The following is a 111,581-nucleotide window of genomic DNA, read 5'->3' as shown; positions in this document are numbered from 1 at the left end:
AATCACTTCAGATGGTGACTGCAGCCATGAAATAAAAAGACGCTTACTCCTTGGAAGGAAAGTTATGACCAACCTAGACAGCATATTCAAAAGCAGAGACATTACTTTGCCAACAAAAGTCCATCTAGTCAAGGCTATGGTTTTTCCAGTAGTCATGTATGGATGTGAGAGTTGGACTGTGAAGAAAGCTGAGCACTGAAGAATTGATGCTTTTGAACTGTGGTGTTGGAGAAGACTCTTGAGAGTCCCTTGGACTGCAAGGAGATCCAACCAGTCCATTCTGAAGGAGATCAGTCCTGGGTGTTCATTGGAAGGACTGATGCTGAAGCTGAAACTCAATACTTTGGCCACCTCATGCGAAGAGTTGACTCATTGGAAAAGACTCTGTTGCTGGGAGGGATTGGGGGCAGGAGGAGAAGGGGACAACAGAGGATGAGATGGCTGGATAGCATCAGCGACTCGATGGACATGAGTTTGGGTGAACTCCGGGAGTTGGTGATGGACAGGGAGGCTTGGCATGCTGCGATTCATGGGGTCACAAAGAGCCAGACACGACTGAGCAACTGAACTGAACTAACTGAAACTATGGTGGAGGTAATGATGATAATGGTCACCTCTCAAAAGATCCCATGCATATACTGCTACACTCAATGTCTCCGACCCTGCAGCAGGCCAACACCAACCCACGCCTCCACCAAAAACTCCTGGATACCCACAGACATGTCCAGGACAGTCTCTTGTGGTGTCATTGCTCCTTTCTTGTGGGTCCTGGTGCACAAGGTTCCGTTGTGCTGTCCAGGGGTCTATTTCCTAGTCTGGTGTAAGTTCTGGCAGCTCTATGGTGGGGTTAATCGCAACGTCCTCAAGAGGGCTTATGCCATACCCAAGTCCGCTGCACCCAGAGCCCCTATCCCTCTGGCAGACCACCGCTGACCTGTACGTCGACACAAGACGCTCAAACACTGGAGATTGCAACAGTTTTCAAATCATTAATCACATAATCACACTCTCTTTGGCATACATCTTCAGTATTGTAATATAGTCTTCTATTAGAACCTGACAGCAATCTCCTTTAAGATTGCCTAAGACATCACCACACATTTTTTTTTTTTTTTTTGGATGTATTTCACATCAGTCTCCATCATAGTGAACATGTTTGGTTCAGTTTGACTATTTCACATAATATGCCCCCATCTCTGCCTCCTAGAATGAGTACATATTTTCCAGTGTAATCTTCTTTGCCACTGTCCATGATACCCTGAAAAGTGAAAAATGAAAGTGGTTCAGTCATTTCAGACTCTTTGTGACCCCATGGACTATACAATCCATGGAATTCTCCAGGCCAGAATACTGGAGTGGGTAGTCTTTCCCTTCACCAGGGGATCTTCCCAACCCAGGTCTCCTGCATTGCAGGAGGATTCTTTACCAGCTGAACCACAAGGGAATCCCACAATGATAGCCTGGGGTATATGCCAAATCACTTTCCACCAAATTAACATCCCCATTGAGGATAAAAATATTTCCAAATAGTTTTATTTTTTCATTTTTTATTAATTTATTTTTTTATTAAAGGATACTTGCTTTACATAATTTTGTTGTTTTCTGTCAGATCTCAACATGAATCAGCCATAGGTACACTATAACCCCTCCCTTTTGAACCTCCCTCCCATTTCTCACCCCATCTCACCCTTCTAGACTGATACAGTGCCCCTGTTTGAGTTTCCTGAGCCATAGAGCAAATTCCCATTGGCTATCTATTTTACATACTGTAATGTAAGTTTCCATTACCATATGTAATGCATGAAATTCTCCAAGCCAGACTTAAACAATACATGAACTGTGAAATGCCAGATGTTCGAGCTGGATTTAGAAAAGGCAGAGGAGCCAGAGATCAAATTGCCAACATCCACTGGATCATTGAAAAAGCAAGAGAGTTCCAGAAAAACGTCTACTTCTGCTTTATCAACTACACCAAAGCCTTTGATTTGGTGGATCACAACAAACTTTGGAAAATTCTTTATGAAATGGGAATACCAGACCACCTGATCTGCCTCCTGAGAAATCTGTATGCAGGTCAGGAAGCAACAGTTAGAACTGGACATGGAACAACAGACTGGTTCCAAATCAGGAAAGGAGTACACCTTGCTTATTTAACTTATATGCAGAGTACATCATAAGAAACGTTGGTCTGGATGAGGCACAGGCTGGAATCAAGATTGCTGGAAGAAATATCAGTAACCTCAGATATGCAGATGACACCACCCTTACGGCAGAAAGTGAAGAGGAACTAAGAAGCCTCTTGGTGAAAGTGAAAGAGAAGAGTGAAAACGTTGGCTTAAAACTCAACATTCAGAAAACTAAGATCAGGGCATCTGATCCCATCACTTCATGACAAATAGATGGGGAAACAGTGGCAGACTTTATTTTGGGGGCTCCAACATCACTGCAGATTGTGACTGCAGACATTAAATTAAAAGATGCTTAGTCCTTGGAAGAAAAGTTATGACCAACCTAGACAGCATATTAAAATAGGAACATTACTTTGCCAACAAAGGTCTGTCTAGTCAAAGCCATGGTTTTTCCAGTAGTCATGTATGGTTGTGAGAGTTGGACCATAAAGAAAGCTGAGCACTGAAGAACTGATGTTTTTCAACTGTGGTGTTGAAGAAGACTCTTGAGACTGCAAGGAGATTCAACTAGTCCATCCTAAAGGAAATCAGTCCTGAATACTCATTGGAAGGACTGATGTTGAAACTGAAACTCCAATACTTTGGCTACCTGATGTGAAGAACTGACTCATTTGAGAAGACCCTGATGCTAGGAAAGACTGAAGGCTGGAGGAGAAGGGGACGAAAGGATGAGATGGCTGGATGGCATCACTGATTCAATGGACATGAGTTTGAGTGAACTCCAGGAGTTGGTGATGGACAGGGAGGCCTGGTGCTGCAGTCCATGGGGTCGCAAGGAGTCAGACACGACTGAGCAGCAGAACTGAACTGACTGAATGTACTTTTCCATGTTACTCTTTCCATACATCTCACCCTCTCCTCCCCTCTCTCCATTTCCATAAGTCTGTTCTCTATGTCTGTTTCTCCATTGTTTTTTTGTTAATAAATTCTTCAGTACCATTTTTCTAGGTTCCATATATATGCATTAGAAGACTATATCTATCTTTCTCTTTCTGACTCACTTCACTCTGTATAATAGGTTCTAGGTTCATCCACCTCATCAGCACGGACTCAAATGCATTCCTTTTTATGGCCAAGTAATATTCCATTGTATATATGTACCACAACTTCTCCATCCATTCATCTGTCGATTATTTCCAAATAGTTTTAAGTGTAAAATTTCAGTGTTCTGATAAGGTGAGTCTTCATCACACACCACGTCTCTATGTCGTAGTCAACCAGGCAGTGGGCCAGTATCTTTCGATGTTCCCTCCGCAAAATATGGGTGGGAATCACTTCACCAGCTCTGTACTGCCTGACTCAATTCTTTCATTCTTCCTTATACTTTGTTCAAAAGAGTGTCAACTTCTTTGCTTTGCACATCACCATTGTAATGCTGAAAGCCCTGCAACACCAGTTCACAAGGGTAAATTCTCAAATTGGCAAGGCTGCCGTTTTTGTTTGTTGTTGTTCAGTCGCTCAGTCGTGTCTGACTCTTTGCAGCCCCCTTGACTATAGTCTGTCAGGCTCCTCTGTCCATGGGAATTCTCCAGGCAAGAATACTGAAATGGGCTGCCATGCCCTCCTCCAGGGGACCATCCCAACCTAGAGATTGAACCCAGGCCTTCTGCACTGCAGGCGGATTCTTTACCATCTGAGCCACCAGGGAAGCCCGAGAATACTGGAGAGGGTAGCTTATCCCTTCTCCAGGGAATATTTCCAACCCAGGAATTGAACCAGGGTCTCCTGAATTGCAGGTGGATTCTTTACCAGCTGAACTACCAGGGAAGCCCATATATATATATGTATGTGTACGTATATGTGTGTATGAAAACCAAGCTTATTGATACAGAGATTGGTGATTGCCAGAAGTAGGGGATGGAAAAATGGATAAATTGGGGTGGGGGCGGGTGTGGAGGTTCCCCTCTTTAAATAAATTGAATCTTAAAAGGGAGGAGGGGGCATTATCATCCACTTACTATCATGGTTTTCATGCAAGTCTTAGAATTTTTGGTCCAGTTGATAGATAGATAGATAGATAGATAGACTGACAGATATAATTAGAGAGAGAGAGCTAGAGAGGTTAATTCACACAAATATATATTTACCAAAGAGAGAGAGAGAGAGATTTATTATGAGGAATTGAGTCATGCAACTAAGAGGGCTGAGAAGTCCCAGGATCTGCCCTCTGCAGCCTAGAAACCAGGAACACAGGTGGTGTGATTCGGTCTGAGCCCAAAGGCTCGAGAACCAGGGAAATAGTATTTATGTCATTGTACATGTGCACCACATCTTCCTTATCCATTCCTTTGTAGACAGACGTTTAGGTTGCTTCCATGTCTTGGATATTGTAACTAATTCTGTTATAAACATTGGGGTGCATGTATCTTTGCAAATTGTAGTTTCCTCTGAGTAAATGCCCAGGAGTGAGATTGTAGGATTATATGTCCCTATATTTTTAGTTTTTTAAGGAATGTCCATACAGTTCTCCATAGTGGCTGTACCAACTTACCACCAACAGTGTAACAGAGTTCCCTTTTCTCCACACCCTCTTCAGCTTCTATTCATTGTAGACATTTAAAATATTTTATTTATTTATTTGGCTGCAAGAGGTCTTAGTCGCAGCATGTAGGATCTTTATATTCCTGAATATGAACTCTTACTTGCAGCACGAGGGATCCAGTTCCCTGACCAGGGATTGAACCTAGGTCCCCTGCATTAAGAGTGTGGAGTCAGCCCCTGGACAACCAGAGAAGGTCCTAACAGTAGACTTTTGGTGATGGCCACTCTGACTGGAGTGAGGTGATACCTCATCATAGTTCTGATTTGCATTTCTCTAATAGCGATGTTTAGCATTTTTTCATGTGTTTATTGGCCACCTGTATGTCTTCTTTGGAGAAATGTCTATTTAGATCTGTTTAGATTTTTTATTAGGTTGTTTGTTTTTTTTCATATTGAGCTATATGAACTGTTTGTATATTTTGGAAATTAATCCCTTATCAGCCACATCATTTGCAAATATTTTCTCCCAGTCTGTAGGTTGTCGTTCTGTTTTGCTCGTGGTTTCCTTTGCTGTGTGCACAGGATTCTTCAGAGAGTTTTCAAGTGCATGTTACCCCAGTTGGGCAACCACAGGTATAGGCAAACGTTTTAGAAGCTCATTGTGAAGGAGAAAATGTGGGGTCAAGGGGAGCTCTTTTTTAGATGGAAGCTGGCTTGTATGCTGATGGGAATGGTCCATTAGAAAGGAGATGTTGATGTTAACACGACTGAAAGACTGAACAACAAGGATTAATCTGTCTCCTGGTTAGAATGGGAAACTTTAAGAATCAAACCAAACCACCTCAAATCCACTTTGGAATGAAGAGGGGTATAAATCAGATACAGAAGATGTTGACAGAGCCCTGTCGGCTCGCCGGGAGCTTGCTGAGTGGGTGGAGACCTGAACTAGGAGGCTTCCTCCACCCCCACCCCTCCTGGCCCCTGCTCCCTTTCTGTTGGAGTGAGAGAGTGTCAGACTATATACTTGGCCTCCAGTTCAAGCATATAATCCATTAAAAATGGAAACCCTCATCTCCTGTGGTAGTGAACCAGGATGACTCTAGTTGAAAGATTTGGCGACTCTAGAACAACAGTTCAGAAAAGAGAGTACTTTAATGTTTACTGGAGCAAATGCTCCCATGAATTCCCCCAGAAGAGTATTTCTCTTTGCAAGTTCTAAATATTCTGTGGCAAGTCTACCAAAAATGTGAAAACTATAAATAGGGAAGAGTGGGAAGGAAAAGTGGGAACCTGTCATAAGGCCACTGAAAATAGGGAACTAAAAACTTTTCAGAGATTTGAAGTCAAAGGGGGCTAATATTACTTAGAAATGGAGCAGGAGGCACAAGCTCTAGAATGAAATGAAGGGCAGAAGAATGAAATTAGGGAATATAAGATAGAAACTTGAAGATAGAACAATGTCAAAATGAAGTCCAACTCTTGAAGAGGGAATTCATAGGGCATGGGCCCCATCTTAGGCCTGTTCATGCTGATCATGCTCAGCCACATCTCCCGTGGACTCCAAACTCTGTGCTTAGTATCTATGGAAACAGCAATAGAAGGATAAGACCCCCTCCAGACAGGGGAACCTCGGAGATATCCAGGTTTCTCATCGTCTAAGAGAAAACATACACTAATCACCCCTGTCTCTGGACAGGCCATAAATTTTTCTGTATCTATCAGAGTGTAACCTCGGTCTTATTGATTATTGGCCAGTTGTTTAACTGTTTGAACACATAACACATGAATGATGGTATTTACCCTTCCTTTGTTTATGTAAGTCTCAAGGAATTTGGGCGGTGAGTTCGAACATGTACACATGGGTATAAAAGACTTTCACAAGTGCTGGTCGGAGTCCTTGGCTAAGAGAAGACTCTGCCTTGGGCCCACCGGTTTAATAAACTGCACTCCACTATCTGCATTTTCCTTCTGAGTGAGTTTGTTTCCCAGAATGCATGGCTACAACACTCTTACAAAAAGTATAGATCAAAGAATTAGGGAAGAAAATTAAGATATACTGACTGCTTACTCCTTGGAAGAAAAGTTATGACCAAACTAGACAGCATATTGAAAAGCAGAGACATTACTTTGCCAACAAAGATCCATCTAGTCAAAGCTATGGTTTTTCCAGTGGTCATGTATAGATGTGAGAGTTGGACTGTGAAGAAAGCTGAGCGCTGAAGAATTGATGCTTTTGAACTGTGGTGTTGGAGAAGACTTGAGAGTCCCTTGGACTACAAGGAGATCCAACTAGTCCATTCTGAAGGAGATCAGCCCTGGGATTTCTTTGGAGGGAATGATGCTAAGGCTGAAACTCCAGTACTTTGGCCACCTCACACGAAGAGTTGACTCATTGGAAGAGACTCTGATGCTGGGAGGGATTGGGGGCAGGAGGAGAAGGGGACGACAGAGGATGAGATGGCTGGATGGCATCACTGACTCGATGGATGTGAGTCTGAGTGAACTTCGGGAGTTGGTGATGGACAGGGAGGCCTGGCGTGCTGCGATTCATGGGGTGGCAAAAAGTCAGACACGACTGAGCAAATGAACTGAACTGCAGTGATTTTGGAGCCCAAAAAAATAAAGTCTGACACTGTTTCCACTGTTTCCCCATCTATTTCTCATGAAGTGATGGGACCAGATGCCATGATCTTCATTTTCTGAATGTTGAGCTTTAAGCCAACTTTTTCACTCCCCTCTTTCAGTTTCATCAAGAGGCTTTTGAGTTCCTCTTCACTTTCTGCCATAAGGGTGGTGTCATCTGCATGTCTGAGGTTATTGATATTTCTCCAGGCAGTCTTGATTCCAGCTTGTGCTTCCTCCAGCCCAGCATTTCTCATGATGTACTCTGCACATAAGTTAAATAAGCAGGGTGACAATATACAGCCTTGACGTACTCCTTTCCCAATTTGGAACCAGTCTGTTGTTCCATGTCCAGTTCTAACTGTTGCTTCCTGACCTGCATACAGATTTCTCAAGAGGCAAGTCAGGTGGTCTGGTATTCCCATCTCTTTCAAAATTGTCCACAGTTTATTGTGATCTACACAGTCAAAGGCTTTGACATAGTCAATAAAGCAGAAATAGATGTTTTTCTGGAACTCCCTTGCTTTTTTGACGATCCAGCGGATGATGACAATTTGATCTCTGGTTCCTCTGCATTTTCTAAAACCAGCTTGAACATCTGAAAGTTCACAGTTCATGTACTGTTGAAGCCTGGCTTGGAGAATTTTGAGTATTACTTTACTAGTGTGTGAGCTGAGTGCAATTGTGTGATAGTTTGAGCATTCTTTGCCATTGCCTTTCTTAGGAATTGAAACGAAAACTGACCTTTTCCAGTCCTGTGGCCACTGCTGAGTTTTCCAAATTTGCTGACATGTTGAGTGTAGCACTTTCACAGCATCATCTTTCAGGATTTGAAATAGCTCAACTGGAATTCCATCACCTCCACTAGCTTTGTTCATAGTGATGCTTCCTAAGGCACACTTGACTTCACATTCCAGGATGTCTGGCTCTAGGTCAGTGAGCACACCATCGTGATTATCTGGGTCGTGAAGGTCTTTTTTGTATAGTTTGTGTATTCTGGCCACTTTTCTTAATATCTTCTGCATCTGTTAGGTCCATACCATTTCTGTACTTTGTTGTGCCCATTGTTGCATGAAATGTTCTCTTGGTATCTCTAATTTTCTTGAAGAGATCTCTAGTCTTTCCCATTGTATTGTTTTTCTCTATTTGTTTGCATTGATCACTAAGGAAGGCTTTCCTTTCTTTGAAATGATCACTGAGGAAGGAGATATGGAATAATTTCTGCCATATCAATAAACAAAGGATATCACAGTCATCAGCACTTGCAGCCACCATGGAAGGTGAGCTAGTGAGCCCTGAGGGTATTCAGGATGGAAATAGTGCCTGCCATCTAGTAGCCATCAAACTGCAGCCATTCCCTATGGTGAGTCCTAAGGAAGCTCAGGATGTGAAAACAGACTACTGGCCCCAGATAGTTGAGAGGCATATCAAAGGAATAATCTCAGTAAGCCTAGTCTCTTGCATCTTCCTTTACATAGAAAAGCACTAAATTTCTCAACTTGGGATATCTGGTTTTCTTTAAGTTACAAAACATTTTTGACGTTCAGACTACCTACACTTTGTTGCAAAACTTCTATATAACCTGTCCCCCACCTCCCTGCCTCCTCAGAGCAGTTCTCTCAGGGTCACTTGAGCTGCTATCTCCCGGACTTGAAGTCCTAAAAATTCTCACCAAATAAAACATAACTCTCAACTTTTAGGCTGTGAATGGTTTTAAGTAGACACTGGCTTAGATTAAAAATAAATATGTATGCACATGTATTTTGTGTGCTATGTTCTGACTAGGTAGGTGATGAGGTGCTCTTTAAGAAGAGTGAAGACCAAAGTTACTCAAAGGTGCTCCCTTAAGAAAAGTGAAGACCCAAGGTTACTCCGACCTCCCACCTGGATCTGAGCCAGACCCTAGAGCAAGATCAGGGAGAAGATCTTGGAAGAATGCTGCAGGCAGATTTTTCCCAGTGGAAACGGTGGCTGGAGAGGGAGCCCCAGACTCCTCCAGCCAGTGGTCTTCAGCCTCAGACCTACCTCAATGGGAGCCAGGCTGCCCAACCCAGCTTTCCTGAGCTGCAGTGCCGCCCTCCGCCGAATGGAGGCAGCATGACCTGCAGCGCGGTGGCAGCGCCGATCCCCACGCCCCTCTTGGCGGCGGCGGTCGGAGGCCGGCCCGCGGAGCCCTCGCTGATTGGCCCCGGCGGCCGCTGCCATGTTGGCGGAAGTGGCGCTCTCTGTGCCGCGGAAAGTGGCTGTGGCTGTGGCTGTGGCTGCGGCTGCACGGTCGGTTCGCACAGGGTCTTCCTTCTTCCCTTCGCCCGGGGTTGGCGCTGAGAGGCGGCGTCCGGCGGGATGGAGAAAAGTAGGATGAACCTGCCCAAGGGGCCAGACACGCTGTGCTTCGACAAGGACGAGTTCATGAAGGTGCGCGCCGGGGCTGCGCTCCCCGAGCCGAGGCGGGTGGCCCGCCTTCCTTTCCCTCCGGGGCCTCCTCGGGCTGCTCTTGCTGGGTCCTGGGCCGCGCACGCCCCGGATCAGCCCCCGGCGGGACCTCGCTGCCTTCGCAGTGAGTCTTTTGGCCTCAGGTGTGGCCGGGGCAGCCTTCTGTGAGAAGGCACTTCTGTGAAATTGTGCATAGGGACGAAAAGGCCTGAAGTTGTGAGCAAGTGGTTTTGAGCTAGGTGTAAAAGCTCCTGTTATTATCCGAGCCCGTTACCATGCAGTGCAGTCGGAGTTGCCAGATCCTGGGCAGACAGAAGTTTGTCGACCGCCGCCTTGCACCTAGAAACTCAGTACGAATGTATGGACCAAATTTCTGGACCCACGTCCCTACCCAGGGATTAGGTGGGTGGAAAAGGCAATCGAAAGTTTTTCCTTAACGTTCGCCTAAAGTTTCTGAATGGGATGTCTAAAAGATTAGAATCTTATTACTGATTTTGTTGCAGTACAACAAAGCAAACCATTTTGCTTTTCTAAAGTTACTCTACTTTTTATAAGGTGAACTTGAAGTTGGTCTGCAGGTAAATGTAGGACATGAGGTTACATAAACAGAATTGAAATATGGATATTAAAGGTTTTATCAGGCGCAGCCTTGAAAATGTCCAAGATTTGAATCAGAGCTGGGAAAAACTTTGCATATTTTTTTGGTGTAATGCTCTGGGACTGTACATACACCATCAAGAAATACAATTATGCTTTATTTCTAAGGATTCGGGTTTTTTATATCACTTAGCGGCTGCTTTCAGTGTTAAAAAGTTAAACGTTTTTGCTCAGTAGACACTTAAACTTTTGAGCAACTGAATTTAAGTCTTACTTTTTTTGTTTTTTTGATGACTTCAAGTCATAGTATGTTTTTTTCTTTTTAGCTTCATTAGTTTATCTTTTTCATACTTGCATTCAGTTCATAGTCTCTGGTTTTAAAAAGTATTTACATCTGTTCTTTTTTATAGCTGAGTAGTATATACCACCGGAGAAGGCAATGGCACCCCACTCCAGTACTCTTGCCTGGAAAATCCCACGGACGGAGGAGCCTGGTGGGCTACAGTCCATGGGGTCGCTAGAGTCGGACACGACTGAGTGACTTCCCTTTCACTTTTCACTTTCATGTATTGGAGAAGGAAATGGCAACCCACTCCAGTGTTCTTGCCTGGAGAATCCCAGGTACGGGGGAGCCTGGTGGGCTGCCGTCTGTGGGGTCGCACAGAGTTGGACACTACTGAAGTGACTTAGCAGCAGCAGAATGTACCACATGGACATGAGCTTGGGCAAACTTGGGGAGATGGTGAGGGCCAGGGAAGCTGGGTGTGCTGCAGTCCATGGGGTCGCAAAGAGTCAGACGTGACTTGGGGACTGAACACCACCACATCTTCTTTATCCATTCCTGTGAGCTTTTAGATTGTTTCCATGTCTTGGCCATCGCAAATAGTGCAGCAGTGAGTATTAGGGTGCGTGTATCTTTTCAAATGATGATTGTCTTCAGATATACGCCCAGGAGTGGGATTGCTGAATGATATGGTAGTTCTATATTTAGTTTTCAAAGGAGCTTCCATATTGTTCATAAAAAAGAGCAAAATAATGCCATTTGCAGCTACATGGATGGACCTAGAGATTATCATACTAAGTGAAGTAAGACAGAGAAAGAAATATATCATTTACATTTGGACTGTAATAAAAATGATACATGCATGCATGTATGCTCAGTCTTAAGCAACTCTTTGAAACCTCATGGACTGTAGCCTGCCAGGCTCCTCTGTCCATGGGATTTTCCAGGAAAGAATCCATTTCTTTTTCCAGGGGATATTCTTAACCCAGGGGTGAAACTCACGTCTTCCATGTTTCTTTGCATTGGCAGGTAGATTATTTACCACAGAGCCACCTGGGAAGCCTGAAAAGTGATAACAAATGAACTTATTTACAAAACAGACTCACAGATCTCAAAATTAAATTTATGGTTCAGTTCAGTTCAGTTGCTTAGTTGTGTCTGACTCTTTGCGACCCCATGGAGTGCAGCATGCCAGGCCTCCCTGTCCCATCGCCAACTCCCAGAGTTTACTCAAACTCATGTCCATTGAGTTGGTGATGCCATCCAACCATCTCATCCTTTGTCGTCCTCTTCTCCTCTCGCCTTCAATCTTTCCCAGCGTCAGGGTCTTTTCCAATGAGTTAGTTCTTTGCATCAGGTGGCCAAAGTATTGGAGTTTCAGTTTCAGCATCAGTCCTTCCGGAGAATATTCAGGACCAGTCTCCTTTAGGATGGACTGGTTGGATCTCCTTGCAGTCCAAGGGACTCTCAAGAGTCTTCTCCAACACCACAGTTCAAAAGCATCAATTCTTCAGTGCTCAGCTTTCTTTATGGTCCAACTCTCACATCCATACATGACTACTGAAAAACCCATAGCCTTGCCTAGACGGACCTTTATGGTTACCAAAGGGGAAACATGGGAAGAGGTGATTAATTAGGAGATTGGGATTAATATATACACACTACTATATATAAGATAGATTAGCATAGGTTTACTATATAGCACAGGGAACTCTACTCAGCACTCTGTAGTAACCTACATGGGAAAAGAATCCAAAAAAGAGTGGATACATGTATGCACACGAATGACCTACTTTGCAGCACACCTGGAACTAGCACAACACTGTATGTCAACTATAAAAAAAAAAAAAAAATTAAGTGATGAAGTTTTTTAAAAAAAGCATTTCCATCTGGATCTTCTCCAGTGTGGCCATGTCATTTTTATTATGCAGGCCATCTAGACCCAGGAATAATGTGCTCTTGTTCTTGTACAGTGATGTTTCTGCTAAACCTCTGTTATGAAGGGCGTAATTTGAAAGGGAATACAAAGTGAACTTGCTGATCCACAAACCCTTGGTTCCATCTCCTGGCTGAGAACTGTCCTGGAGCAAGGGTAGAAGCAAAGAGCGCGCTGAGGCGAGGTGTGCTGAGAGAAGCCGGGGCGCAAGCACAGATTAGGGGCTTTGTTCTGGTCAAGAAGCTCAGAATACAGAGAGCTTAACGTGGCCAACTTTTGCCTTCAAGGCTTCCTTCAGGCTCAACACCGGCATTCTTTCTGACTTGCTAGCCTCACCATGTTTCTTGCTCTGAACTGATAGAATGCCTTTGGGAAGAGAGGCTTCAGAAAGTAGAAACCTCAAAATAAGTTCTAAAGTAGAACTTGATGAAGGAGAGAGCACTGGGGAGGTGGCTGAAATGGCAGCAGTTCCATATTCTTCACGCCTCTGAATGTGCTCTGTAAATTGTAGTGCTAATACATGTGACCACTTCACGTGTAAAAGAAAAATACACAGGACAGCTGCCCTGTGTTAGATGTTGATTTTCTAGGTGAGACTTGGAGATAAAGGTTACTTGCAGTTTATGTTTCCTTCAGAGAGACATTTTAAAAGTTTTGGTCACATGGCAGAAATGTTAGGTAGAGAGTTTGCCTTTGGGGTTATATTTCTTAAGTCTGTCTGATTCAATGCATATTGTAATTTGTGTCTGTGAGAAAGTTAGAGAATGTCCGATTTGCATTAGGAGAGTGGAGGTTGCTCAAAAAATCCAGTCATTGGAAACTTTGTCGCACACATGATGAGGGCCTGTTAGGACAATGGTAGCAGTCATTCATTTACTAAACATGCACTCATGGATCACCTTGAGAAGGAAATGGCAACCCACTCCAGTACTGCGTGGAGAATCCCATGGACTGAGAAGCCTGGTGGGCTACAGTCCATGGAGTTGCAGAGAGTTGGACATGACTGAGTGACTGTCACTTCACTTCAGTGATCACCTGCTTTGGGTCTAGACGGGATAGTACAAGGGTAGATAAGATGTAGGCTTTTGAGTATGGTCACAGAAAGACCACAGTGTGTGCTGAGAAACTGGACTTAGTCCAGAGAGGCTGGGAGGATGACCAGAATTGAGACGGGAGAAGTAGAAAGACAGCTGGGTGGGACGCCAGTTGGCCTGTGCACTGCACTGAGGGGTTTGCGCTTGATGAGCTACAGTCAGGTGTAAAGCAGGAAATACGTAGTCGTGTCTGCTGCATTGAACCCGTGTTACAGGATGCTGTGCCACTGGTTACTTCGGGTTAATATAGGGTTCTATTTCAAGGGGAAATTATGTTGGATTTGAACTGATGAGCTAGTGTTTTGATTTGGGCCATTCTTGCACGTGTATTTCAGTTCTAACTCAATGTCGTAGTGGTATCTCAGACTTTTAGGAAGTTATTTAATAAATGCTTAAGAAACAACCAACTACCTTTCTGAACACAGAGACAAAAGAGGCTACTTAAAATGCTTCAGTGGCCCTTGTAAGATCTAATGAGAAATACAGAGCACAGGACAGATTTGTGAAAGACGTAGGTGATCAAAAGCCAAGAGTGGCAGATGGTAGTAGAGGTGCCATCACTTGGGCACCTCTATCACTTGGTAATGGAGGTGGTGATGACATCATATCATTAGTTTTGTCAGCTTAAAAAAATACAAAAATCCTTAGTGAGGGCTGATAGCCAACTAATACATGAAATAGGACGTAAGATACTAGCAGTACGGGAGAGAAGAGGCTGCTAACAAAGGTAAGTTAGACCCATTCACCTAGGTGTGCTGTTGAAATCTGTCCTTCTATCCCAGCATATGACTTCTATTTTATAGAAAAAATAGTGCCATCAGGTGGGAACTTCTTCATCTTCACTGCTTACAACTCCATTCTTTCATGTGTGCCCGTCCCCTTTCTCCTCGCCTGTTTGGAAAGGGGTTTCCTTCCTGAGGTTGGTCCTTCCCACCCCACTCCTCCCCGAGCTTGCAGCCCAGACTCCCTGGGCTCTCCCCACCCTCTGATTCACCTCTCCTCTGACCTCAGCCCCAGTGGCTTTCACACACGCTCCTGCTTTGGTCTCTTCCTCTTGACCCTCCTGCCTCTAGTCATTTTCATATCACTCTCTTCCACATCACAGCCAAACTCTTGAGTTGTTTTTACTTTTGTATATGCTGATTGGCTATTTGTATATCTTCTTTGGAGAAATATCTATTCAGATCCTTTGCTAATTTTTTAATTGGTCTATTTGTCTTTTAATTGTTGAGTTGTAAGTTTTTATACCCCGGATATTAGACTCTTGTCAGATACATGATTTGCAAATATTTTCTCCCATTCACTGGGTTGTCTTTTCACCTTTTAAATAATGTGTTTTGACACACAAGGTTTAATTTTGATTGAGTTCAGTTTATCTTTTATCTTGATGCTTTTTCTGTCAATGACTGCCTAATTCAAGGTCACACAGATTTTCACCTCTTTTCTTCTTAGAGTTTTATTGTTTTAGCTCTATTTGTCTTTTAATCTATCTTGAGTTAAATTTTTGTGTATAGTGTGAGGTTGGTATCTAAATTCATTCTCTTCCATGTGGATATTTTCTAGATAATAATACCAATTGCTGGATGTTTAGTAAATCTACAGTATAAAGTGAGACTTTCTGGTAAATGAAATGTGGCAGTTACTACCTGCCACTGTGAGTCTGAAGTTGTTTTCTCTCATAGCAAAAGCTGCCTGATCCAATATTCATAGATGTTCTAAGTCATTTTCTCTTGTGTAGTGCAGCATTTGTTTATCCAAGAACAAATATATAAATGTCAAATTGAGCACTGATATTGCCTAATAGCGTTTGTTAGAGCTCAAGTTATATGATTTAGAATGCCATCATGAAGTTCAGATCTGAACTTCATCCATTTGAAGTTCATACTTTCAAAGTAACAAGCCGAGTGCTCTGCATAGAGTCATATGGCTGGTCAGCACCAAGGCCAAGATGTCAGGCTGAGTCCTGCCCCCACATTCTTTCTGTGATTGTTGTGTAACTGTGAGTCTAAGGCGTTATCTGAGGTAGTCTCAAGAAGTAAAAGAAACAGTTGGTTTTTCACTAGGTGGCTGTGAAATGATAGTTTGGTAAGAAATCTCTTATCTGACACTATTATAGCAGGTGTTTGGGTGATTAGTTAAGAAAGCCAGTTTACATAAGTACTCTTATGGAATGGTGCATGTTGTCCTTACATATTTGTACACTTGTTCTACATTGATGTGGCATGAAACTCTTTTCTCTGAAAATGTGTCTGCGAATTAGATTGTTTTGTTGTACTTTAAGTTGAATGAGAACCCTAAGGCATTTGCAGAGAATCTGGTATAGAATCCTTCAAGATGTATGTGATCCTCCTTCCCACAGTACTACCTGGTTCATGGTCATCTCGTATATTTAATATATTTCAGCAAAAATTGGCTTATCAGTTTCTCAGTATCAGGTCTTTGCAAAGCATCTGCCTTAGTTTTCATGAAAACAGTTATCATTTTGTACTTATATTTTGTTGGTTTACACAATGTTTAATAAAATTATGTAATTTTGGTGACAAGTATAAGTGGCCTTAACAGGTTTGGGAATCATCATACCTGATCCTTGATAACTAAACAGCTCAGTGAGTTCCGAAGTCATAAGTAGACAGTAATTTGCTGTCTGTATGCCTGTGTGCCTACCAGGGGCATCAGAATGTTATAAAGGGAAATAGGGCATAATGATTCTGTTCAGTTGAATACTCAACATCCATATAAAATGTCAATACCAATTAATATGTATTATGAAAAGACATTGAAGTTATATGTAAAAGGAGAAAAATAGCTTAGAAAAGTTTATTAAGATTCTGTGTGTGTGTGTGTGTCTGTGCGTGTGTGTGTGAACATGGAAAAAGGTCAAGGTTTTCATTCAAGGAGGACCCTACAACACTTACCTCCTCCCACGGACACACGCAATCAGTAGCTACACATGGCATAGTTTCCTCCTCTGAGCAATTCCTGCACACCTGGCAAACAGCCCACATCAAAGTGGAGAGGAGAGGCTGAGACATGGGCTCGCTATCCACCCCACTCCCAGCATGGTGACCCACAATCGGAAGGAAGCTCCCATCCCCAGCTGCTCCCTGGGAAGTGAAGGGTCAGAACCCTAAGCTTGGCACCCCTCCTTTAAAGACTTTTACCTGGGAGATGAGCCCCCAAACATCTACCTTTGGGCACCTGAAAGACCCACCAGGCTCATCATCTGAGAAACAGCTTTTGAAGGGCAGCATGAACTTGGTCACCCTCCTGGGGCCTGGCACAGGGACAGCAGCTGAAAAGGGCCCAGACTTTCTGTGAAAGAGGCTTGTTTATCTTAAAGCATCAGCCTGAGGGGCCGGCCTCTAATTTAACAGTCTCTGGGGGCTTGGAGGCTGGCAGGAGCTGTCTTTGCTCTTTCTGCCTCATTCCAGCTGGACAGTATCTCCTAGAAAAGAACTTGTTTACTGGTCTGGTGCCCTGATGTCTGCAGTTGCTGCCCAGAGACAACTCTAGGTCACCTGGCTTTGGTGGCCAGTGAGGCTTACACTTGTAGGTCCCCAGTGTTCACTGTACTATGATTTGTAATAGTCAAGACATGGAAGCAGGCTTAGTATCCATCGATAGATGAATAGATAAAGAAACCATGATATACACACACCACACACACACACACACACACAGAGGAATATTATTCAGCCATGAAAAAGAAATAAATCTAGACTCCTCTGGTGGTACTGAAAAGGAAAAGTTAAAATTTTACATAACCTCCTGCTCATTCTGCCTCTGTAACTCAGCTTGCTCCTTGCAAAGTCTGGATCACATAGGTCATGTAGTCTCAGAAACTAGGGACTTAAAATACTAGGAACTGGAGCTTATCTCACCACCCTTGTCCTGCTCTTTGCAATTCCCCAGCCCCTGTAAACCTGCCTAATCATGCCTATCTGTGTAAAGGTCAGGCATCCCCCTCCCCATCTTGACTGCTGTTCTCGTGCGCATGAAACTGCTAAGTTTAAACCAGCCTATTTGGTTTAAACGAGCTAGTGTTGCCCACTGTGGTCTGTCTATAAGAACTCTGGAACCCCTTTGTTTGGGGCTCAGAGCTTAGAGTGTCAACTGCTGGGGGCCCGCTGGCGTAATAAACGTGAGTTCTCCAACTCTGCGAGTGTGGTGCTTGGTTTCTCGATTACTGGTTTCTACAACAGTACGATGGCTAAGAATCTGCCTGCCAATGCGGGGGACGCAGATTTGATCCCTGGTCCGGGAAGATTCAACATGCCACAGGGCAGATAAGCCTCTGAGCCACAGCGGCTGCGCCTGTGCTCTAGCGTCCATTGCCCACAACAAGAGAAACCACCTCAATGAGAAGTCTGCAAACCGCAACGCAGAGTAGCCCCTGCTCGCCACAACTAGAAAGCCCGCACGCAACAATGAAGATGCAGCACAACCAAAAATAGTAAATACAAATATTTTTAAAAAGAAAGAAATCTTGCCATTTGTGGCAACGTGGATGGACCTTGAGGGCATTAATGCTGCATGACGTAAGTTAGGGAGAGATGGCCATGGCCTCACGTTTATGTGAGATCTAAAACTAAAACAAAAGTTTACTCAAAGGTACTGAGAACACATGGCTGGTTGCCAGAGCAGGGGTTGGGGAATGGACGAAACGGGTGAGGGGTCAGATGGTACAGACTGCTGGTTAGTTAGTTACATAGGTCGTGGGGATGCGGTGTGAAGCATGGTGACTATAGTCAATAATACTGTACAGTATATTTGAGAGTTTAAGAGAGTAAATCTTAAAATTTATCATAGCAAGAAAAGGAAATTTGTAACTGTGTGATGGATGTTACCTCATCAATCCTCACAGTGAAAATATTTGGGGAAAAAATTCCAGGAAGTTTCAAAACACAAAATTTGAATTTGCGGCAACAAATAGTTGGCAACTATTTACATAGTATTTTCAATTATCTATATAACATTTACTTTTATTAGGCATTATGTAATCTGGAGATGATTTAAAGTGTATATAATACTGTGCCATTTTATATTAGAGACTAGGACATACTAGATTTTGGTGTCCTTGGAGGTCCTGTAAACAGGCCCCTATGGATGCTGAGGGATGGCTTTATTTATAGGTTGAAATTGTCACAGTGAATATTTGTTACTTTTAAAACTCAAGGGAAAAGCAACTATTTGTGTCTTGAGAAGAGCCTATTTAACGTGTGCAGTTAAAGACAAATGGACGCCTTTCAGGATTTAGGCAGCAGGAGAGCATGCTGTGGGCCAGGGCCTCCCTCTTGGCACCTTGATGGTGTGCCAGCACCTTTACGTCCTGTGTGTTTTCAAGTGCTTTATCCTGACAGCAGTTAACCTTTCAAATGAACAGAATGGTGCTTCTCTGTTATTCTCTCTCCTTTTATTTTTATATGTAACGTGATATTGTTGCAATAATTCTTTTTTTCTGGTTTTATTTTCAGGAAGACTTTGATGTCGATCACTTTGTGTCTGACTGTCGGAAGCGAGTCCAGCTGGAAGCACTCAGAGATGACCTGGAGCTCTACTACAAGCTGCTTAAAACAGCCATGGTTGAGCTCATCAACAAGGACTACGCAGACTTTGTCAACCTGTCAACTAACCTGGTAAACTTGAAATCCACACTTCCTACCTGTCAGTGTATTTACACATGTACTGCACACCTTTTTTCTCAGTCATGTTTATTCTTAACAGCTATGAGTCTTTTTAGAAACCTTTTAGTTATTTTTTTCCCCCAGAAATTTGAAGGGGTTGCTAATCTTATTAATAAAGGAACTAAACTTTCTGCATACATTTTCTTGTTGTTAGTTTGATTGTTTTTTGAATGACTTATTAAGAAGTGGTGAAAAGTAAAGGATAGCAGTACCAAGAGTGTTTGTTTCTGTTAGTTGCTAATTGATTACCATGAAATCTCACCAGTTTAGACTAATTTCCGAGAGCAGATACCAACTCCTCTTAAGGAAATGTTTAATTTACTTTCAGGTACGTGTGCTAGCCAGAGATAGGTTGAGAAAACATTGGCCAGTATTGATCATTAAGAAGCCTATTTTTATACATTTTATAAAAATATAGGAATTGTTTATAAGAAGCGTGTCAATTACTTGGAAAAGTTGTTTAGAAATACTTGAGTTTTCATAGTTGTGAAAGTCTTGTTCATATTTTGTTTTTAAGTCTGTTTGTCAAAAGAGGTATGGAAAATAGCCCTCTGTATGGGAATTTCAAGAAGCTTGAGAATAATGAGCCATATTTGCTTTTGGGAAATACACCACTAAGATAAATGTTCCAGTAGGATTAGAAACCCTGAAAATTTTATTTCCATACTATTTAACTTGGATTTTTCTGAAGGGTTGTAATAATGCTTAGGAGAGATGTAGTCCATCAGACTTTCATATCATAAACAACAGAGATAGCTATTTTTCCTGTTAGTTTTTTAAGTCATTTAAAAAATTTCATCCAAAGACAAATTGTGCATAGAAATTTTTGATTTATTATGACTTTCCTTATTTTTATAGTTCTTATATATCAACAGGTTTCTCACATTCAATGAGCAATATTTATGGCAAAGTAACATTTTTGTTATGTAGTTACTAGCAGCATATAATTGTACAGAAAGAATAACCTAAATCTAATGCTGCTGTGATCATTAAGCACAGGCTTCCCTGTTAATCCTGGCCCTGATGTGTTTGTGCCAACGTGATTTTGCCTTCAGGTTGGTATGGACAAGGCCCTCAGTCAGCTTTCTGTGCCTTTGGGACAGTTACGAGAAGAGGTGCTGGTAAGTCCCCAAATGCTATGCTGAGTCGCTTCAGTCGTGTCCGACTCTGTGCGGCCCCAGAGACGGCAGCCCACCAGGCTCCCCTGTCCCCGGGATTCTCCAGGCAAGAACACTGGAGTGGGTTGCCATTTCCTTCTCCAATGCGTGAAAGTGAAAAGTGAAAGTGAAGTCGCCTAGTCGTGTCCGACTCGTAGCGACCCCATGGACTGCAGCCCACCAGGCTCCTCCGTCCAGTCCCCAAGTAACAGTAAACAATCTACCGTGAGGCATATTACACTGTTTGCCTTCTCCAGGAATTCTTTTATTAATCTGTTAGATTGTTGTGATTGTTGTCGTTGGTGTTTTTTAATGTTCCATGATTATAGTATAATACTTTTAAAGTGTAAATGATTTGCATGTGCTATTACAACCTAAGAACACATTTGGTTTGAAGATGGCAAATTCTCAAGAGTAGACACTTTGAACGTCGGGGAGGAGAGGGTGTTTCCGATTTAAACTTGCTGATACCACCTTCCCCATGTGTAGGTGGGCTCCAGCCTAGAACTGCCTTACTTACAGTTTAGAGTTTGTCATTTCACAAGTGTTTTCCCAGACAGTATTTTATATGTAGTTAGATTCGTGGACCAGTTTATACCAGCCATTTAACCCTGATGTAACTGAAGGATAAAATAAATGTCATGTAATACTTAGTTTCTCTGAGAAAACCTCTCCCTTGGGAATGGAACTGTCTGCCTCTAAGCCCTGAGAACAAGGACTTCATCCGGGTGAACAGTGGAGGGGGAGTTTTGGCATCACCTCCGACAGAAAGCCGTGCCGCCCTGTCCGCCTCACCCTCTAGGCTGTGCTGGCACCTGGCCCTCCACTCCGCCTTAGCGGTGAAGACGGCACCGTCACTTCCGCGTGTGTCAGCACTGGAGCACGCCAGACCAAGTGGCCTTATGCTCCTTGCCTCCAGACAGCACCTGGCACATGCAAGGCTCTCAGTAGATAGCGTAGTTCAGAGGTTCTGCTTAGATAAAAGCTGTAGGAAGTGCAGGACAATGGGAATGTCAGGGCTGACAAGTCCGGAGGAGGGTAGGCAAGAAAAAATTCGTACAAGAGGTTAAGTTGTGAGCTATGCCTTGAACTAGCAGATTGTTTGAAAGTTTGTGTCTTGTTTGAATTTTACAAAGCTTATTAAAGTGCCTTTTGTTGGAATGGAAGAGAAAGAAGTTTTTGGTCTGCTGCTGGATTCCACACCAGCCTCTGCATGGCCTTCCTGCCTCCTTTTCAGGACTCCTCTTACTTCTCCCAACGTGTAGCCATGATATTTCCTGAGCTCCGTCCTTTATTAACCCTCCACTCTTCCTCTGAACTGTCTCCACTCTGCTGACCTGTTCTTGAACTCCCTCGACTGCTCTCATGCGTTCAGGCTCGTGTCCTACACTGCCAGCTGCCAGCACCACCTCCCATCCCTTACTCTGCAGCTGTCTTTATAACCATCCTTCTCCTCATCAACCATAGACCTCACCTGCCTTTTTAATCTCAACTCAAGAAGCTTCTCTGAGATTCTAAGATCACTGAGGGATAAGACTGTTTCTATCTAATTCATCGTTGTATCCTCATTGGCTGACAGTTAGTAGACATTTCATGTTTGTTGAATGAATTAATTCACTTTTTATAAAATTTTTGTGATTTGTCTGGTGGTGGTGGTGGTGTAGTCACTAAGTCGTGTCTGACTCTTGCGACCCCATGGACTGTAGCCTGCCAGGCTCCTCTGTCCATGGGATCCTCCAGGCAAGAGTGCTGGAGTGGGTGCCATGTCTAGTTTATTCTAATCGTTTCTTTTACCTTTGTTTTGGCCTGATTCTTCATATTTTGTTTAATTTATAAGCTTCTGGACATGTTTCTCCACCTATGAGCTGCCTTTTCCTGGCCATTCTGTTCCTTACTCCTTGATTCGTAATATCCTTAGAACAGCATGGCATTGTGATGTATCAGTGCTTAAGGATTGTTTAGTTCCTGATAGAATCTAGTCTAAAATTCTCCTAAATCATCCCCCCACCCGATTTTGTCTACTTCTGTCCAAAACGCAGCTGCTGGGCACGCGGGTGCACCCTCCAGCCCCGCCTGTGCCCTGTCAGCCGTGCCTCTCCAGCCTCTGTCTTCTAGCGACTCCTCCCCTCCTCCATCGGCTTCCACAGGCTCTCCAAGTCAGACTCGAGTTCCATCCCCTGTGCCAGATTTTCCTGATTCTTTGATTCAGATGATTCTGTTCTCTGACCACGTTTGACGGTGATTGTATATGTATTGGGTTGGCTAGCAAGTTCCACTGGTTTTTAAGTAAAAATAAAAGACACAGTTTTCATTTTCACCAAGAACTTTACTGAACAGTGTATTCACAGTTTTGCTTCACTACCTTCTGCCGTTTTTCTCAGGCAGCTTCATAATTCCATCTTCCCAAAACTTTTTATATTTTTGAGCAAAGAACTGTTGCAGGTGTCTTTTATGGTCTTCCAGGGAATTGAAAATTTTCCATTAAGAGAATTTTGTAAAGACCAAAATAAGTGGAAATATGAAGGTGCAGTGTCTGGTGACTATGGCAGATGAACCAGAACTTCCCAGCCAAGCTGTAACAGTTTTTGCCTGGTCATCAAAGAAACCTGGTCTTGAGTTATCCTGATGCAAGCTGATGCGTTTTCTGTTGACTAATTCCGGATGCTTTTCATCTAGTGCTGCCTTCAGTTTGTCTAATTGGGAGCAAGTACTTGTTAGAATTAATCATTTGGTTTTCCAGAAGGAGCTCATAATAGAGAATTCCCTTCCAATCCCACCATATACACAGCATTACTTTTGGATGAAGAGCAGCCTTACATATGATTGTGGTGGTTCATTTTGCTTGCCCCACGAGCTCTTCCATTCCACATAATTGTACAGTATCCACAGAGGATGAGATGGTTGGATGGCATCATCGACTCAATGGACATGAGTTTGAGCAAACTCTGGGAGACAGTGAAGGACAGGGAAGCTTGGCATGCTGCAGTCCACGCGATTGCAAAGACGGACGCAGCTGAGCAACTGAAGAACAACAGCAATCCCCTTTTCTCTCTCCTGTCACAATTTGTTTTAAAAATTAAACATTTTTGTTATGTTTAAGTAGAGAATTACCTGTGGAAATATGGTCAAGAAGGTTCTTTTTTCGCTTCAGTTATGTGGAACCCAAATATCAAAACGATTCACATAACCAAGCTGGTACAAATGGTGTTCAACAGTTGATTTGAATATTTTGAGTATGTTGGCCATCTCCTGCATGGTATAATATTGATTGTTCTCAGTTAAGGTCTCAATTTGAATGCTGTCAACTTCAACTGCTCATTTCAACCGTGGCGAAATCTATCCAGTTAGAAGTCTCCAGCACAGAACTTTGCAAGGCATTTTGACACTTCAGTCAGTCAGAGCACCTTCTCCATACACTGCACAAATCTTACTTTGCATTTCAGTTGTATTTTTACCTTTCTTGAAATAATAAAACATAATACGCAGAAAATGTTTATTTTTTTTTGTCCTTTAATATTAAAATGACTACACAAAAATTCAGTAGTTTTTTTTTTTTTAATGCACACTGATATGACAGCTGTCACAATACAGTCTTACAAAATTATTTCTAATGAAATTAAAGACAGCCAAGCACTACTAGAGCCATCTTATGGTAAAAAGTAAACTAACTTTTTTGCCAACCCAATATTGTTATTCTTTTGGCCATTAGTCCTCTGTGATCGTGGCTTTATATGTCATTTTGCCCTCAAATCATGAGTACCCTCAGCACCAGTTGTATTTGATATTATGTATTTTTGTCAATATCTACATAATACTGGCCCCAAGATAATTAAGTTACATGGAATTTAATGTATAAGTTTCGTAATGCCACAAAACAATTTGTGTAATACGTTTTCTTTATTCTTTTAAAGAGTCTTCGGTCATCTGTCAGTGAAGGAATTCGGGCAGTAGATGAACGACTGTCTAAACAAGAGGACATTAGGAAAAAAAAGGTATCCTTGAGTGTCAGACTGTTAAACATGGGCTTACAGTGGCACCTGGGAGCTAACGGCACTTTCATGGATGCAGTGTGATGGACTCCTCTTGGTGCCTTTGCAGAGAGGAGTGTGGGATCTTCCTTTCTCTTTAGGGATCAGCGTTCAGCCAGGCTCCTGAGGGGTTCAGCCAGAGCTGGGGCCCAGGTCTTCTCATTCCTTGGCTGATTAAAGTTCTATTAACAAGAATGGTGTGGTAACTAACTGAAGAAAAAGACAATGTTGCATTTTCTTCTCGTGCTTCATTAATGATAGCATTAAAAGTTTTAAATACAGATTTCTTACGCGACATGCCAGCTGAAAGCCTCATGTCTTCTCAACTCACCATATGAACCTTTTTTCTTTTTTCTCCCAAAACTGTTTCTGTGCTTATAATGTCATGTTAACTATTTGAAATAAAGCGGAATTTTAGAGGTACCCAAATGGACACAAAATTAGCATTCCTCAATTTTTCCAGAATAAGAAACCGTAATAATGGTATCAGTGAAGCATTTTACAGTTTAACAGGCATAAAACTAATTTCTCAGTACCCTTGTAAAGAAGATATTAAAATTTTAGTGATTAGGGAGCAAGTAGGCCTGTAAGGCCAGCTCTTGGAATGTTGTGCTGCAGGTTGAGAGACTGGTGTGTTGCTCTCTCATTCTGCCACGTTTACTTCTTTTGCTTCCGCTTCTTAACTGTACCTCTGCATGCACTACTTTTAATTTTTAGCAGTCTTATGTTTTGATTTTATTTTCTGACTTTAATGGATATAATAATACATTATAATATTATATGTCCATTATATATATTATAATAATATATAATATATATTATATCCATTAATATTGGGTATAATAGGGTTAAATTTGAGACAATTATCAGCTTTTGTCCAGAGATTTCAAGCATGTAGTGCCTTTCTAGAAAGGTTGTCAGCTCTGTGAGAGCAGGGACTCCGTCTGTTCCATTCCCTTGTGTCCTCCCCGTCTGGAACAATGTCTGGTGTCCAATAGGTGCTCAGTAACTGTTTACATATTTTATTTTGTCTTTTTTTTAATCAATTTTTATTGGAGTATAGTTGCTTTATAATGTTTTAGTTTCTGCTGTACAGCAAAGTGAATCAGTTATACATACACATATATCCCCTCATTTTCAGATTTCTTTCCCATTTAGGTCACCACAGAGCATTGAATAGAATTCCCTGTGCTGTACAGTAGGTTCTGGTAACTATTTGTTTAATGAGTGACTTTATATCTTTCTGTTCTTTTAAGGATGGGATTTTTTTATAATGCTCAACTTGTTTGATAATGTTGTGTAATAATGTTGTTAATGAATTGATGCTTAAGCATATAATTGTGTCATATACATGTAAATAGGATAAAGGTGATCAGAAGCTACAGTTACAACATGAAAAAGGGTCATAAGAAAATAAATGTAGTACCCATAGAGAGGTTCATTTAAGATAGGAAAAGAAAGGAATAAAAGTGTGGGAAATGAGAAAACAAGAAGTCTAGTTTTCTTCTTTTTTTAACTATAAACTTGTAGTAGAATATTGAAAATGTGCTTCTTGACACCTAAAATTAAGATTTGCATCCTTGGGAATTCAGTTTTATGTAGAAGTATTCAAAATATAGAATGCCCTACATACCCTAAGTTGACATTTTGCTTTGTATTTCCCTGTATTTAGAATGGGGAAATAAGATGATTAAGATTAAATATCGTGATAACTTTTTTTCCCTTAATTATTATTTTATAGATATGTGTGTTGCGGCTTATACAGGTTATTCGATCAGTTGAGAAAATTGAAAAAATCTTAAATTCTCAACATTCTAAAGAAACATCTGCACTAGAAGCAAGCAGGTAAGTATTTTCTTTACTAAATATTACATAAATTAATACTTCACATCTAGCCTAATTTTTTTTTTTTTTTGTAGTTAAAATTCATTTCTGAAAAAGGAGAAAAGCCAAGTCTATGGTTCAGTGTTTTTGAGTGTAGCTTGTGGAAAGTGGAGGATGTGAGATGGTAAAGTTTATGATACATCCTTATAAAGCCTTTATGGTTATGGGCCACAGTTCCAATACATCACTTCACAGGGAATCAGAGGAGTGTGCTTTTATTGCAAGAATTTTATCTTTGGAATTGCTTTATAGGAGCACTGGCAAAATTTTGTTGATCTTCAAGATATGAAATAGCTTTCCTCTTTCCTAAAGTCATTTAGACCAGAGTAATGCCCAGAGTATTGCCACTTAAGTGTCCTACCCTAGGATTACATCATTAAGAAACAGGATAGGCACGTTTAGTTAACATTTGTCAACAAGAAGAAAAAAGCTTGTGAAATTAGAAAAGGATGACCATTTTCTTTGTTACATACTGCAACTGTCTTATCTTTCTAGTCTGAATTTTAAATCAGCCAGGTAGGTGAGTGACTCAGAAAATGAGCAGCTCATACCAGCACCATGGGAAGCACCGTGGTGCCGTGGACAGATGTGTGCTGTATATTCCACGGGGCGGCCTGAGCCGTGGAACTCCACTCCTGGGGTCATTGACAGTGGAAGGCTAATGGGAACTCCTCTGGCAGGGTTGTCAACACTGAGATACCGTCAGCCCACACCTGGCATGTAGTAGTAGGCCCTCAGTTCAGTTCAGTTGGTCAGTCACGTTCGACTGTTTGTGACCCCATTTGATGGGTCATCCCTTCTGACCCATCCAGGGGAGCTGTTAGTCTCCAGCTGTTGCAAGTCTCTCGCCCTCAGCTGCCTTGGCAGCCCCTGCCAGCTTATCCCCACTCGACACCCACCGTGCCTGCCTTCCTGCTCTCTTTGCAGTTTGTCCATTCCTACTCTTCCTTTGATAGAAATGCATCACAATGACTTTTCCTGTAACACTGCTCCTTCGTGATATTCCGTGTTTAATGTACTAGACAGTATGCTGTTTCTTGCTCAGAATCACCTTTGAGGACTTTTTAAAAATTCAGATCAGCAACTTTGAGTTGTAGAGGAGAGACAACCAGGGCAGTGTAATGTAAATAACAGGGTAGAGCTAGAGAGGGAAGGGAAGTTAAAAATGAAGAAGGCCCTGAGCGGGAGAGCCTGGGGAGGAGATGCAAACACCCAGACTGGCCTGGCCGCTCTTGCTTCTCGGCTGGGCCCTGTGGTCGGCCTGGCAGTGTCAGGGGCTTATGCTTAACTATTATAGTTTTCCGCTGTCCTAGAACATGCTGTAGAAGGTCGTGGCACAAAGGATGCTACAGCTTCTACCTTATAGCAAGGGGGCTATGGCAAAGCACAGTGAAAGCATCAGGATTGCTGATCATGTGATATATTCTTGGGAATTAAAAACCTTTAGGAATTAACTCTTTTTAATTGTCTCCACTAGCCCGCTTTTGACTGGACAAATTTTGGAGAGAATTGCCACAGAATTTAATCAGTTACAGTTTCATGCTGTTCAAAGCAAAGGCTTGCCTCTTTTGGACAAAATAAGACCAGTAAGTGTTGTTTGAGATTTTCACGCTTTAGTATTTAGGAATTTGCTAAATAATTTTGAGTTTACCTGGTACAGGCAGATCTTGTTTTATTGCCCTTAGATTTATGGTGTTTCACAGGTATTGCACTTCTTTTTTTAAGAAAATGGATGGTTTATTGCAGCTCTGCTATCACCATGCTAGTTCCCTTTTAACAGCACTTGCTCACTTCAAGCGCTGTTATCTCTGTATCTCATTCTGGTAGTTTTCACAGTATTTCAAACCTCCACCAGCAGAATGATTGTAGCCTAGTGAAGGTTCACACGATGATTACGTTTTTTAGCAATAAAGCAGTTTTTAATTAAAGTAATTAAGGTCTGTATCTTGTTTTTTTTTTTTTTTTTTTTTTTTTACACATAATGCTTTGGCAAACTCAGTATCCTGTATGTAGTACAGTATAAACATCCCCTTAATATCTGCTGAGAATCCCAGAAGCCCCCGTAACTGGCTTTATTGTGATAGCAGTCAGTTCATTGTGATGGCCTAGAGCCACGCCTGCAGGACTGCCAGGGTGTGCCTGTGTTGTTCTGACAGTTGTTGATCTGCAGGATTTTGAAACTAGCTTTGAATTTTCTCTTTCAGTTTTTGTTTTTTAGGCTCCTGCCTCCTAAGTGTTGCACATTATAGATTTTGTGTAAAGACACAGGCATATTCTCTGAATTATAAGGGTAAAATTAATTGTAAATTTCATGTAACTTGACACACTATATGATTTAGTCAGAATTAATTTATCCAAAACTCTTGACTGGACTTTAGAATCATGATGTTTGTCAGATTTACTCTGTAGCTTAAAAGAACCTCATTCTGAAGTGCTATTTAGATCCTCCTTTGATACAGCAAAGATTAACTTACAAAGAGATATGAGGAGGAGGAGAGATTCATTGTTACTCTCCAGAAAATGTTAATATTTAATTTTACATATCTTCTGTTGGAATAAGAAATGTATTATGTGTGTGTTTGGATCTTTAGAAATTATTACAACTGGAGCTTTTTAACCTGTCTTTCTTGCAGCGTATAGCTGGTATTACAGCCATGTTACAGCAGTCACTGGAAGGCCTCCTATTAGAAGGTCTTCAGACTTCCAGTGTCGATATTATTCGGCACTGCTTACGCACTTACGCCACAATTGACAAGACCCGGGATGCAGAGGCGTTAGTTGGTCAAGTCCTCGTGAAACCATACGTAGACGAGGTTTGTGTACTGACGACTAAGGCCTTCATTCAGCAGATGTTCATCTGCTCTGTCTTGGATGCTTTACTGGGTGTAAGGGGTAGTTTCGAGGCCTTTCTGTAAAGATTCTCAGTTACTGTAGTACCATCAGTTGTAAGAAAAGGTTGGTCCCTGGTGGTTACAACCAGCATGCAGGAGTCAGGCACCTTCTCAAGTGTTTTTTCTGATGCTGTAGCCCAGGGATCATGTTAATTTAGTAGGAGGAGGGTCTTGCCTAGGGAGAAGGAATGTATCAAAACGTTTTTAGGTCAGTTTTATGCTATGTACATTGTTTGCCACTAAATTCTTAAAATGAATCTTTACCTCCCGGCCTAGTGGGTAAAAGGGAACACGTAAGCAGACACCAGTGCTGCGGCTCCTGGCAAGGGGCCTGCTGAGACCCTGAGCATGGGAGTCTGCCGAAGGCTGTCTTCACAGAGACGTGCTCTAAGTCTCGAATACTGAGGAGTCTTTTAGCCAGGAAGGTGGGAGGGAGGAAATAGTCACTGATGCAGGACTTTCATAGGCAAATGAGCAGCATATACCCTAAGTCCAGTGTCCTTCATCTACAAGGATACAGTTAAACTTTGGAAAGTAAGCATATTCTGCCTTTGAGCAGCCAGAATATAGACTGTACCATATGAAGTTGCCAATACTCAACATTTTCTGACTCACAAAAACGGCAGCTTCATCTGGTTCAAACTGATAAAAATCACAGGCGCATCCTCGGTGTCGGCAGACTCCCTTCAGTCCGCTGTCCGTGTGGGTGCTCCTTCTGTGCAGTAGGCCCACAGCCCTGTTCACCATGACTTTGGGGTGAAAGTCTCCCATTTATAAATGGGGGAAATTGAATCTCATTGATAAAAATGAAATGTAAGGATTAACTTCAGTAGTCCTTTCAGCTTTTGTTACTAAAAATAAATGATCTGTCAGTTTCCTCTCTTCCTATCCTGTTATATTTCATATCTAACTTGATAAGAATGAACAAGACAAATTACCTACTTTATTTCTTTATCAGTAAGTGAAAATCGTTAATAACTTATGCCTTTGTTTTTCATTGAACTGAACCTAATGTGCTAAATTAGAGAAACATTTGATGTTTCAGTGGCATATTAAATAAACCAAGGCCACATTTTAATTTTTTTAATTCATATGCTTATCTTGTCATTAACCTCTTGACTCTCAACCTTAACACAAAAGATAAAATAATAAAGTAAAATAAAATATATATTTCCATCTTTCTCTGTCTCACACCTTCTCCTGATCTAAATTATGGTAGAAGAAAAGGCCGATGTCAGTACAGGGAGGGGCTGTTGTCATGGGAAATTGTCGTTTTATTTTGTTTTCGATCTCGGGAGGGGAGGAGGCAAATGTGCTTGGCTTTCCAGCTTCAGGCCAGTCTCTCACCCAGCCTGTGTCTCCCCTGGGTCAGAGCTGTGCTTCCAAATCCTGAAACGAGTTCTGAGTATAGCTGTTACTATTAGAAAACATGTTAGCTGGGGAGGAGGGGGCATGAGGAAGCATACTTTTGAGGTTTTCTCTATTTTTCCTGTAATGTGTAATTCATATCTCTCTTTTAGATGCTTTTTAAAAAATGCTGTTCATTTAATAGGTGATCCTAGAGCAGATTGTTGATAGTCATCTGAGTGATCTCCAGCTCATGTATGATAAACTCTTGGAGTTCGTTCCCCATCACTGCCGCCTTCTTCGAGAGGTCACAGGAGGAGCCATCTCAAGGTAGTTTAAGCAGCTGTGCTTAGAACTTGTGCCTGCTGATCACTGCTGCCTCGCTGGGGTCGGGGTCCTGTGCACTCCCCTGGTGATTTGTGGGTCGGGGCCCTGTGCACTCCCCTGGTGAACTGTTAGCATGGCACTGTGAGGTGGGCGTGGGTCATCGCCCCAGAAGGTCATCATCTTAGAAGGAAACTGTAATGAGTAGGGCGGAGGTGAAGGGAACATTGTTCTCAATTCACAACCCATACTTTCCCCTTTTCTATACTTTTTCCTAATTACATGTGAAATAAAAGTTGGTTTCCTTACGTTATTCTAATGTTGTAATCTGTTTATAAATATCAATTCAGTTTAATTCAACAAGTTTTATATTAATTGTGGTTAAAGTCATCTTTAGTATTCCCTCCTCTTGCCTGATTTCCACACTTTTAGCTTTGTTTCATAAATACCTGACTGCCTTTCACCATCACCACTGGCCTGATCCAGGCGTTTGTCATAGTTTTATCCAGAATAACGGGATCTGCCCACCTCCTCTCCCTACCTCCACCCTCTCCCTTCTCAGCCTTTCCCTCTGCCCTTCAGCTGTCACATTTACCCACAGTTCTGATCTTTAGGCACTGCCTTCTTCCTAAGTCCTAGTGACTTGTTGTTGCTTAGCGGGGAAAGCGCAGGCCCCTGATGCGGCAGACGAGGCCCTTCACGCGCTGGCCTCAGCGGCCCTTGCGTGCGGCACTCTGTGGGCTTCCCTTGCTCCGCTGGTCCCCAGCACACGTTTGGCAGGCCTGTGTTTTTCCTCAGAGTCCTCTGCCTTTCCCTTTCTTTTTGTTGATCTGTCATTCTGTGTGAAGCCCCAACTCAGATGCCACTTCCTTCAAGAGACCACCTTTCGTCCTGAAGTCTAGCTTTAATCCTGCTCTCTTCAGGCGATTGCAAGCTGCTTTCACTTCTGTTGAGGACCCATCTTAACAGCTTGCTCCCATCCTGCACAACCCATACTCCCCACCCTTGGCACAGTGTCTTAAGACAGCAACTATCCAGTGTTTGTGAAATGAAACACTCAGTCAGTTTGAAGCATTAGAAAGGCAAATAAAGTCCCTTTCTTCATGGAGTAAAAATTATTTTTAGTCTTAAGATTTTTTTCTTTGAAAGGAGAAACCTGGGGAATAAATGTGCTGATTGACTGTGAAGTACCCTCTCTGTTTCCACTAGATGATTTCAGATGAAGGCTTGTTTTGCCACTTTTTAATAATCATGAAGATTTAGTTGGATTGGGGGTAAGAATTTAATAGAAGTCATCATGTGAAATTAAAGAGGCCACAGTAACGAAACAACCTATCATTAGATTTCACAAGCCTAGTCTTGGTCCTGAAATGTCAAGTTTCATGCCTCACATGTTTGTTCTTTTCCACAGTTTTCAGTGTGGCAGAACTCATGTAGAAAGCTCAGAAATTTGAGTGTCTAGACTGTACCTTGGTAGGTCATCTGCCTTTGCTTCACTCCCCATCGTCTTGTTGCCCTGGACCCTCCCTTGCTCAGCATCTGCCTTTGGGTGCTCTGTATACCCGGCAACACCAATGATGTTCAGGAGTTATTTTCCAGAGAACTTAAATTAGCTTTTCTAATTGTTGATCTTGCATATTTAAATTTCCTTTTTGAGGCTTTAATTGTATATTTAGTTTGGAAATGAGGTGATCTTGGAATTCATTGTTGCTCATATTAGTGCATTTGTATTATAAAATCTTCAATTTTGTTCTCTCTTCCTATGCCTTATTACAGCTAGTTCTTATTGTGATTAAAAGTATATGATATGATACGTAGAATTGGGTATGTGGGACATAGGCATCTCCTTTCCCTCATTGAATATAAAGAAAATCACCTTAATATAGAGCATGTTAGCAATGAGCAGAGTGGGTAGGTCAGTAAGATGATGCTGCCTAAAGGTACTCACAGATCTTTAAGTTCAGAGAAGCCTACGGAGCCCACCTTTTATTTATGTGCTATGCATTTAACACTGCTAATAGCATAAGTTAGCATAACACTGCTAACTACCATATGCTAGTCAGTGCTAAATGCTTTACAAACCGTACACCACCCTAAATGCTTCACAAATCTCACTCCATATAATGGCCCTATGATTTTAAAGATGAGGAAACCAAAACACAGAGAAGTTAAATGACCCGAGATTTGAACTCAGGTGCTGTGGCTCCTGAGAGCATGATTTTATCTCAGTGTTCTCTCTCACCTAAGTATGTGAATTAGAAACTCAGAATTTGGCCTTTTTGCTGACAATGCAAAATAAAGCATGTGCATATGAAAACCATGAATATTATCAGTGTTTTTGTATTAAGATTTGTAATCCAGATTTTACATGAAATAGTCATACAACGTTAGACCTGAAGATAATCAGAGATAGCTGGGTCACAAAGCTGTTAGTAACTGGTAAATCAGTGTGATTTACAGTGTTTTAGCGTTGAGTGGTGTTCAGGTTGAATGCAAAGATTGCTTTTCTTGTGGTATTAGATTGCTGCTTTTTCAGGGTAGTGTATAAACATGGCAGCCCATTTTAGGGGAGAAGACTGCGCCAGGGCAAGTCCGCACAGTTTTCCTTTATCCTTGACCCCAGCTGTCTGCTCTGTGATAATTGTAGGAGTCAGGACACAGGGGATGTATCAGGTTCTAGGTGAGAATGAGATCAGGAGTGAGATAGAAGTTTGGGCCTAAAAACAAAATAATTGACAAATATAGTTGTTTTTAAAAGATTGAAGTAAATTTTAGGCTGAGGAGCTTTTATTTTAATAAAACACCACAATGGAATTTTGCTTTTTGTAAGTATATGTTTCTGCTGTATTTGACTGAAATTTTTCTCTTATCTTACAGTGAAAAGGGCAATACTGTTCCCGGCTATGATTTTTTGGTGAATTCTGTCTGGCCAGAAATAGTACGAGGATTAGAAGAAAAATTACCGTCGCTGTTTAATCCTGGGGATCCTGATGCATTTCACCAGGTACCTTCCCCTCTGTTGTCTGGACTCTTGACGGTGTTAAGATAATCATGTCTTTTTCGCATAGTCTTGGTTCTGAGGTTTATTGAAAATCACAATCTGAGTTGCGGAGCCAGCATTTACCTTAAAAATACACACATTGTTTTATTCAAGTCATAGTCTCTGATATTTGGGGGACTAAGAATATTTTTTAGAATGTAAGGTAGAATTCAGTCGAGAAGCAATTATGACTAGATATGGATGTTTTTTATCTAAATTTTAAAAAAGATCTTAAGGACCATTGAAAACAAATCTCTACAGTTGTTTTCGATGAAAAATCAAGTTTGTAGAACTCTGCTATATCACTTCGAAGGAAAACAAGAAGTAGTAATTGGATTGTAGTATATATTAGGGTCAGTATATATTATATCCAATTACTACTTCTTGTTTTCCTTCAAAGTGATATAGCAGAGTTCTACAAACTTGATTTTCATCAAAAACAACTGTAGAGATTTATATAATTAATATTATAATTATTAACGTAGTATAAAAATTTCCTCTGTAATCTGAAAGATTAGGAGGCCTTCATATTTCTTTTTTAAAAAAAAAATCATGTTTTTTATTTAAAGGACTTCGTGGTTGATAGATCAAAAGTAAACCCATATGTTAACTTTCCGCTTTTAAAGATGTTATGCAGTGTCCTGGAGAAGAATGAAGACTCTAGGCCAAGTGGCCTGAGTCTGCCGCGCTCTCCTGCTCAGTTCCCTGTTGCTCAGCCTCTTGGTGCCTCTCCTCTTCCTGCTCTGGATTTTGATTTTTGTTTTTTTATTCTTTTATTCAGTGTGACAATCTTTGTCTTATAATTAGGTAATTTATTAAATTTACAATGATTGTAGTGATTGATATATTTGCGGTTTTTTTATTTCTTCCTATTTGTCCCATTTTTCTTCCTTCTTTTCCTTTCCTCTTCTTTTTTTTTTTTTCTTTTCCACCTTCTTTGTATTTTGCACTTTGGGAAATTTGTTTTTCTCATTTATTCTCTTTTACCCCTCTACTAATTTGGAAGTTCTGCCCTCTATTTATTTGTGTATTAAGTAACCTTAGTGGTTACTTAACAGAATTTAAAGTTACTGGTGTTCTTCAGCCTCCCAAACAGCACAGGATCTTAGATGCCAACCATGCCCTTCCATAGTATATATCAGGGTCTTATTTCTGTTTTAATATTTTTATGCCCCCAAGTTGGGCATTATTTTTATTGCTTTAACGTGGCCATCATCCTCCTCTCAAAATTATTCCACATGTTTATCATTTCCTTTGCTTATTGTTCCTTCTTGGATGTTACACCTTTTCTCTTGGATCATTTTCCTTCCTCCTGAAATTCATCTGTTACGAATTTCTGTTGATAATAAATTTCACTTTTTTATGATAAACCCTCAGTTAATATTTGTTTGAAAATAACGTTATACCTTTTATGTTTGAAAGGTAGTTTTGCTGGAAGTAGAATTCTCTGCACTTTGAACTTGGTCACTTGAAAGGAGTAGTTGCTGTTGTTTCTTGGGAGTTAAGATGGCTTTTTCCCCTGGCTCCTGTTAAAATTTCCCCAGTGACTGGTGTGCTGTTTCATTATGATATATCTAGCGTGGACTTCTTTTTATTTGCTGAATTTAAGATTTGTTGGGTTTTCTGAATCTGAGGATTGGTGGTTTTTTAAATCGTTTCTATATCATTTTTATTCATTAACTCAATTGTGCTTCTGTCTCATTCCTTTATCATTTGCTTTTAGAACTCTTGATTAATTATCCTCACTTTATCTTTCATGTTTCCTGAATTTACTTTTTTATTTTTCATCTCTTTGTGCTACATTCTGGGTAATTTCTTGAGACTTTTCTTCTAGTTCAAGAATCCCTTCTTCAGTTGTGTCTAAAATTCCTTTTCACCTGTTTCAAATTTATCATTATTTTCATTTCTAGAAGCTCTATTTGCCTCTTTTTCTAATTGTGCTTGGTTGCTTTGCTTACTAATTTTTAAAGTGTAGAGAGGCAGAAGTTGAGTGTGGTGAGCCTGGGCCTAATAACTTCACAACAGGTAAGAAACCAAATTTGGAACTTTATTATCCCAGAAATACCACTTATCTGTTCTCTTGGCCCTTGTTACAGTGTGTTGAACCATATAATTAAGTAATATGATTTTCAACAAGTTGTGTGACACTGAGTTTTGTGACTTTATAAAATAGACCTTTATAAATAAATAAAGTAGGGCTTTTAAAAATAGATACCATAAGCAGAATGAAGTAATGGTCTTAAGCATTAGCAATTTAGACCCTTTACATCCCTCTTTAGAGAATCATATTGATCATGTTAGGCTCGAGATTTTTCAGCTCAGAAGTGAAGCTTTCTGATGAAATGTTGCCTTTAGAATTCTAAACCAATACTTAATGTTCGTGGTTACATTTCTTGCAAGAAATGCTTTCAGTTTTCAGTGTTAATGGGACATGCTTTTGAGAAGAGAGAAGTATTTTTGCATGCCTTTAACATCCATTATATGCAAGGGTGTAGTTTTTCCCAAAGGGGATGAGTAATATTTTTCTTTGTCTCAGCTCCTCACATCTAGACCACACTTAGGGAATTCAGTAAGTGTAGCTAAGAGTCAGACACGACTGAGCGACTTCACTTTCACTTTTCACTTTCATGCACTGGGGAAGGAAGTGGCAACCCACTCCAGTGTTCTTGCCTGGAGAATCCCAGGGACGGGGGAGCCTGGTGGGCTGCCGTCTATGGGGTCGCACAGAGTCGGACACGGCTGACGCGACTTAGCAGCAGCAGCAGCTCAAAACCAGCTGAAAGGAATTTAACACTATAGTAGTGTTTACTGTACTACAGTTCCCATGTAACCACAGACATCATATTTAGGTGATTGGTTTGGTGACCCAGAATAGAGCTTCTCTTAAGTGAGAAGTACATGGGAAATCCTGCAGTGTTCTCCCTAGAGCCTGGGGATTTAGAGCCCTTGCCAAAGGATGTTGCGGCTACAGTTTTGCACTGCTGACTGACAGGGCTTCTGGTTCCTCTATTTCCTTGCTTTGTTTCTGAGTAAATTCCCTCTGAGCCTGAGCAGAAGAGGAAGTGTTATCTCTATAGGAGATGATAATAAAAGCAGTTAACCTAGTGGTGTAGTTTTCTGGGTTAAATTAAACAATACAATTGTAAGCACTGTGTCCAGATGATACATGTTAAGTAAGTGTTACCTGCTGCTCTTAGTGGTGTTGCTGGATTCCCCTTGTCAGTCTTCATGCTGTCCCATCTATAAAAATGATGTAATTACTCACATGGTTTGAGTAATTTCTTTCCTTTTCTTCCCCCCTCTCTTTCCTTTTTTTAAAGTTTCTACTTCTTCTCGAAAGGCATTGAAATTGTCCCACCTAATCCATGGTCTCTTGTGGCTCCTGGGCAGTTGGGGCCCTGGGAGATGAGCGAGCACTGTCACTTGAAGACCACTGGCCTTGGAATACCTGGGCGTCTCGATGGGCTCGCCACCCAAGACCTTGAACAAGTCATAGAACCACTTTGGGCATTGCTCAGTGTGGGGATCTTCAAAGGAAGATCCTGCAAGGTCCTAATGAGATCTTTAAACCTATGATTCTGTGTATTGATCTTTATCTTGATTTCCATTTTTCAGTATATAATCCCGATTCTGGTTAGTTTACTTAAAATGAAAATTCCACCTGTTTGTTCTTATTTTAGAAATATACCATAAGTATGGATTTTGTAAGAACATTTGAACGGCAATGTGGATCACAGGCCAGTGTAAAAAGATTAAGAGCACATCCTGCCTATCACAGCTTCAATAATAAGTGGAACTTGCCTGTTTATTTTCAAATAAGGTCAGTAATTTATTCCCATCACCTCCACCCTTCTGAAATAGAATGTGAACACCAGTTCAGATGGACTGAACTCCATCTCACAGCCCCTTCCTGGAGATCATCATATTATTCCTCGGGAAACAACTTAAAGCAGAAAGGCGCAGGAAGTATCATGATTGCCCAAGTTCTGGCTTATACGACAGAAGGATTAAGCTCTACTCTTCTGTCATTAGCACGCTGAGAACGCTGGACTCCAGGGAGCGAGGCCAGGCCCAGCTCCATTCCCAGGTGCTATGTCTCCATTCGCCACGAAGAGGGTCACCCAGCAGCTCTTCCTCTCCATTTTCCTCGTTCATCACTTGCTTCAAATAGCAGACCTATCCTTCATCTGTAGTTTTGCACATCTGTAACATTTTTATCCTCAGAGGGAATCAGGAAAAGTATTCTTTCTTGAATATTGTTTGTAGCTGATTCCATCCATCAATTTATAAGAATTGTAGTTACAATTTATAAGAATTGTAGTTATTATTTTGGCTTCCTTTATAATCGTGGTGAGTGTTCTGGAAAATGGTGACACTTTCCTTCCGGATAGCATAATGATATCACCAGTGTCAGTAAGTGGTCCTGTAGACAGTTTGGGGCAATTTAGGATAAATTCTTAACAATGTATGTTCCCCTAGAAAAATAGCTGGTAACATGGCCGTTTTTGCAGACTCTCTTGAATGAGGTCACACTAAGTTCCTCCGTTAGTTAGAATGGTTCTTAAAGACTCGGAAGCTTTTTGTTTGAATTGCTGGATGCTTTCATTAATTATAATGCCGTCCTTCCCTGGAGTTCTGAGGAATAATTACAGAGGGGGAAAAATATTAAATACCTTGACTTGTAATTACTTGCCATGATTGAGAATCTATATAATCATCTTTTGATGATGAAATCAAAGCTGTCAGACTGTTAGTATGGTGCTCTTTTACATACAATACTGAGCTTTATACTTAATTTTTCAAGGTTATATTATCATGTAGGTAAGAAATTAAGGATTTGTTTGTCTGAGATACTCATGGACTGCATGGGAAGTAACCGTTAGGTGCTGATCAAGATGTAGCCAGGGCAAGAAGCCCTTTTGGTTTGTGAGAAAAATTTAGAATGGTGAAGCATCATTCTATAGTGTAAGAGTGCAGTAGAGAAATGATATTTAAACTTTCCGTGTGTCCTGTAGTCTACGTTTTGGGTTAGATTGCTTTAGATATCTAATACCCATCACAGCCTGTACTCCTGTTTACTGCCTCCACATGCCTCTTATCTAGTCGTTTTCCCAGGCCCCATACCCCCAACTTGGTGATCTTGCCCTGTCACGTCATTCTGCCTTCCGGAGTCGTGGGCCCTGCAGGGTAGCACAGCCTGGCCTCAGCCCATTCTCCTCTCATCACAGGTTCTCTCAAAGCTGGTAATTGAGTCTTAAACTATGCTGAAACTCAGCCAGTCCCATGAAAGACATTTTTAATCTTCACCAGAGTTTAGCCATAAGCATTCAAAGGAATTGCTTAACTTTTCTGTGTAAATAGTTTTATTCAAAATTTATGAAATTTAAAAAGTTACGTTTGAGATACGAAGTGTGGAACCTGTTTTCAGTGCATTTGCTCTTTCCACTTAAAAAGAAATTCAAGTAATACTTTATAGAACACCATTCTGTTGATTTTTGTCAGTGGTTGGGTTATTTATTCTCTGGGATAACAGAATGTTCTGCAGACATGGCTAGTGTCAAAGCTGTATTGCTGTCTGATTCACTTCAGGGTCATTTAAAGTAAGCCTAAACGCCAGTAGGGTGGTGATGTTTCAAAAGATTTCTAGGAAGGAGTATCAGTACTAATACTGCACTCTCAGTAGCAATCAGACAGTCCCAGGTCTGACCCTCTGCCTACATCCCCATCATCTTCAGGAAAGAAGGCACGCCTCCCGCCACCACCATTCTGTGAGCACACGGGCACCCCTTCTGTCTCTGGTGCCCTGTTGTGCCAGCACTTCATTTGTTCTTACAGGAGTTTTGGAAAGCAGGGTTAGGAATTAGTTTTCATAGAAAGAGATTAAATGCACATCGGCCCCCAACAGCCTCAAATGGTAGTAAGTCAGTGGCTGCCTGGAAGCTGGGTGTTAGCCCCTTAAATGCTACAGGCAGCGTTACGTCTTTTTTGACTGAACTCTTGCTAGAATGTTCCATGCTCCCAGGATGGTCACCTGTGCTCTCTGTCTGCTCCATTCAGCACATGCTTCACAGGGTGTAGCTCCTTCACAGCTTGGAGTCTGTGTGGCACTAACGTGCCTTCCTTCCCCTCCACCCTCCTCAAGTTGTGTCCATGCATCAGTAGAGCCATGCGTGGGGAAGGGGGTGTGTGTCTCCAGATCATCCCCATACCCAAATGTAAAAGTTTAGGAGTGTTTGTACTTGGGGTTGCCTTTCTTACAAATCCTCTATCAAAAGTAGAATGGCATCCCATATACATGTGAAAAGTTAGCATAACTTTTCAAATTTCACCAAAGTAACATCTCACTTTGTTTATTTTCTAAGAAGTACAACCTAACATTTCAATCCTGGAAGTTACTGGCCAGCAAAGCTACTTGAGGGGCTGGTGCTGGGCTCCTGGAGGGCAGGGCGAGGGGGCGACTGGGCCGCACGACACGGACAGTTTAGTTTTAAGGATCTCACACCTGGTCACTCGTAACCTGCACATCTGTGTAAAAGGCATTAATTTAGGGGTCTGCTGCATTTGTTTCTTGCACTTTCTCGTTTGTGTGATTTTCAGATTGTTGTAGCATACAAATAGTTTTATCCTGTGTCTTTACTTACACTGAATTATACCTGTTCCTCTGATGGCCACAGAACTTCAAGCTGACCTCTCTTCACGCTGCATTCAGTAGGAACTGTGCCGCATCTTACAGAAACCTCCCTTCCTTGGGGCTGTGAAGGTTGCCTCTGGCTTTCCGCGTTCTGAACAATGCTGCGTTAGTGTCAGGCCTTTTCCGTGTTGAAGCTTACTTCCTGTGTTTTATGTATTAAATGATTTGGGCAAAAGGTGGGATGAGGGATCTGAGCCTAATGCAGAGCTGGCCTCTCTCCACTGCAGGGCAGCCCCTGCCCTCTCCCCCTCATTGTGCTCAGGAGCACCGCCTCCTTTGCGGTCTCCAATGCTCTCTTCTCTTCCTCCACTTCGCTTCTGTCACTTGTTCCCTCTGTGCCTCTGCCTGCTGCTTGGAGAAACTCGCCTTTTGCAGGCTTCGCGGGGCAGTTGCTGAGTTCTTCCCTCCGTGTGGGGCGGCTAGCTCCAGCGGTCAGGGTGACCCAAAGCCCTCTGCTCTCAGCCGCTCGTGCCTTTGAGGGCAGGGCTGCTGCTCTTTGTGTGAAGTGCTGCTGCGTCTACTCTCCAGTTTCCTGAGGATCAGTTTCAGAACTGCTTTTAAAAAGCATATAAGTACTATCGAAAAAACCAAGATCATCGATTAGGTAAATTGATGTTAAGTATGTTCAGAATTTATTGGTAGCAAGGGAACTAGGGGGTGACAGAAGAATGCATGGTAAAGAAAGTATGAGCATGGAAGCGTTGGTTATACAGGTGGGAAGGAGGATGCTACATAGGCAGCTAATTAAGGAAATAAATGCACACACAGTTTCATTTCACAGTCATAAAAATGTGTCCACATCAGATGTTAAAACAGAAGTCTGTGAGAAGATGGTATGCAATGGCAAATAGCCAGCAGAGAAAACAGAAAACCCATCGAGAAAGCAGATCCTGAGCCTCAGGGTGGGCATGCGGGTAGCAGATATTTGATGAGCACCAGGCAGAGACTTGTTCTAGTTTAACTGCCTATTTTCAGTGATATGTCTCAAGCTGCAAACGAAGATACAGAATATAGCTTCTCCATTTCTTAGTTTGAGGGACATTTACTTTCTTCTGATAGTGTGGAGGTAAGAGGACTGGAAAATCCAGTCTTATGGCCCAGAAGTGATTACCTGATTGTAGGTGGTGGGACTTGCCAGAAATGGCTTCCTGGTCAAGTCATTCAGATAAGTTTATTTCCTGCTCAGTAAGAAGAAAAGTCTGTGGAGGCCAGGCATCAGGGCTGCTGGGGCATCTCTGAGGCACTGGCCCTACGAGCAAGCAGGAGAAGGGTCCTATTGCCTGGGGTGGGGGCAGGTTGGGGGAGAGGCACCTGAAGCAGAGAAAACAGCAGTTTACACTCTTGTTTTTCTCTCAGATTTAGAGAAATAGCGGGATCCTTAGAAGCAGCACTCACAGACGTCCTGGAAGACGCACCAGGTAACGCCCTCACAGTGACGCAGGCGGTGGTTAAGCGGGTTGATCCCACTCACCAGGTCTTCTTGGCGGCCGGAGCGCCCGGGAGCGCTCTGAACTTCTGCTGTCCTCCAGTAGTGTTACTCGCTCAGCCATGTCCGACTCTTTGCAACCCCACGGATTGCAGCCTGCCAGGCTCCTCTGTCCCTGACATTCGCCAAGCAAGATTACCGGAGTGGGCAGCCATTCCTGACCCAGAGGTCAAACCCAGGTCTCCTGCATTGCATGCAGGTTATATACCATCAGAGCCAGCAGGGAAGTAAGTTAGACCCTGAAGATATAGTTTAACTTCTTTTTTAAAAAAGGTTTATAGAGCTTCCGGCTGTATAGAGACGATGTAAAGGATGCTTTAAGAACATGGGAAGGAGACCATATTTTCGTTTCTGAATATAATGTGTCAAGGGGATATAACCCCTGCTGTGCTTAAGTGACAGCCTTTCTTGTAGCCATGTGGCCACCCTCCACTTCCCTCTCAAGCTAAGGTAAAGGATCAGAATGACCCTTCCCTCCAGAGGATGACTCAGCCCGGACTGCTGCCTCAGGCCTCCAGAGCCCTTGGGCCAGTCCTGGGACAGGGGGCAGGGACTGGGCTCAGCCTACACGTTCCAGACACGTTTGCATCAGGCATGCTTTAGGCGTCCCTGCTGACTGCCCACCTAGGTGGCTGTTCCTGTAGCCACAAAGCTCCACTCCACTGTGCTCCCTTTCGTGCAGCCAAGTTCCATCTAAACTGAGCTCCTTTAGCCTCAAAAGTTTATTTTCAGCTGTCTTTGGAAAAGTAGCCATGTGTAATTGACTTCCTATGTTTAAATAGCGTATTCAGGAGTGGAAGAGAAGACAGGACAAGTCCAAAACCAAAGATTAAACCCTTGCAAGTGACTGCCACTCCAGTTCGCATTTGCCAGTTTATTATAGAGTGCCTGTTAACCGACTATTTCTGATTGTTGTATATGTTTAATGTGTATCGAATGCCTGGGAGAAGGAGTCATGTAAGATTAGCAAACAGCATTACACGAGAGGTGTAGTGGCGTGCCCGCCTTACGGCGTCCTGGCTGTGCACGCCACCTCCTAGTAGCGTGCCCGCCTTACGGCATCCTGGCTGTGCACGCCACCTCCTAGTAGCGTGCCCACCTTACGGCGTCCTGGCTGTGCACGCCACCTCCTAGTAGCGTGCCCGCCTTACGGCGTCCTGGCTGTGCACGCCACCTCCTAGTAGCGTGCCCGCCTTACGGCGTCCTGGCTGTGCACGCCACCTCCCCAACTCTTTCTGACCTCATAGGATTCTTCAGAAGGTCACTGGCTTCACTCTTGGCTTCTCCGCTGAAGATTTTAGCTGTTAGCCCTTCTGCTGCGACTCCTTAACTGTGCGTTTTTACCTCTAGCTGGGAGCCCGTATCGCCTTTTGGCTTCTCATAGGACGTGGAGCAGCCTTCAGAGGTGCTGGTCTGACAAGATGTTCTTGCCGCTGCTGGCGCATCGTCTGTGGAGACTGACGCTGCAGATTCTGGCGCGGTACTCCATATTTGTCAAGGAGGTGAGGGCTGGCTGGTGCTCATCCCTAATCAAGACTGAAATGAATTAAAGATAGGTTAAGGAAACGTGCCAAGATTTTTAAAGCCCACGTGGTCATGAGAGGTTGATGCAAGGGCTATAGTCCAAATTCCCAAGTTTCCATCCTTTTCACTCTTGTTTATGTGACCTTTAGGGGCATCAGTCATCACATATTCATTGCTTCGTCTTTTTGAAAAGCACCGCATTGACCTTATTTTCCTTGAGGAAAACCAGAATCTTTGTATGGTGCCTCCAATACAGAGGCACCATAAAACAGAGATGATCGTTTTAATGAAGATGATAAAAATATGCATATTTTTTCCTTAATATTTGGAAATTTAAAAACACCAAATGGCTGAGATTAGAAGGTTGTAAAACTGATTAACCTTCCCTTCGTTTCAGAAACCCTTTTCAGCTTGGATGTATTAGGTATTCACATGCCCATGATGATTGGTTAGTTTTTGTGCATAAAGTCACAGGAACATTCCTGTGGTCCAGTGCTGAGCACCCGGCCCCACCTGGTCTGTTCCAGGTCTTAGAGATGCCTGCACAGACAGCTCAGGGACAGACACACACCCCGGCCAGTGCAAGGTGATGAGTATAAGAGAGCATGAGCAGAAGTTTAGGAAAGATGACATGGAGAAGCCATCATCCACGGACACGAAAGCACTCTGTCAACTGGAGGAGAGTGTTTCAGTGGAAAAAGCACAGGCTTCAAGTCAAACTCAGACCTCGGCCCTGCTGCTCTTTAATTTCACGGTCTTAGGGAAATTGGCTGAATCTCAGATTCTTCGTCTGTAAAATAGGAAAACAGCTTCTACATGTGCTTGTTGTGAGGAGTAAAGAGATTTCTTGCCCAGCAAACTGATAACGAAGGTGCCCAGCAGATAATGGTGCTCCATCCGATCTCAGTAGAGCCCCTGCCCTGTGCAGCTGTTCACGGAGATCGTGCAGTTCCTGGGACACCGTGGACTTGATATGATTCTGTGAGGCCTGGGCTTGCTTCATCACCCCCAGCAAGATGCCAGCCAGTGATTATTCTTACACCTAGAATATTCCATTCTTTTCTCGATGCAAGTGCTCTTCTCTTAGGTTTTTTCCCTTGTAGCAATCCATTATGCAGAGAACATTATGCCATTTGTATTATTTGAAGCATGATTGAGGTTGAGACTTTTATTTTTTACCCTTATGATGATAATTTATCAAGTAAATACAGTGAATTGTTTACTTTTTAAAACCTTCGAGGTTCCAGATCTTAATCTCCCTTGAGTTTCGGGACCTCTTGCTTGATTTCTGACTGTCACGTAAGTCAAGGAGGGGTGCACACGGGGCCAAGTGTGTCCTGCCCCTGCTTTCACACCTGCCTGGAGAGGCGGGACGCGGTGTCCTTTCACGAGTTACTTTCACTTAATACTTTTGTGTTGAGTTACATGCTCATGTATCTTGCAGGTGGAAACATTTTATCACTGAAATCCTTTTTCAGCTTTTACTCAGGCCCATCTCTAATGAAAGTGCTAAGGATGTTAAAAAGCCTTTGGTAACTGGCAGCAAAGATCTTTCTATCACCCAAGGAAATTGCGAAGACCAAGCAAGTGGCCCTTCTGAAACAAAGCCCATCGTCTCCGTTTCCAGCACTCAACTTGTCTATGTGGTCACAGACCTGCACAGGCTTCAGGAGCAGGTAAGCCTGTGTTGCAGAGGATTCTAAGTGGGGGGTTCAGTGTTCTCACTGTCTGGCCTCATGGGGTTTAGACTTGTGGGCCCAGGGCCCCTGAGAGAGAGCATCCATTTACTTCCCTGCCCGTGTTGCCTCCACCCCTGACGGGCATGCTCTCCTCCTTGGGTAGCAGCCTGTCTACAGCATGCCTGCCTGGAGCCCTGGCTTCCCCTGAGCAGTGACGCCACAGGCCAGGAGCAAGCCAGGCCCTCATTAGCTCAGCTTACTCTGTGGAGCCATGGTCTTTAATGGGTTGGATTCCAATTATTTCTAGTCTGCTTACCCAGTACTTATACTTTAAAAGTGCTGAATGATTAAAACGTCTTCCTATTTCCTCCACATAGGTTTCATGTTCTTGCTTTTACCATTAACAGAACTTTGTTTAAGAACAGAATGTGTTTAAGTGCTGTGATACTTATTTCTGCTTTTTACAGGTTTAAGTGTTTTGTGGCGCTTGGACAAATACTGTATGTGTTGAGCAAAAACATGGTCTTTATCATAAGGTTTTTTTGGTATTGAGGGAAGCTACAGAATAGCGTTAATAGCCATGAAAATATGATTTTCCTTGTCGTTGAATTATTTTCTAGTGAAAGCATTAATTAAGAATTTTGTTTTCTTCCAATGAAAGTTATTGAAAGTTCCGAGTTTAGTTTTATCATTAATTAATAACATTCTGGAGCTGTAGGTGCATAGAGAATTGCCTCCTCCTTTGACTAATAAAAAGTAACTGAATATATAAAGTGCATATTTATTTCAGCTTCCAGAACTCTTAGAAACAATCAAGCCAAAACTTGAAGTGATGGGCTTTAAGAATTTTTCCTCCATCTCAGGTAAAAATGAGTCTTTAGATTCAGCAAATCTTTGAATAAGAAATAACTTAATAGAATTTTGGAGACTAGGATATATTTAATTATCAGTTTTCTCTAGTTGTAAATCCTTGGTTGTTTCTGTATTCTGTTCTGTGATTTTTAACTTCTCTGAATGAAATATTTTAATTCTAATGATTTGATTTGGTTTATTGTATACTCTCTTTAGGCCTGGGCCTGAATAGAGTGATAAAACACATCTTTCCATCTCCGCAGCAGCCCTGGAGGACTCCCAGCTGTCTTTGTCTGCCTGTGTACCCGCCTTGAGTGAGAAAATCACCCAGGACTTAAGTGAGTCTTGCTTTAGTCACCTGAAAAGTGCCCTGGAGGTCCCCAGGCTGTACCGAAGAACCAATAAGGTCAGTGCACTCATTGACAAGAATTCTGAGGTGGGGAAGTATGTATCAGGAAGGCCAGAGAGGGAAGAAATGGTTAAGCGAGAACAGAAGTAGGTTCTCCAGGGGAGACTCCATCTCATTCAATTATGAGAAGATGGCCAGGGCCTGGGCACAGACATAATTTAGGTAGCTGGACTTAGGCAGTGTGGACTTTGGGCCTTGAGGGAAAATAGTATTTTCAAAGAAAGCATTTTAATAAAACATTTTAAGTCCTGCCCTTCTTTTGGTCTTCATAGTCTATATTTGAGAAGATCTGAATTTACCTTATTTCTTTTATATTGCCATTGGAAGTATCTGCTTCTGTCTTTTACTGGATATGGTATAAAAGCGTTACATTAAAAGATATTAAAGGTATTTATAAAGTGAAAAATTGAGCTTATACTGGTATTCAAAGTCAAATTCTCCTTTGTCTTCACTTTATAGGATAGGAATTGGGGAATTTGTTTTTAGCAGTGTTTTAGTTTTTCTCTTGAACTCTCATTTTCAAGTGTTTATATTCATTCTATTCTTGCTAGTTCTTATTTTGCTTCTAATTTTCTTTTCTCCTGGTTGTAAAGTTGGATTTTAGTTTACAACTAAAGTTATTCCCAGGAGCTGTGAAAATGTCCCACAGCATTGTGCTGTTTTGGAATATCCTGGAGTTTCCACACGCACACCCAGTGCGGGGCCTGGTCTGCTATTGCTGCTACTTCTCCCATCCAGCTCCTGCTCTGGATGCAGGGGGCAGCTGGGCTGCGTCCTGAGACGAGATGAGCTCATCTCTGTGGCTATTCTCCTTTTCCTTTTAAAATCTAGGACATACAGCAGAATTTCCACCTCTGGGAACATCAGCAAGAGTATCTAATCTCCTGATGTTCTGGTCTGAAGTGGGGAGACAGACCTATTTTAGTTTGCCAAATTCATTACTTTTCCTTTAGGAATCTACCAGCTTTCCCTTTGTCATCAGCAGGGTGTTGTTATATTTACCAAGGGCTCGCCTCGTGGGTCAGTGTGCTAAACGCTTTCTACTGACTTTCGTCATATGAAGTGAGTGCCAGTGCCCTGATGTACAGATAAAGAGACCAAAGTAAGCAAACTGGATCCTCACTTCTTAAGAGCTGGTCTGTTAAGCAGCAGCAAATGGTCACTGGTCGGAGCTGGTCATAAATGCATGGTCTCAAAACTTGGCCCCGCTCACCTCCTGCCCAGTACGCACACACAAAATCAGACCTAGAATTAACAAAGTGGCCAGGTGATTTGTGTGAACACAAGGTTAGGGAACCTGAGTCCGGTCAGCTCCGGGCATCGTCCTCGGTGGCTCCCTCTTGGTCTCCAGGGTCTTTCTGTAGACAACACTTGAACGTGTCTCAACTGGTACCTTAGTAATGTCCTTTTGAACATGAGGTTGGAGTAACTTACTTTCTCTTTTTCTGTTCATCTTTAACCTCTACCACCATTACCCAGGAGGTGCCCGTGACAGCCTCCTCTTACGTGGACAGCGCTCTGAAGCCATTGTACCAGCTTCAGAGCAGGCACAAGGACAAGCTCAAGCAAGCCACGATTCGGCAATGGTTAGAAGCCACCCTCTCTGAGAGCACGCATAAGTAAGTCACTTACAAGTAGACTGTTCTGGACCTTCTTAGAAAAGTCCTAAGTCAGAGGTCACTGGGGTCATCACAAGTGGTTGTCGGTAGCCTCGTCACTGGACGAGGCTGGATGTGGGCACCCAGTCTCTTCCCATCTGTGCTCACTCCACCCCAGCCAAGGCTCTGCCTGGCCTGCAGCCACGCCAGCCCTGCCTCCCACAGCTCACATACCTCTGGGGACCCAGGCATATCCCACAGGCCCCTGAGCGCGCTGCCTTTGATGTCCTTAATGTCACTCCATGTAGGGATGTTCTGCAGGTCTAGGCACACTTCTCCTTTCAGGTCCTGTTTCCTTTTTCCATAATGGCTCCGGTCATGCCGACAGTCAGCAGACTTGCACTGGGGAGACCAGGGTAATCAAGGAAGCAAACATGTTCCTTGTGGGGTGTGATTGTAACTCTTACAGGGTTGCTGTCAAAGCCTCAAGCTAATGAGACTAGAGGTCTTCAGTCTGGTTGAATGTCTCTTCAGTTCTAATTCAACCAACTATTTTCCCCGAATCCAGCATTGAGTTACATCAAAATATATTATTTGATTTTGTTGTTGAATTTTAATTATTAATTTTGCAATAATATTTTGTTTCTACTGCTTATGAATTAAGCAGCATTTGTGAGTTAATTTAGAACACAGCAACGAGTTATAATGCGGTTTCTGTTGGCAAATGTATTCTAAATGCCAGGTAACCAGCTTGTAAATAAAATTTTTAAATATAGCTCATTTATAATTTGGAAATCATTTTGAAGGCAATTAGTTTTATTTAAAATTTTTGAAATACTGTTACTCTTTAAAAATGATGAGCTGTTCCTAGAACTGATTGTAAATGAATTTGCTAATTACATTTGGGAAATGAGCTGCTGTTCAGCCTTGATATAGGAAAGACTTTGGCCTGTGATTTCTCTTAGTGCTCAGGACGGACATTTTAAACAAAATTCATATACATAGTTCTTAAATTCTGAGGGAATACAATGCTAGAGAGTCGAGACCCTGTTTTTCTTTCAGTCTTAAACAATATTGACTATGGCTGATCTTTTATTGGAATTGAATTTTTAACTAAAAAAATCCCTTTTTTGGTCCACAAAGCTCGTGGGTGTGTTTGGTACTACGTCTCTTTGACCGCTGTGTCTTATGTTCAAGGTACTATGAGACTGTGTCGGATGTCCTGAACTCTGTGCGGAAGATGGAGGAGAGCCTGAAGAGGCTCAAACAAGCCAGGAGAACCACTCCTGCCAGCCCGGCTGGGCTCAGTGGCGGCGGCATGAGCGATGATGACAAGATCCGACGGCAGCTGGCCTTGGACGTTGCGTATTTAGGAGAGCAGGTGACCCGAGCACCGCTGCGCTTCCAAGGGCCCTGACTGCGTTCCAAGGGCCCAGCAGGCACCCGGCGATGACTGGGAGGGACCAAAAGCTCATTCCCGGGGCTAGAAAAGAGGGCCAGGGCCCCAGACACTTGGAGGAGAAGGATGTGCACCCAGCGAATATGAGGAGGAAAAAGCAGAGTTTTTGAGGTCCAGTGAATTGACATTCTGTTGGCTTGCTGGCATTTATGTTCCCAAAGCTGCTGGGACATGAGCCCATAGGCAGAGATGGTGCCTTTTGGTCCAGTGTCTAACCCGTGCTTGATATGGCATTGGTGCTGGCTGTCGGAGGATCCTTTGAGATATTTGTTAGTTTGGCTTTAGAATAACTAGAGAAGCATTAGGCCATTGATTTCTCCTTGTGGTGCTTGAGAAATCATCTCAGCACAGTTTCTTTGCCTCCCTGCCTGCGGTTTTTAGGTTTTCTGTAAAACACAAATTTTGGTGTCACACAGTGGAGGGGTGGACAGTCACGTAGGCATCGTCACGTGTGTGCAAGTGTGGGTCCTACGCAGGGCCTTCCATCCTTACTGAGTGTCAAACTCTTGAATGTTCAGAAACTGGCTTTCTCAAGTGCTTAGGTTTTCTGTAGCAATAAATGCTCAAGAAAGACCTTTTTAAAATTGCTATTTATTTATCTTTGGCGCACTGGGTCTCTTGCTGCTCGTGGGCTTTCCCTCGCTGTGGCAGCAGAGCTACTCTTGGTCGTACTACATGCTTCGCAGGCAGTGGCTTCTCTCGTTGCCGAGCACAGGCTCGGAGGCCTGTGCTGCTTCGGTGGTTGTGGCTGTGGGCTAGTTGCTCTGCGGCGTGTGGAATCTTCCGGATCAGAGACTGAACCCATGTCGCTTGCACTGGCAGGCAGATTCTTAACCACTGGGCCACCAGGAACAGCTTTTTGCTAGAGAAAAAGTGATATCATAACATTCCCATCAAAAGATGCTTGGTTTTCTAGTCACTCTTTCTTACGGCTCAGCGTCATCACTGAAAATCCAGATTTTTCCCTTTTCAGGTGAATTTACAGGGACATCTTGGCAGAAAGTCTATTACCTTCTTCTGTTTACTTACTCTGTTTCACAAGAGACTTAAAGTCTTTTTATGGGCAAAAAAGTTGGCCATAAACAGATGAAGAGCAAGTAAGCAAAAGACCAGGGAGATGGGTTCTTCCAGCCCCCAGGCAAGCCGCAGCATGCCCGCAGAGGCTGCACAGTCGGCCTGGCGTTCTCCAGTCTCTGCTGTGCATGCGTGCGCGCGTGCTTGGCGGTGGTTGAATAAAGGGTGGCGGGCGCTGTGCTGCATCTCTGCTTCCGTGTGGTTGCTGTGCCAGAGTTGTTTCTAAGAAAAAGTTGTTAATGATATGCCAACAGATTAAGACCTCAGGCGAGTCGTTTTTTGAGAATTCTGCACTTAAAAAGTTCCTTTTCTTAGTGTGAATTTTCTCTTTCAGCCTATAAGAGAGGCTCTTATCCTGGTGAGAGTATGATTTAGTGAATGGAGATAAATCGACACTGACTTCTTAGAATGACCTCCAGAAATAAATGTTATAATAAGTACAGTTTTTAACTTCATTTATTTGAAAGTAAAAAATTATTGTACCAGTCTTCAGGAAACTGCCTTTTTCTGGTTTAGTGGAGGGTAAGGTGAGGGTGGATATCTTGTTTTCTGCTTTGTAAGGGTCTCTTCCACATTTAGCTAACTTGATTCATTCCTGTGGCCTTTACAGATAGAAAAGATGGGCCTGCGAACAAAGGACATAAGAAGCTTTCCAGCTCTTGCAGAGCTCGTTGCTGCCGCCAAGGACCAGGCAACGGCGGAGCAGCCTTAAGCATCTTGGAAGAACCCAGGGGAATAGAAAGTTGGACCTCACGCCTGCAGGGAAGAAAGCGGCTCTGCTGTCTCTCAGGCTGCAACAAGGACGCACGTCCACTCGTCCCCGAAAGTGCGCCAGGGCAGCTCCCTCAGCGTCTTTGGGTCTTCTTTCACCCAAAAAGAATACAAAACTCTTTTTCCGTTGTATGGAAGATAATTTTAAGATGTTTGAAACTTTCTACTATAGTTTACAGAGCAAATTATTTTATTTTTACTGTAAATCTTAGCGTGGAAGAGATGATTTCTAAAATATGATTGAAGTAAATATGTGTATGTGTGAATAAAAAGTCATCTTCTGGTCCGGCAGTTAGAAGTGGCTGGCTGCAGAGGCGTGGCTACACTGTACCAACGCCCTTCTCGGTGATGACTCACTGCCTCTCTAGAGGGCTGTACGGGCGGCTCTCCATTCTCCCGCTGGGTGTTCAGAGCAGGGCTCATCGCCCAGACCTCTGTCAACAGTAAGAAGCAGCAGGGGGATCTGTTTCCTAAATAAAAGAGTCTGCCAAAACATATGCACCTCTTATTTGTGAATTCAGCAAGGTCAGATGCCACGTCCCCTCTCCTTTGCACCTGCAGGGTCCTGTCATCATGGAGTGCCCTTCAGGTATGTGGCAGGTCTGGGCTGTCGGAGGGTGACCGAACATACCTTCCCCCTGAAGTCAGCAGGACCCCTGCTGACTGCGTGTGGGAGGAGGGGGAGTGCTGGGAGGGGCACTGGGAGCACGTGGTCGCTTTGTTCCTCCCAGATTCACACAGGAGTGCGGAGCACTTGTGCGTGGCTTTGGCTCTGCCCTTCAGCCCGACACTGACATGAGAGCAGGTGCACCTCCTCCTCTGGGTTAACTGTAGGGGAGAGAAAGAATCAGTGACAGGGAAGGAAGTAAGCAGGCCTGGGAGCTGGCAGGAGTGGCGAGATGGAACTGGAGAAGCGGGAGGGAGAGGAGCGGGGCCCCAGAGAGCAGTGAGCACTGCAGGCGGGGCACGGGCCCTGTCCAGGCTGCCAGCCTCCAGTGGGGCGTGCTCTGGCATCTCTGCTCTCTGTTGGAGAACAGGTACTCTCATCTTAGCAGGGAGGGCCCTGCCCTTGGACAGATGTGTGTCTTAGTTTTAGGAAGCTGGTGAGAGGAGCAACACTGAGACGGCAGGAGGGATCTACCCCAAGGGCGTGAGCCCTCTTCCGAGGAGCCAGCTCGCCAGGCTGGGCTGTGCTTCCTTGTGTGGTGCTGGGCACGTGGGCAGCAGGGGCAGGACAGGGAAGAGAGCTGGGTGTACAGTGGAGAGCTGCTGAGCTGGCACTTGCAGACTGAGTGGGACACTGGTCGCCCTGGGACTCCATGTTCAGCGCTGGGGTGCCTGGCACACAGACCTAGGATCTGAAGAAGCTAAGGGAAAGGCCTGCATTGCCCGCAGCCTCGTGCTCCAAGGTGAGCCTGTAGCAGCGTAACGGTGCATGCACACCCTGCCCTGCACCGTCACACCTTCTAGTCACACGTTCCCTGAGGCCACGCCGAGCTCTGCACCAGCAGAGCCTGCCCCGGCAGCTGTGCCATCCAGCCTTGGGCGGAGGTGGGCTCCAGCACTGTCTGCGGCCACTTGACCTCTCTTGATCGTCCCTGAACGTGGCGGACAGCAGTCAGGTGTATCAGCCCCTCATCGCCAGCACTGCTCTTCCCAATCTGCAGAAGAGGGAGCAGAAATTAAGCAGTGAAATGAGTAAGAGATTTGGGATCTGATGACATTCTTCATGGGGCCTTGAGATGACTGCCCCTGGCTGTCCTCAGGCTAGGGCTCGTGCCCACCAGGAATATCAGATTGAAGGTAACTGTGGCTGCTGGATGATGACCTTATCTACTGGATAAGCACTGTGCAACCCCAGGAAGACATAGGATTTGCTGCAGAAATATTGAAGAGAAATCTCTACAATTAATATTTTTGTGTTGAATTATCTAGAACATGCTGCTATTGAGTGTCCTGACCAACTTTCGTTTTGTCAGAATAAAAGAGCTCCGCAACAAGGACAGCGAGTCCATTAGTCTACTTCCAGTTGCTTTCTGAAATAAAGTCAAAAACACCAACATTCCTCTTCCTCCCTCTGCCGTGCTAGTGCTGTCCCAGGTCTATGCAGACAACTTCAGAACCACAGTTACGACTCAGGATAACTCTTGTCCGGCTGGGTCCCCTCACCCAGCACAAAGCTGGACTTTCAGTGGGCCCCTCACAAATATATGTCAAATGAGGAAAGGCATTTATTTCCTGGGAGGATATTTTTTGGCAAGCAGCTCTTAATCCAGTAATCACATATTTTGAAAATAACCATTTTATGTTTGAAGTTGTCTTAGAAATTACAGAAGACACTGCAAAGGTTATGTTTCTGGTTTGAACATGTGTCCCCTTGAGATCCTAAATCCAAGAGGTGAGTCCTGACTGGCTGCGGCCACATTCCCTTCTAGAAGCCTGTGTTTGGAGGGGAGCTTTTGAGCATCACTTAAAGCAGTGCTCCCTAAACTCTAGTGTGATCCCTGGGCCTCCTGTAAAGATACACATCCTGACTCAGGAGGTCTGGGTGGGGCCTGAGGGCCTGCCTCTCTCACAGGCTCTCAGGGCAGTGCTCCCACGAGCCTGTACGGGAGGGTCCTGTCCTTGCCTTTCAAGCTGCTTGGGGCTGTGCTCACAACTTGCGCTGTGGCCCCGAGTCACTGCTTTCTCCTCTTCCAGTCTCTCTGTTCCTCCCTCTTAACAATGATGGCTGTGCCAGCGCTAAGGCCTCACCAGAGCCCAGGGTGAGCTTATCTCAAGACCTTGAATCACAGCTGCAAAGCCCCCCTTGCCATCTAAGATCATGTTCATGGATGCTAGGGACGGGAGCCTGGCTGTCTTTGCGTGCCATTATTCAGCTTGCCACAGTTGCCCACAGGTGGGCACCCCAATCCCTGTTGTGGTTCTGTGGAACAGGACTTCTAGACAGGGTGGAGGTCATGAACTCTGTATGGACTAAGGTCCAATGATGTACTGGTGGTTATTCATTTATTCACCCAAGCGTTTCCCATTTTACAAATAAGGATGGGGAGGCCCAGAGAGGCTAAAAAACTGGATCTGGGTTAGTAAGTTGGAGCTGGACTCCTGCCAGCTGCTGTCTCTGGAATCCCTGCTCCTAAGCAATCCCATGCTGCCCCATGTGCTGGGTGCAGCAGACTAGAAGCCTCTGAGGCCCACCTCAGAGGCTTCCCAGGTGATGGCTGGGAAGGACAGCCATCACCCCTGACGTCAGAACTAGGCAGAGGGTTTTCAGCTGCAGAAGGGGCCCTTGGGTGTGTAGGGAGAGAGCCTGAGATGCTGGCCTGTGCTGGCCTTGGTCCAGCTGCAGACCCTGCCTCCATCCTCACAGCTCCCTCTGGACGAGCCAAACCCTTGGAATAGCTGCAATGGCCCAGACTGGGCAGCTCCTACAAGCAGACCGCCGATCCCACCCGTTTCCAGCCCTCCAGCCTCCCAGCTCCCCTGTCCCCCTGCCCTGCGCCTTGAGCCCTGTGGTAGTGGCTACACTGCAAGCCTACTTAGTCCTCTGAGTATTCATGGAAGGGAGGGAGAGAATGTGCCTTCTGTTCATTTCACAGTCAGGGGAAAACAGCAGCGGCCCACCTCCTTCCCAGGATTTAGAAGGTGGGGTCCCCACTGAGGGGAACATGTGCCCGTGTTCATGGGTGGAGATTTCTCTCTCCATCTTCTGATTCCAGGCGGTGTGAACAGCACTCCATGGGCGGGCCCAGGAGGACGAGTGACAGCTGTCCCCCGCCCAGTTGTGCCCAGCGGGGTCTGTGCAGCTGGTCACCACCGCCCAGAACTTCTCCAGACAAGGCTGAGGACAGCCTGTGCCTTCCATGAAAGCCCCATGCAAACGGCTCCAGGTCCTAGAAAGCCCTTGTGTTGGTACAGCCTGCTGGCTACCTCACACATATTTGTCCTGCCGCTGCCAAGGGAAAGAAGTTTTCTTTTTGTTTATTGTTGCAAGACATTTATTAGTAACAGGGATAATCAGCCAGGGATTACGGATTAACATACATTCAGACTCTTGTGTTTTTTTCATAATGTGTTTTTCAGAAACCGCAAATATCAGGGGAAGGGAGAAGAGAGAAACCCAGAGAAAGGAAGGCATGGGGGGCCCACTTGCAGGGCATCTTCACCGTCAATAAGCCAAAGGTAAGCCTGGGGCAATGAGAAAGGGGTGTTTTAACTTTAATGCCCAATTTTGTTCTCAGTGAAAAAGGAAACCATTTTTGGTTTCAAAGTCAAGCTGATGTGTTCAAACTCATCAGAAGCAATGGCCTGTGCAAAACAGGGGCTCATGGCCCTGCATCCAGCACCACCACCCAAAGGCTGCTCAAGGTACACAACGCACGTTTCCTGAGGAGCGGCTGCTCTCAGCTCCGGGTGGACCCGTGGAAGCGAGCGGGGGCGCGACACGCGGGTGGCGGCCTCACTCAGCACTCAGCGGGCGGGACACGCGGCCCAGGAAGTGCAGGGCGCCCGAGCTTCTCTCCAGGACAGCCAACAGGAACGGGCTGTTCAAGGTCACCTCCAAGGCCTCTGGCCCGGCTGGCTGTGGGACGGACTCTGGGGCCTGCTCTCCATCTGCTTTTAGTTCAAAAAGAACGCTGTTCAGCACCTGCAAAGCAGTGAGCCTAGGCGTCACTCCTGAAGGCCTGGGCCCCAGGGGGAACCATTCTCCAGCCTGCCCACCCTCACTTGACCCAACTCATGGGACGCAACGGCTCCTCTCCGAAGTGTCCCTAAAACCCACCTGTCTCCACTTTCCCCTGCTGTCCCGGGCAGGCGGAGTCTTTGGCCCCTGGCCCCTGGCCCACCAGGGCTTGCTTCCCCTCTCTGCTAACGGCAGAGGGCTCCGAGGCCAGGACTGTGAGCCACCCCCACTTCTCAGCCTCCCAGCATTAAGGCACTTCTCAGCTGTGGGTTGCATCACCCCTGTGCTCCTGGGACAGTCCGTCCACTGCTGTGTGCTTCCCTGAAGCCAGGAGCTGAGTGCCAGGGCCAGCGGCCAGCCTAGAGGCTCTGCTCACCAGGCCCTAGTCCTGGCCCTGCTGTAGGATCTGGAGAGGAGCCAAGGCGAGGCCTGGCTGCACCGAGCCGCGAACACATGCAGGGGAGGGTTTCACTGCTCTCCAGCTGTCCCTGGGAAGACCCAGAGAGCGCTGGTCACTTCTCCCCCACCCTGGGCCAACAGCCTCCTGGCCACGCGCTCACACCTCTCCATCCTAACCGCCTCTACCCAGCCCACCCTCTCGGTGACGCCTCCCCTGTGTCCCCCTCGCCCGTGCCTCCCACTGCACGAGCACACAGAGCCACGGCAGGCATGGATGCCCCCCGCCCAGTACCTTTCCAACTCTAAGGTTGGCATCGCTGATTTTGCCCAGGTTTGCCTCGGCGCCCAGCAGGGTAGGCAGCTTGGCCTGGGCAAGCAGGTCCTGCAGGTCATAGGACGCTTTCAGTGTCAGCTGGGGCATGGTCAGGTGGATGGCCCTGGGGAGACGACACATGTTGACCAAGGGTATCTCACAGTGTGAGGCCCTGGGGCACGCTGGGCTCACAGAAGACCCGGGAAGCATGTGCTCCTGAACGAGGACCTGTTGCCATGCTCACTCAGCTAGGGTGTCTTGGGAAAACTTTCAGCAATAAACACACTAACAAGCTTTCATTTTCTTTGAAATACTATGAGAGGGAGGTACAAAATTCAACAGTGGGGCTCTGAGGGATTGATGTGAATAGTTGTCAGTTCTGTCTCCTGTTCCTTTTTTCGGTTGGCTGCATTGAAAGCACATTCAGTGGGTAATCCTCAAATGCTGCCCTCTAAAATAACGTCCTGTCTCATTACCTTCCAGTGCAGTGGCGAGCTCCCCGTGGGAGGGAAAGGGGCGGGGCAGGCACACGGTCAGCCTCTGGGCGTGCCACTTAGGTCAGGCCAGGTCACCTCCACCAGAAGCCCTGCCTTCCCTGGGCATCGCTGAGAGCCCACCGATGTTTCCAGTGACTGTACGTGGCTGTTAGCACACCATGTCCATAGCAGTCTATTCACAGACCCCCAAAGGTAGAAGGGACCCCAGTGTCCCATCAGTGGGTGGATGGATACACGGAAGGCGGCAGATACACACAATGGAATACTATTTAGCCTTAAAAGGAAGGAAATTCTGACACAAGATACAATATGGGTGAGCCTTGAGGACACAACGCTAAGAGAGATAAACCCAACACAAAAGGCCAAATACTACGTGGCATACCCCTACTGGGGTACACCGAGGAGTCGGCACGTGGAGACAGAGAGCAGAAGGGTGGCTGTCGGGCCGGGCAGGGGAAATAAGGAGACAGAGAGCAGAAGGGTGGCTGTCGGGCCGGGCAGGGGAAATAAGGAGACAGAGAGCAGAAGGGTGGCTGTCGGGCCGGGCAGGGGAAATAAGGAGTTAGTGTTTACTGGGCACAGAGTTCCAGTTTGGGAAGGGTAAAAGTTTCTGAAGCCCATGGTGGGTAGCACAGAAACGTGAAGGTATTGATGTCATGTTGATAAACACTTAAAAATTGCTCAGGTGATCGATTTTATGTTACATGTCTATCACAGTTTTTTTTGAATGACTTAAAAAGTGTTGACCTCAGGAGGTCCCCTGTGCCCCTCAGTGCCTGTCTCAGAGCAGAGGGCCCGCTGGATGTGGGCCTCCCAACCCTGCAGCTCAGTGTCAGCACAAGGCAGGTGGATTCGTCCTCCCCTAAGTCTCCTGCGCCCAGAGAGAGAAGATAAGAGCTGAGTCCCTGCCTGGAGGGGGTGCTTTGTGGGGGTGCCCAGGCCTCTACTCACCTTTCCCACCTGCCCGCCCCCCGCCTGCTGGGCGCCCAAGGCTCAGCCAACACGGCGCCCTTGCCCACCCACGTGCCCCCACTCCCTGGGCAGAACTGCCCACGCAGATCCCCGCTCTCTGGGGTGGGGGGGCAGCCCAGGAGGGTCCAAGCAGTTTCCTGGAGCCATACCGAGGAGAGAGGTTCTTCATTCGGGTCAGGAAGTTGTGCTGGAAGGTGAGGGCCTCCACCTTCCGCAGGTCGGGGGTGTGGTGCGGCTGGATGAGCAGCAGGTAGGTGTTGGCGCTCAGGGGCACGCGGGTCACGGAGAGGTTGTTCTGGCTGTCGCTCCAGAAGTGGAAGGTGCCGGTGCCAGAGAGCATGGGGACTGACACCGAGGTGGTGTTGTCCACCCAGAACTCCTTGAGCCCTGGCAGCAGGGAGAAGCCCCTCATCTTTCCTGGGGACCCAGCAGGAGACAGGAGGGGAAGAGTAAGGGAAAGCACGGGGCTCTGGCGGAGCAGAGGGCTGCCCCTAAAGCCTCCACCACCACCAAAGCCTCCTTCCTGGCTCTCCCTCCCCCCGCCCCAGGCTGCTCTGCCCTTTCCTGGCCCCTCAACTTCACCAGCCCCAGGGCACCCAACAAAGCCTTCCTCCTGCAAAATCCACCAACTGCCAATGTTGAAAACGTAGAACACGCCAGGCCCCAACCTGAGGCCCACAGAGGAAAATCCTACCCCACTATTAACAGACCAGGTAAACTCAGACCCAGAGCTGTCCTGGCCCCAAGCCTGGGCTCTGCCCTGCTCACTTAGAAAAAAAAAAAAAGGCACTATTTTTCAGAGAAGTTTTAGGTTCACAGCAAAATTGAGAGGAAAAGTGCAGATATTTCCCGTATACCCACCACTCCCCAGCAACACACAGCCTCCCGCACCAGCTCCATTAAACAGCACATTTGTTAACACTGATGAACATCATCATCACCCAGAGTCCATGGTTCACAGCAGAGTCCACTCTTGGACATTTTACAGGTTTAGACAAACACACAATGACGTATCCACCATTATGCCGTTGTACAGAATTGCTTCACATTTCTTGGTACCCCTCCCTGCTAGAGACCCAGGATGACCAGTGGATGTGAGCTGTGAAACCTTTGTGCTGGGCCTTGAGGGGAGGGGCAAGGCTCCTGTCGCCTCGCACCCCCCTGCCAGTAGGCTGTGGCCTTGGGGTCCTGGAGCTGAGCTGCCAGCTGACTCAGCTGTTGAGCAAACTGTTGAAAGCACTGTCACTCGGGCGGTCTCCATAGCAGCCTCTGGGCACACAAGCACACCCCCTCCCTCTGCAGCCTGCCCAGCCCCTTGAAAGGCCCATTGTGTGGTTGTTCCTGGGAGAACAAGGTGAAGTTGAGGATGAGCCCATCATGAAGTGGCCCCTGGCACTTGGAGGTCTGAGCAGAGGTGACTAAGTGAGTCAGGGCCGTGAGTTCTCTGAGGAGCGAGAGTAGGGAGCTGGGGAAGGGTGCCCAGGTATTGGGAGACAGGAGTAATAGGGTCCCCAGCCCTGCCTTGTCCTCTAGCCTGGGATCCCTGTGTCTTCAGGCAAGTTCAGCTCACAGGAGGGCTGCACACAAGAAGCTGGCCCACAGGACTGACAGGAGGCTTGTTAGTTTATAGGGAAAAAGGATGCTACCTCCAAAAAGATACAGGAGTCTGAAACAAGGGTACCTGCCGCCTACCCTGCTCATCTCATCGCACAGCATCCTGTCCTCATCCAGAGATTAAGAACATCTCGCCAGGTTAGAACAACAGGTGTGGCCCATTTCTGGGGCCAGTGGCTCTCTCTGACTCTGCCTTTGGGGAGTAGGCCTTTCTCAATGAGCTCTCCTCCTGGGCACCTGTTAGTGACTCTTGGCTCAGCCCAGGGGCCCCCTTGGTCCTACATGGGGTGCAGCCACCCTCAGCTCCGGGGTCCCTGACTGGACGCTGCTCCCAAGACCTGTCAGTGCTGGGATCTGTGCGATCCTGGGCTATCACCTTCCTCCTTCTCCCGGGGGGCAGCCTGCTGCCTCTTCTTGGCAGCTTTTCAGACTTCCAGGTTATTGTCAGAGTAAGAAAACAACTGTGTTCTGGTCAACCTTCCTCTGTCCTCACAGTTCTGCCTTCTGGCCGCCGACATCCTTGTCTCTCAGTTCCACTCGTTGCATATGTTGATGGGACCTCACACACAGTTTCCCTGGCCCACCCATCCATTCACAGAGCTTCAGAGTCTTGTTCCTGGAACCGTTTGCTGAGCAATTGCATAACCTTCCAACCATTCTTCCTGCCTCCAGTCCCCATAGCACAGGCCAGGGACCTCTGAGCAGAATGCCTGGCACCCAGCTCCCAGCCACCCACAACTCCAACCTCCCATTAGCACATTCAAAGTCTCAAAACCTGGCCTTGACCCATCTCTCTGGCCTTGCCTAACACTGATCCCATTCTGTCCCTCTGAGCTCAGGCCAAACAAAGTCACCCCTGTTCTGGTTCCTCGCCCTGACCCTTGCAGTCTTGCAGCATTGCCCAGCCTTCCTTCTGTTCTCTCCCAGGCGACATTCTTCCCCAAGCACTCTGAGCCCCGGGCACCTGCACAAAGCAGCTTGCCTTCAGCTCTGGGGCTGAGGCATTGGCCTGTGGGATCCAGCTTTCTGGTTAACCACAGTCAGCAAGCTGAATCCGGGCTTGTGTGGCCTCCCTATTCTCCCCTCTGAGACACCAGCTCAGAGTCTTGCAGGTAATACATCTCCAATCATTATTTCCGAATGAATGAACAACTTGTGTGTTAGGCATTATTTTGGTAATAACTTTCTCCCAATATGAAAATGATCCCAGCAAACAAACTGGTTATTTTTGCATTGGACAGTGAACTTCTCAAGGACAAGATCCCTTGACCTCAACAGACAGGAACCCATCTCTTCTGTGTGTGGAGCTGGGCCACGAGATATGTGTTTGGAAACCAGGGCCCTGCTTGTGGCTGTGCCATCAGGAGCGGTCACTTTGTTTGTCTGAGTCTTGTTCATCACTGATGAACAAGGGCAATCATACCTCTTCACCGCATCTCAAGGGGGTCCAGTGATGAAAGGAAAAGGATTCAGCGTAGCAGCTGCACATAGTAGGGTGGCAGATGGGGAGGCCAGTGCTCAGATAACGCTCATCCAAGGAGCCCAGTGGGGCAGCCACTTGGTACTCTGTAAGGCTGGCCCCAGGTACTTGTTCATCTGCCCCCCTGCCCATCTCCAGGCATGGCCCTGCTCAGCTGAGCTGAGATGCTGGACAGTGGGTTCATACAGAAAGAACTGCCACCCTCCGGCACTGGCCAGGGGCAGAGCCCCGCCAAGGGCTGGCCTTACCTTGGAAGTGGACGTAGGCATTGAAGAGCAGGGTGCTGTCTGGGCTGACCGCTGTCAGGGCTCTGCCCATGTTCCACCCCGTCACTGACTGCATGAACCTGTTGATCTTCTCAGCAGCGAGATTTGGGTCCGTGGACAAGTCTAGTGAGCGCGGGAGAGTGATGGGGGCAAAGGAAGAGAGGCTCTGCACGAAGGGCTGCTTCAGGTGCAGGCCAGGGGCTGTGAAGAGGCCAACCACCGTGGACAGGAGCAGCCTGGCCTGACTGCTGGCCCCACCCTGGGCGACCAGAAGGCCCTGGATGGTCTGCAGGGAGGACAGGACCTTGTGGCCATCCAGCCGGGAGGTGCAGCCCTGACCCTCTCCAGGGACACCCAGGAATGCCTGTAGTCTGCTGGCCGTGGGGTCTAAGGCCCCCACATAGAAAGAGGTCAGGGTGCTGAAGAGGGCCACTGGGGAGAACACAGCCCCACTGGCCACACTCCATGTCTCGCTCAGTGTCTTGTACATGTGGAAGCCCATGAAGTTGAGCAGCAGCCCCACCTCTGAGGCCCGCAGCCGATCTTCAGCCTCTAGCTTCTCGGTGGCTCGAACCAGCTGTTCCCACAGGGCCTCCTCATCCACTGCGGATGACTTGGTCTGAATGGGTACAGGTGTGAAAGTTGGGTCTGGAGGTGTCTCCACACTGGGTTTCTCCAGCTGGTCACAGTTGCTCTTGCTGTAGACGAGGAGGTGGAAGGGGTGTACATACACCCGGTCACCAGCAGCCAGGCCAGCCCAGGCCAAGAGGCAAAGGATGGCAGCCCCTAGGCTCAGGCCAGCAGGAGCCATCTCTGACCAGGCACTTGCTTCTGCTATCCTGAAATATTTTGTGAAGAGTTAAAGGGGATTATTACGTGTCTTCCAGCAACATTCCCTGCAACCAGTCAGCACATGAGACATCCATCCCTGTCTCGTAAATTTCAAAGAGAAGAAGTGGCTCAAAGCTCTGTGAAAGAATCTACAGATACGCTCCAGTTGCAAGTACACCATCGTGGGCTCACCTGCGCTTTTGTGGGCTTTATTTCGGGGTTGGGTTTGGGTTTTATTTTGTTTAAAGTTTAAAGTGGTAAGGATGTCTGAATATTAAGACATTTGTGTATTTTAAAGAAAAATATGAAATGGGGTTATTTTAATGTAAACACATGTTTTCATAAAATATCGCAGGTGTTTTTATCAAGAATATGTAAGCGGCTGATCCATTTTTACCTTAGTTAGTGGTATGATGCTTCAGTCAATAATTACATGTTTAACAAAAGAGAAATATAGAAGCATCTTAATTTATTTTTAAATGAACGCTTTGAGTAAAAAAAGTATCATGATAGTTGTTATGCCGAAATTTAAAAACTCATATGTCAAAGTTGATGGAAGAAATTTTTACATACTCAAGTACGGAGAAATCATTCTGGTTTATCCAAAATGGAGCTGGTGGCCACTGTGGATGTTGTTTCAGATATGTTCTTTCATCACTGCAAACTTGAATTTACTGAACCTTAAACTCAAGGCCGCAGTCCTAGCTGCCAGCTGCAGCCTCTGGTCCCAAGGCCCCTCCTTGTAACTATGCAACCGTTTTGAGCCCCAACCAATCCTTGCCTGACAAACAGCCTTACTTCTTGCCAGTTCCAGTCCTAGTTCTTGACAAACAACGTACCTAATTGTGCGGTTTTCGCCTTCATAAGCCTCCTCTGTTTTGCTGTCTGGTGGAACACGACTCAAGTGCTTCCTGAATCTCTGTCTCTCTGCGATAGGCCTCAGTGTGGCTCAAATACAACAGTTGTCTATTCCTTTTATAGATTATTTATTGATTATTTTTGTTAACAAACTCCTGACCCCTAGTGCCTCAAAATGCAACTGTATTTGGAGACAGTCTTTAAAGAGGTAATTTAGGTTAAATGAGGCCTTTAGGATGGGCATTAATCCAGGCTGACCGGTGTCCTTATAAGAAGAGATCAGGACACAGGGAGAACCGCATGAAATTACAAGGGGAGGATGGGGAGGAGACCACCTGCAAGCCGAAGAAAGAAGCCTCGGAGAAACCAACCCTGTCAACACCTTGTTCTTGAACTACCAGCCTCCAGAATCATGAGAATACAGATTTCTTCTGTGTAAGACTCCAGTCTGTGGCTCTGTTGGTAGCAGCCCATAACACCAATATGCCCACCTGTTCAAGGCTATAAATTTCCCCAAAGAACAAAATGTGGGGCAGCAGGGGTCTTTGTGGGGCTCCAAGCTCTAGGGTAGGTGGTAAATCATTTTGGAATACGAGACCAACTCACACAGAGGTTTCTCCTGTGCTACAAATTAGCCTGACAAGAAAATAGTCCAGCTGTGTGGGGAATGTTCCCCTATTTCCCCAGCTAAGGTGTATAGTTTAGAATGGAGATCTCATATTTGTTTGGCACATGACAATTCACAAAAGCTCTTTCCCATGGATTATCCAGTCTAAGGTGTCACGTAAGCTAAGATTGTTTCACTTCTTTGCAGACACAGAAAGGGGAGTTCTGAGATACAGAGAAACATCCCCAAGCTCATGTTACAGCAAGGATGTAACAGAGATCCGATTCCAACCTACTTTACTCTCATAGGGTATTCTCCATCCCGGTGCTCACAGGACTCACCCAGAAAGCCTGAGAAACTAACAATCTGAGTCTCACCTCCAGAGATGCTAATTAACTGACCCTGGGAAGGGTCTGAGAAAGGGCTTTTAGTCTACCAGTGGTTCTAACATGCAGCTGGAATTAAGCACCATAGACTCAAGCTGGGGAAGCCCAGACATCCCTGCCTGTCTCAACCCCCTCGCTAGCTCGCACTCGCCCTGCGGAGTAGATCTCCGAGGGACTCCAAGTCATCTGTGCCCAAGCCCATTCACCAACAGTCAGATTTCACTGGCCTGTGTCCAGTTGTCCGGGGAGGTGCGACAGTGTAGAACCTCCGCCTGCCTCACCTGGGGCAGGTGAGGTGGGACTCGGTACCTCTGCCTCAGCCTCACTTCTAGCCAAGAGAACAGGCGTGGGATGAGCTCCTGGGAGAAAAGGCTCCTGGGTCGGCTCTGCTGGCTTTTTCTGCGATGGTTCTCGCTGAGAGATGAATATGCCCTTGATGGGTTCATTCAGCTCTAGCAGTTTTTATATGACACCTCCTTCATTTGGGGGGAGGGGAGTGTCGTACTACCAGGTAACGGCTCAGCCTTCCCACTCCCCTCCTCACTCTCCCCGCCTTCCCAGAGCTGGCCTGGGGCTCCTCGGAGCTACGGTACATCACCACCAATTCCAGGTCGCCTGGAAGCCTAGCTGGTTCCTGCACACCCATGCACGCCTGGTCAGGTGCGGTGACTGCAGCTGCCTGGCGAGGGCCTCTGGATAATGCGCATGTACTCACTCTGCTCTAAGTGTCAAATTGCCAAGGGAACTCTGACCTCTGATCTTAACCCCCACCTACTCCCCTTCCAAGCTGTTTGACTCCACCCACTGTTCCCACAAGGAGTTACACAACACGGAAGAAAAGGACAGAAACTTCTCTCTTTAGAGGCCTTCCTGTCAGGCAGGCCTAAGTTGCCCGTTGACACTGCTCCTGGGGAGACTGGCAGGGCCTGAATCCTTCAGGAGCAGGCCTAAGGGGCCTGGGCCAGCCGCCTCCCAGCTGCCTTCAGGCCCAGGCCCGTTTCAGGAGATTAACCAGGTAGAACAGAGGCTGTTGTTTGCTCTCAGTTGTGGTCGGTCTCACTGGCCTAGGTGCTAAGCCAGCACGCAGCCTCCCAGCCTGACAGCCACGCCTTGGGTTTTCTCTTCCACCCGCCTACACCTGGGCTCCCCCTCGACCAGCCTCTCCTGCAAGGCTTCTTACGTCTCAGGGCTTGTGCTCAAGGCTAATGAGGACGGTAGCAAACGCAAGTGCAAGGCTGCTCACGGTTTGAGTGACGTCAGGGGTCAAGTCTGAACCCTCACAGCAGCCCACCTTCCTGTCTGGGCCTCCCCACCACCGACTGCACCCTGCGACTGGCCCTCCACGCCCGGCACTCTGGACTCACTCCTCCTGCCCTCCTCTCCTCGCCCTGTGGCGCTAGTCACCTGCAGCTCTGATCACTGAGTTACTCGTGTTTCTTATGTTTGGCATTTATCACCTGTCTCCTTCCACACGCACGCAAATCCTGGAAGACTGAGGTTCTTGCTCTGTTTTGCTTACTGATGTGTCCCACATTCCCCAAAATACAATAAGTGGTGGCTAGATGATGCTGTCCTGCACATGAAGAGAGCAGTTCGGAGACTTGCTCAAGTTCACACGGTTGGTAAGAGGCAGACCTAGTATTTGAACCCAGAGCCCCTAACTCCATCCTCCACACCCTCAAGCACTGATCTACGCGACTGTGAACAAGACTGTGTCTCCCTAGCTCACCCTGAAGCTTAGGAGCACTGTCGGGCTGCACTGCCAGGCTGCACTGGCACTCTTAATTTATAGCACAGTTCCCGAGAGAGGGAGGCCAGGTATTGCCGTTGGTTCCATTTTACAGATAAGCAAACCGAGGTTCAGGAGACAGAGTGATGAGCTTGACTGCTCAGACCTGGGCCTTGAACCCAGGGCCAGAGCCAGCGCTGCCTCAGAAGAGCGGCAGGAAGATAGAGCACTGCTCCCCTGAGCCCTGTGGGGACGCAGCCCGGGCTCACTGAGCCTGCCCTTCTCCCAGCCCCACTGCCTGCACAAGCCTTGCTTGCCCTCTGGCTGGAGGAGGCCCCAGGGGACTCCTTCTGCGCTGGCCGCCTAGGACCCAGTCCTGCTCAGAGAGAGCGGAGGACCTGGCCAGCCTGCCTGCTGCTGAAGGGAGCAGTTCCTCTGGTGAGACCCATGGTACGCTCCGGGGAGGGACAGCCCGTGCCTAGGGGAGAGGCACCCTCCGAGTCTGCAGTGCTAATGTCGGCTGCAGCCCAGGTCACCGCTGTCCCCTGGTTCCTGGGTGCAATTTAGCCACAGACTTCCAGCAGCTCTCTCCCATACCTGTCGACCAGAGCGCCCAGCTTTCTCCTACCAGCAAACAAGGCAGTCGCATGAAGAGAGCTGGGGAGGGGTGTGTGTGGAGAGGGCCCCCACTCACCTTCTGCTCTCGTCCTCAAAACAGGGTGGCCTCTTCCTCTGGCTGGGCCACCGAGGCCCTATTTATGTCTGAGGGGTGGGGATGGAGCGGTTCCCAGAGCGTCCTGTGCTCAGGCCGGCGGGAGGGTGTTTACATGACTTGGCCAGGCCGTGGGGGTGGGGGCCTCAGCAGCCTCCCAACTAGAGGGACAAATGCCAGGCCAGGCGACTCTTAGGATGGGCCTCCTTCCAGGAATCCAGGGTGATCAATGCACTGTTGCTGCTGACACTGAATGGTACACAGTCAAGTTACACATTTACTGAAGTTTGCTCGAGTAGGGGCTGTTGTTATGGGACACGGGAGCATCCCATGTGGGTTGTGATGTGTCTTTCCCCCCGGGTGTGATGGCCAGAGGTCAGCCACCCAAGCCTTGAGACTGAGCCCCCTTGGGGTGTGCTTCTGAGAGGCCCCAAGAACATGTGGGCTCACGGGCCCAGCAGGAAGGGGAAAGCCCTGCTCAGGTAGCCTGGGTACCTGACTGATGGCCTTGAGTGGCTCAGTGGTTGTCCAAATAGCCATTGGGGACCCACTCCATGTAGAGGCCTCTGATGGAGATGGGGAGAAACACACAACCCAGCAAAGCACACTCTAGAGATTGTGATTTATCCGGGGAGGCCACTAGACACCAACAGCAGGGAGACGGGAAGGCGCTCACAGATGCTTTCAGATTGTGAGATGGTTTAGTCTGCTAGAGCTGGAGAAGCTTTCAAAGTTCTCTCTGTCATTTGAGTCACACCTTGAAGGATAAATAAGTTGGTTCTTTGAGGTTAAAGAAGGGCTTTTCAGAGGTCAAGGCTGATAAGGCAATAGCAGAGGTGGGAAAGTGTGGGGCTTGTCTAGGGGTCACCACAGGGGTCACCCACAGGCCCAGGGGCTGAGAGGGAGGTCAGTGGCAGCAGCAAAGCTGCTTCTGGGCTGCCCCCGCCTCCCCAGCCATGACGAGAGGACCCCAGACGCAGAGCCGAGCTGCAGGCCGGGCTCTGCAGGAAGTAGAGCTTCTGCACGAGATGCCAGGCTGGGTCTGGGCCGTGTAAAGTGAGTGAGGGAAGGAAGGACGCTGATTAGTGCCAGACACCATGTAGGAGGGGAGAGACAATGCTGAGAAAGGGACTGAAGATGCCTGGGTGAGGCGAGGGGCACGATGTTGACTTCTGCTTTAAAAAATGTTCTCTCATAGCAATACTGTCATGAGGAAAGATGGAGAGGGTCCAGGCACCACATTTCCAAGTTCAGGCTCCTGAGAGAATGATAAAACCAATAACCCCAAGAGGGACACAGGAGGTACAAGAACTCTGGCGAAGGACTGTGCAAAGCTGAGTTTGGATGGTATTCTTTCAAGGTGTCTATTGGAACTCAGTGCTGAATACTTGCTTAGATGGTTCCGATGCTCAAGAGGGAGATCCAGGCTGGGGACACAGATGTGGAAGGCAAAGGCACCACCGTGTAATCCAAGGCCTGCGGGAGGAGGTGTTTTACCCAGGGAGAGTCAAAGCAAGGAGAGGAGAGGAGAGGGGAAAAAGGGAGAGGAAAATCTAGCGAGAGAGGGAATGAGAAAGGAGTCGGCCACCACAGGAGGGATCCAAGGGGGCAGTGAAAGAAACAGGAAGTGGTATTCAAGAAGCCAGGAGGTAGTTTTGATAGGTGAGGACTTAGGGCCTGAAAGAGGTCTTTTGGGCAGAGTCATTAGTACTGAGATGTCTCCTCCCAAACTATTTTTGATCAATCATTTACTAACATTTTATTGCTCACCAAAGGCCAGGAGGAGATGAGTCGAGATCATAGGCAAGTTGGAGAGCAGCCTCAGGGAAGGATGAGGGAGGGACCAGGCTGAGATGGTTTGATAAGACCTCGGAAAGAGAAGCAGGTAGATTGAACAGTGAGCTGCTCTTTATTGAAATGTGATCATGAAAGAAGAGGATTATTCTGTATTTTCAACTTTAAAATAGAAGGATGAAGGAATTGACATTTATTCAGTGGTTGCTACATGCTGGGTATATAAATCTTTCAACATGGCTACGATATAGATGTTACTATACCTCTCAGGGGACACACACTGACTGCCCACCCCACCAGGCACCATAGTAACCATTTGCATGAGTTGTTTTTCGACAGGAGGTCCTGGTCAGGGACACAGAACTAATAAGCCACCACCCACCAGGGGAGTTCAGGAAAGGTCTAACACTGTGTGTCCAACCAGCTCCGAGTCCTTCTTGCTGGTGTCCATCTTGGCTGAACAAGGCGTGCACCACCAGGAGGGACTCTGAGTCAGAATGACTGGCTAAGGACAACCCGGAAACTAGTCCCATCACCATAAAACCCGAGACTGCGAGCCACGGGGCAGAGCTGTTCTCCTGGGTTCCCTTACCTACTGCTCTCCACCCGGGCGCCCTTTCCCAGTAAAATCTCTTGCTTTGTCAGCACATGTGTCTCCTCGGACAATTCACTTTTGAGTGTTGGGCAAGAGCCCACTTTTGGGCCCTGGAAGGGGTCCCCTTTCTGTAACACACCCACTTTCCAGGAGAGAAAACTCAGGTCCAAAGAGGCTCAGCTGCTTTCCAAATGTCACCCAGAACGAGTCCGGGTTTGCCTGAAACCAACACCCATTCTTTTCATGTCACTTTTGCTCATTTGTCCACCAATTATTTATTGAAAACCCGCTACATGCCAAGATAGGAATTCATCTCTGAGGTGACAACTGGAGGCAAATCAGGCATGATCACCACCCTCTTGAAACCTACAGTTTTGCAAGTGTTAGGATTAATCAATAGTCACATAAATAATGATTTATTTGCAGTTTGGATAAATGTTAGGAAGAAAAAGAATCGTGAGCAACCTGAGGATGTAACAGTAAGCCTGGTCTAGCCCGTACAGTCAGGAAGACTCACTTGGGAAAGGAGAAGTCAGGACAAGACTTTGAGGATGGGTGGAGTGGTCCCAGGAGCAGTGCTGGTGGGGCTGGGCCCGCACTGCCCGGGTCGACCTGGACCCACATCTAACAGCCAACGATTTTTTTCAGTTTTTACTTTGTACTGGGGTGTAGTCGATTAGCAATGTTGTGATAGATTCAGGTGGACAGTGAAGGGACTCAGCCATTCTTGTACACGTATCCACTCTCCCCCAAACTCTCCTCCCATCCAGGCTACCGCATAACATTGAGCAGAGTTCCATGTGCTAAATGGTAGATCCTTGTTGGTTACCCATTTTAAATACAGCAGTGTATACATGTCCGAACTCCTTAACTACCCCTTCCCCCATCCTTCCCGCCCTGCAACCATCAGTTTGTTCTCTGTGATAACAGTCTGTAATTCTTGCAGAGATGGGACAGACTAAGGGATGACATAGTCCCATACTATCCTGGGCCGGTCTCTATCCTGCTGGGCTGTGAGTGTTTTCTCACTCCTCTCTCTGCCCTGAGTGACCATGAGTGCCCTTCTAGCCCTAGGACTCCCTTACTGTCTGTTTAGTAAACTCACCTGGCCCTGCATCTTGAGAAAAAGATGCACTCAGCCCAGGGGAGGGTCTTGGCTGAGAAAGGTGCTCTCCCACTTGGCAGTCTGCTTTCCCTTCAGGCACTTAGTTTGGGCATCACAAATAAAATTTAGATTGTGCTCGTCAGTGTAGAATTGAAATGGGTCTTAGCCTAGCTCTCAAAAGGGCCAGAATGTTTCACAAAAATGACAGTATTAGGTTGTGGGGGGATATCTGCTATCTAGACAAATCATAACACACACATGTTTATTGAACTAGTGAATTTGGGGAAGGGCCTTGAACCCCAAGTATGTGTGTTACTAGATTTTGCTGCATCATTTCAAAATGGCTCAACAGCAGTGGGGAAACTGAGTCCCGAAGAGTTGACTCTTGGGACCAGAACTAGAAAAGGCCTCCCAAAAGTTCTACCTTTAGATCCCACGGGCCACTCTCCAGGCACGTTCCTCTAAGTGTCCCAAGTTCTCTGACTCCTGGGACCTGTGGAGTGGGAGGACCACGAGCTGTGTGGTCCCTGGTTCCTGTCTCTCCCCTTCAGGGCACACATTCTTCAAATGGTACCAGGGTTGATCATATGTCCAAGTAGCTCTGAGACTCGTGCCTATAGAACACGTCAGTTAGAGGAAGGCTGTCTACTAATGAGATCACTCTTGCTGGCCGGCACGAGACTGGCTTACTGTCCGTGTGCAGCAGGACGTGGGGTGTGTGTGTGTGTGCGTACTTTGTGGTGTGTGTACAGATGAGTGGTGTGTATGGTGTAATGTGTGTGTTTATGTTTGGGTGTGGATGTAGTGCGGTGTGCGATGGTTTATGTGTGTGCTGTGGTGTGGTACGAGTGATGAGGTGGTGTGTGTATGTGATGCATGTGTATGGTGCAGCACGGTGTGTGTGTGTGTGAGGGGAAGTGGTGTGTTCATGGTATGTGTACATCTGTGTGCTGGGCTGTGCATGTGTATATGTATGTATATGTGCGTGTGTGTATATCTGTGTAGCACGGTGTGTGTGTATGTGTGTGAGGGAAGTGATGTGCTCACGGTTTGTGTACATCTGTGTGCTGGGCTGTGCATGTATATGTATGTAGTATGGTATGTGTAGAAGCAGAAGATATTAAGAAGAGGTGGCAAGAATACACAGAAGGACTGTACAAGAAAGATCTTAATGACCCAGATAACCATGATGGTGTGATCACTCACCTAGAGCCAGACATTCTGGAATGAGAAGTCAGGTGGGCTTTACGAAGCATCACTACAAACAAAGCTAATGGAGGTGATGGAATTCCAGTTGAGCTATTTCAAATCCTAAAAGAGGATGGTGTAAAAGTGCTGTATTCAATATACCAGCAAATTTGGAAAACTCTACAGTGGCCAGAGGCTAGAAAAGGTCAGTTTTCATTCCAATCTCAAAGAAAGGCAATGCCAAAGAATGTTCAAACTACTACACAATTGCATTCATCTCACATGCTTGCAAAATAATGTTGAAAAGTCTCCAAGCTCAGCTTCAACAGTACGTGAACTGAGAACTTCCAGATATTCAAGCTGGATTTAGAAAAGGCAGAGGAAACAGAGATCAAATTGCCAACATCGAATGGATCATAGAAAAAGCAAGAGAATTTCAGAAAAACATCTACTGATGTTTTATTGTCTGTGCCAAAGTCTTTGACTGCATGGATTGCAACAAACCATGGGAAATTCTTAAAGAGATGGGAATACCAGACCACCTTACCTGCCTCCTGAGAAATCTGTATGCAGGTCAAGAAGCAAGAGTTAGAACCAGATGTGGAACAATGGACTGGTTCCAAATTGGTGAAGGAGTATGTCAAGGCTGTATATTATCACACTGCTTATTTAACTTATATGAGTGAATAGATAAGAGTGAAACACTGGGCTGGTTGAAGCACAAGCTGGAATCAAGATTGCAGGGAGAAATATCAATAACCTCAGATAGGCAGGTGACAACACCCAGATGACAGAAAGTGAAGAAGAATTAAAGATGCTCTTGATGAAAGTGAAAGAGGAGAGGGAATGAGAAAGCTGGCTTAGGACTTAACGTTCAGAAAATTAAGATCATGGCATCCTGTCCCATCACTTCATGATAGATAGATGGGGAAATAATGGAAACAGTGAGAGATTTAATTTTGGGAGACTCCAAAATCACTGCAGATGGTGACTGCAGCCATGAAATTAAAAGATGCTTGCTGCTTGGAAGAAAAGCTATGACCAACCTAGACAGCATATTAAAAAGTAGAGACATTACTTTGCTGACAAATGTCCATCTAGTCAAAGCTATGGTTTTTCCAGTAGTCATGTATGGATGTGAGAGTTGGCCTGTAGAGGAGGCTGAGTGACAAAGAATTGATGCTTTTGGACTGTGGTGTTGGACTCTTGAGAGTCCCTTGGACTGCAAGGAGATCAAACCAATCAATCCTGAAGGAAATTAGTCCTGAATATTCACTGGAAGGACTGATGCTGAAGCTGAAGCTCCAATACTTTGACCACCTGGTGAGAAGCACTGGCTCATTGGAAGAGTGTGTGTGGTGCACAGCTGAGCAACTGAACTTACTGACTGATGCTGCGTGTATGTAAGTGTGTGGTAGGGTGTGATGCGTGTGTGTGGTATATATGTAGGTGTACAGGGTACGTGTATATACACATGGGGCATACGTGTGTGTGTGTGTGTGGTGGCATGTGTGTGCATGTGTGTGTGTGTGTGTGTGTGTGTGTGTAATCTATCTACGTATGTGTGGCAGTGTTTGTGTATGTATGTGGTGGCGGTGATGGTGGTTTAGTCACTAGGTCATGTCTGACTCTTGCGACCCCGTGGACTGTAGCCTGCCAGGCTCCTCTGTCCATGGGATTCTCCAGGCAAGAATACTGGAGTGGGTTGCCATTTCCTTCTCCAGGGGATCTTCCCGACCCAGGAATCAAACAATCGAACCCAGGTCTCCTGCACTGAAGGCAGATTCTTTACCGACCGAGCTATGAGGGAAGCCCCGTATGTATGTGGTGGGATACATATATGTTTGTGGTGTATTCTGTGTGCATTTATGTGCAGTAGGTAGTGTGTTTGTTTGTGTTGTACATGTATATGCATGTTTTTGTGTGTATGTACATGTGTGGTGGGGAGTGTGTGTGTGTGATGTGGTATACACATGTAGGTGTGCAGTAAAGGCTTCTTGCAGTGTGGTGTGTGTCTGTATGTCCGTGGTGGGGTGTGGGCAGTGGGGGGAGCTGGGCATAGTGGCCGATAGCTCCCTGCCCACACAAACACCATGTGGCTGTTCTGTGAGCCCATCCTCCCCAGACGACTCACCCAGGTGTTTGGCTCCTGGCTTTTCACCCAGTACTCTCTAAACTGGAGGGGGATAAACACCATGTTTACTCCCAAAGAATATCCAATTCCTTCCTCTGTTCTCCAGTCTTTCCCTGAGTCCAGGAGTTGCTGGTCCTGACCCCTTCTATCCATCTTCCTGGGAACTCACTGGTTCCCCAGTTCATGCCCAGGTTAGCCCTTGACTCTGCTGGATGGCCACTCCTTTGTGGGCTCAGCTCAAAGGCTCTCCTCCCCATCTCTAGCCTTGGCCATGCCCACCACACCCAGGTTACCTCCATCTCCTCTGGGAGCTTCTGCAAACCCTACCCTTGAGTAATTCTCCTTGGAGAGTCCTGCTCACTCTCAGCTGGGAGGGAGCCTGCCCATGATCATACATCTTTTAGTATATTTGAAGCAGCTTCTCAGGAATCACAACTCATACCAAAGTTCATTCCAGCTTCGTCATGATGAGAGAGGCTCTAAACCAATGAAGAAACTTCTGTCTTGGTAATGATATGTTATTGGGGAAAAATAAGGAAATAATCATTGTCAGGTAGAACACAATAAATTATATCTGCTTACACTTTCTGCAGGATTGGTTCAAGTCCCTTGATCAACTTTCAAGGGTGACTATCAGTTGGATGGGTTTCCTATGTGAGGCTTTTAAACTCATTAAAGTAAATCAGAAAACTGCTAAAGCACTTTATCAGCATTTTATCAAGAATGTAAATTATCCTTGGCTGCTACTGCTGTTAAGTTGCTTCAGTCATGTCCAACTCTGTGCGACCCCATAGACAGCAGCCCACCAGGCTCCCCCATCCCTGGGATTCTCCAGGCAAGAACACTGGAGTGGGTTGCCATTTCCTTCTCCAATGCATGAAAGTGAAAAGTGAAAGTGAAGTCGCTCAGTTGTGTCGGACTCTTAGCGACCCCATGGACTGCGGCCCACCAGGCTCCTCCAATCTATGGGATTTTCCAGGCAAGAGTGCTGGAGTGGGGTACCATTGCCTTGGAGCACCTGTTCCAACAAACCACAAAATTTTGATGCAGATTTAGGACAGGTGGTGCTAGTGGTAAAGAACCCTGCTGCCAATGCAGGAGACACAAGAGACACGAGTTCCATCTCTGGGTCGGGAAGATCCCCTGGGGAAGGCCATGGCAACCCGCTCCAGTATTCTTGCCTGGAGAATCCCATGGACAGAGCAGCCTCGCAGGCTATAGCCCATGTGGTCCCAAAGAGTCAGACAACTGAAGCAACTTAGCATGCACGATTTAGGACTTCTTTCCAGTAGGTGCTATTTCCTGTGCTTTCACTGCAGCAGTGGACGTTAGGGACAGTTTATGTCTGGGTGATAAGGATTTGAATGAAAGTAAGTGGTGGCTGTGGACGACTTCACTTAGAGTTGGATCCACAGACCCAGCGTGGGACCAGTCAGCAGTCATGGGCTGCAGTGACGTAGTGGTGAAAGACGTCCCTCAGGCTGGTGATGTTCAGGTCTTTGTGGATCAAAGTCTGTTCTGTGCTTGTGAGATGAGCCTTAATCCAAACCAGAACTCCAGCTTTCCCAGTTCCTGACCAAACATCCTGTCACGGGACAAACACAGAACTACTGCGAAGTACAACAGCCAATCCAGGAAAGAAGAAGTGATTTGTTTACACATGTGAGGCAATCCCGCTTGGAGCCAGCTTGCAGGAGGTAAGGAAACGAAGGAGGGTAAACACAAGGACTGGGCTTCTGTTTTTACACCCAGGACAAAGCTGCTTGTTTCACAGAGGATTTGTCTCTGCCTGAATCAGACAGTCTTACTACGAGCATGCTCTGTTCAAGACACATAAGCACTAAACTCATTATTTACTGGAACCAGGGGACGGGAGAAGCTCCCTGTCCTGCATCCAGTCTTCGTTGCTTGTGGTGAGGACACTCCCGCCCTCTCTGAGCCCTTGTTGCTGCTCACCTTCAGCAAGTGAGCTGGGACAGACCTGAGGGTCTGCCTTTGCAAAAAAGGCTCATCAGGGGAAAGGCCATTTCTTTCCAATAAAGAGCACTCACGTATTAATACAAAGAGTTTTCTCAGTTTGCTCAACGAGCTTTAGATTTCTGGTAAATAAAACAAAATAGTCCCAGCCTCCCATTTCCCCAGGAGGAATCTGTAGGGGGAGAAGACAGTTCATCATCCGTATAATGATGCTTGGGGCCGCACCTGCAGACTGCTGTATGCAGCCTTTGCTGGCAGAAGTGCGGCTGCTGCTTCGGATGCAGCAAGCCATGGACTGGAGAAGATAGTAATTTGGCATAGCAAGTTCTGGGAAATGTGATTGGGTCATGTTTCAGGAGTTATAGCCAAACTGATGGCTTTTCTTGGTCATTGAGTGCAGTTGTATAAATAAGAAGTGGTTTGTCTGTCCCTGTTAATTTTAGCATTAGATGACAAAATTCCTGAATTCAGTTCCCCTGTCTTGTGAAAAGTGGTGATAAACTTTATGCCAAATACAAATGGATACTGAATCCTCCTCCTACACTTTTCTCCTTTGTCCACATCCACGTAAAAACTGAGAAAAATAAGCACTCACTTTCCTAGCCTCCTCTGTAACCATTAGTAGCCAAGTAAGAGATTTGTGGTCAATGGGAAAGAAACAGATATCTGCCGAGGGCTTCTGGAAGTGTTTCTGCTTTCCTTTTATTAGCAGAGTCAGTGGCTCAGACTCTATCTACCCCTTCTTCCTCCCTCAAATATTGATGTAATTCTGGAGACAGAGTGGTCATCTTTCAACCATAAAACAACAAACCTAAGGACCGAGGCCAACAAGAACACGAGAGTGGAGGGACAGATAAAAACCTGGGCTTTTGACCGACACGTAGAGCTGCAAAACTAGTACCAACATCGCTCGTCTCTAACATCCACTCATCTGGACACAATTAGGGGCATTTTTAGATGGTTGCATGCAGCTGAAAACATCCATAAATAATTAAATAACAAAAATTTTAATTCCATCCAGAGGCCAGAAGAGCATTTTTAAAACATTCAGTTCCATTGATACAGTCTATTTCCTGTCAAATTTCAGCCTCTTTGTAATGGGCTTTCCATTTTCCATTGTTTCAGTTGGCTTTATTTTACAGGGAACACGCAAAATATAATGAAGTATAGCAATTTCCCAATGAAGTTCAGAACTTAATCTGCTATGCCCAGATGAGGTTAATGACTCTAAACCTTGAATAAATAACAAGATTAGTGTTATACCTTCCTTTGCTATTAGTTTTTATTTTATCATATAATATGCTTCATCCATAATTAGCCCTGTGATGAGGGTCTGGACAATATTTCTGCCTCCATTTTCAATAAGATTGGAAAATGATTGCCATCCCCATATCCATTCACAGGAGGTTATGGTTCTTAATGTAATGCTGCAAGGCTTTGAGTTCTTGGAAGAAAGCTAGGTATGACTTTCATGATACATACATTGTTGGTGTGCAATGTTTCAATCACAGCTGCCATCCTGAATGACTAGGTGAAAAGAAACCATCTCTAATGTGTATTCTAGAGCTCCCTATTTATAGTCATCTAGCCCTGGGATTTCTTTGGAAGGAATGATGGTAAAGCTGAAACTCCAGTACATTGGCCACCTCATGCAAAGAGTTGACTCATTGGAAAAGACTCTGATGCTGGGAGGGATTGGGGGCAGGAGGAGAAGGGGATGACAGAAGATGAGATGGCTGGATGGCATCACTGACTTGATGGACGTGAGTCTGAGTGAACTCCAGGAGTTGGTGATGGACAGGGAGGCCCAGCGTGCTGCAATTCTGTGGTCACAAAGAGTCGGACATGACTGAGCGACTGAACTGAACTGAACTGAACTGATGGTCAATCCTGGAGAAGGCAATGGCACCCCACTCCAGTACTCTTGCCTGGAAAAGCCCATGGACGGAGGAGCCTGGTAGGCTGCAGACCATGGGGTCACTAAGAGTAGGGCACGACTGAGTGACTTCACTTTCACGTTTCACTTTCATTCATTGGAGAAGGGAATGGCAACCCACTCCAGTGTTCTTGCCTAGAGAATCCCGGGGATGGAGCCTGGTGGGCTGCCGCATGGGGTTGCACAGAGTCATACACGACTGAAGCGACTTAGCAGCAGTAGCAGCATGGTCAATCCTGGCAAGTAAAGGATACTTTTATAAAACAAATAGAATGAACATCCATTCCAGGAATTTGCAAACTACAGCCCATGGGCCAAATCTGGACCATGTGCAAATAAAGTTTTATTGGAACACAATCATGCTCATTAATTTTCATACAGTCTATGACTGCCTTCAAGCTACTACAGTAGAGATGACTGGTTGCCACAGAGAACATATGACCTGCAAAGTCTAAAATATTTATTACCTGGTCCTTTTTAGAAAAAACTTGTTGACTCTAACCTAATCTGTTAATTCAGATTGCCAGTAAAAGACTTGCATACTCTCTCCTTTTAGTTAAAAATTAGCTTTGTAAAAGTATGCTATATTTATAGCCCTTATTTCATGTATAATTCACATCATTTCATTTCTAGATGAAGAGATTACTAACCAACGAATTCTGAAAACAGATAACATGATGAATATGACAGGTAGCAGTAGTCTACATAGCCCATCCACAGAGAATGGCTAGAACATCACATTATAAACTTAGCTACCAGATGAAATTTGATTTAAAAAAATACAGCTGGTAAAATTTAGAGCTGAAAAATTTAAGCCTGGGATACTGGATTTGACCAAAGTGGGGAAACAAAGAAAAGTGAAATGAAATTGTGTATCTGGCCATAAAAGAAAACTTTCAATCACAGAAGCTATTATCAGGAAAACTGAATGATGACAGAATCTTATTGATTAACCTGCTCTTCATTATAAACTCTAAATGGAAAAGAATGTATCCTTATGAAAGGCACTTCTGAGAAATAAAAATGGAAAATGTTTCATTAATTAATTTTAGAAAAATAAAAATGATTTAACCACAGTATATAGAAATTAAGGAATTAAATTGGCTTGTGAAGTGAAAGTCATTCAGTCGTGTCTGACTCTTTGTGTCCGACACTATACAGTCCATGGAACTCTCCAGGCCAGAATACTGGAGTGGGTAGCCTTTCCCTTCTCCAGGGGATCTTCCCAAGCCAGGGACCGAACCCAGGTCTCCTGCATTGCAGGTAGATTCTTTACCAGCTGAGCCAGAAGGGAAGCCCAAGAGTACTGCAGTGGGTAGCCTATTCCTTCTCCAGCGGATCTTCTCAACCCAGGAATTGAACCAGGGTCTCCTGCATTGCAGGCAGATTCTTTACCAATTGAGCTATGAGGGAATTTATTTCAGAAAATGCTTTCTTCAATGAGAATTCATTAGGATTCATGTAATTGTGAATACAGTGTCACTTAAAATGGCACATCCTCACATGTCCTGTTTGTTTCGTGGGTGCCTCCCTAGTTCAGAAATGGCCCTGAACAGACCTGAAGAAACTTTTCTGTGTCAGCAGAGTGAAGTGCTGTGAAAGCAGATACAGAAATACTATTTCCAAGTCTATTTTTCCATTGAGACTCTCTTGCCCTCACACCACTGCCAGTGAGGCGGCTGAACCCCACATGTGTGCTTTGGCACTCATGCAGCTGGGAAAGTCTACCAAGGACATCCGCTCACCATTTAATAAGTTTAGATAAGCAGCGGCTGTCGAAATGGAAAAATGTTATCACCCTTTTCCCACTGAAGCCCAGCATTGTGACGATAGAAATTCTGTGCTTGTGGGCCTGAGATCCTATCTCTTATGAAAACCACGCTCCAGAAATATTTATTTAACGGTCAGCTTCTCTTCTTTGAGAATCATGGCAGAGAAATTTGGAAAGAGAAAAATTAATGCCTTCCTACTGTAAATGAGAAGAAGCAGAGGATGCAGAGTGGGGGGATCTGACACTGCCAGGCTGCGGGGAAGACTGCCAGGACAGCAGCAGGAGTCCGGTCCCTCCACACCCCACCCCCACAGTTTTGTGCAGAGAGCTGAATAGCCCCTCCTGTCTGAACATCTGTGTGAGAAGTACCCATGAGAGTCGCTGTGGTCATCTTCACCGTAAGAGGGACCAGCTGCCTTATAACTGGTTCAACGGCAGATGGTCAAGCTAACTGGACATAAGACTTGGCCTTATGTGTCACACTACTAGCCAAGGTGAGAGAGAGCTCTATTTGGTTTGTACTTGCAATATTTTAAATAATGAAACAAAATAAAAAAGGTTTAATTGACTACTTATATTACTTCATTATATCCTTAATCATAGTAGATGATGTGACTCTCTTCTGGCATCCTTTCTAAATATCCTTGTTCCATAATTCAGTAAAGAGTCATCTGTATATATTTTTCAACCTGAAAGACTCACAAAGGTCCCGACGACCCAGGGTCAGCCATCCCATTCTTCCTCAGTTTCAGATTGTTTTCACTCCCCAGCTCTCAACAGGGCCTCACTGAGCCCAGGTACCATGCTCCCGACCCTTCTCTTCCCACCTCACCATTCCCTTGGATCTCAAAATATTTTCCAAGAAGATACCAGGGCTATCTGAGTAAGGAATAAGGAATTTGGATGAAAAACCCAGAAGTCTTCCTTTCTCCCTCTCTTCTAGATAATCACGTCTTGGTGTCCTTCTCAAGTCAAAGTTACCATCTCATAATCATAGTCATACCTGTACCATGATCGATGAGTGGTGGGAGTTTGGGGAACCCCAGCAGGCCTTGGGGAGCCCTAAACTCATACCAGTTGTACCCAGGTGTGACTCTGATGCTCAGAAAATACTATCTCTCATCCTCAAGATTCTAGGCAAAAGGAAAACACAACTTCCCTTAGCTCTCTGCTCCAGACATTAGAGATCCCCTGTGCCAGGAACTGATTCTCATATGTGAATCCAATTGGGTGACCCACCAGGTCAGGGCAGAGAGAGCATCTCATAACACCAAGCAACCAAATTGGGAATCCCAGATGTCTTCACCAGGATGCAGATATCCAACAGCACTCACTGGGTTATTCCACAGCCATGAGCTGAAACTATCAATCAACTGTCAACAAGCATTTACTGAGTGCACATGGACAGACCACAGTTGCGGGGAAATCAGAAAAACTGAGAAGGAATTCTAAATATAGCTCTAAGCCATGAAGGGGGAAAACCTAAGTGGCATGCATAATCCATATAATCAATACAGGTTCAAGATGAAATAGAAATCCTAAGTAAATGAGCAGAACATAAAACATTCAGTCAAAATCCTCCCCTTTTAAGACACCATGCTGGAGTGGAAAAATGACAAGTTCTCTCCACTTGTAAAGAACCAATAATTCTCATCTTTTGTGAATCATTATTGAGCACCTACTCTATGTTAGGTCTTGACCTAGTGCTAAGGACACATACAAAATGGGAAATTCTCCAGCCTTCTCCTGTCTTATGCCAAGCTGAAAAGGTAATATTTATACACATGAAAATATAACCAGTGAAATGTTAGCAACACCAATAAGATGCTGTCGTTTACTAGGCACTTTTGATATCCTGACATCTTTATCAAACACTTTCCATCCACGTCTTCATTTCATCCTCCATCATACAGTGCGCAGCACAGGGTGGCACGTACTATTTGCACTGTGGTTCTTTCGGTGCAGGAATTATTTTTGCTCTTGCATAATATATTCTTTAGATAAAGTCAAAGAACATATCTGGTGCATTTTGGCATTCCATGAAATCCCTAGGAGAAAAATTCCTGTTCCATGGTTTATTGTGAGGATAAAATTAATTAACATATGCCAGGGTTTGGAAGAGGGCCTGGCTTGCAGTGAGTGTAGTTTAAGCATTAGCTGAGCTGCACTCACGCATTAGAGGTCAGCTGGTGGCCTGATTCTCAGCCAGCAAGCTGGGGAAAGAGAGGAGATCCCCCCAGAGCTAACTTGTCTAGGCTCACAGCAACAGCAATGCATAGGCAGGCTGACACTCTCCTGACCTGCAGCCCACTTCCTCTGCAATTTCTCCACCAACTACATTGCAGACCCCACTGCCCTTTGGCCACCACTTTCCACCTGCTCCCTGGACTTTCACCTACACTCAACAAAAGCCTGATTATGCCTGCCCTCTGCTCTCCTGGGCTTCCAACACACAGTGGAACCTGTGCAAGGACAGATATAAGTCTAAAATCCTTCCTGTTAAGGGTGGGAAAGAGATTCCCTTCCCATCCTTCTTCTCAGAGCATTCATCTTAGAAAATGCCTCATTGTAAGTACTTTCTCTTCTTTTTGAAATATAAACATTAAATGAGACAGCACCCTGCCTCCCAGTTCAGTGGGCACCTGGCTCCAAGTTGCAAAACCACCTCCTGTCATAAATACGTGAGTTTGTTTTTCCACTGCTCTGTCACAGTGAAGGGGCTTGTGTAACTCGATAAAGTTGTGAGCCATGCCGTGCAGGGCCACCCAAGATGGATGGGTCATAGCTGATAGTTCTGACAAAACGTGATTCATGGAAGGATGGCAAGCCACCCCAGTATATTTGCCGTGAGAACCTCATGAACTGTATCAAAAAAGATCTGACACAGAAAGATGAGTCCCACAGGTTTGAAAGTGTCCAATATGCTACTGAGGAGGAGCAGAGGAAAACTACTAATAACCCAGAAAGAATGAAGTGGCCGGGCCAGAGCAGATACAGCTCTCAGCTGTGGATGTGTCTGGTGATGGAAGTAAAATCTGATGCTGCAAAAAACAATATTGCATAGGAAACTGGAATGTTAGGTCCATGAATCAAGGTAAGTTGGACATGGTCAAGCAGGATATGGTAAGAATAAATATCGATGTCTTAAAAATCAGTGAACTAAAATGGACGGGAATGAGTGAATTTAATTCAGATGACCATAATATCTACTACTGTGGACAAGAATCCCATAGAAGAAACAGGGTAGCCCTCATAATTGACAAAAAGAGTCTGAAATGAAGTACTTGGATGTAGCCTCAAAAATGACGAATGATTTGGGTTCATTTCCAAGGCAATTCATTCAACGTCACAGTAATCCAAGTCTGTACCCCTACCATCAATGCCAAAGAAGCCAAAGTTGATCAGCTCTATGAAGAGCTCCTAGAACTAACACCAGAAAAAGATGTTCTATTCATCACTGGAGATTGGAATGCAAAAGTAGGAGTAACAGGCAAGTTTGGCCTTGGAGAACAGATGAAGCACGGCAAAGGCTAACTGAATTCTGCCAAGAGAATGCATTGGACATAACAAATATCCTTTCCAAAAACACAAGAGATGACTTTGCACATAGACATCACCAAATGACCAATAGTTAAATCAAATTAATTATGTTCTTTGTAGCTGCAGATAGAGAAGGTGTATTCAGTCAGCAAAAACAAGACATGGAGCCGACTGTGGCTCAGATCATCAGCTTCTCATAGCAAAATTCAGGCTTGAACTAAAGAAAGTGGGGAACCACTAGGCCAGCCAGGTATAACTTAAATCAAATCCCCTATGAATATGCAGTGGAGGTAATGAATAGATTTAAGGGATTAGAACTTGTAAACAGTGTGCCTGGAGAATTATGGATAGAGGTCTGTAATGTTGTACAGAAGACAGAGAACGAAGCCATCCCAAAGAAAAATAAAAGCAAGAGGGCAAACTGGCTGTGTGAGGAGGACTTACAAATAGTTAAAGAAAGAAAAGAAATGAAAAGCAACGGAGAAAAAGAAAGGTATATCCAACTAGATGCAGATTTCCCAAGAACAGCACTGAGAGACAAAAAGCCCATCTTCAATGGTCAGTGTATAAAACTAGAAGAAAACAACAGAAGGGGAAAGACTAGAGATCTCTTCAGGAAAATTGGAGATATCAAGGGAAGATTTTGCCCAAGGCACAATAAAGAACATAAATTGTAGAGACTTAGTAGATGCTGAAGAGATCAAGAAGAGATGGAAAGAATACATGGAAGAACTGTACAAAAAATCCAAATGAACCAGATTGCTACGACGGCGTGGTCAGCCACCCAGAGCCAGGCATTCTGAAGAGTGACTGTCTGGTGGGCCTTCAGAAGCACTGCTGTTAATAAAGCTAGTGGATGTGATGGAATTTCAGTAGAACAATTCAAAACCAGAAAGGATGATGCCATCAAGGTGTTGCATTCAGTATGTAAGCAAATCTGGAAGACCCAGCAATCGCCACATGACTGGAAAAGGTTGATCCTCATCCCAATTCCCAAGAAGAGTAGTACCAAAGAATGTGCTAACCATTGGACAATTGCACTCTTCTCCCATACTAGTAAAGTCATGCTTAAAATCTTTCATGCTAGGCTTCAGCGTTATGTGAGCCAAGAACTTCCAGATGTCCAAGCTGGGTTTAGAAAAGGAAGAGGAACCAGAGATCAAATCGCGAAACTTCACTGGATCATAGAGAAAGCTAGGGAATTCCAGAAAAACATCTATCTCTGTTTCATTGATTATGCCAAAGCCTTTAACTGTGTGGATCATAATAAACTGTGGAAAGCTCTTAAAGAGATGGGAATACCAGACCATATTACCCGTCTCCTGAGAAACCTATATGCCAGTCAAGAAGCAACAGTTAGAACCCTGAACAACTGATTGGTTCAAGATTGAGAAAGGAGTATGACAGGGCTGTCTGCTGTCACCCTGCTTGTTTAACCTATATGCTGAGCTCATCATGAGAAAAGCCAGGCTGGATGAGTTACAAGCTGGAATCAAGATAGGTGGGAGAAACATCAACAACCTCAGGTATGTGGATGAAACCACTCTAATGGTAGAAAGTTAAGAGGAACTAAAGACCCTCTTGATGAGGGTAAAGGAGGAGAGTGAAAGAGCCAGCTTAAACTAAATATTTAAAAAACCCTTAGATTGTGGCATTCAGTCCCATTACTTCATGACAAATAGAGGGTGAAAAGGTGGAACTAGTGACAGATTTCCTCTTTGAGGGCTCTAAAATCACTGCAGATGGTGACTGCAGCCATGAAATCAGAAGACATTTGTTTCTTGGCAGGAAAGCTATGACAAACTTAGTGTGCTGAAAAGCAGAGACGTTACTCTGCCAACAAAGGTCCGTATTGTCAAGGCTATGGTCTTCCAAGTGGTCTCCTATGGTTGTGAGAGCTGGACCACAAAGAAGGTGGAGCACCAGACAATTGATGTCTTTGAACTGTGGTGCTGGAGAAGACTTCTGAGAGCTTCCTGGACAGCAAGGAGATCAAACCAGTCAATCTTAAGGGAAATCAACCGTGAATACTCATTGGAAGGACGATGCTGAAGTTGGAACTCCAGTATTTTGGTCATCTGATGGGAAGAACTGACTCACTGGAAAAGTCCCTGATGCTAGTAAAGATTGAGGGTAGAAGGAGAAGAGGGCATCAGAGGATGAGATGGCTGGATGGCATCACTGATGCAATGGACATGAACTTGGGCAAACTTGGAGATGGTGAGAGACAGAGAGGCCGTCCATGGCGTCTCAGAAGAGTCGGACATGACTGGGCACCTAAACACTAGCAAGGCCAAGTGGCCAACACAAATGGTTCCCCAATTACCAAGTAAAGCTGGGATGAACTCTGTGTGACCAAGATGCAATCAGGCCTGTTCACATGAGGTCTGATTACTGTTTATCATGAGAACACACATGGGATTGATTATATTTGCTTGTCTGCAGAAAAAGGGTAAGGTTGCTTCTTGTTTTTGCAGTCCCTTAGTAGATTTCCTATGATACCCACAACATTCTGGGGTAATGCTTATTCAGTAATAAAAGTGTTTGCTTTCCCAGCTACTTTGTGGAGAGGATTTTGGGGGTTGGGAGATGACTGTGGCCCCAGCAGTGCCCTGTAACTGAAAGGCTGTTGCTGAACCCACGAAAAGACACCGTGATTCTTGGCCTCCGGAGGAGAAGAATTCAATCCGGGGCCAGAGACGAGGCTTGATCGCGCAGAGGTTTTGTGCAATAGAGTTTTATTAAAGTATAAAAGGGATAGAGAAAGCTTCTGACAAGACATCAGAAGAGGGCAGAAAGACTACCCCCTTGCTAGCACTAGCAATGGAGTTATATACTCTCAAATTAGTTATTGCAATGGATCAAAAGAATGTCTGGAGGTTGTAAAGACCTCACCAGACCTACTCCCCTCATTTACATTTTGAGATAACAGAATTAGCCAGAAGGTTTTTTCCATAGGCTGTCCTCAAGCAGGATACATTATTGTTATATAATCTTAAGGAATGTAGAGGGGAAAAATAGTGTGTCCTTTCTTCCTCCTTGAGAATTCCAGACCCTTCTCTCCTTGGGGACCCCTAGACTTCCTATCAACCTGCCTAGGAAATGACTGTCTCATAACTCTGTCTGACAAATGCGTGGCTCCTTCCACAGGCCTTCTGACCAGGCTTCCTGCTTCCCCTGCTGCCCCTTCCATCCATTATTTATGTGGCTCTCAGTGGAAATCAAATCACATCAGAGACTGAGAGTATATAACTCCATTGCTAGTGCTAGCAAGGGGGTGCTCTTTCTGCCCCCTTCTGATGTCTATGTCAGAAGCTTTCTCTGTCCCTTTTATACTTTAATAAAACTATTGCACAAAAGCTCTGCGCGATCAAGCCTCCCAGAGTTAAAGTCCCCCACAGGCAGCTTTCCCACGAGCCAGCTGCTGCCTGTCTCTAGGCCTCGCCCTGAGCCCGTCCCTGTCCTCTGGACCCCAGCCATGCTTCCTCTGTCCCCTGAACACAGGATCTCAGTGCTGCCCGTCTCCCACCCCTCTGTGCCCCTCCCCAACCCACCACAGCAAGGTTTCTTTCTGGATCTGAAGCAGGGGCTCCTCACTACTCAAATCTCAGTTCCTTTGCTTATGAGGGTGTGCTTTGCTGGACAGTGTACCTGGGGCAAGCTATTTTTGGAGCACCCCAGAGGCCAGGCTGTTAACTTCAAACTGGAGTATTTTCAGTTTGCATACTGGTTTTTAACTCTTGTTCTGTTACTATGGAAAGATTTAAGATTACTTTTTCCAATTCATAACCTCTGAAGTTTGGGAGCAAGATCTTCAACGCTGAAAAGAACTCGGAGTCGTGATACACAAGCGGATTCTCTACAATTTCTTAACTGGCACGATTATATGGCACCAATGTCATGAACAAAGAAGCCCAGGTTTGTAACTTGGTTGGCATTTGGGGTGAAGAATTTGGTGACAGAAGAAACCAAGTGCCCAAGTCTATGCTGTCCAGACCATTGAGATGGGAATGCTTTAAATAGTTGCCACATAAAATTTTTTTTACAAAAAGTGTGGCTTGTCAACAGATTTAGAATGGAATCTGTAATTTCCAGGATCTGGAGCATTCTATGGCCATTGTCGTTGGTGTCCCCAGACCTCCATTTCCCATGTGCTTCTGCCAATATTTGAGAACAAAACATATTTGCAAAATAGCTGGTACAGGAGGCCTGTCATTTGGTTTTGGTAAATGTATGGTTTGGTTCTTTCACTTAACCAAGTAAGTCCAGATTTGTGATCCACCCACATATAGTCTGGGTATTGGTCAGCTTAATTATGCAAGGTAGGTACAGTTCCTCCAGGTTGTACAAGGATGGTTTATGAGCCCTTCAGAACATGTGATTTGGCAGACATTTGTGCCAAAAAGGGAGGTGCTGGAGTTGCTCACATCTTTATTGAGAGGTTTGAGGATGCCACCCATGGCTCAAACTGCAGAGTTTGATTGCAATGTTGTCCTGGAATGTCACATGTTCCATTTCAGTGAGAAGGGAAAGTTTCTATTGTCCTTATCTGAGTAAGTGACAGACCACCCTAGGGCTTCTGTGGAGTTTTCTGGGGCCCAAATGACACTCCAGAGAAAAGACAAAACATGACACTGGACCATTCCTGGAGTGAGTTTTCTTCTAAAGGCCCTGCTGTACACCCAGGCTCCTGGTCTAAAGGGATGGAAACCTTGGCAGTCCGTGGAAGGCACACCCCATTTACCTGCTGGCACTGTTAGGCTTCAGCTACACTTGTTAGTTCTTATATCTAGTGAGTCATAGCATATTTAATCCCAGAATGGCAGGTTTACAGATGCCAGAAGGCATTGGTTGTCTAAATACTAGTTCAAAAGACATCAATTCATGTTCCCTATTTGGAGTATTACAGATCACAGAAAACTAACCAAACTAATCAAATGGATCACAACCTTGTCTAACTCAATGAAACTATGAGCTATGACAGGCACAGCCACCCAAGACAGACAGGTTACGGTGGAGAGTTCTGATAAAACGTGCTCCACTGGAGAAAGGAATGGCAGACCACTTCAGTATTCTTGCCTTGAGAACCCCACAAACACTATGAAAAGGCAAAAAGATATGACACAGAAAAATAGATATGACATACATGCATGCACACAAAAAGCTATGACACAGAAAAGCCTCCCCAGGTCGGTAGGTGCACAGCATGCTGCTGGAGAAGAGCGGGGATACAGCCCCAGAAGCAATGCAGAGGCCAAGCCAAGGGAGAAGCAATGCCTGCTGCGGGTGTGTCTCATGGTGAAAGTCAAGTCCGATGCTGTAAAGAACAACACTGCACAGGAACCTGGAATGTCAGGTCCATGAATCATGATAAATTGGAAGTGACCAAACAGGAAACGGCAAGAGTGAACACCAACATTTTAGGAATCAGCGAAATAAGAGGGACCTGACTGGGTGAATTTAATTCAGATGAACATTATATCTGCTACTGTGGACAAGAATCCCTTAGAAGACATGGAGTATCCCTCGTAGTCAACAAAAGGGTCCAAATGCAGTACTTGGGTGCAATCTCAAAAACAACAGGATGACCTCTGTTCATTTTCAAGACAAACCATTCAGTATCACAGTAATCAAGTCCATGCCCCAAACACTAACACTGAAGGAGCTGAGGCTGACTGGTTCTATAAAGACCTACAAGACTTCTAGAACTAACACCCCCCACTAGAACTAAACCAAACCAAACAAAACCAAACAAAAAGATGCATTTTTCATTAGAGGGAACTGGAGTGCAAAATTAGGAAGCCAAGACATACCTGGAGATACTCCAAGGTAAGTGTGGCCTTGAGTACAAAATGAAGCAGAGCAAAGGTTAACAGAGTTTTGTCAAGAGAACGCACTGGTCATAGCAAACACCCACTTCCAACAACACAAGAGATGACTCTACACATGGACATCACCAGATGGCCAATACCAAAATCAGATTGTTTATATTCTTTGCAGCCAAAGAAGGAGAGGATCTATAGATTCACCAAAAATAAGAGAAGGAGCTGACTGTGGCTCAGATCATGAACTCTTTATTGCCAAACTCAGATTAAATTGAAGAAAGTAGGGAAAACCACGAGACCATTCAGGCATGAGCTAAATCAAATCACTTAAAATTATACGGTGGAAGTGAGAAATAGATTCAAGAGATTAGATCTGATAGACAGAGTGCCAGAAGAACTATGGACGGAGATTTGTGACATTGCACAGTAGGTCATGATCAAACCATCCCCAAGAAAAAGAATGCAAAAATGCAAAATGGTTGCCTGAGGAGGCCTTACAGATAGCTGAGAAAAGAAGAGAAGGTAAAGACAAAGGAGAAAAGGAAAGACATACCCATCTGAATGCAGAGTTTCAAAAGACTAGCAAGTAGGGATAAGAAAACCTTCCTAAGTGATCAGTGCAAAGAAATAGAGATTAAAAATAGAATAGGAAAGACTAGAGATCTCTTCAGAAAGTTAGAGATACAAAGGGAACATTTCATGCAAAGATGGGCACAATAAAGGACAGAAACGGTATAGACCTAACAGATACAGAAGATATTAAGAAGAGGTGGCAACAATACACAGAAGAACTATACAAAAAAAGATCTTAATGACCCAGATAACCACGATGGTGTGATCAGTCACCTAGAGCCAGACATCTTGGAGTGAAAAGTCAAGAAGAATCACTATGAACAAAGCTAGTGGATGTGATTGAACTCCAGCTGAGCTATTTCAAATCCTAGAAGATGATGCTGTGAAAGTGCTGCACTCAGTATGCAAGCAAATTTGGAAAGCTCAACAGTGGCCACAGGACTGGAAAAGGTCCATCTTCATCCCAATCGCCAAAAAAAAGCAATGCCAAAGAATGTTCAAAGTACTGCACAATTACCCTCATCTCACACACTAGCAAAGTAATGCTCAAAATTCTCTAAGATTGGCTTCAACAGTACATGAACTGAGAACTTCCAGATGTTCAAGCTGGATTTAGAGAAGGCAGAGGAACCGAAGATCAAATTGCCAACATCCTTTGGATCATTGAAAAAGCAAGAGAATTCCAGAAAAAACATCTACTTCTGCTTCACTGATTATGCTAAAGCCTGTGACTCTGTGGATCACAACAAACTGTGGAAAATTCTTAAAGAGATGGGAATACCAGATGACATGACCTGCCTCCTGAGAAATCTGTATGCTGGTCAAGAAGCAAGAGTTAGGACCAGACATGCACTGGTTCCAAACTGGGAAAGGGGTACGGCAAGGCAGTATATTGTCACCTTGTTTATTTAACTTCTATGCAGAGTACATCATGTGAAATGCCAGGCTGGATGAAGCACAAGCTGGAGTCAAGATTGCCAGGAGATTTATCTATAACCTCAGATATGCAGATGACTCCACCCTTACGGCAGAAAGTGAAGAGGAAGTAAAGAGCCTCTTGGTGAAGGTGAAAAAAGAGAGTGAAAAAGCTGGCTTAAAACTCAAGATTAGAAAAACTAAGATCTTGGCATTGGTCCCATCATTTTATGGCAAATAGACGGTGAAACAATGGAAACCGTGGCAGAATTTATTTCCTTGGGTTCCAATAACTCTGCAGATGGTGACTGCAGCCATGAAATTAAAAGATGCTTGCTCCTTGGAAGAAAACCTATGACAAATCTAGACAGCATATTAAAAAGCAGACATTAATTTCCCAACAAATGTCTGTATGGTCAAAGCTATGGTTTTTCCAGTAGTCCTGTACAGATGTGGTGTTGTACCATAAAGAAGGCTGAGTGCCAAAGAATTCCTGTTTTGAATTGTGGTTCTGGAGAAGACCGTTAGAATCCCTTGGACTGCAAGGAGATCAAACCAGTCAATCCTAAAGGAAATCAACTCTGAATTTCATTGGAAGGACTGATGCTGAAGCTGAAATTCCAATACTTTGGCCACCTGATGCAAAGAACTGACTCATTGGAAAAAGCCCTGATGCTGGGAAAGATTGAAGGCACAAGGAGAAGGGGCATCAGAGGATGAGATGATTAGATAGCATCACCAACTCAGTGGACATGAACTTAAGCAAACTCCGGGAGAGACTGAAGGACAGAAGAGCCTGGCACGCTGAAGTCTATAGTGTTGCAAACAATCAGACAAATTCAGCAACTGAACAGCAACACAGATGAGAAAGTTTGTCAAAATTAAGTAAGTCGAGAGCTGGGGGTGTGGATAAAGCTTATTTTAAGTTTTCAAAGGAGGTCCATGTCTCTGGAGGTCAGGAAATGGGCTCTGGGGTGGTCCCTGGGAGGCATCCATACAGAGGCTTAGCAAAAGCTGCAAAATTACAATTCCATTGGCAGCAATAGCCACTGCTGATGGCTACTAACATTTAAAAATTCTGAATCACTACACTGTACACTTGTAACATATAATATTGTACATCAACTCTACTTCAGTTTTTAAAAAAAGGAGAGGGAAGTCTATATAGATTCAATTCCTGGCTTTGCATCCCTAGAGAGGAGCATTGAACTACACTTGGAAATGGTCTCTTCTTTTTTCAGTAGCGTGAATATGTTCTACACTCGGTAACAATCCTACTTCATTTGCTTGTGAAGCTCAGAGTCTAACTGGGACAATTTTTTTTTATTTTTAAAGAACTCATCTCTTCAGAGACATTTAAGTCAAGATGAGTTTCTAGTAAGGAAAGTAGAAGATTTGAGATTTGGTCTGAGAGCAAGGATGAAAAAATGCTTTTCTCATTACAATGTACAGTGGCATTACATTTACACAACAAATCTGTGCTGAAAAGATTTGCTGGTGAGCAGTTAGAAAGTAGAAAGGTGGGTGCTCAGAGGACCTGACATTGTGGGGAAGAGCTGAGGTGTGTGCAGGGACCCAGCCCAGAGGCTCCCACAGGTCAGATTGTATCAGAAGTGACAGGTAGAGAGAAATCCTCTGAGCAAAAAGAAAGTCACACCAGTGTCAACTGCGCTATCCCGTCCCCGGGCCTCCATCTTAAATCGAACGGCAGGCCCTGGGGTTTGACCGAGGATCTGCTGACACCCTCACTTTGGAGAAAACTGTCCCTCAGGTGGAGACAATGAAAATTCTGGGGATGCTGAGGCCTGGGAGGGTTTTTCTTTAAACTTTCCTTTCTTGTAAATTCAGGGCAGTTTCTCTCCCAAGGTTCTGCCTTCTTGAAAACCGGCAATTGCCTGCAGGTACATGGAGAAAGCACTGCCTGACCTTTAAATTATCCTCAGAGTCATACTTATTTTTCCTAAGGATTCAAGTTGCAAAGCAGGAACGTGTGTGTTTGTGTGCTCAGTCGTCTCTGACTCTGTTACCCCAAGGACTGTGTGCAGCCTGCCAGCCCCCTCTGTTCATGGGATTTTCCCAAGCAAGAATACTGGAGTGGGTTTCCATTTCCTTCTCCAGGAGATCTTCCCAACTCAGGGATCAAACCTGCATCTCCTGCATTGGCAGGAGGATTCTTAACCATTAGGGCCACCTGGGAAGCCACCTGAAAGCAAAGCAAGAATGGTCGCTTTTAATTTCCTTTCCTTCCTGCTTTCCTATAAGTTGTTGCCAAAGAATTACGTGATAGCCTCCACTATTATGTTTAATGGCTGTCCTGACTAATTAACCATGCTATTTTGAATTTGCTTTTTTATTATCAAAGAGAGAATTTCCTACTAAGTAGAAATTAGGAGACTAATTTCTGAAGCCTCTGCTAGGGTTTCCAGATTTAAATGCAGTGAGACTTTGAAAAGTTTGTACAAAAGGTTCAACAAATAAAATTTTTTAAAGTTCAACAAAGGCTTTTGGATGTTCACTTTTCAGAGTGCACAATTTCAATCTCTGACCAATTAACTCAGGAGGAAATGCCTCTGAAATTGCCCCTACTAACCTATGGTTTTTTCCAGTAGCCACGTATGGATGTGAGGGTTGGACCATAATTAAAACTGAGCACTGAAGAATGATGCTTTTGAACTGTGGTGTTGGAGAAGACTCTTGAGAGTCCCTTGGACTGCAAGGAGATCAAACCAATCAATCTTGAAGGAAATCAGTCCTGAATATTCATTGGAGGACTGATGCTGAAGCTGAAACTCCAATACTTGGGCCACCTGATGTGAAGAACTGACTCACTGGAAAAAGACTCTGATGCTGGGAAAGATTGAGGGCAGGAGGAGAAGGGGACAAGAGAGGATGAGATGGTAGTGTTAGGTAGGTAGAATAGGGAAAAGGAGTCCAAAATGGCAGTGGCTAAAAGACAAGAAAGGTCAAAGGAAGGTCCGAGGACCAGAGTGAAGACTTCAGGCAGAACAAACAGCACTCCAAGCTAAGCCCAGTTTGCATAGGGCAGGCCCAGGTGGAGAAAAAAAAAAAAAAAAACATATAAAAGGAGGAGCCAAAGCGCTTTCTCATGGTCTCTCTCTCTCTCTCACTCTCTCTGTCTCTCACTCTCTCTCTCTCCCTCCCTCCCCACGCACTCCTCCACTCTCTTCTCTTCGAGTCTTGGATTCTCCTGCTATCTTCTAAATAAAATGGAGCTGTAACACTGATTTGCCTAGGAGCTGTAACACGGTTTGTCCAAGACCAGAGAGCTGTGACGTGCCGAGGGCTTTAATGTCCGTTGCTCCAAATCTTTGTTGTGATGAGACAAAGAACCGAGGAACATACACTTGAGTGACAGTAGGATGTCAGCACCGACTAGATGGACATGAGTTTGAGCGAACTCCAGGAGTTGGTGATGGACAGGGAAGCCTGGTGTGCTGCAGTCCATGAGATTGCAAACAGTCGGACATGACTAAGCCACTGAACTGAATTGAAACCTTGAATATTAGCTTGCAGTAAAGCCATTGCTGGACTTCCCTGGTGGTTCAGAAGGTAAAGAATCTGCCTGCAATTTAGGAGACCCGGATTCAATACCTGGGTCAGGAAGATCCCTGGAGATGGGAATGGCTACTGTCTCCAATATTCTTGCCTAGAGAATCCCATGGACAGAGGATCCTGGTGGGCTACAGTCCACTGGGTCACAAAAGAGTTGGACACGACTATGCAACTAACACTAAAGTCGTTTTCTGGTCATTGACAAAGGGCCTGGAAGAGGGTGTGGCCATCTATTACCCCTGGTTGGGTAGAGGGCTTCTTCAGGGGCTGCCTAGACTGTCTGATAACTACAGGATGTGTGCTCGGTCCCTCAGTTATGTCCAACTCTTCACGACCCCACGAACTGTACCTTACCTGGCTCCTCTGTCCATGTAATTTTCCAGGCAAGAATACTGGAATGGAGTGCCATTTCCTACTCCAGGGGATCTTCCTGACCCAGGGGTTGAACTTGTGCCTCTCGGGTCTCCTGCATTGACAGGAAGATTCTTTACCACAAGCACCATCAAGCTACAGTGTAGTTGTGGGCAGAAAGAATGCCGGCTATTAGCCAGTCAAGGGGTCTATGGGTGGGATAATGAATAGCAATTAATCTTTCCAATTCCTCTACGAATTTTGTTGGATCTTCTAAGTGGCAGTAAGAGCATTTTAGATTTTCAAAGTCAACTGCTATCCAGGGGACTCGAATTCTCTGGCATGGGGAACATTTCAGGGCATGACCACAGAGCCTTGGAGAGTAGGAGGAATCACAGGGACAGCCAAAGGAGCTGCCCTGCTCTTCTTGGTTACTTCTGCTAAGCTCACGTCTGACTTTCAGCATTGACACAGGTAACCTCTGTAACCCTGGCTAGAGGCCAGGCCTGAATACCCTCTGCAAGTCTTCTTGAGGAAAGGAGGTTGAAACTAGCAGTTAGACGTTTTCTGTAGAAGCTGGGGTCTTGGGATCTAAGGGAACTGTTTGAGGATTTTGCAATGGGGGTTAAACCAGGGACCCAGAGATCCAGAAGAACTTCTGGGGAATCAGGGAGTTAGGAACATATGGGAGTATAGGAAGGAGGAAAAGGGGGATTTTTAAATTTTTTATTTATTTTTTATTGAAGGACAATTGCTTTACAGAATTTTGCTGTTTTCTGTTGAAAAGGGGGATTTATATCAGATTTAGTTTTTAATTTTGTTCTAAGTTTGACTGTGTTCTTTCATTTTATTAAGGGAGTCCCTGAGCCTAGGTATTATAGCCCTTCTTTGGGTTTTCTTTTCAATTTGGTCCTCCCAAAATACCAGTAAGGCAGCTGCTTAGTGTTGATGGAAAATTAGTTAGTCAATGTAAGAGAGGAATGGAAAATTTTCATTTGAGCCAAATTTGAGGCTTATTAACTGGGAAGAACATTTCAGAAAGCCATGGGAACTGGTCTACACATTAGCAGTCCAGGCACAGTTCTGTTAGTGTTTTGAGGCAGAAGGCTGGACATCAAATGACATATTACTGACAGTTTACACAATCCAGATCTAAAGGTCATTGTAGCCCCTTAGAAGATCAAGAAGGAATGTAATCTTCAAGGAGTTGTCTTGTTGATGCTGGGAGAATGTTTCTCCTTATAGTTAAGTGGGTATTTCTGCCCACAGGAGAGATTTAGTGAATGCCTAATGCAGATACACAGCACAGTATGGAGACAGAGGAGGCCAAAGTGTAAAGAAGATTTTTTTATGTTTAAATTTTCTTGTCTTGCCATAAAATATAAATTTTTATTTCACATTAACCCTGAAATTTTTTCCAGTTTCTTTTCCAATTCAAAAGATCTGTCTTTTGGCCACTGATGAGTAAGAGCTCCATTAGAGTATTTATTCCAATAGCAACTCAATCTGAAACTTAGCCAGGCCCTATGGGGCTCCTGGGCATGGAAGCCTTTCTGTGTCCCCTATTACTTGTTTGTAGGGGACAGACTCCACCTTCCATGATCTTTCCTGAGTTCCAAAGGGCAGGTTGGAACAGTCGCTAATCAGGGAAGGGAAGGGATGCAGAAACAAGGGAGGAACAGTTAAGAAACAATACTGCAGCCTTGAGGCAGAGTCCTGGTTCCACCTCAAGGGATATACACAAGGCATATTCCTCAAGGGAAAAACTTTTGGGCTATTTATAGAACTAAAAACCCCAGAGAATGGAAGATGAACCAATTCTCATTCCAGAGAGAAGGTCACAGCTTGATAATCTTGAGGACAAGAGAAGTTTATCTGGAGACCACCTGAGACCAGATTAAAGGAGTACAGGCTCTGCGCATACCCACATACCCTATATCATCAGCAATCCCACCCTTGAACTATTGCTATAAAACTCCTTGACAAAACCTCCCAGGTTAGGAAACAGTGTTTGAGGGTCACAAGCCTGCTGTGCCCCTCTTTGCCTGGCAAAACAATAAAGCTACCCTTTTCTACCTCAGCTAAAACTCTGTCTCTGAGATTTGATTCAGCACCACTGCACAGAGGTTGAGCTTTCAGGATCAATTTCAATAAGCCTATTTATGAAAATAAGCAGAGGTAATTTTCCAGGTTTAGAATAAATCTTTGCCACTGATGCAAGAGGCATCCCTGGTGAGGCGGCAGAGGTAGACCCTATGATTCAAAAAGGTACACTTCCAGAAACAGCCTAACAAAGTAAAGGCCTCCATTGCATAGGTGGTAAGGGCGGCATAGTGAAAAGTTCCCCTGGTCTCCAGCAGAAATGCGGGGTAAAGAGTGTTAGTCAGCCATGCCCTGCTCTTTGTGACCCCATGGTCTGTCCATGGGATTCTCTAGGCAAGAATACGGAAATGGGTTGTCTTTCCCTTCTCCAAGGGATCTTCCTGACCCAGGGATCAAACAGGTCTCCTGCATTGCAGGCAGATTCTTTATCATCTGAGCTACCAGGAAAGCCCCAAATGTGGGGTACCTCTGCCTACAAAGCCGCTAAGTTATGGCACTGGGCAGGTTCTACTGGAATGGGACATTTCCAGCAGTAACAAGCAGCAAATGTTGAGACAACAAACATACAGGAGCCAGCTGTGGGAGCTGGAATGGCTGGACACAGTGCTGCTTGTGCCTGTGTCTCAGAACCCCAGTCTACTCAACTGGCCATGAAATGCACCCCCTCTAAATGCACCTTCTAGATGGCAGAGACCAGAGAGAGTTAGCCAGATCCGCCCTGGCTAACCAGTCAAACTCTTCGGGACATAGAACAAGACAGAAGGGGAAATTTCATCCAGTTTTTTTTACATGCACTTGAACAGCTTTGCCTAGGTCTTGGGTTTCTTAGAATCAAGATAATGCCTGAGAGGTTGGGGGCTGAGTAACATTTTATAGAGTATCTGTGGCATGGAAATTTTCTTGAGGTTGGTGAGTGAACTATTTGTTTTGCTGAAAGTTTTCACTTTTGTCTCAGGCTCAAAAGATTTGTTGACAAAATAAGCTAGAACTAGACATGGAACAACAGACTGGTTCCAAACAGGAAAAGGAGCACGTCAAGGCTGTATACTGTCACCCTGCTTATTTAACTTCTATGCAGAGTACATCATGAGAAATGCTGGGCTGGAAGAAGCACAAGCTGGAATCAAGATTGCTGGGAAAAATATCAATAACCTCAGACACGCAGATGACACCACCCTTATGGCAGAAAGTGAAGACGAACTAAAAAGCCTCTTGATGAAAGTGAAAGAGGAGAGTGAAAAAGTTGGCTTAAAGCTCAACTTTCAGAAAACGAAGATCATGGCATCTGGTCCCATCACTTCATGGGAAATAGATGGGGAAACAGTGGAAACAGTGTCAGACTTTATTTTTTTGGGTTCCAAAATCACTGCAGATGGTGATTACAGCCATGAAATTAAAAGATGCTTCCTGGCTTCCCTGGTGGCTTAGAGGTTAAAGAGTCTGCCTGGAATTCAGGAGACCCGGGTTCGATCCCTGGGTTGGGAAGATCCCCTGGAGAAGGAAATGGCAACCCACTCCAGTACTCTTGCCTGGAGAATCCATGGAGGGAGGAGCCTGGTAGGCTACAGTCCATGGGGTCGCAAAGAGTCAGACATGACTGAGCAACTTCACTTTCACTTACTCCTTGGAAGGAAAGTTATGACCAACCTAGACAGCATTTTCAAAAGCAGAGACATTACTTTGCCAACAAACGTCCGTCTAGTCAAGGCTATGGTTTTCCCAGTGGTCATGTATGGATGTGAGAGTTGGACTGTGAAGAAAGCTGAGCGCCGAAGAATTGATGCTTTTGAAGTGTGGTGTTGGAGAAGACTCTTGAGAGTCCCTTGGACTGCAAGGAGATCCAACCAGTCCATTCTGAAGGAGATCAGCCCTGGGATTTCTTTGGAAGGAATGATGCTAAAGCTGAAACTCCAATACTTTGGCCACCTGATGCGAAGAGTTGACTCATTGGAAAAGACTCTGATGCTGGGAGGGATTGGGGGCAGGAGGAGAGGGGACGACAGGGGATGGGATGGCTGGATGGCATCACCAACTCGATGGATGTGAGTCTGAGTGAACTCTGGGAGTTGGTGATGGACAGGGAGGCCTGGCGTGCTGCGATTCATGGGGTCACAAAGAGTAGGACACGATTGAGTGACTGAACTGAACTGAACTGATATACAAATAAATAATACAAGTATTTATCATAGAATTATTTAGCTTAATTTCAATATACTAACAGGAAAAGAAAAGAGAAACAGGAACAGCAGAGGACACATCACCAAACTGGGTTTTGACCAACATCCAGACTCAGTCAGCTTTGGGAAGTGCTGTGTCACAGCACATCTGGAGTTCCAACTGGGAAAAGGTCCCAGGCAGTGACTCCACTCTGTGGGTGAGACTTCAAAGACTGCCATTCAATGTTCCCATTTATAATCCCAGGAAGCAAACGGATATCATCATCAATCTTTGAGCAAAACTGCAGCTCTGGTATTATGTTAATTTTTTATAATGTTGTTTGCTTTGTTCTGAAATCTTGGAATGTCGCTAAGTCCAGGGAGTCATTGGCCAGATCTCCTCCAGGGACTTAAAAAATTCCAAGATCCCTATCTATCTACTGTGTTTCTCTCCTGACACTCATAGCAGGTGCGGCTGGCACCTATAGCAGTAGTCAGGGCAGTGTCCAGATAGGTTAGAAGCAAGGTCAGAGGCCTGCTCTGCTTGTCTCTGAAGCCTAAACAAGACTATCTATTTAATTTCCCTAACACTAGAGTCAATCTGATAGGTTCAAAATGAAGCAGGGAAAAAGCTAACAGAGTTTTCCCAAGAGAATGCATTGATCATACCAAACACCCTCTTTCAACAACACAAGAGACGACTCTATACATGGACATCACCAGATGGTCAAAACCGAAATCAGATTGATTATATTCTTTGCAGCCAAAGATGGAGAAGCTCTACACAGTCAGCAAAAACAAAGCTGACTGTGGCTCAGGTCATGAACTCCATATTGCAAAATTCAGACTTCAGGTGAGGAAAGTAGGGAAAACAACTAGGCCATTCAGGTATGACCTAAATCAAGTCCCTCACGACTATACAGTGGACGTGACAGATCCAAGGGATTAGATCTGATAAACAGAGTGCCTGAAGAGCTATGGAAGGAGGTTCGTCATGTACAGGAGTCTGTGATCAAAACTATCCCCAATAAAAAGATATTCAAAAATGCAAAATCGTTGTTTGAGAAGGACTTACAAATAGCTGAGAAAAGAAGAGAAGTGAAAGGCAAAGGAGAAAAGGAAAGATACACCCACCTGAATGCAGGGTTCCAAAGAATAGCAAAGAGAGAGGGAAAAAATGCCTTCCTCAGTGATCAACACAAAGAAATACAGGAGAACAATACAATGGGAAAGACTAGAGATCTCTTCAAGAAAATTAGAGATACCAAGGGAACATTTCATGCAAAGATGGGCTCAATAAAGGACAGAAACAGTATGAACCTAACAGAAGCAGGAGATACTAAGAAGAGGTGGCAAGACTACACAGAAGAGCTATATGAAAAAGATCTTAATAACCCAGATGACCACAATGGAGTAATTACTTACCTAGAGCCTGATATCCTGAAGTTTGAGGTCAAGTGGGCCCTAGGAAGCATCACTTTGAACAAAGCTAGTGGAGGTGATAGAATTCCAGCTGAGCTATTTCAAATCCTGAAAGATGAGGCTGTGAAAGTGCTGCACCCAATATGCCAGAAAATTTGGAAAACTCAGCAGTGGCCACAAGACTGGAAAAGGTCAATTTTCATCCCAATCCCAAAGAAAGGCAATGCCAAAGAATGTTCAAAGTACTGCACAATTGCACTCATCTCACATGCTAGCAAAGTAATGCTCAAAATTCTCCAAGCCAGGCTTCAGCAAAATGTGAACTGTGAACTTCCAGTTGTTCAAGCTGGAGTTGGAGAAGGCAGAGGAACTGGAGATCAAATTGCCAACATCATGAAAAGGAAGAGAATTCCAGAAAAATATCTACTTCTGCTTTAATGACTATGTTAAAGCCTTTGACTGTATCACAACAAACTGTGGAAAACTCTTAAAGAGATGGGAATACCAGACCACCCGATCTGCCTCCTGAGAAATCTGTATGCAGGTCAAGAAGCAATAGTTAGGATCAGACATGAAACAATGGACTGGTTCCAAATTGGGAAAGGAGTTCGTCAAGGCTGTATATTGTCACCCTGCTTATATAACTTCTATGCAGAGTACATCATGTGAAATGCCAGGCTGGATGAAGCACAAGCTGGAGTCAAGATTGCCAGGAGAAATATCAATATCCTCAGATATGCAGATGACACCACCCTTATGGCAGAAGGCAAAGGAGAACTAAAGTGCCTCTTGATGAAAGTGAAAGAGGAGATGAGAAAGCTGGCTTAAAACTCAACATTCAGAAAATGATGATCCTGGCATCTGGTCCCATCGTTTCATGGCAAAAAAGTGGGGAACAATGGAAACAGTGAGACTTTATTTTCTTGGGCTCAAAAATCACTGCAGATGCTGACTGCAGCCATGAAATTAAAAGATGCTTACCCTTGGAAGAAAAGCTATGACAAACCTAGAGAGCACATTAAAAAAAGACATTACTTTGCAAACTTCTATATAGTCAAAGCTATGGTTTTTCCAGTAGTAATGTATGGATGTGAGAGTTGACCTATAAAGAAAGCTGAGCACTGAATAATGATGCTTTTGAACTGTGGTGTTGGAGAAGAATCTTGAGAGTCCCTCGGACTGCAAGAAGATCAAACCAGTCAATCCTAAAGGAAATTAGTCCTGAATATTCATTGGAAGGACTGATGCTGAAGCTGAAGCTCCAATACTTTGGCCACCTCATATGAAGAACTGACTCATTTGAAAAGACCCTGATGCTTGGAAAGATAGAATACAGGAGGAGAAGGGGAGAACAGAGGATGAGATGGTTGTATGACATCACCAACTCAATGGACGTGAGTTTGAGCAAGTTCTAAGAGTTGGTGCTGAACAGGGAAGCCTGGCATGCTGCAGTCCATGGGGTCACAAAGAGTTAGACATGATTGAGCAACTTAGTTAGCTGACCATGTAATATGCCTGGCTGGATGAATCACAAGCTGGACTTGAGACTGCTGGGAGAAATATCAGCAACTTCAGATACAAAGATGATAGCTCCCTAATGGCAGGAAGTGAAGAGGAGTTAAAGAGCCTCTAGATGAGAGTGAAAATAATGGTTTAAAACTCAACATTCACAAAAAGTAAGATCATGGCATCCGGTCCCATTACTTCATGGCAAACAGAAGGAGAAAAAGTGGAAGCAGGGACAGATTTTCTTTTCTTGGGCTCCAAAATCACTGCAGACAGTGACTGTAGCCATGAAATTAAAAGATGCTTGCTCCTTGGAAGGAAAGTTATGACAAATCTAGACGGCATAATAAAAAGCAGAGACATCACTTTGCTGACAAAGGTCCTTATAATGAAAGCTATGGTTTCTCCAGTAGTCATGTACAGATGTGAGAGTTGGACCATAAAGAAGGCTGAGCAGTGAAGAATTGATGCTTTCAAATTGTGGTGCTGGAGAAGACTCTTGAAAGTCCCTTGGATGGTAAAGAGATCAAACCAGTCAATCTTAAAGGAAATCAACCCTAAATATTCATTGGAAGGACTGATGCTGAAGCTCCAATACTTTGGTCCCCTGATGCAAGAGCCAACTCATTGGAAAAGACCCTGAAGCTGGGAAAGACTGAAGGCAACAGGAGAAGGGGGTGGCAGAGGATGAGAGTTAGATAGCATCATGGAGTCAGTGGACATGAATTTGAAAAAACTCTTGGAGATAGTGAAGGACAGCGGAGCCTGGCATGCTGCAGGCCACAGAGTCACAAAGAGATGGACATGACTTAGTGACTGAGCAACAACAACAACAACGATTCTTAGGAGTGGAAATTCCAGGTTATACAGCACGTGTTGTGAAATAAAACTCACATTTCATGGCAAGAGAAGCAAAATTTAATCATAAAACCTCTTCTCTGCCCTTTGACCTCCTCTCGCAATTCTGTGCCTGTCTGTTGTTCAATCATTAAGTCGTGTCTGACTCTTTGTGGCCCCATGGACTGCAGCCCACCAGGCTCCTCTGTCCATGGTTTTTCCCAGCACCAGGCACTGACCAAACCCCCCTCCATGGGCAGAAATGCCTGCCCAACCATAAGGAGCAACATCCTCCCAGTATCAACAATTCCTTAAAGATAGCATCCTTTCTCGGTTTCTTAAGGAGCCACTTAGATCTTTATTGTGTAAACTGTCAATGTGTCATTTGATGTCCAGCCCTCTGTCTCAGAAAACTTATATAACTATGCCAGGACTGCTATAGGGCAGAACAGTTCTTAACGCTTTTAAAGATGTTCTTCTCAGTTTATAAGCCTCAAATTCGGTTCAAATAAAAAGTTTCATTTCTTTTTTAAATTGACTGACTAATTTTGTGTTGACTCTGTTTAATCATTTGAGGAACCGCCAGACTGTTTTACAAAGTGACTGTTTCATTTTAAATTCCTACCTGCTTGCATATTTTTAATTACTTAAATTAAATAGGAAATTATATTCATAATCAGTCATAGTAACTGAACTTGTTACTGTGGTAGCTCATACCATAGTACTCAGCTGAAAAAATAAGTCCTATCAAAGAATAAATGATTATTATGTTACTTTGTGTCTTTACAGCTATGACTGACAGTCAGTGACTTTTAAATTATCTTCTCATAGGAACCTAAGCTAATGCATTCCCTTCAAAAGTTGGATTTAGGAGTGTTTTCTCATTACCAGAGAAATGCAAATCAAAACCACAATGAGGTACCATCTCATGCCGGTCAGAATGGCTGCTATCCAAAAGTTTACAAGCAATAAATGCTGGAGAGGGTGTGGAGAAAAGGGAACCCTCTTACACTGTTGTTGGGAATGCAAACTAGTACAGCCAATATGGAGAACAGTGTGGAGATTCCTTTAAAAACTGGAAATAGAACTGCCTTATGACCCAGAAATCCCACTGCTGGGCATACACACCGAGGAAACCAGAATTGAAAGAGACACATGTACCCCAATATTCATCACAGCACTGTTTATAATAGCCAGGACATGGAAGCAACCTAGATGTCCATCAGCAGATGAATGGATAAGAAAGCTGTGGTACATATACACAATGGAGGATTGCTGCCAAGTTGCTTCAGTCGTGTCCGACTCCGTGCGACCCCAGGGACTGCAGCCTACCAGGCTTCTCCGTCCATGGGATTCTCCAGGCAAGAACACTGGAGTGGGTTGTCATTTCCTTCTCCACAATGGAGTATTACACAGCCATTAAAAAGAATATATTTGAATCAGTTCTAATGAGGTGGATTAAACTGGAGCCTATTATACAGAGTGAAGTAAGCCAGAAAGAAAAACACCAATACAGTATACTAACGCATATATATAGAATTTAGAAAAATGGTAATGATAACCCTGTATGCGAGACAGCAAAAGAGACACAGATGTAAAGAACAGTCTTTGGGACTCATCGACTTGATAGCCACGGGTATGAGTGAACTCCGGGAGTTGGTGATGGACAGGGAGGCCTGGTGTGCTGCAGTTCATGGGGTCACAGAGAGTCAGACATGACTGAGTGACTGAACTGAACTGAACTGGAGAGGGTGAGGGTGGGACGATTTGGGAGAATGGCATTGAAACATGCATATTATCATATGTGAAATGAATTGCCAGTCCAGGTTTGATGCAGGATACAGGATGCTTAGGGCTGGTGCACTGGGACGACCCAGAGGGATGGTACGGGGAGGGAGGTGGGAGGGGGGTTCAGGATAGGGAACACATGTACACCCGTGGCGGATTCATGTTGATGTATGGCAAAACCACTACAATATTGTAAAGTAATTAGCCTCCAATTAAAATAAATGCATTTAATTAAAAAAAGAGTTTATGGGTGTTCTTTATCACTGAGCCACCTAGGAAGCCCTAGCTTAAAGGAGACAGACAGTTCTTTCCCTGAGTCACTCATCCACACAAATGTAGCATGTTTGCTGCCTACTGCTGCCTTCCCAAATCAAGAGGATACATAATTTATGAGAATGTGACAATGGTATATTAAAGAGAGGAAATAGTGACAAAAAAGAAGGCATAGGAGGAGATGCTGAAGATAAACCTTTACCACAAAAAGATAAGAATCAAATAAGATCTATGTCACATAATTAACTATGCAACTGTAGCTGTAAGAGAGAGGTTCGATGAGGCGTTTCCAATTACTTCAATTAATTTAATAACCCAGAAGTATTATACTTGGAGAAAACATCAGTTAAGATCAGTTCAGTTGCTCAGTCATGTCCGACTCTTTGCAACCCCGTGGACTGCAGCACACCAGGCTTCCCTGTCCATCACCGACTCCCAGAGCCTGCTTAAACTCATGTCCATAGGGTCGGTGATGCCATCCAACCATCTCATCCTCTGTTGACCCTTTCTCCTGCCTTCAATCTTTCCCAGCATCAAGGTCTTTTCCAATGAGTCAGTTCTTTGTATCAGGTGGCCAAAGTATTGGAGCTTTAGCTTCAGCATCAGTCCTTCCAAACAATATTCAGGGTTGATTTTCTTCAGGATTGACTGGTTGGATCTCCTTGCCATCCAAGGGACTCTCAAGAGCCTTCTCCAACACCACAGTTCAAAAGCATCAATTCTTAGGCGCTCAGCTTTCTTTACAGGCCAACTCTCACATCCATACATGACTACTGGAAAAACCATTAGACAGACATTTGTCAGCAAAGTAATGTCTCTGCTTTTTAATATGCAGTCTAGCTTTTCTTCCAAGGAGCAACAGTCTTTTGATTTCATGGCTGCAGCCACCATCCACAATGATTTTGGAGCCCAAAAAAATAAAGTCTGTCACTGTTTCCATTGTTTCCCCATCTATTTGCCATGAAGTGATGGGGCCAGATGCCATGATCTTTGTTTTCTGAATGTTGAATTTTAAGCTAGCTGTTTCACTTTCCTCTTTCACTTTCATCAAGAGACTCTTTAGTTCTTCTTTGCTTTCTGCCATAAGGGTGGTGTCATCTGCATATCTGAGGTTATTGATACTTCTCCCAGCAATCTTGATTCCAGCTTGTGCTTCATCCAGCCTGGCATTTCACAGGATGTATTCTGCATAGAAGTTAAACAAGCAGGGTGACAATATACAGCCATGACAAACTCCTTTTCCAATTTGGAAACAGACCATTGTTCCATGTCTGATTCTAACTGTTGCTTCTTGACCTGCATACAGATTTCTCAGGAGGCAGGTCAGGTCGTCTGGTATTTCCATCTCTTGAAGAATTTTCCACAGTCTGTTGTGATCCACATAGTCAAAGGCTTTGGCGTAGTCAATAAAGCAGAAGTAGATGTTTTTCTGGAACCCTCGTGCCTTTTCTATGATCCAATGGATATTGGCAATTTGGCCTCTGGTTCCTTGCTTTTTCTAAATCCTGCTTGAACAATTCTCTATAATGAGAGGATTTTTCATTATGTCTCCTTCAGCTGTAGAGAAACTTCACAAATGTTTATCTCAAGTAGCAAAGAACCTGATCTGTCAGCAGCAATTCATGTCAGCCATGCTCTTGCTACTGTGCCCTGCTTGCAAGTACCAATGACTTCACTGCTGTTCCTAGTAATTAAAAATACCAAATGCCCAGTCATTAATGTTGTTACTAATAGGACACATGTGAGAGAAAATATCTATTTTGTTCTGCCTAGCATTTTGTGTTGATGAATCTCAAAAATCACAAAAACATCAGAACCAGAAAACTATATGGGAAATAAGTAGTTTTTAACCCAAGGGGAAACAAGCTCATTTGGGAATCTGCTGAAAAATGTAGACTTTTGGCTAGAAAAATGAGTAGCAACCATCAATAGTATCAGGGCTGCTAGTTAGCTATCCCTTACTCAGCTTAACCAGTAGGGCTGTGAGTGACAACCAGAAACCCTTACCTGCAAGATTCTCACAGAACAGATGTCCTTAGAGTCTGCTGGTGGGGCAGAAAAAAATTGTAGGTGGTCAGAGACTTCTGGAGATTAGCCCCTCCAGAGCAGGCAGGCAGATTGCCTCCAGTGGCAAACAGTTTAGAAAAATTACCTAGTAAGGGATCTTCTGGAGCTGACTGTTCCGAGGGGAGTCTGAGACTCAGGCTCAGAAAGAACAAAGCCAGAAACCACAACTGCCTGTAAGGAGGCTGCCTTAGAGAAATGGTGCTGTCACTGACGCTCACAGAAACATTGCTATCCAGCCGGTCCTTCCTTCCTGCTTCTTTCTTCTCATCACCGGCTCTGGATCAGCCTCACACAGGAGCATCTGATGAGCAGGTCCTGAGTCAGGAAGCCGGGCCACCAGGAAGACCCAGGAATGAGATCTGTTTCCATTGAGACCCAGGAATGAGATACGGGGCTTATAAAATGAGCAACTCTCTAGTTAGGAAGAAGGATGCCAGGCAGCCCAAACACAACAATTTCCACTACTGGGGAGGGGATGGCTGAGACTGAAGAGCTGGGGAAGCGACTGATGGAGAGGCCTGGCAGGGGCTTCTCACTGGGGGAAAATGTTGGATCCAGGCTGAGCCCTGGGAAAGGGCAATGCATGGTCCCGGATGAGAAAATGAGATGCCGGTTACACCAGATTTGGTCCTTCCCCAGAGGCCCCAAGGCCCCACCCTGGTGCCCTGGGTACATAGATCCATCCCCCATTCCTATGCCACTACTGGAAAGAAAGGGAAGGGAAGATGACGAGTGGGAGAAATGGACCTTATAGAGTGTTTAAACTTTCAACTGACTGCTAATTTACAAACAGACGGACAGAGAGGGAGAGATTATTTTAAAATGAAAGATTGTGACATACAGAAAAATTTGAAATGAACTTTTAGCACTGTATGGAACAGGAGCTTCAGAGCAAGAGGAGATAAAATATATAGCTTAAAAATTAAAGTTGGAATTTTTGCACCTTAAATTATGGGGAGTAAACACCCAGGGTTCAAGTGACCCTGATTGCTGTGCACAGGGCCCCTGACAGCCCCTGGAATGAGATCAAGTGGCAAAGAGAGAAGCGCTGGGGCAGGAGAAGGGCCGGGGAAGGTTGATCTTCTGCAACACTTTTTTTTTACTTTGTTTTCATTGAAGTACAGTTGATTTACAATCGTACATTAGTTTCAAGTTTACAGCATAGTGATTTAGTATTTTTATGGATTATACTCCATTAAAAGTTATTACAAGATAATGACTATAATTCCCTGTGCTATAGAACATATCCTTGCTGTTTATCTATTTTTCTATTTTTTATTGATGCATAGTTGATTTACAATATTGTGTTAGTTTCAAGCACACAGAAAAAGTGATTCTGTTACACATATATATGTATATATCTAAGTGATTTTTAAATTTTTTTAATTGCAGTTCGTTACATGACACTGAATGTAAATCCTGCTATTTATCTCTGTTACACATGGTAGCGTGCGTCTGTCAATCCCAAGATAGGAGTTTTGAAGAGTAGAGTTCCTTCTCAGGGATGCAAGGGCAATTTCAACAGTGTCAGATTGGGCCTAGAGTTTACTGGGGAAAGTAAGCCTGCAGAGGAAGCTGTGTTCCACAACAGAGCTTTCAGGCAGCTTCCTCAGCTCTGGGAAGTGGGAGGGAAGTTCATTGTCTGTATCTCCAAACTGGAATCCCTCTGGAGCCAACAAGGCCCGTGACTGGGAGGAGGCCATGGAGGTGTTGGGCAGATGCCTGAAGATGATCTCTCGCTCTGTGATGTGATGCCTTTGCCAGGCTAATTCCCACCCAGGAGAAGATGGACTCCTGCAGGGGGAGGGGTGCACAGCCCGATGAGGGATGGCAGGCCGCAGGGAAGAGAAGCGGGAGCCTTGTCTGGTGGCCAGGTTTGCTATATGAATTTGGGAGGTAAGAGGCAGTGCACAAGCCCTCACCTCATAGGGCACACCGTGATGTGCATGCCCACAAATGGGCCTCCTGTGCAAGCCCAGACTTCCGGGGGAGGCCCAAAGAGGGAGGCAGAGCTCAGCCAGAGCAAGGACATCACTGCTCAGCTCTGAGCTTCAAGCTAGACTTTTAAGTCTATGGCAAGGTTTTGGACAGCTGGACTATTGATTGAGAGCAAAGGATTTCTCAAAACCCACAAATGACACTTTTTTAACATCAAATCTTGGAGAAGTAACTAGAGAGTAAAGCAAATCGCCAAGGGACAACAGTTATAATGTAAAAGTCATTTCCACCTAAGAGAGAAAGCCTCCTGGGGCTGGGAGCCATGAGGACTTGGGGAGGACCGCAGCAGCGGTGGGCTGAGCAGAGGCCCGCTCCCTGCACCTGTAAGCTGACAGAGAGCGCGCAGGAACAGAAACACCACAGACGGTGCTCACTCTGAGATGACTCGGCTTTTGCTGTGAGAGTAACTGAGACAGTCATACTTAAAACTGACAGAAAACTTACTGCATTGGACTGAACACTCTGTAGAGGGCCAGGATGTCTGTGTCTTCCACGCAGTTTTGGAGCTCAAGGGCTAGCGGGGAAGCAGGTGCTAGAAAGGAGGGAATAGCATTTCTGTACATGTGGGATGCAGGGTGTGAATTCTGAGACACCAGACCCGGCTTACTGCAGAAACCGACGATTCTCACCCTGGGTGTGTGGAGCTCCTTTGCGCCTGCTGTGAGTGCCAAGTACTGGGGCACAGGTGGAAGGAGGTGGCCAGGACAGCCCGTATGGGAAAAGTGCAGGGTGTTCCGTGCTGAGGGAAGGCACCCACCAGGATCCGAGGGCAGGGGGACTGGGAGTCTGAAAGAGGAAGATAGGGCATTGGCAGGGCCTCCTCCTCTGTGAAACTTGCCTGTTGTCTAACCACCGCTGGGAGTTACCCTTTCATGGACATCTCAATGTAAGAAGAAATTCAACCAAATAAGCCTAGGGAGTTACAAGTGAAAACACTGTCCCTGTGTTCAGCCCACCCCTCTCACTGTGCCTCGTGTAATTCCCTGGCTCTGCTCTGTGGCTGCCTGGTACCCCATTTCATGGTTGGTTGGACCATAGCTGTTTTATTTATCATCCCCCCAAGTGGTGTGTACTGAGTGCTTTCCAACTTGTTTCTAAAGTGAGTAATGCTGCAATGAAATGGATTAACTTGAACATCCTCACTTTCAGGGGTGCAGGTTCATCTGCAGGATAAGTTGCTAGGAGTAAGTGGTTGGATTAGAGAGTCTGTGCGTTTGTAATTTTGATATTAATAAACTGCTCTCCAAAAAAAGTTATTCCCATTTCACTCCCACCAGCTATTAGGAGGGAGTTTCTGTCTCAGAGTTTTGAGGCTGTCTTCCAGGTTTGCCCTCCATTCTCCATTTGCTCAGGTCCCATCTGCCCTCAGTGAGGAAGTGATTTTCTGAAGAGAATCTGCCTCTTCCTCTTGCGTTCTCTCCTACCACACTGGTGTGAGCCATGGCCCCACTCACTTGGGCACCTGTGTGGGCCTCCCAACTCCCCTCCTGCTTGTACCTTCCTCCACCTCTTCTCCACATGCAGGCAGTGGGGTGCACACCTCACCCAGAGCCACAGGCAGGCTCCTTATCACTTCCCACAGGCAGCCACAACAGAGTGCTTCCCACTGCAGGCTCATACGCTGTGCACACCTGTCCAAACCTGGTGAAGAGTCTGCTCTGCTGTAACTTCCGAGTCCACCTGAGTCCCAGGACAAGGTCTCTACACCCAGGTGAAGATGCAGAGCACTGTTCTTGGGTTCTGCCCAGAGGCCTCACAGATCTACCCAGGGAGCTTCTTGAATCCCGCTGCCCTGCTGCACACACACACAAACACACACACACACACACACACACACAGGCTTACTCAGGCCTCTGCTGGAGAAAGAGAAACATAGCCGCCTCTGCAGGCCGAGGGTGTGGAGGAGAGAGGAAGAAGGGATGGGAAGTCCTCAGGGCCAGGGTGAGGGTCAGTTAACCTGGAGGGTACTTTACAGTTGATCTCTACGGGAGGAGCACGGCTAAAATGATGAGTGGTCCCTATGGGCACCTCTAGGTCCCACCTCTTGGCTGGCGCCAGGTGGGCAGAGCTTGTGACAGGAAACGTGCACTGTCCTGCCCTGTCTGTGAGCAAATCTGTGGGCCTTGCCTTCCAGAGGGCACTGCTCTTCCCAGCGTATGTTTGGGGCTGCATGGAGGAGGCTGAGATCCCCCTGGGCCTCCAAATGGCATGGCTTGAGTTCCTCTAAATATTCCACCCAGTGAAGAAGCAAAGGTTTGGAACATTCAACTGAGAGGCTCAGGTATGGTGTCTGCTTTCTATGTTCCCACAGCAAATGTGTGTCCAGCTACTCTTGCTGGGCTGAGTGGAGTGGGGCTCAGAGCACAGGGACACAGCCCTAAGTTGGGGCAACAAGCTCTGCTGAGTGCCTGTGCCTGCGACACGGTGAGGGGAGGGAGGGGGGAAAGGCGACCACTCTCTCCTAGGGACCCTCCCAGCAGCCCCTTGCAGGGGCAGGCAAGCAGACCTGCCAGGGCAGAGTCCTGGCAGCAGGCCTGTCCCTTGCACTGAGATGATGGTCCTGGAGAGCAAGGGGGCGGGATGACCCATAGGGGGCTAGGGCATTGCTCAGTCCTTTTAGTGAATTTCCCACTCCCGGGCATTTTTCCTTAGTCATAAATGACAATGCAGTCTCTGATTACCTAAGATAAGCTTTAAATAAAAAGATGAGTTCATCCAGTCCACAGGAGAGACCAACACGGAAGGGCAGGACCCCTCACCTGAAGAGTTAGGGACACTGTACTCAGACACATATTCCTAGAGCCTGGGGAGCGTCCAGTATCCCGTAAACCCTTTATGACATTCAGATTGTGCTGAATTTCACTTCAAGGTCCTTTTCCCCCGTCTTGGGGAGGGGGGAGAGTGGTTTGAAGGGGAAATTCTGAAAAATCTGGGCGGATGGTCATTTCCCAGACCAAGGTGTCACCAGAATGGATGACATTGTCCAACCTCGCATTGTCGCATCTGTCTCCCTGGCTCTTCTCAATTACCTGGAAACAGAGATGCCTGACAGGATGCCGGCAGCCCTACCATCTCAGTCCAGAATCCTTTATTGTCTGGTCAAAGAAACGGAAGAAGTCTTTATTAGAGGCAGCAAAGGAGGCTCAGGAGGGGCGTCCTGAGATTTGGTGTCTCGGATGGGGCGGGGGCAGACGGGGCGGGGGCAGAGGCACCTGCGGCTCCCGACCAGCCCACACGCTCTGCTGGCTGCTTGGCTCCCAGCCACACACCGCA

At 45.1% G+C, this 111,581-nt stretch overlaps 2 protein-coding genes and 1 pseudogene across 3 annotated transcripts; 1 reads left to right on the top strand and 2 right to left on the bottom strand.

Annotated features, from left to right (window-relative positions):
* Positions 1-805: 805 nt before the first annotated feature.
* On the bottom strand, positions 806-3,627 carry LOC102277528 (spermine synthase pseudogene; annotated as a pseudogene).
* Positions 3,628-9,506: 5,879 nt separating this feature from the next.
* On the top strand, positions 9,507-52,030 carry COG2 (component of oligomeric golgi complex 2). Of its 2 annotated transcripts, none has more exons than XM_070364468.1 (18): positions 9,507-9,707; positions 19,110-19,271; positions 20,375-20,440; positions 24,388-24,468; positions 26,246-26,349; positions 27,866-27,974; positions 29,022-29,201; positions 30,832-30,956; positions 33,828-33,954; positions 37,671-37,810; positions 42,038-42,099; positions 43,518-43,669; positions 45,170-45,367; positions 46,161-46,233; positions 46,489-46,628; positions 48,111-48,250; positions 49,427-49,610; positions 51,373-52,030. In XM_070364468.1, exons 1-18 carry the CDS (start codon positions 9,636-9,638, stop codon positions 51,472-51,474), a joined length of 2,217 nt encoding a protein of 738 aa, XP_070220569.1. In that variant the 5' UTR covers positions 9,507-9,635; the 3' UTR covers positions 51,475-52,030. The 2 variants fall into 2 exon arrangements, with proteins under 2 accessions (XP_070220569.1, XP_070220568.1); XM_070364467.1 differs by having other exon boundaries at positions 46,486-46,628.
* A 3,467-nt stretch (positions 52,031-55,497) lies between these two features.
* On the bottom strand, positions 55,498-66,992 carry AGT (angiotensinogen). Its single transcript, XM_070364589.1, has 5 exons — positions 66,864-66,992; positions 61,741-62,597; positions 58,548-58,815; positions 56,909-57,053; positions 55,498-56,181 (listed from the first exon to the last, which is right to left on the bottom strand). Exons 2-5 carry the CDS (start codon positions 62,567-62,569, stop codon positions 55,993-55,995), a joined length of 1,431 nt encoding a protein of 476 aa, XP_070220690.1. The 5' UTR covers positions 62,570-62,597; positions 66,864-66,992; the 3' UTR covers positions 55,498-55,992.
* Between the last annotated feature and the right edge of the window lie 44,589 nt (positions 66,993-111,581).

Source organism: Bos mutus, chromosome 28 (genome assembly GCF_027580195.1).
Source record: "Bos mutus isolate GX-2022 chromosome 28, NWIPB_WYAK_1.1, whole genome shotgun sequence".
NCBI classification, from domain to species: domain Eukaryota; kingdom Metazoa; phylum Chordata; class Mammalia; order Artiodactyla; family Bovidae; genus Bos; species Bos mutus.
This window is presented reverse-complemented; position numbering and strand designations above follow the sequence as displayed.

What these genes read in the sequence shown, in the direction of transcription:
- COG2 (XM_070364467.1), top strand. Translation starts at nt 9,636, where the DNA reads ATGGAGAAAAGTAGGATGAACCTGCCCAAGGGGCCAGACACGCTGTGC. An exon ending in AGTTACGAGAAGAGGTGCTG is followed by an intron (nt 20,441 to 24,387) that starts GTAAGTCCCCAA and finishes ATTCTTTTAAAG; the next exon opens with AGTCTTCGGTCATCTGTCAG. An exon ending in ACAGGAGGAGCCATCTCAAG is followed by an intron (nt 30,957 to 33,827) that starts GTAGTTTAAGCA and finishes CTTATCTTACAG; the next exon opens with TGAAAAGGGCAATACTGTTC.
- AGT (XM_070364589.1), bottom strand. Translation starts at nt 62,569, where the DNA reads ATGGCTCCTGCTGGCCTGAGCCTAGGGGCTGCCATCCTTTGCCTCTTG. An exon ending in TGCCTACGTCCACTTCCAAG is followed by an intron (nt 58,816 to 61,740) that starts GTAAGGCCAGCC and finishes CTGGGTCCCCAG; the next exon opens with GAAAGATGAGGGGCTTCTCC. An exon ending in CCAACCTTAGAGTTGGAAAG is followed by an intron (nt 56,182 to 56,908) that starts GTACTGGGCGGG and finishes ACTGCTTTGCAG; the next exon opens with GTGCTGAACAGCGTTCTTTT.